General features: G+C 31.9%; 1 protein-coding gene and 1 long non-coding RNA gene across 9 annotated transcripts; one reads left to right on the plus strand and one right to left on the minus strand.

Moving 5' to 3' along the window:
• The first annotated feature begins 32,358 nt into the window (after positions 1–32,358).
• Positions 32,359–92,305, plus strand: LOC120077079 (MADS-box protein SVP-like). Of its 8 annotated transcripts, none has more exons than XR_005481726.1 (9): positions 32,359–32,556; positions 32,992–33,198; positions 73,638–73,719; positions 75,207–75,268; positions 75,383–75,482; positions 75,569–75,610; positions 90,402–90,443; positions 90,554–90,691; positions 91,384–91,610. XR_005481726.1 is itself a non-coding variant. In XM_039030935.1 (9 exons), exons 2-9 carry the CDS (start codon positions 33,017–33,019, stop codon positions 91,394–91,396), a joined length of 651 nt encoding a protein of 216 aa, XP_038886863.1. In that variant the 5' UTR covers positions 32,360–32,556; positions 32,992–33,016; the 3' UTR covers positions 91,397–91,610. The 8 variants fall into 8 exon arrangements, 4 of the variants coding, with proteins under 4 accessions (XP_038886864.1, XP_038886863.1, XP_038886865.1 ...); XR_005481727.1 differs by lacking the exon at positions 91,384–91,610 and adding an exon at positions 92,043–92,305 and having other exon boundaries at positions 32,360–32,556; positions 90,547–90,691; XR_005481725.1 differs by lacking the exon at positions 91,384–91,610 and adding an exon at positions 92,043–92,303 and having other exon boundaries at positions 32,360–32,556.
• A 5,878-nt stretch (positions 92,306–98,183) lies between these two features.
• On the minus strand, positions 98,184–100,311 carry LOC120077586. Its single transcript, XR_005481790.1, has 2 exons — positions 100,031–100,311; positions 98,184–98,756 (listed from the first exon to the last, which is right to left on the minus strand). It is a non-coding gene; the product is annotated as an uncharacterized LOC120077586 (long non-coding RNA).
• Positions 100,312–125,134: the final 24,823 nt, after the last annotated feature.

Consider the following 125,134-nt stretch of genomic DNA (forward strand, 5'->3'; position numbering starts at 1 on the left):
AGGTCATTATTTGAATATGATCTACTCGTATGTTCACCACATGCTGTTCAAGTTTCATAAAATGATCTTGAATCTTAGTTTATTAGATGGATTAATCCTGTCTAAAAGTCAAGTAAAATACTTCTTATTTTATTAAATAAATAAATTTTATTTACAAAATTACAAACTACAAGATGAACGAGATTTAGGGTACAAAATTCAACAAAAAATCAGTAGTATGAAAACTCCGTATTGTGCAATTTTAAAAGGTCTGGACTGGTTTAAAGCTCCCTATAGTTGGAAAGTCAGCAAGGAGAAAGATTTCACCTTTGGGAGAAACAGATGAAGTAAACACGACCCCTTAGCTGAATCCTTTCATAGGGTCTTTTCTCTAAAAAAATAACCCAAATTTATCGATTAAAGATGCTTGGAATCAGAACACTCTTGAATGGAACATCAACCCTCGTCGGCCTTTCCTTGACAGAGATGTGACCAGATGGAGATTTTAGTATCTTCTCGATAAAAACATCTTTACAAGGTAATACAATCGTTTTCACCACTTCAGTGGACATTTGTTTCACTATTTTGATTGAAAGAAACAATCATACATTCAACATCAGATCTAGCAGCTAGCATCCTTCAAGTATGGGAAAATGCTTGTAATTTGGCGGGTTTCTGGACAAACAGATCGAAACTCTTCAAAAAACTACAGTCCTATAATTATCTGCTTTTCTTCTTCTTTGTATTCTCACTAATGGCTTAAATTCTCTCTGGCCGTGTTCTATTTGTTCTCTTGAGCTCCTTTTCAGCTCTTATTATATCGATTTTCGTGTTATCAATATATTGAGTATGTGGTACGATGAAGGTGTTAAGAATGTGTCAATTAGTTGAGATATTTTAATGTACCTACGAATTCCTTACATCTCTAATATCTTTCTCTGGATATACTAAATATAAAGTATATAAACTATTTTTTTCTATTTTTTAAAAAATTTTAATATGATTTTGACGATATATCAATTACATTCGGTTTGGCATATCAGTTATGTACGAATATACTTCACATTTGACGATATAGATTTTGTATACACCACTAATATACAAAATGTGAAGTATATTAGTTTAATGATATAACAGATTTACGTAGCATTAAAAAATATATTAATGATATTGTTAATGTACCAAATATGAATAATAATTTTATTCGTAATTAGATACCTAAGTATATCATTTGTATTTAAATTATATATTAGTACTATTTCAAAATGATTTCAAGTATACAATATAAATATATTATCAACAATATATCATCATTCGTTTAAAATGAAATATTAAGTATCATATTAGTATTGATTGTTAATTGTTATTCATTCAAATTTTATTTAAAATATAATACCTGGCATATGATCGAATAGTATTTCAAGTGTATAATATTGGTGTATCATAGTATATTTTACTTCTTAAAAATACATTTGTTCAAGTGTATGTATTAGTAGTGTATTAACACCCGTTCAAAATTCAATTTCAAATATAACATTGATGTATCAATAGCTTATTCAACATTCATTCATAAATAGTTACCAACGGGATGAATTGAACCATTGTAAATTGATGATAATACTAGAAAAAGAATACTTTGAAAGTCCACAAATAATAACAAATGCTTGAGCAATTTGTTGATTGATAAATTTGGTATGGATGGTAAATTTGGTATATCAATTGAATAATTGGTATACCAAATATAATTTATATCGGCTGATCAAATATAAAGTATATCATAAATAGTACTATTGATGTACATGTTTATATGTATATATACACATTCTATTTATGTTAAATTACTATAAAAGAAGATGTTAAACATTATGAACTGGTCAATGGAGTTATCACTGAGTTAGTTACCAGAGGTGATCGTCGAAGTTGGTCAATGGAGGTAGTCATTAAACCTAGTTGAAGAAGGTGGTTTTTGTTAGAGTTAGCCGCCTGAGTGATTATGAGAGTTGGTGCCAGAGTTGGTCGTCGGAGTTGGTCACCGACAGGTGAAGAATTTGTAAACATTGGAATGAAAAAAAACGTTGGTTATTAACCACTATGTTACAAATAGTAGTACTTAGCAAAATGGGGAATTAAAATAACTATTACCCTAATTTTCTTAACTCGTACTCTTAACATTGTGTGGACTATTATAGCCCACTTAACCTATTCTCAATTGGTGCCCCAAACACCTCTTACTTTTTATTAATTCATGGTACGCTTGTGGTTGATTTTTGCCTAAACAAACTTTTTAACTTACCTCGTTGTATGATAGATACCTATGCTTTATTGATGGACCACCAAAAAAAAGTTGAGAGAAACTTACCAAATGGTTTTGCTGATTGGATTGATTCCATGTTGGTTTGGTTTTCGATTATGGGCCCAATCTAATATTTTCTTTTTTCAAATTTTCAAATTTATTTTTTCTCTTGCTTTTAAATTGGGCATTTTTTTTCTCAAATTAAAATTTGACCTTTTATTTTTAAATTAAAATTTGATATTTATAAGTAGATCTTTTTTCAAATAATAAACCTACATACACCATAATAATTAAAATACTAATAGTAATAATATAATTCATCCAACAAAATAAAATATTAATAATACATTGTCTACCAAAATTTAAGGATATAAATATACATCAGTTTGATTTGGTTTTGATTGACTTTTCAATAAAAAACCGAACCTAACTACGAACTTTTAGTTTTCTCTAAATACAATCTATTGAGAATCGATTTTGCACTCCTATTCAAGTGGATCAAATTAGATAAATTGGACAAAATAAATCATTTTCAAAATAGATTGAAACTTAATAACTTAAATCAAAATCAAAGTTTACAGTTAAATTTTTACTTTTTAAAAATAATTACTACGTCATAAACAATTTTTACTTTTTAATAAATATCTATCACTACATGTTTATCGTCCAGTTATAGATATCTATCGTAGTTCTTCACTTATGGATTTTGACATTTTAATATACTTAAAAATATTTTAATAATTTTACCTAAATAATTACCCAAAAAAAGAAAAACAATGATTTGATAATACACAAATAACCTTTTATATATATATATATATAGATATATTTCGTTTTGTTTAATGAAAGAGATGTTGCCGTTTCCTTAACATGTAACAGAAATCCCTCTCTTTTTTTCCAAGAAAACGTCTAAAGAAAATTATTATTATTTTTCATTTCTGGCCCCACAAAATTTAAATATTTAACCAAAAAAAGTCTTACATAATGATTTCGTCATCCTTCCTAACTTTAGAAAAAGAAAAGAAAAATGACAAAAGTAAAAAAGAAAAAAAAAGAAAAAACCTTCTATTTTTGTGGTGCAAATTCGATCTACGTTGCATAATTTAAAAGAGTGAAAAACGATAAATGAAACGTGGAAGAAAAGGCAAAAATAAAAAAATAAAAAAAATAAAAAATGACGACAATAATTTCTAAAAAAGAAAATAAATAAATAAAAGAAAAATGAAAAAGGGGAGCAAACCAAAATGGAAGAACATGACATGGGACCTTGTAATTGAGACATAGTTGATTTAAATAGTTTTGGGTCAACTATGGCATATTTAGGAATTTGTTTTTCAAAAGGAATATATTCCTTTCTTAAATTTGTTTTCTGGAATTTGGATTTTTTTTTATAGATTTAAATCATTGTATATTTGAAATTATTCCTTGGTTAAGAATGGTTTAATTTTACTTCTATTCTTTTAATAAATCTTAAATTCTTGACCATTTTTTTTATCTATAGTATTTTTACTATATATTTTTAAAACATATTTATATATCATTATATTTTTATATATGAAATTATTATTATTATTATTTAATCGAATTCGATAAAAATTAACGTTGAGAGATTAAATTTAAGATTTTATTAACTGTACAAATTAAAATTAGACAATTGAAATTACATTCGACTAGTTTTTTTTTTTCATTTTTAATAAATTATGTTAACTAAGTTGAACCACGTTCAAAGTATAACAAATAAAATAGTATGTTAACATGTTTAGGATTTTTTTTTTTTTTTTTTGTAATAAAACCTTTAGACCACATTTACCAATCCGTAATAAAAAAAAATTTGTGTTATTTGAATGAGATTTCATTTCTGGATGATGTTGGATCAATATGGCAACCCTAGAGGGGTGAATATGGTTTAATTAAACTTTTTTTTCTAAATTAACCCAATTAAACTATAATTCACTTTTTATAAATAATAAGAAAAATTCAAATTATGCAACAAATAAGATGACAAAAACTGTGATAATTTAATTCTATCAAATTTTAGCAAATAAATAAGAACAAACTAAAACATACAATAAATTACTTAAATTAATTGCAAAATTAAAAAGGAAATAATTAAAGAAGACACAGTAATTTTTTATAGTGGTTCCGTCAAACTCGACCTACTCCACTCCCTAAGTGCCTTTTGAGAATTTGAATAAAATATTTCCGACTTTTTACGGGTTCAAGAGCAAACCCAATCCTTTCCACGGTCTAGGATCAAACCGTTACAAATGTTGCAATTTTTAAAGAACACAATACAACTCTCACTAGAGTGGATTTACAAGTTTAAGCACTCAACAATTTCATCCTCACAATACAATAACACTCTCTCAAGAAAAAGATAAAAAGAAAAAAAAAAAAAAGGGAGTTAGAGAGAGCAACAATGGAACTTTTGAGTTTTGGAGGATTATGAAATGTAAAATTTGTTGGTTTAAAATTTGGAGAGGAATATGGTTTATATAGAGATGGAAAAAATTTTAGAAACCACAATTAATTTGGACCATTGGATTTTGAAAAAGAAAAATTAATAGTGGAGATTTTAAACTAAACTAGTCGTTAGATACAAACAAAATATAATATTAAATTCATTTTCTTTTGAAATTCATTTTCTTTTTAAAATTAATCCAAAAAATAAAAAAACATGCCATGTGTCAAAAATTAGCCGTTAGACACAAACATAAAATAATATTAAATTCATTTTTCTTTTAATTCATTTTCTTTTTAAAATTACTCTCTTTAAAATCAATCTAAAAATAAAAAACATACCATATGTAAAAAACTAGCCGTTAGACACAAACATAAAATAATATTAAATTTATTTTCTTTTTAAATTTCTTTTAAATTTCAATTTTTTATTTTAAATCAATCGAAAAATCAAAAGTCCATCATATGTTAATCTCTTAATGATCCACCATTCAACCAATATGCTGTCACATGTCTACATGCAAATGGTCTGGTTATACCACGTCATCCATCACGGTATTTTCTCTATAGACTTGTTTCGGTCATATCGTTTTCGTTTTAGCTCCGATTTGAGTGATTCAAGAGGTGTTGGAATCGTTGTTCCGAGCTCTACGCTATGGAGATATTAAAACACTAAGATTTTCAGTAATTAAAAATTGAGTTTGCTATCATCAAAACATTGATTAATTAATTAATTAAAATGAATTAATTTGAGATTAAGGGTCAAAAAACTAACAGATGAATCCTAATAGACTTGAATCACAAACATAATTGGATTGATTTGGATCACATTTACTTAGAATTTGAATTTGTCACATTTTACTGTTATCGTTATTGTTACCGTCACTACTTGACCCTAACGATAATGGTAAAAGTAAAGGTAAAAGTAACAATAAATGTGACAGATTCATAATTCACATTTTGTTATGTTAACAATATCATCAATGATAACGGTAACGATAAAGGTGGTAGGTCCACATAAGTTTGAAGCACAATTAGATTGAACATCATCCATTCATCAATTATATTACATATTTTGATTATAGATTTGGAGGCAGCCCCATAGTTTCAATCATGCCTTAAAAAAAATAAGAAAACAAAAAACAAATCAAGCAACCCATCGTCGAAGGTGATCTTTACTGGAGTTGGTCGTTGGAGTGATCCCTGAAGTTAGTCGCCAGAGTTGGTCATATAGTTTGTTAGTGAAGGTGATCATCGAAGTTGGTCGTCGAAGGGAGTCGTCTAAGCTAATCAGTGGGGTGGTTGGTCACCGAAACTGAGGGATGAAGGTGGTTTTCGATGGGGTTGGCCACTAGAGTTGTCCATCAAAGTTGGTCGCATAAGGGGTCATTAAATTTTGGCCGTTGAGCTAGTCATTGGAGGTGGTTGTTATCGAAATTGGACATTAGAGGTGGTCTTCGCTAGAGTTGGACACTGGAGTGATCATTTGAAGTGATCGTCAAAGTTGGTCACTAATGATCACAATATATATAGATGATAATTTAGTAGATTCTTAAAGTCAAGTACAAACATACACTGTCACAAGTGGTAAAAAGGAAACACTCCAAGTATTGGTTCCATGACACTATTAAAACAATTCAATTCTTTTTAAAATAGAGTTTTCAATACAAACCAAATGATAACCATTAAATAAGTGATTTTAGGGGTTGGTTGCAAATATTAAAGATAAATAGTAATGAGAGACATGGATTATAGGTCAAGCTTAACTCATAAGCTATGTGACCACATCACAATTCAATAAACTGATAATAACTCTTATTCAGTCTTGTTTTACAAGTATTTTTTTTAAAAGTCTAAGTAATTTTTCCAACATTCTAAAGTTAATTAAATAAATTCACATGGTCTCTTAATCCTGTGGTATACCTTATGTTTAAAGTCACGTGACAACTTATGTCTAGACTTTTAGTCTCGTATTCTTTTGTAAGATTTGCTTATATCTTAACATTTTCAGTATTAAGAATCTCCTAGCATGCTAACTTAAAATGTTTAGTTTAACTTAACAAGATAACAATATTTCAACAAAAGAAATAGAAGGTAGAAATGCAGTTAATGTGGTTGCATTGGTTTAAGTCATGTTATCCTTATGGTATCTACGAGACTGAATCCCTTACAAAACTTAACGCATAAGTAGATAAAAATTAATTAACTTCATTAAATCAAATGTCATGGGTTACAATGTAACAAATAGAGAAATAAAAAAAATTGAATAAGAAAAAAAAATAACTAAAAGGGAAAATTTGGAAAAACAGTAAACAAATGGTCTTTGAGCAAGCTTACACAACTAAGGTATCCTCTCGAGTTTATTCAACTTTGCTCAAGGTGAATCTCACTCTACAACATAGTCTCGCCAGTAAGTTGACATAAAGGAACCTAGTTTTCAAAATAACTCTCATTCTTGAAGAAAATATGGAATATTTTGTGGGCTTTCTTCAAAGACACGGATTCTCCCTGATCCATTGATGATTCTTCCACTTTCTATAGATCCAAAATGATTGGGTGTTGGCCGAAATACATGATCTTTGAAGCCTTAGTTGAATTTGGAGTCAAAGAACGACTGAAGACTAAGAAAACAACAACAAATAGCAAGTTACGATCTGCTCGTTGACTGGGTCTAGGGCATAATGTGGTCACATCTAACTGATTTCCTGCAAAAGTACATATTACTTCAAATGAACCTAAAATTGACCTATTCATTCCAAAATACCCTTAACATATCAAAACAACCTACAAATATATATCAACCTATTTCAATCGATTTATAACCTTTTAGTGTTATAACGACATGCTTAAGACCAAATTTATTCATGAAACTCTATTAACTCAAGGATAAAAAGCACACAAAATATGTCATTTATCAATCACTGGAGATGGTCGTTGGAGTTGATTGCCAAAGATAGTTGTCATACTTGGTTGCTAGAGATGTTCGTCGGACTTGATCGCTGGTAGGTGTGGAGTTATTGAAAACGTTTGAGGGAGGAAAAGTTGGTCATTTTAATCACTGAGTTATAAATAGTTTTACTATAACAAAACAAATGTTAAAATAACTCTTACTCTCCATTATCTTAACACACACCAAACGTTGAGTGTCAACTCTAAGTTGTAGCCTTAAACACCCTTTAAAATTTTTATCTGTTGTAACATAATTAGTATATATTTAGGTTGTTTTATGTTCGATGGGTATACTTGTATTTTGTATGTACTATGTGGTTAACATATCATAGTAAGGTGGTTAACATATCATAGTAAGGGAGATTTTCACCCACTCGAATAGGTGGTAATGTATAACTATTATTTTGTGATTAATATGATGTCATAAGAAGTATTCTAGAAAAGATAAGAGAAATTTTCACGGATAGGAAGAATGTCAAACTATTTACAGAAATAGTAATAAAAGAGATATAGACATTTTAGACTTTTATCAACTTCTATGAATGATAGACTTATATTAGTTTCTATCACTGTGATAGACTTCTATCGGTTTTTTATCGTTGATAGACACTGATAGACTTATATCAATGATAGACTTCTATCAGTTTCTGTCACTGATAGATACTAATAGACTTCTATCGACGTCTATCAATGATAGGCTTGTATCAGTTTTTATCACTGATAGATACTAATAAACTTCTACAACGTCTATCAATGATAGGCTTGTATCAGTTTCTATCACAGCTAGACGTTAATAGACTTCATCAATATCTATCTGTGATAGACATTGTTATCAATGTCTATCACAACTATAATTAAATTTTGTTATTTGTGTAAATATTTTCCCATATTTTTCTATTTTTGAAAATCCTCTAGAAGATAATGTATATTTAATTAATAAATAAAAATTGTGAAGAAAATAGTGGAGAAAATAATGGTATAATAGCATTTGTCTTTTTTTTTTTTTTTTTTAAAAAAAATAGCCATAGTATTTAAAGTATATTAAATTTTGGGTTGTTTTCAAATATATAAAAATGAGTCAACTTATTCATAAATATAATAAAATGTCACTATTTATCAATGATAGTCACGAATAGATGTCTATAAATGACTATTATTAATAGACCGTGATATTTTACTATATTTGAAAATATTTTTAACAATTTTATTATTTAAAATAATTATCCTTGACTTCTATTTCTAAAATTAAAAAAAAAAGAAGAAAAAACATTGGTATTCAAAATTTTAAACAACTAAAAATACTAGAAGTGTTTGGGGCATGGGTTCCAAATCTAAACTTACGTTTGGTAGAATAAGCTTCCCATTTCCAAAATTCAAATAATAAATCTCTCCAAACCCACGGGATACCTCAACTAAATCTATGGTTTTTCCTCCTTTTTTTGAACCTCAATTAAATCTATGGGTTTTTTTTTTTTTTTTTTTTAAATTACAAAATTTTGGTGAGGCCCACCACTTTTATTTCCATTTTTCTCATAATTATGGTGGGTCTCACCACTTCTCTATTCGTTTTCTCACAATTATGTGAGTCCTACAATTTTTCTCCCCATCTCTTCTTTCTTATTTTTTTAAATTACAATTTTATAACTTCTTAAAAAAAGCTACTAGAAACCCGGCAAAAACTATTAATATCTCGTTTAAAAATCTCTTTAAACTTTTAACGGTTATATTAATATCCTCAACTTAAAAATTTGTACTAAAGTTGCATTGCTATTAGTATATGGACAAAAACCATTTATTTACCATCACTAATTTTTTCAATTTTCTCCATCTCTCATCTATTTTAATCTATGACCTCACATTTTACTGTTTTTTCCCTTTTTTTCCTCACCCCTTTTCAATACCTTTTTATCCCCTAATTTTAGTTTTAATTAGGACAATTATTTGGAGGGAGGAAAAAAAGGAAAAAAAAGAAAAGAAAAGAAAGAAAAACATGTGCATTGTGCATTACAAATATGCACAATGAAGATTTTGTTGATTTTTTGTTTAATTCAAATTAGTCCTTATGTTGTGATCATGAATTTAAGGAGATTTCTAATGATCAAAGATAATATTTCTTTGTGGACCTTTTTTATATTTAACCACTCATCCCAAGTTTGAGACTTTAACTTTAATTTGACCTTTTTGTGTATAAAAATTGGATAAATGAGAAAAAGTGAAAAAATAAAAAGAAATAAGATGTTTAAATGAATTGTTTTCAATTTCTTTCTCAACTCAAGATAACTTTAAATAAATTGATTATTTTGGTAATGAAGTTTCTTTTATATATATATATATTTGAGCGTCCTTAGGAATGAAGAGTTCTTCTTATTCATTTAAAATTTTGATATTTAAAAAGAGAGAAGAAATGGGAGATCTTTTAAAGATTGAGGAATGAAATAACATTGAGAGGATAATGAAGAAGAGAGAGAGAGGAAAAAGATGAGGGAAGACGAAAATATTGCCTATAGATTGAAGCAAATGAGAAAAAAGCAATAGAAGAGAGAGGTGATGAGGTGTAAATAAACCATTTCCATCTCTATACTAACAAGAATTGACAATTTTTTCAATTCTGTTTTAGAGTTAAAAATATTTTTGAAGTACGAATCATTTTCATCTATATACTACCATCGGAGTATTTTTAAACTTTTTTTTAATTCTAAGAATATTAATGAAAAAAATTGAGTTTTGGTATTTTTTTTAAACAAAAAGCTGTCAGTTTTTGTCCATTATAACTAAGACATCAAAAGTATATTTAAACATTTTTGGAAGTTTAAGGTGTTCATAAAACTTTTGAAAGTTCAGAGGTTTTTTTTTTTTTTTTTTTTTTTTTTTTTTTAAAGAAATTACAAAGTATATAGGACTTTTAAATAATTTCACCAACTCGTTATCAACATTTCAATTTTACGTACACATTGACAAAATATCTCTATCGATTGATATTTCTATAAATCATGAATTTTATAAAATATTTAAATTAATAATTAAGTTATTTTTCCTTCAAAACTAAGTTATGAGTATTGTTACTAATATTACTATTCATATTGGATTAAATAGATTATATATATATTCTACAAGTATTAATAAGAAAAATGTTGGAGATATTTATGGATATTTAATATCGAAATCAAACCCTTTGATTTATGAATATATCGACATATCGATGAATATTTTTATTCTTGCTCACAGTTCTCTCTCTATATAAGATGAAGATTGTTATTGTTGAGATTTTGTGCCCTAAGACCTCGATAAATTAATTCAATATGTAATTATTTAATTATATGCAATATTATATTATCTATTACTGTAAAAATCCAAAGGTATTAATGTAATATTGAACAATATGTGGATGACATATGAGTGACTCATATTCAAGAAATAACTTAAAGGGTTTATATGAATAAGGTTTAGTGCTCTATCCTGGTGACACCATGGATACGACATCCACTTTATAATTGTTTAAAAAATTTGGTCCAAATCATTCATGTAGAGACATATGAGTGGGATATCCTATACAAAAAGTTTGTATAAGATTAAACTGCAAAATATTTAATCTCTCTTTATAAATCCATTAATTGAATAGATTAATATTTTACACGATTATCATATGTGACTCGATCTACATCTTGAATGAGTTATTAACTACTACTTTTGAGGGCTCGTCCTTTGATTTGCATGTGTGAGAATGACCCTAGTAATTAATTCAATAAGTCTACCAGTTTGAGGACTTGACAATAGGTAGTTGAGAACGTAATTTTACAAGATGAAATTTACTTTTTCTCATATCGGATAAGTAGATGATTAGTTTCTTTATTGCTGATTTCAGGACTTGAATAATGGGTATCGCCCTCTCATTGGCCCAAGAGAGACTTGGTTTTTGGATCATAAACATATTGTTCATTAGAGGATCAATAGTACTTAAGGTGCAAAATGTAATTATATAGTGGTGAAACAAACTTTGACCTAGTTGTAATTATATCAACTCGTGAATGATTGATGCAATAGTAATGATTATATCCATTGATACAATTTGTCCTACAATGCAACTCAAGATCTATAGTAGAGTGACCTATAGTTAATGAATGAAAAAATTGACTAATTAAAGGGTGTAATTGACAAAATTTGAATTATTAATGGAGCTTATATACTGTAGGCCCATAAGGTTTCTTTGCTAGTTCATACAAACAATTAGGAATCAATTTTGTTGAAAGACAATTTGAAGTGTTCAGATTAATATTTGATATATTAAATGAGGAAAAAATAATTTTTGTATTTGATACATTAAATATGAAATAAAATTATTAATATATTAAAATAAAGTTTATATATTTTATTTGAATGAGTTTCAAATAAGAAAATGTATATATTAGGATAACGAGAATTTTATAATTGAATATAAGATTCAAATATATATATATATAGACAAATTTTGCCCTAGGTCATAAATAAGACCATGGGGTTTTTGCCATGAGATGAGGTTGAACTAAGGTCTCTCCAATTCTCCAAACTTCCTCTCTTTTCCTTTTTTTTTTTTTTTTTTAAGAGACTCTTACAAACGTTAGTCTATTATTAAAGTCATAGCAAGAAAGATCCTATAGTGAAGATAAAGATTCGACATCGTGGAGTTGAAATACAAGAAAATAAAGACCCACCAATATATTCTCCATAATCTTTTGAGGTATATATAAAGGCTTATTCCTTTTATTTTTGTTTGATTCTAAATAAAAACATTGTGATCCAGTGCTTTCCCTATAGAATGAATTGTTAATTCCCTTTAGTTATTATCACTTTATTTTCATTAGAAAAGATATTAAAATCACTTACATACTTATCAACTTGAACACAATTCAATTGGTTAAGACATATAGTTCAACTAAGAGGTCAATGATTTGAATCTTCTCATTCTCAAATGTTGTGTCGAAATAGATAAATTAAGTATATATAACCAAAGTTTACATGTTAATGTCGTGTTGTTTTACAAGAATGATGTTAAGATATTGCATACGCACTTTAATTTTTATACACTAGAAGTCACCATAATTTCTAATCTTATTCTATTGAAAAAAAAAAAAAAAAAAAAAACTCTTTAAGGGCTCGTAATAGAATGAGTTTGTAACATAATATAGAAGTCCATGTTTGGATTGAACTTCTTGTGTCTCATTTGTAATACCAAACTCATTTCGTTCTCATAGTTTTCAACCAAATCCTCTTTTCCACATTTTTCATGTTTCACAATCCTATTTTCGTTCCATCCTCGATTCCTTACTTATTTCAACACTCCTTAGATATCTAGTAATCCTGTACGTTTCCAGCATCCCAAACAGCCCCTAGGTGTCTTTTAAATCAAATTTTAAAATTTCAAAGGTAGAATGAAAAATGGAGATTTTAAAAAATAGAAAAATAAGGGAAACTATTTACACAAAACAACAAAATTTAATCTTCTTTGATAGAGATTGATAAAGGCTAATAGAAGTCTATCCATATCTATCAATGATAGAAACTGATAGAAATCTATTATTGATACTATGTGATAGATGTTGATAAAAGTCTATCAGTATATTTTTTTTTCATTATTTCTATAAGTAGTTTGATAATCTTTTCTATATGTGAAAATTTTCCAATAAAAAATTTCAAAAGTCTTTAAATATAAATAAAACCTACCTAAAAATGAATTATAATCACTATTTAAAAAATCGATATCAACCGAAATATCAGGTCTTAATTTTATCAAAATTTTAATGAAAATATGGATAAAATATCAATATCGATGGATATTGTTGGAAAAGTTATAAAAAATATTAATAAAATAAATTTAATTAGTAAATAAACATTTTATGATTTTCAAACAAGTTAACAAGTCTACTATTTATATTATGTTTACATTAATGATATTTTGATGCTTATGTTTATATTTTGTAGATTTTTATACAACATACCAATTAACCCCTCATGTCCAAATCGGGTCCAAGGAAATATCGATGTAGATATTAACATGACAACAAAAATTTAATACTATGATTATAAGCCACGTTACCAATTTGTAATGAAAATTGGTGTAATCGTAATAGAATTTTTATTAATAGATCAATCGTAATTAGTTAAAATCACAAATGTAATTGGACTACTTTTGATCACGTTTATTTAGAATTATGAATCTTATGACATTTACTACTACCATTACCATTACCTTTATCTCTAAGGGGGTCAAACAGTAACGATTTTGGTAACAGTAATATTAACAATAAATGTGTCAAAATTTAAAAAAAAAAAAAATTGAATAACGGTAACTGTAACAGTAGTGATAACGATACGATGTAATTTCCAGACACAATTGAATCGACACACTCTCCACTTGTCAATCTATTTATGTTTTTCATTACAGATTTGGAAGTAGCCCCCAGATGTTAGTAAGAGTGCACAAAACACTAAACAATACCAAAGGTAATCAAAATAGGGTCCACTTTTCACATCACCATTTATTAATGCAAAAATTTGGCCAAAGGAAAACACACCCGACATTCACATAACAACATCGATAAATTTGTAATTTGAAGAATAGATGACCTACAAAACAAAGAAAAATGACTTCGATATCTAAGTTAAGAAATTAGAAGTTTAAGTTATTTGATATGGAGACATAATGAATTAGATATAATAAATAATATATAGGAAGTTTCGGAAACCATAAGATATGATAAAAATAATTGTAGAATTAAGAATCTCTGTAGGATGTCAGAGCTTTAGTAAGACTTTTTGTATGCTCGTTTTGCTCGTGTTTTAAATTGAAAATGCTTGTGATATCTTCTCACTACATCAGTCATAATCAAAACAGTGCCACTGACTTCATGAATTATAACAGGAGTAAGTCACTAATAATCACAATAATAATAAAATAATAAGACTAAGCCATTTATTCAAAAACTGTTAAAATACTATTTGGTGATACTTTATATATATATATATATATGAAGGATATCAACAGTTATATATATAAGAGACTGTTGCAAATATAGATATTAGATTTAAAATATTAGCAGATATAATATAATGTATAAAAAATTACAAATATGACCAAATTTAAATAGTCTATTAGTGATAGACCATATTATTTGTAAGATTTATCCGTGATAGATCATATCAATAGAATTCTATCGTTGATAGACTTGTCTATATTTGCAGTTTTTTTACACTTGGTTATTATTCCTAAAAATGCTACCAAATGTAATCATCCTATATATAATATATATATATTTTTTAATTTTTAAGGGGTTATTTTTTGTTCTTTCAGTTTGATTTTTACCGCATTTTATTTTATATGAATTTTAGCTTGACACTTGGAGGAATATTGTGACTTTTAAAAATAAATAGTGAAATATTGTGGTTTCAAAAATAATTTCAGAAATATGGTAGACTATTAAATAAATTTGTAATGATTTTTATCGTGCATAAAATTTTTGTTAAAATTTCAAATAGGGATCAAACCAAAATAAATGTGTTTTTAAAAGTAGTGGGAACAAAATAAATAAATATTAAAAATATTAAAATTAAAATGAAAGTTTTGAAAGTATAAGAATTAAAGTGAACGAATGTCAAAAGTACAAACACCAAAATGACATTTAAGAATGAACAATAGCTAAGGTTGCACTTACGTCTCATGCTCCCCTTTCTCTATACATCAAAAAAGGCAATTTTCTTATTTATTTTTTTTAAAGAAAAATGAATTGTCGCGTGACAATTTTTTTAATTAAGTGTAGCATGAGTTGCACGATAGACGGGTACAATCTTTCTTTAAAGAATATCTCTGTGTGGGTATTATATTGCCAATTTAGTCCTAAATTTTTGCAAGCTTAAGTTTGTGAATTAAAATAAAGATTAAATTACATGTTTAGTTTGTGAGTTTTCAAGTTCTCGTATATTTGGAAGTGTTTAGATCTAAGTAGTTGTATGGTAATAGGGCCTACAGTGTAAGAAATTAATACGTCATAAAATTAATGTTTATTAGTCATGAGGCCCATAAACAGCTCGCACCGAACAAATAGATTCCACCTAATGTCAACTCATTAAATCAAACATGCTCTAAAAATTATCTAATAAATTTTTAAACTTTCAATTTCTTATATGATAGGTCTTGGATTTTTAAAACTATTTAATAAGTCAATAAATTTCTAATTTTATATCAAATAGATGATTAAATTTTTAATTTTGTGTCATCTAAAACATCATTCATCTATTCCACATTTTTAATTTCAAAGCAAGTTATTTGAAAGGTTTTTTTTGAAGATAATCCTGAGGTAAGTGAGGTGATGTTATTCATTAGGTATGGTTGCAGTTATCTTTTACTTTGAAGCAATCTCTTTGCCATATAGACTGTAAATTTATGTATCTGAAGAAAGAAAGTTTACTACATGTTATTGAAACAATCCATGTGATTTGAGCTTACATTTAGGAGAGTCTAAATATTTTAGTTTGAAAACCCTACTTTATCGAGAGTCATGCTGGAAGTAAAAAGATTTCAAATTTAGGGAAGTTCAAGTGAAGGGATCTCGCATTATTGTCGGTGCATTACATTCCACTATATTTTAAAACAAGTTGATGTGACACACAATAAATAGAGAGAGTAGTACTGAAAATTTTCCCAACTATTTGATACCCTTGCAAAAATATGTGTTTTCTTCGTTTTTTTTCTCTTTTATTTTTATTAATGTCCATCTATCTTTTGAATATCTTAATGTATTCTAGTAAAATTAATTTAATTTATTAAAACTAATTATATTAATTTTTTTAAAAAAAAATAGGAAATTTTGAAAAATAGAAAAATAATGGAAACTATTTCACGAAATAGCAAAATTTTAATCTTCTTTAATAGAGGCGGATAGAAGTCTATCAGTATCTATCAATATTTTTTTTTTACTATTTTCGTAAATAGTTTGATAATTTTTTTATTTATGAAAATTTTCCCAAAAAAAATCCAACTTACAAAATTAGAGGATAAGATTTGATTACTTTCCAAAAAATTAAGAAAGTATATTAAACTTATTTTTTATGCTACCAAACCTATTATAATGTCTACCAACCATTTGATGCTATTGTAATAAAGTTTATGGTAAAAAAGAATATAAAGTTTATGGTAAAAAAGAATGATCTGAAGACAAGGTTTGATTATTTTCCCTTTGGAAAAATGAAAAAGGATATTTGATTATTTTCCAAGAAGTTAATAAAAGTATATTATATTTATTTTTCATTTTGGTCTCTAACGGTCACTTGTGTTATATTTATTTTTTTAAACCTTTCCAAATATTTGTATTATTTTTATACTTAGAATAATAATAACTATTTTGATCATTAACTTTTGAAAACAACTAACTTTATTTTTGTTTGTCATTATTATGTCACCTAATCTTTATGCATTACTCTAACTTAATAAGTAATAATTCATAAATTCTAAACTATATAACATAAATTACCACTTTAAATGTTAGTGGTTGTTATTCTTTTTATTTTTACTTGTATATTATCTTTCACTAATTCTTTATTGGTAAATCTCTCACTATTTATGATTGTTTTGGAATAAAAAAGATGAGTCAATTTATTTATAAATATAACAAAATGTCACTACTTATCGATGATGATAACAAATAAACTAAGATAAATATCTATAACGATCACACCAAAATTTATCAATCTAGGATAAAATGAGTGACGTCATTTATTTTCCAATCTTAAGAGATTCCACAATAAAGTGAAAGAAAATGTTGCAAAAAGATTTCATGAGAGACATTATTAGATATTGTGCCCCACCTTTGAGAACCAACCTCCAAAGGAATTTTGACTCCATTTTTCTACCCAAAAATCACTCAAAAAGTCCCCATTTTAAACCCTTTTGCTCTTGCCCCACTGTTTAAAACCCTTCAAAAAAAAAAAAAAACCAAAGATATATATCATTTGATTAAATTACAAATTTAGTTTCTTAAATCTGTTTGGTAATCAATTTAATTTTTGAAAATAACGCTTATAAACATCACTTTACCTTTAAATTTTTTGTTTTGTTATCTACTTTTTACCAATGTTGTAAAAAACTAAGGCAAGTTTTGAAAACTAAAAAAAAAATTAAAACTTATTTTTTATTTTAGAATTTGCCTAATAATACTCTTTTACTTAACAATAATCCAAAGTGTGGTAAGAAATTGAGAGTAAATAGGTTAAATTTTCAAAAAATTAAAACAAAAAAAAAAAAGTAAATAGTTACCAAATCAACTTTTAAATTTTAAGTTTTTGTTTATTCTTGAATTATAAAATTTCTAATAGATCACTTTTACAATTTCTAAAAAGTAGATATGTTTTAGAAATTTAGAGATCCATTAGCTAGATACAAAATTATTGAAAACTCAATTACCAATTAAACATTTTTAAAGTCTAAATAGACATAAAAAACCAAAAGTTATCGTAGTATGCATTTAATTCTTTCTTTATTCATTTCTTTCTTTCTTTTTCTTTTTTTTTTTTAGACAATAACATATAGGGTTAGAAAATTAAAATCTTAGGCCTCTTGGTCAACAATTTATGTATTACTGTCATTTAAGTTATTAAGTTAGGTTGATGTTGACTAGTATAGCATGTTCTCTGATTGCTTTGTGGGGTAAGTAATTCAAATTGCAGTAAAACTTCTCTTATTGCACTGGTAAAATGTGAGATTATTTTGTGATTTATTCACGTGAAAACTTTCTTTCTATTATCATTGTTGATAGGTCGATATTTCCATAAATATTTTTACGTTTTCATGGGTTCAACGTCAACATGAAAAGTGAATCGATATTTCTGTTATATAAAAAAAAAATCTACGATACACGAAAACATAAGCATCAAAATGACACTAATATAAATATAATATAAATAATAGACATATTAACTTGTTTGAAAATCATATAATATTTATTTACTAATATAAATTTTTATAATTTTTCCATAAATATCTATCGAAATCAACATTATATCGATATTTCCATCGAAATTTTCATAAAATTAAGACTTCAATATTTTCGTCGGTATCGACATTTTGAACCTTGGTTGAAACAGTCATATACAATTTTAAATTCTCTTCGCCTTAGTTTTATTTGGAATTCATTAAACTCTTTAATTTTAGGCCAATTGAATTCTAGTTAGGGCTATTTTCAAACATTGAAAAATAAATCAAAATATTTACAAATATAGTAAAATATCACTGTCTATCAGTGATAAATGATAATTGTCTCCACCACTAATACATCGTAATATTTTGCTATAATTAAAAATGTTTTCAGTAGTTTTCATTTAAAATAATTTTCATTCTAGTTAATTTTCCGAGAGGAAATTTCATTTTGATTTTAAATTAGGGACAATTACATACTTATATACTTGATACACTACTATATACACTTGATGTACTTGGTACTCGTAAATGCACTCTCTGTTTGCTTCTCTCTCTTTATCACTTGTTGCACTAATATATACTTGATACACTTAACTAATATACTTGATAATGATGCGCTTGATTGATATATTTGATATACTTGTCAATCATGCACTCGTCTATATTGCTGATAAACTTGATACACTTGGTCGATATACTTGATAATGGTGCATTTGACTGATAAATTGTTGATAAATTAGTCAAAGTTTACATTTTTTTTATACACTTGTAATCTCTTGTTGACAAATTTAATATATTAGTGTATATATTTAGTATATCAACATAGTTATTTGAGTTTTTTTTTTAGTAAATCAATGTGATTATTTGTCAAAATGTACGCGTTACATTTATTTTAAATTTAGTATATGAAATAACATAAATCAAACAAAAAATAGAATGAAATTAAAAGTAAACACAAAGATCTATCTCACTTGAAAAGTAATAAAAAATATTGAGAATACAGCAAAATTTAATAACATCCAAAAGAAAAACCAAAATAAATAAATAAGTAAACCCAAAAATTAGGTATAGAGAGAAGAAAATTAAATTAGAAATGAGATAAAAAAAAACTAAAAACTAAAAATAGTTGGCATATGATATGAAATATATGAAGAGAAAAAATAGGAAAGAAAACTGGAAGTAAAAGATTTATTTTATTTTATTCATTTTTTTAGACCGAGTGGAAGAGAGATTAGGTAGAAAGAAAAAAACAAAAAACATACATTGAAGCAAAGATAAATAGAATTTAATAGCTTTACTATATTTACAAAGTTGAAAAACTGAAGACAAAATTGTAAATATGTTAATTATTTTTGTTGTGCAATACAATTTCCAAGTTATAGGTTGTTATAGGCACAATTAGTTTTGACCACAATATGTAATTAACTTTAGGAACAATGATAAATATAGATATTAAATCCAAAGTATTAGCAGATATAATATAATGTAAAAAAAAAGTTGTAAATATGATCAAATTTAAATAATCTATCAATGATAGATCATATTATTGGCAGGAGTCTATTAGTAATAAACCATATCACTAGTAAGAGTCTATCAGCGATAGGTCTATCAACGATATAAGCCTATCGTTGATAGACTTGTCTATATTTGTAATTTTTTTTTAAATGATGTTATATACTTGATTATTATTTCTAAAAATGCTACCAATTGCAATTACCCCTTTTTTCAATTAATAAATACATTGGATTAGCTATTTTGATTTAGGGAAGAGATCACCTACAAAACATAGAAAACTACATATTGGTGTATAAATAAGAGGAGTTCATTTATCTTATAACATTGTGAGGGTCATTTATATTTTCAATGTGAAATTTTCAACATTCTTCTTCATGATAGTACTGTCCCTTTGGATTCACTATTCTCGAATCATATCTTATTATTAATTTTTTTTAGGCAAATGTTCAATGGATTTCATGAACTTTGATACCATATTAGATAATATGACGTAATTTCATCACAAAACCAATTGATAAAGAGATGAGTAACTCATGTATCTTATAATATTGTAAGATCCTTTGAATTTTTGAATATGTTGATTCTCAATAATCTCCTGCCTCTTATGAGAGTTATAAGAAATATGTATTTATAAGAGAATTGATCTAAATTTTTTCATAATCCTAAACAAGTTAGGAATTAGATCTCATTAGTCTAATGACATTTGACAATGGTTATTTGAGCCTAGGTTCACTTTTCTCTTGTGGATTTTTTTTTTTTTTTTTTTTTTTTTAAATTTTTTTGGTTTGCTTTCTGACATTGGACCTATTTCTTGAAGTCCAATTCACTAGAATGTAGACTAAAAGTTTTTTTTTTTTTTTTTACTTAAATTGAACTAATACTATAATCCTTTACCTTTTTAATTAATAGATAATTTAACTTGAGATATGGATTAAGATTGATATCATGTAATTATCAATGATAATCAGATTGATCGTCTTCTCCTCCATAATCAAATGTAGATTAAGATTATTGATTATGAGTTTTGTTGTGGGACATCGTTCATTACGACTACAAAATATTGATAAATGCATATATATATATAGTTAACTAAGACCACTCTTCATATCATCCTCCATTCATTACATTTACTAGTCAATAAACATGGTTATAATTATTTTATGATAATAGTTTTTTTTTTTTTTTTTTTTTTTTTTTTTTTTTTTTTTTCGCAAAGGTATAATAATGGATAACAAAATATTTCACTAGCTAGAGAGAGAAAAAGATAAACACATATTATTTATTTAAATTCAATAAATATTCATAATCATTTACTTCGATTTTTGTTTACAATATTGTGGATGGAAATATCAAATCTTTAATATTGAGATCGATAGTACAAACTTTGTGTTAATTGAACTATGCCCATTTCAACAACATTCAATACTTTTTGATATTTTTATAAAGAAATACTTAAATAAATTATTGGTAGTTGCACCAATCTTTTTTTTTTTTTGCAAGGTACAAACTCTATCAATCAATAGATAGTTGCACCAATCTTTTTGCCGTCTAATTTTATCATATGATAGAAAAAGCTCAAAAAATAATTTATAAGATAAAAGAGTTTGTCATGTAATAAAATATAGTTGGACCCAACTTATTGAGCTCTAAAAACACGAGTGTAATTTAGAAGATATCCATATATTTTTCTTGTAGATGAATGACTCGTCTTTTCATCATTTGAATGTTTTCTTTTATTTGACTACAACAATTTTTTTTTTTTAATTAAAGAAAGCAGTAACAAAAATTATGATCTTGTTTAATAGTCATTTAGTTTTTGAAAATTAAGCCTACAAACTGAAGGGATCGAATCCCTAGTGGAAGCGTGCGATCACTTTGTATAAATTTTGTTTCAAGAATTAAAATATTGGAAGTAAATACATAGTAGATTAAGTATGTGAAAACACAGGGGAAAAGAAGGTTATTTTTGAAGACATTTCTTCAAATCTTCTCCAAATCTTGATAAAAAAGAAAAGCATGAACCCTTCTTGACTAGTACAAGACACCACCAAAAAAACTTCCCGACTATTCTCTAGCAATGATCGATTATGTGAGAACCTCCTTTTGAAAGTTACAGGGATTGTATGTTTAACAGAGAACTTCTTTTTTGTGTTTTTGCTTGAGATAATTTTTTTTTAGAGAGATATACCTTTTGCTCATTTTCATGTATAAAAAAACCTAAGTTTACTTAATTGCATGAAACTCTGCAATTAAAGATAGAAGAGAGGGAGAGTTGTAACTCCCGTCCGCAACTCTCCACTCCCCATTGAAGTTATTTAAATTAAATTAGTAATTAATTAATAATAAAATTAAGTTATTTAATTAAATATATATTTGAATCACATTCAAGTATATTTTTTTTCCCGTAACTTATTGTAGAATCCGATAATTTACAAGTAATCAACCTTCTAACAAGGAAGTCTATCGTAATCTGTGAACGATCGTGTAATACAATGGTTGAGATCCTAGAAAAATTAGCAAAAAAATGATGGTTGTAAAATTCCTTGGTTACCTTCATTCCCTAATTGGTTAAAAAATCTAATTAGTTCAAATGATTATAATGCTTCAGCCCATGCAACACATATAAAATGAGGTTTTATTAAAAAAAAAAAAATCTTATTCACATTAACTTTAACTTATAATTTTAATATGAATCTCATTTATATTAATTTTAACTTATAGTTTTAACATGAATCTCATTCTTATTAATTATCATCTGAATTTTATTCAAACATATTAATGCTCTCTCTTATAATTTAATTTCGAATCTCATTCAAAATAAACTTTATATTATGTATCTATATATATTATATTAATTGTATCATATACCATTAACATACATTATCTTAATCAATTTGAATATTTTCAAATTTTTTTAAAAACTCTTGATCTTTGTTTTACTCATTGTGAGCTAGCAGGAGGATCTAATAGACCTATAGTTATAAGCTCCAATGAATCGAGATTAATTAATTAAAATTTTAATTAAATTAATCAATGTGTCACTCCACTAAAAACCAATAGCTGCACTCTTATAAACTGTAGAATATTTTGTGTCCATAGATTTAACCATTACAAGTAAGTTGATCTTTCACGAGTTTTTCATAATTACAGTTGGGTCAAATTACTGTTTTACAAATGTAATTACCTTTTCATTCTTAAGCACCACTGATCCTCTAATGATCAATTTTTCTATAGTTCAACCATAAACCAAAATCCCTCTCGGGCTAATGAGAGGGTAGGGTCCCAGTTCAAGACCTCAAATCAACACTTAAGGGAACTACTCATCTACTTACCCTAAGGCAGGAAGGAGTGAATTCCATCTCATGTAGTTATGTTTCCAGCTCCCCACTTGGTCAAGTCCCCAAAATGGTAGACTTATTGAATCGGTGACTTGGGTCACTCTTACCCGTACAAATCAAAGGACATGGTTTCACAAGTGGAAGTTCATAACTCACTTAAGATGGAGATCGCGTCACATATAGAAATGTTATGAAATATTAATCTCTTTAATTAATAGTGTTGTATAGAAAGATTAATAATTTCATAGTCTAGTTTTATACAAACTCATCATATAGGATAACCCTACTCATATGTCTCCACATGAACAATTTGGATTACATCGTTTGTAATATTTACAAAGTGGACCGTATCCATAATGTTACCAGAATAAGACGCACAACCTTAACCATATACTATATACCCTTTAGGCTATTACTTGAACAAAATCCATTGTATGTTAGTTACATATCGTTGAGGTCGCATTAAACAACCCTGAATTTTAGCTTATTGGATTTGAGTTACGCAATTCTAAAGGATAATAAAATAACAATTATTTTATCAATAAATACACTGTATACAGAATTACAACTCATGAGTTTAAGGCATAAACCTCAACACAAACACCTCTATCACTTTTAGATTTTTTCCTTTATTGTCCACTTTTATCTATATTTTTAAAAATCAAGCCAAAATTTGAAAAATATAAAAATAGTTATTAAATAGTTATTTTTATTTTTGTAATTTGGCCAAGAATTCAACTCTTATACTTAAGAAAGATGCACACCATTGTAAAAAAAAAAAAAAAAAAAGAGAGAAAATAGACTAAATTTTTAGAACTAGAAATAAAAAACGAAATGGTTACCCAAACGAACCTAAATAATTAGTTGAAAAAACTATTTATCTATTAAAATTCTTAACTAAAAAGAAAAAATAAATAAACAAAATCTTATTGGGAAGCTATATATTTGAATTTAAATTGGACTCAAATTACTTATGCTCTAACATTCTCTACAAACATAATTTGACTAACCATTCTATTTTCAATTAGGAAAAAAGTTCTCTAAAAAAGTTCTCTTTTCATTTGGCAGCGACCCCTTACCTCTTAATTAAATTTATTGACCAACTGTTATGACATAACTAAAATCAACAAGCAAAGAATAATGTAGAAACACTCGACATGAAGATTTACGTGATTTATTAACAGTTTATTAACTACATCCAGGATAGAAACAATTTTTTTAGAAGAATATTAGAGTACAAATACAAAGACACCAATGAGATTATAAGGTTTATATAGGGGTTTTTTTGTACACATGACTCCTTTTTAGGGGCCAAATTAAAATTAACAAAAAAAGTTTAAAAATCAATGAATTTTGACTTTTTGCTTGCGTCAATGCTATATGAAATTACTATGACCAAAGAATGTACGTGTTAGGACTCTTTTGCACCTTTTATCCTCCTTCTCAATTTGCTTTTCTATGATAAGAAGTCTTCTCATTCTTGCTTTTCACTTCTCATTTCTCGCTCCTTCTATCCCTCCTTATCAATTCAATTTTCTACGTCAGAATCTCTTCTTGCTCCTTGGTTCTTGCTCTCTATTATAATATGTATTTATATTATTATGTATAGTTGTCCTTATTGTAATTTTGTATTCCTTTAAATTAGGGTTTCTTATTTGTGTATATATCTATATATATATATATATGGATGTATGTATGTATGTATGTTTCTTTAGTTTGATTAAATTTTATGAGATTATTCCCAAAAGTAAAGAGTATATGGTATTAGAGCCATCTAGGGTTTAGAATATTCGTTTAACAGTTACATTAGGGTTTTTGCTTCTCACAAAGTTAGGATTTTCATTTGGATCATTGAATTTGAGTGACTATTTGTCGACACTACCCAACCCAGGAGGAGTGTTGCCGTCTTCCACCTGGTCTATCTTCTGTTGCCGAGAAATGCCATGCATAGGCTTCATGTGTCGTCGGAAGCACTGTCTTCGTCGCCACGTGCAATGCATGGGAGGTCCATTTGAGCTGCCATCGGTTGGGTGTTCATCTCAGATCCTAAATTTCGTTCGTTTGTGCCTTTAATTCCATCAAAATCTACTTGACTATGAGGTTATTTGAAAAGTATCCTTTATTCTTAGGGTTTGTGGTTCTTTTGTTATAATTGGGGCTATCTTGCTCTTTTGTTCACCTTGCTCTTTTGTTATAATTGATGCGTCGAGAGTTCCCGGAGAACTCCCGACGAACCTTTACAGTGTCGAGAGTTCCCGGGGAACTCCCGATGGTCCTTTACTTCGTCAGAAGAGACCTTCTCTCCTGATGCCTTAAAATGACGTCAGGAGTTCCCGTTTTTCTTGTAGTGTTACTTTTCCACGATACTAAGTTTCCTTCTACAAAAACACAATATCTAGAGGTTGATCTCCTAATTTCCCGAGATCCAGCCCAATCAACATCTAAAGAACATTCAACCCTTGTATAACCATAATCTTTACATAAGATCCTACGTCCAGGTGCAACTTTTAGATAACATAATATTTGTTCTACTGCAGCCCAATGATCCATTATAGAAGAAGAGATAAATTGACTCACAATACTCATCGAATAAGCGTTGTCTGGTCGTGTCACTATTAAACAATTCAACTTTCCAACTAATCTTCTATATCTCTCAGGATCTTTAAATAATTCATCTTCTTTAGAAAGTTACAAATTTGGTATCATCGGAGTACTGCATGGTCTGGATCCTAATTTTTCAATCTCAAACAAAAAATTAAATGCATATTTCTGTTGTGATAGATAAATACCTTTCTAGATAGATATCTTTCTTGCTTTTCATTACTTTAATACCAAAAAAACTTCAATTGTCCCAAATCTTTAGTATGAAACTAGCCTTGAAAGAAATTCTTGAGAGAAGATATACCAAATACATCCTTTCCATTGATAACGATATCATCAACATATACAACAGACAAAGTAATACCGTTGTTAGATCATCGATAGAATGCATAATGATCACACATACTTGTCTTCGTATCAAAACATTTGAGTGCTTGACTAAACTTACTAAAAAACCATGCACGAGGACTCTGTTTCAGTCCATAAAAAGATTTTCGAAGGCGACACACCTTATCACTCTCCTCCAAGCAACAAATCCAGATGGTTGCTCCATATAAACTTCCTCTTGAATATCACCATGCAAAAAAACATTCTTAATGTCGAGTTGATGCAGATGCCAATTGTGAGTAGCACCCATAGAAAGAAATAGTCGAATAGAAGTTAATTTCACAATAGGAGAAAATGTATTGGAAAAGTTAGTACCATAGATTTGGGCATAACCTTTGGCAACAAAACGAGTTTTCAGTCGAGCCATTATTCCGTCAGGATTAACCTTTATAGCAAACATCCATTTACACCCAATAGCCTTCTTTCCTATCGGATGTGAGATTAAATCCCAAGTACCATTATCATCCAAATCAGTCATCTCCTCAATCATTGCACTACACCACCTAAAATGAGATAAAGTTTCATGAAAAAGATTAGAATAGAGGTGGAATCAAGAGATGTAATAAAAGAATATGTGGGCGAAGACAACTCGTCCTCGATTCTCGCTCTTGCTCCTTGATGCTTGTTCGCTCTCCTTGTTTCTAAAAGGAAAAATACAAATTGAGACCGAAGAATAATCAATTAAAGAAGAAGTTGCAGCTCGAAGAAGGAAGTTCACCCAAGATTTTAAAAAAGTTACTCCCAAGCTATAGATTATATTTAAAAAAAGTTACATATCATAGAAGAAGAAGGAAGAGCTAAAAGTTGCAGATTCGTTGCATTCCAATATCACAATAGAGATTCTTAATATGTTAGGAGATTATTGATAGATTGTTTAAAGGAATATCTTTTTGAATGTCTTAGAGTTAAGTTAGATGTTTTGTATGTTGTTTGATTTAATTTTATGCTTGAATTGCATGTGATTGAATTGATATGGTATGTTTTTCATGCCCATTGCAAGTTGAAAGTATGTTTAGTTTGATAAGATCTAATGTGCATGTATGATCATAATCATATTTTATGAAAAGATAATGGCAACATTATTATTGATTTGTTATCAATTCTTGTCATGTCGATGTACATTGAATGCTTGTCTACCTATCTATGTCATTTTGATGGGATTTGCTCTCATGAAAAAGAAAAAAAAAAAAAGAAGATAAGAGTTGGGAAGGGATGTTCGTGGATTGAGTTGAGTTGAATTGAAGTACTTCTTAGACTAAACTCAATTGTTTGGATCATAAGTTTTTCCAATATAATAACTCTTATTAACCAATGAACTTAATCCAATCCAACTATGAAAGAGTAGGATTGGGATTACTTGGATCATTTATTAAAATTTTTATTCTTAAAAAAAGTAAAATGCCAGTACGTAAAAATTTTATTTAATTATTTTCTTATATTAAATTATGATTAACAAATGAATTTCGATTTATATTATGAAAATTTTCTTTCCTAAAATGCTAAAAAAATATTTTTAAAAGATTTTGGCGAATAAGCTATCCATAAAAAATCATGAAATTAATCAAATATAGGAAAATTATTTTAAATGACAAACCAACTAAAAATTCATATGAGCTTTAGATACATGCATATTTGATTGAATTATAAGTAAAAAAAACATACATTTTAAAAGTTATAACAAGCTCGGGTTTATTTGGATTATTTTAGGTGAATCTATGAACTAAGCTAGACCATAAAATTTGTATTTATTTAAATCTAATGAAACTCAAATGAGTTGATAACCCAACCCAAACCGTACAGGTTGGATTGAGTTGATCGAGTTTTTGAAGTCAACAGGTCTTTTGAACATCCCTATTGGAAACTATGATCATAAATATTATCGATCAAAAGAGCTGGACCTCTTAAACTAACTACTTTAATACTATGTTAAATCATTTATTGACCTAAAAATTTAAGTCGATATATGAAGCTAAATTTAATATCATCTCATTTAACACGTATATACTTTGCATATTAGGAGACTACTTGCTTAGCAATTGTAATACGCACTCCTTTCTATATTTTTCAAGGTCAGTGACAAGATTGTTCGATAGTTGTGCTATGAGTTCATCTTCTGCATTAATTTTCATGTCTTTTGAACTGAACTATTTTATTAAAAGTTATCCATTTATTTATCGGCTTATAGTTCATGAAAATTTTCTTATGATCCCAAAATAAGATCTGGTTAAAATATTATTTTGATCTCTATATTTTAAAGTTTATTCAATTTTAGTCATTGTATTTTTAATTGTCCAATTTTTGTTCTTGAAATTTCAATAAATTTTAATTTTAGTTTTCATTGTTAGTTTATTGTTGATTTTGTAAAAACCTTTTTGTTATATATTAGCATTTTTTCTATAAATTTTTACAAACATACTCATATATTTTATTTCTTCACACGAAAATTATTGTTATTCTTTAATCGATTTCGATAAACAAGGACTAAATTTAAGAGTTATTGAAAGTACATAGAATAAAAATTGGACAACTGAAAATTTAGGGACTAAAATTGAATAAACTTCAAAGTTTAGGGACCAAAATGAGATTTTAACTTTCATAGTTTTAAGGGAAAAAAAGAACATTTTGGTTTTTAGGTTTTGGATCTAATTTTCATTTGGTTTTAAGGTTTCAAAAGATTACACATTTAGTTTTTTAAGTTTTGAGTTTGGTTTCAATTTAGTTCACAGTTCTTAAAATCTTACAATTTTATTTTTTAGATTTGAGTTTTGTTTCAATTTGTTCCCTGACTTTTAAGATTTACACATTTAATCACAAATTTTCAATAAATACGTTCTTTCAGTCATACTGTTAATGTCTATTAATTAACTAAAAATAATTACAAAATGAGATTTTAAATTTAATTTTAAAAGTGATGAAAATAGTTAAATTTAATTGGCTATAATTCTTATTTATCTCAAAAGGGTCTACGTAAAATTCTCAGAAAACACCAGTGATTACTTTCTTATTTATCAAAGAAAAATCAAATGCGTTATAAAGAATTAATTAATCAATTGGATATTCGGGAGGCAAAAACTTAGTAATTAGATTACTATTACTAGACATTAATACTAAAGGTAAAAGTGAGTATTAAGTGAAAGATCGAGGTTAAAAGTGTAAATCTTTAAACCTAAGTACCAAATTAAAACAAAATTGAAATCTTAAAGGTAAAATTATAACATTTTAAAACTTACAGGCTAAATTGAAACCAGTCTCAAAACAAAATTATCAATGATAGATATTGATAGACACTGATAGACTTCTATCAGTGTTTATCAAATTAGTGTCTATCAAGGACATTGATAAAACAGTGATATAAGTCTATCAGTGATATTGATAGACACTGATAAAAGTCTATTAGTGTCTATTAACGTCTATCATTGATAGTTTTAAAATTTTATTATATCTTATAAATATTTTCGACAATTTTACCATTTGAAACAATTTACCTCATATTACCTAATATAGTGCATTTCAACTTCAATGATAAGCCAAATTAAGTATAACTCAACTGTCATATAATATATGATAGCGATAAAGAAGCATGTGAATTTTTGTATCCTAAACAAAACCTCAATGACAACCTAACGAAGAACTCTTAGGTAAAGAAATTCACCTAGAGGACAATATCTACAAAGCCTACAAACAATAGAGAGAGAGAGAACGATTTTAAAAGCAACAGGAAAGTCGACCATCCATATCATCACATCCATATCTAATTTTCAATTCATTTTTAACATAAAAAAAAATCAATCTATGGTGCTTAAAAGAAGTATAAGTATTGGATTATTTGATAAATTAATCTAAAAATTGGATCAAAATGTTATTAGACTTGGTTATTCAATAATATAAGGTTTTATAATCTTTTTCCAACTTTTTTTTATAATCACTTTTCTCCATTTCTATCTCAACTCACCTTCTATTTCTTTTTCTAAATCTCTCTCCCTCTCTCATTCCTCTTTATCTAGTTTCTCTAGTTTCCTTCTCTATATTCCATCAACCCCGACTACCACAATGCTTTATTCCCTGTGTTTTGCATTCGACAACGACAACAATGACGACAAATAAAATTGTTTCTTTCTTTCATTAGCAATGCACAATAGTTGATGAAAACAAATGGGATTTTTTTCAAGTGCGAAACGAAGCGTGTGTGGAGGACAAGAATGAAACCGAGAGCAAGAACTAGAGCATGAGTGAGAAATTTTGAACGGGAATTAGATCAAGAGCAAGAAATGACTAAACTTAGGACAAGAGAGAGAAAATGAACTAGAACTAGAACAAGAGCAAAAGTGAGAAAGTGGTCTAGGCTAGAACAAGAACAAATAATTATTCCAAAAAATGTTTGGTACAATAGAAAAAAGTTAGAAAACCTTTGTTTTGAAAAAACGGGTGAAATCTCATTTTTACCAAATAATTTAGAGGCTATCTCGGATGTTGCTTTGAGTTATGAAGATTGAAGTTAACATATATGTGGAGCTATAAAATCTATGTTTGGGGTGCAAAGTTGACTTTTTAAGTCGGTGCAATTTTTTGTAATACAAAGACGTATGATCTTTTATTGTGGTTATTTTTGTTTAACTGTTCAATTGCACATTTGTTTTTCCAAATTCTTAACAACAAATTGAGATGTCAACTTAAAACCTTCACATATATTTTACATTTTTTTTGAATGTGAATATTGTACTTGAGGTAGACAAAATGCTCTTGTTTCATACAAACAATAGAATTACAATATACTTTCACATTAGTGGAATATGTGAGTGTAGTATGTACCAGAAAAGTAAACTACGGGTTTAGGGCTTTCTATGACATCTTATTCGAATTGTAGGTTATAGTTTATTATACATGTATGTTGGCACTGGGAATGTGATCAAAGCCTCACATTAGCTAGATAAGAAGATAATCATGAGTATATGAAGGAAAACAACTATCACCAATGTTATGAGGTCTTTTGGGAGAACCCAAAAGTAGAGCCATGAATGTATAAACTACTATATAAGATGATTATTAAACCCCATGAATTAATAATTTCAATTTTGTATTTAAAAAAAATTCTTTCACCAATCAATTTTTGTTCGTTTGTTTTCTTTCTTTTTAGTATATGTTTGATTGAGTTAGTTGTTAAAGTTGATGATTGATGGAGTTGGTCATTGAGGGTGGTAGTCACGTCGAGTTGGAGATCAAAGATGGTCGCTAGAGATGATTATTGAAGGTAGTTTTCAGCAAAGGTTGTTGACTGGAGTTGGGCATTAAACGTGTCTGCCGAAAATAATTGTCGCCCGAGTTGGTCATTGACGGTGGCCAATGAGTGGAGTCATTCAAAATACTAGAGGGAGGGAGAGAGAAAGAGGAAAAGATCGTGTATCTCAATCAACGTGCAAATTTCAATAGTGAACACAGTTGAAATAGGTGGAGTTAAGTAATGTAACAATACCGATATGTGAAGTTGATGGACCAAACATCGAATTAAGTTAAAATCCGAACTCAAGTCAAGTGAATGTTAAAAATTCATGTAATTACTGTATATTGAAATAAAAAATAATAAAAAGAAAAAGAAATGATAAAAGGTAAAGAAAACCTAAAAAGTTGCTAAAATTTTAATTGCCAACTGTATATGTTGTGAGTAGTTGATAGAATAGAGCAGACATGTCTGGCTTTTCATCAGTGTTACCCAATCGGCGCCAAACACAACAACAAGTGAAAGGAAGCTCTTTTGTGGGAATTGCTTAACCACAAAAAGAAGAAAAAAAAAACCCCCCAAAAAGTAAAAAAGAAATATATAAATATATAAAAAGAACATTAAATATCTTTAAATCAGAGCCTCCTTTTTCTTCTTTCTCTCTCTTCAACCCATTGGAGGATTTTCCAAATAATGGTATCTTGTCTGAAACCCTCTTCAAGCTGTGTCAGTAATAAACCTCAAAAGCTACCAACAAAAATAAAAATAAAAAATAAAAAAAATAAACCCAGAAAAAAAAAAAAAGAAAAAACAAAGAGGAAATAAGAAAGAAGAAGAAAGAGATCAATCTCAAAGCTCAAGTCCTTCTTCTTCCATAGTAATGTTCTAAGCTCTTTCTCTCTTTTATTTTTCCTTTGAAAAAAAACAATCTTTTTGCATCAAATCTTTGGTGGGTTTTTGTTATTTTGCTTGGATTTCTCTCTATAAACAAAAAAAAAACCATCAGTTTCTCTCTTTACTTTACATTTTGCTATTAGTGGATGGTTTTTGTTTGGCTTAAAACAGATAGGCCTTTAAATGTATAAATGAATTTTGTGGGTTTTTGTTCTATTTTATTTTTTTTTCCCTCTCTCAAAGATTGGGTTTTTGTTCCTATTTTCATCCGTACTAAATTCAAGATCCATTATTTTTGAGAAAATAAGCAAAAAAAAAAAAAAAAAAACCCATTTTTTTTTCTCAAAGATCAATTCTTTTTCCTTTCTTTTTAAGATTTCTTCCCCCTAATTGATAAATTAATATTTTGAGTTTTCAGGAAAAGAGATTTGAGAAAGAAGAAGATGACGAGGAAGAAAATTCAGATCAAGAAAATTGACAACATAGCTGCAAGACAAGTTGCATTTTCTAAGAGAAGAAAAGGGCTTTTCAAGAAAGCTAAAGAGCTTGCAATTCTTTGTGATGCTGAGATTGGCCTTCTTGTTTTTTCTGCATCTGGGAAGCTCTTTGACTATGCAAGTTCAAGGTTTTTTCCCCCTCAAATCTCTTAAAAACTTCATTCTATTCTATTTGCATCAAGAGAGAGAGAGAAAGAGAGGAGAGAGAATCTTAGCTTGAAACCCCAAAAAAAAAATAAAAAATTGCACTTTAAAAGAAATTAAAATAATAATAGAGAAGCCAAGTACACAAATCCTAGTCAAAAGAACCATATGGGGGGATGTGAATTTGAAGTAGAGGCCAATAATCTAAAATCTAGACTAGTTGGGATTTGAAAACCTTATTGTAGGATTATATTTTTTTCCACCCCCATAAAATATAGGGTAGATTGTTTTTGTATAATATGTTGGTAGCTTGAAGATGTGAAATTTGAGGTGAAATTTCATGAAAAAAAAGCTTTGAATAAGATTGGAGGAGGAATTTGCAAATTTAGAGAGATGGGTTTGGTCCTAAATTTGAATAATTCACATGTTGGATGTTCTTGGATGTCAGAAAATGTTGTTTATATGTTCATATTTTCAATATTATGCATTCATTTTTTTGATATATTAACTTGTTTGTACTTTAAATTAACATTTATTTAAAAAAAAAATCAATATGATATGTGTACTTTTGTAATTGATAAGAGAATGGCCCTCCAATAAGATTAGAAATGGAAAAAATATATAGAAAAATATATAAACATAGGTTGAGTAGGATGGGAATTGGGAAGAGTAGTTTAATTTATCAAAGGACAAAAATTAAGGGAAAAAAAAAAAGAAGAAAGGAAATGAGCTTTAATGGTAGATTATAAAGAAGGTTTTGTTGAAGATTTGGAACCTATAAGCTTTATACAAAGATAGATTTGTTATTTGTAAGTATTAAGATTTGGAAACACAAAATATTTAGTTTGTAGTCCTTTTTAAAAATAATTTAGTACATATAGGCCTCAAAAAGTGGCATTTTGCATGATGGGTTTTCTCATTATCTGTTAAATATGGCTTAGATATAAGGATATGACTTAAATTCTCCCCGTTCTTAACAAATGAAACATGAAATATACAAAAATTTTCCATTGAAAAACAAGACCAAATTCTCAAAAAAGACAAACTCTAATAACTTTTTCTCTCACCATAATGTACCTAAAATTTATATATTTTCTTTAGTTTATTATAATGTCCCACCTCATATTCATAATGATGATAATGTACTTTCTCTATGTCATCTATGACTTTTAAATCTAATTCTCATATGTTTTATATATGGAGAAGATATATATTCAACACTACATTTTCTTTTTTCAATAATATTTTCATATATTTGCCTCATTACATGTAAATATGTTTCAAATATTATAGGTTTTGTTGTTAAGGTACATTTTCAAGTACAAACTTTAAAACATCAAAATTAGTTTTTTTTTTTTATCTTAAAAAAAATAGTTCTAAGTGGGGGTAGAATATAATATATGATTGCTAATTTTAATAATTTCTCTAATATTTTGTTGTAACATATATATTATTTGGATATATATACATATTATCATCACTCACTCTTAGAAACAAATAATTTTATCTTAGAAAACAAAACATGTCATCAAATGAACTGAAACTATCAAAATGCAATTTTTTTTTTGTTATAATAAGACATGTTGAAAGAATAATTTCTTAATTAAGAACTTTCATTCTTTCTCTAATTGAAAATAATAACAAAAAAAAAAAAAAAAAAAAAAAAAAACAGAAGATGAAGAGGGGATTGTCCATTTCTAAAATGTACTCTCTTTGAATTTTCTTTTTTTATTTGAAATAGAATATAAATTTTTAAAGGTTCATTGTGATTGAAATTAGGATAATTATCATTGATATAAATATTTAATTATCATCTCAAGTTTATTGTTTACTTTACTGTTTATATTGTTTAAGTTCTAGGTTTGCCATGCATAAACATATTCTTCATTTTATTTATTTATTTATTATTGCACTCTTTTTCAGTTTATTATATATAGTTTATTTATCATTATATATGCTCTCTCTTCATTTTCATATATCTTAACAAATGCCTTCATATTTTATATATATGTGCTTTATTTCTGTTACTCACTGCCTTAATATTGTGTAATTGCTTATAAGAAACCTTTGCAGAGAGCAAAAGGCTTTCATTTAGCAATTAGTCAAAATATATATATATATATATATAGTAACCAAATCTTACTAGAAATTATTTTTACTTCATTTCTAATATAGAGGACGAGCTTTAAGAAAACGATTTGGAGTTCTTTAGAATATGGAGTGTGAATCAAACTCGTGTTTGAATTCAAATTGAGATATTAATATAGGTTCTTCTTGTTCACATCTGTCTGTGACACGATAGAGTGAATGAAGTTCGTTCTTCTCGTTCAAATCTATCCACGACACGATAGAATGAAGGGTGGAACTCCATTCTAAAAAAAGAAAAAAAAGGAAAACTTCTCTGAAAAAAAAAAAAACCAACCAAAAGACAATATTACTGAAACTAACTCAAAGAGAACAACTAAAAAAAGTGAAGAAACTAATGTTTCTAGTTTTGTTTTCCCCTCTTTTTCTTAGCCTTCAAATGCTCTTTTCTCTAAGAAAAATATTAGGTGTGACATTAGGCTGGAAAATTTTGTGCATGGCTTCAAAAAGATTTGGGATTATGTCTCAATATAATTAAAGTTATAATTAGAGCAAATTAAAAATGTTCATAGTTGATAAAGTTAAAATTAAATAAAAACCAAATCTCAAGACAAACTAGTTATTAGGGTTTGTTTGACCCTAATGATTAGTTTTGTAAAGCTATTGAATTTCTTTTAGAACCTTGAATGTAGTTTAGAAAACTTTAATCTAATGCATTGGAAATTTTATAAGTTTTTTAAATACTATTTTTCTTTCAAGAATTTATTCTTGAACCACTGACAAAGTGTATAAGCTCTTAATATGTCTTTAAGATTTTAATTCTTTATATCCTAAGCTATGTGTATATATATTAACATTATTAAGTTTGACACCAAAACCCTACATTTCAATTCTCACTCCAACAATATGGGGGTGGAATTACACTATAGGATCTTTGTCCCCTAAATCCTCCTCTCCATTAACATTTTGACAAATCCTTTAGGGCAAAGTCCTAAATTATCATAATGATCAAAATTTTATATTGTAAGAAGATGATTGAACACAAGTTTTGCCCTTAATTTGAAGGGGAACCCACAGGTCTCTTTTTTATAAATGTAGCACATTTAACTCATTAGATTTTTTGGAGGGTTAGAAGTGGTGAAGTTTATTGCGTCTTTATAACGTCTGTTCATCGAGTTTCTCGTAAAATTTTCAGTTTGGTATAATTGTTTTCGATTAAAGTCCATTCTTATAGTTTTTTGTGCGTGGACTTTTTTTTTGTGGATTGTTTTTGTATCTCCCCGTATATTCTTAATTTTTTTTTTTATCGACTTTATTTTTGTCTGTTATTGTATTTTTTCATTCTTTTCGATGAAAGTTCGGTTTTTAGTATAAACAATAAACCACTCATAAAAAACTTAGGTATAAAATGTTGAGAGATTCAAAAAACAACATCAGTTCCAAATCCTTTCCAGAATTATTTTGCATATAGATTGGTTGGTGCATTATTTGGCAGCTCCTATTTTAAAATTCTGTCAATGAGTTGATTAAATTTTGCAATATAACAGTGTTGTTTCATAGCTCCATATTGAAAAACTAACCTATAACTATTGAAATTGATTCCCTTTTTCTCTCTCTCTCTTTTTTTTTTTTCTCTTCAGAAGAATCATCCACAGGTTGGCTTAAGGTATATACAAGTGAAATAATAGATTGTTTTAAGACTACAAATTTCAAAAATATCATTTTCTTTTTCTTATATATATATATATATATATATATATTTAATTTATAATTATAAATTTTATTTTAAATATATGAGTCAATCAATGGAATATTTAAATAATTCTCGATTTCTTTTACTAGTGTCATAAATATATCTTTTATCAACTTAATTACATCATTTATTTGTAATAATACTTTTTGAAAAAAGTCCCACAGAAATGTCTATTTATTTATTTATTATTATTTTTTTTTTTAACAAAGAAAACAACATTTCATGATCTCTTAAATTTCTTTTATTTCTTGAGCATGTGAAGGGGATTATGTTTATGTTTCTATTGGAAACCTTCTTTGAACTCATATGGGTTTAAAAGGTCTAAACTTGGAAATACACAAAGAGTTAAAATGTTCATCTATTACAAATGCTCCTTGTGACTTCTTTGTGTATTTCCACAATATAAATTCAGCCATAGTTTCAATTTCTTGATTAATATCAACAGAAGAAAGAACAACAACAAGATCAACAGTTAGTCTAGGAATCTTGGTATACTTCAACCTCAAATCTACACTTTCATATGGAAATGATAGTGTACATGGTTGAACAAAAATTCAGTTTGTGCTAAATGTGAAATTCAATTGTTTAGGTTTAATTTATTCCTTCCAAACATCATCAAGTGTGGCTAGTAATTGTACAATTTATTTTGAAGAATAAATTTAGCAATATAGAACACATTAGAGGTTTTCTTACAAGGTAAAAGATGAGTCATTTTCCAAAAGTGATCAACCACAACCAACATTGAATCATATCCAAATGTTTTGTCCTTGTCCTTTAACCTTTTGGCAAATGAAGCATCTTTTGACAAAATTGAAACATCCTTCCTCAATTGTGTCAAAAAAAATCAGCTTGCTACTAAAGAGGCTAACTAGGTTTCATCTCATGTAGGGCTTTAATCAATGTTTCCCTTCAAGAAGTGTGAGATCTATCATTCTTAAACAAATGACCATCAATTATCATAATTATTATGTTGTTTCCAAATCCCTCTATAGTCGATATCATGTTCATACTTAAAAGGTATGGTCAATCTTATAGTTTGAAGACTTATCCTCCTACTCTAAAGGATGTTGTTAGTTTTCTTGTTTGCTCCGATACCATATTAGATAAATATGCAATTCGATCTCAAAACTAATTGGCGTAGGAACGCCATCTATTCATAAATATTACTAGGCATCCCCATCTTTTCAATGTGGGATCCCTATGTTACCTCTTCAAGATGGTCATATTTGGATTCACCATTCTTTGGTCGATCCATTTTTTTTTGACTAAATACTCGTTTGAACTTCATGAACTATGATACCATATTAGATAAACATGAGGTTCTATTTCAAAACCAATTGACATGGAAAGATTAGCCTATATATCTTTTAAAGATTGTGAAGTCTCTCAATCTTTTCAATATTGGATCCTCAAAAAGTATTTGATGAAGGAAGTCAAATGATTCTATAAATGACAACCATCTACCACTCATCCTATGACTAATCTTTTTTGGAAGGATTCCAGGGAGTAATGGTTTGTAAAAAGATACATTCTTTTCTTATCAAGTAGTGATCTCATTGTTTAAGTGTACACATAAGAGAATAAAGTCCATTTCCTAAGTATGTTTTTTTTTTTTTTTTTTTTTGTAAGATACTCAAGGGGATGGTCACTTTGAGAGAAGACACCTGATGCTGAACCAAGCCTTCCCTTTAGTTTATCAATGCTGGAAGATTGTTCATCTTGCCAATTAAGCTTGCCTTTCTTGAAGCATTCAATTAATGTTATTGCAAATATGCTAAAATGCCTAATGAACTTCCTAGGAGGAGGCCAAACCTGAAAGCTTTTTATGTTATTCATAGTCATAGGAATGGGCCTATCTTGAAATACTTGAACTTTGGATGGATCACTGGCACTCCATGTTAAATTGTTAGAAAGCCAAGGAAGTAAATCTCATAAGTCATAAAGAGAATTTCTTAAAATTAATATAAAGTTTGGTTCTTTTGGAGTGTCTCAAATAAGGTGTGAAGGTGATGAAGATGTTCCTCTTGTTTCTTGTTGTAGTTTAAGATATATCATCAAAATAAACAACCATAGCGTTATTAAGATAGATTGAAGAACTTGATTTATGTGTTGCATAAATATGGTAGGAGTGTTAGAGAGACCTAAAGGCATTACAAGCCACCCAAAAATACCTCTCATTAGTCTTGAAGGTCATTTGGCATTCTTCTTTAGGGCGAATATATACTTGGTGATGAACATTTGTCAAATCTACTTATAAGATTACTTGTGCCCCACTTAATTCGTCCAAAAGATCTGATAGTCGAGGAATAAGAATCTATATTTAATAGTAATGTTGTTCATAGGTTGGCTATCAACACGTGCCAAAGATCTGTATTTTTTTTTTAAGTTACAAGGGTGGTACAACACATAATCTTAAGCTCGCACCTATGATGTGCACGAGTGTTACAAGACTGGTGTCTTGGACGTCTCTCTTTGAGAATGAGAATCTCAAGGACATTATCTTAAGGTATGGGTGTGCCAACAATGCATCTCTTACCATGAGTCAGAGGTTGCGACATAAATTTAGCTTTGACACGATTGCCAAGATATTATCTCGATTAGCGATAATATAAGATGCTGCTATGAGATGATGGGCTATTGATATATAAGTGGACACATCAAATTATAATCAAGTAAACGGTTTAATACCGAGTATCTTCTAGGAAAGATTGGTTTTACAATTTTTCTTAGCTTCCACAAATTCTTCAACGGTTTTATTTAAAGGATCCAAATTAACTGAAGACGATAAATGCATAATAGTTAGAATGCCATTTAATAACAATTCCAATTCAATTTAAACTATCAATCAAATATCAATCCATATTCTAATCAATACCCCAAAAAAGTGATTAGCTACTCATGATCATGAAATACAAACCCACTAAATACAAATCATCCATACAAAGAAAATAAGAGAGAAAATGGAAAGAAACATGACCAATCAATCATTTCCAACTCCATATAGATCGTTTTCACCAGGCTCTGGACTAGCGTCCTTGAGCTTGTGATTGTCCTCCGATAATTCCATAGGCTTTCTTGTTCCTAAGCTCAAAACCCACTAAAACTCGATGCCCTCTTCCTTGCACAATTTTCTGTTAAATAGAATAATTTTTTTATAGCGTTATGACATTGCTTTGTATTTTTTTAATAGAAACAACTGTTTTCATTGAGAAAAAAAAATTAAATAATATAAGGGCATATAAAAAAGCCAAGCCCACAAAACCCCTTAAAAAAAGAGCGTCCAACTAAGAACAATATTTCCAATAGAGTAATTACAAAACCAAAATCTAAAGAAGAAAAACGATATAATCAAGGAAATGTAAAGGAGAGGGGCCTATCCCCAACTCAAAGATCTTCCCAAAAGTATGTTTCCTTGTCGTCCTCCATGAAACAGAAAACATGATGGAAAAAGGAAGGGAGATGAGAAGAAATATCTCTCCACAGGTTTCGATGTGTGCCTTTAACCTCGTTCGCCAACCACCCAATAATCTTTAGGCATAAGGATCCAGGCTCAAGGTCAAATTGCCAAAACCATTTAGCCAATGAGCTTTATTGCGAAGCCTTAATTTTCCAATCTTTGCCTTCCCACCCTAATTAATAGATTTCCCCACATCAAGCCAACTAATCAAATGTGAGCCTTTGTCTTCCTCCACCCCATCCCAAAGAAAATCTCTCATCAACTTCTCTATGCTCTTACGAACCAATACAGGCGTACTAGAGAGGGAAAGGTAATAGATAGGAATTCTGCTTGACAATGATCTAATAAGAGTTAGTCTCCCAGCTTCGGAGAAAAACCTCTTCTTTCAAGAAGTCAATCTCTTCCTGATCTTTTCCATGTAGGGATCCTAAAAACAAAATAGATCTCGAGTTACTTCCAAGAGAAAGGAAGATAAGACGAAGGAAAAAAACCAACAACATAACCCAGCCAACTAGCCCATCTGTTAAACTTTTCCTGCTTGCAGTTAATCCCCAGAACCTAACACTTGCTTCTGTTAATTCTAAGCCTTGAAATCCCCTCAATGAACCCTAGGATGTGGTTAAGGATGGATAAAGAATCCAATTTTCTAGAACAGAAGAAAATTGTGTCATCAACAAACTGAAGGTGAGAAAGAGCCACCTCCTTAAAGGCTATGTTATATGGCTCGATAATACCTCCTTCCACTCCTTTGTGAATGAGATGACTTAAAATATATACCATCAACAAGAAAAGGAAAGGTGATAGCGGATCCCCTTGTCTCAAACCTTTAGAGGCCAAGATTGACCCCTTCAAGGAACCATTGATAAGGATTGAATAATTCACATTTCTAATACATTTCCACATCCACATTCTCCATTTATACTTGAAGCCTTTCTTTTCCATCACCCTATCCAAGAAATTACAGTTGACATGATCCTAAGCTTTCTCAATGTCAATTTAAAAATCACACCTTCCTTTCTCTTGGCTCTATAATCCTCAATGGCATCACTCGCAGTGAGGGCATGGTCTAGAATATGTCTCCTCACAACAAAGGCTCATTGAGCTTCAAAAATGGTCAACAAGAGCACTTTCCTAAGATGGTTAGCCTATACCTTAACAAGGATCTTATACACATTAGTTAAAAGGTCGATAGTTCTAAATTCCTTGACTCGATTAGCATTATATTTCTTAGGAATAAGACACAGAAGTTTCTAGCAGGGAGCGGTTTAAAATGCATTTTTCAAAGAATTTTTTGAAAACATTTTCCACGTCTCCCTTTATAATATCCTAGTTATCTTGGAAAAGTCATGGAGAAGTCGTCCAGTCCTTAAGACTTACTTCTATCACTCCCAAAGACCACCTTCCTAATTTCCTCCACATTAAACCGAATCCAACTCTTCCCACTCTCTAGTTGAAATGGGCCTCCAATCAATGCCTTAAACAAACGATCTAGGCTTAACAACAGGGCTTAACAAGTCTGAAAATATCGATAAAATCTCCTCCTCCACCTCCTTATCATTGCTTGTTTGTTCCCCATTATCCTTGATCAAAGGGCCTATGCAGTTTTTGTTTCTTCTATCACTAGCTGCTCATCCCCTTCCCTAGCCCACTTCAATTCCATCTTCTATCTCATTAGTAGTCTCCTTTCTAATTACTTCAGCAGACTCCCCTCTAAGAATTTCCCTCTCCCTTTTTAGCATTGGATCCATAAGCCCTTCCACCTCTTTCAAACCAACCTCCTCAGTTCTATTTAGAATTTTCTATTTTTTTTTTTTAATTTTGATGTCTCCAAAGATCACTCTATTCAAAGACCTGAGAGTAACTTTTAGAGCTTTTAGTTTCCCTATAAAGTGGTACCTTTCCCACCTCATTGCATTGGAACATTCCACTAAGAGGAAATGTTAGCCTTGAAAGAAGGGTGGTCAAGCCACATATTTTTAAACCTAAAAGGTCCAGAGCCCCACCTTTGAGTGTCGAAGTTAAGATTATGGGCCAATGGTCTAAAGTAACTCTCAGCCCTCTTGACTGTCTAGAGATTCCATACCACTCAATTCAATCCTCGGAATGAAGAAGTCTGTCAATCCTTATAGTGGCCTTGCAGTAAGCCCAAGTAATAATGGAGGATAAAAACCTTGCAGCCAATAATAAAACTATTAAAAGATATCATGGAACCAATAAATCTTTCTCCAAAGGTTTTTTTCCAAAGGAACAAGTGAAATTAAAATCCCAGCCACACACCAATAAGGACCACACACACTAAAGAGATTCTTGAGCTCATCCCAAAAATCTTTCTTCCCTCTAATCTTTGAAGGCTCATAAACCGCTGTAATCTAAAACTCCTTTCCCTCTACATTGTAAAATGAGATCGTCAGAGAGAATAAATGTTAAAAATACAAGAGTAGGGAAGAGAATAATAACACAATTACTTGGAAACCCTAGTACAGGGAGAAAAACCACGATATAGAGACTTTTCTTATTATTTTAATCTGATACACTGAATACATAGGGACATGTTGTATAAATAGACAGTAGGAAACCCTAGTAGTCTACACAATTACATAAATGCCCCTAGGTTAATAACCCTATTTTCAACACTCCCTCTCAAGTTGGAGCATAAATATCGACAAGGCCCAACTTGCTTACACAATAATCAAAGCTTTGTCTCAGTAACCCTTTTGTAAGTACATCAACAACTTGTTAATTTGAAGGAATATAGGGAATGCATATGCTTCCACTGTTCAACCTCTCCTTAATGAAATGTCTGTCTATCTTCACGTGTTTAGTTCTGTCGTGTTGAATCGAGTTATTTGCAATACTGATGGCAACTTTATTGTCACAAAACAATTTCATCGGAAGCTCATTATCTTGCTGGAGATCTGATAACACTTTCTTCAACCAAATTTCTTCACAAATTCCCAGACTCATGGATCTATACTCAGCCTCAGCACTACTTCTAGCAACAACTCCTTGTTTCTTACTTCTCTAGGTGACTAGATTACTCCAGACAAACGTACAGTACCCAGATGTTGATTTTCTATCAACAACAGACCCTGTCCAGCCAGAATCAGTGTAGGCTTCAACAGATCGTTTTTCGGTCTTTCTCAACATTAGACCTTTGCCAGGAGTTTCTTTCAGGTACCGAAGGATACGTTCAACTGTTGTCATATGATCCTTACATGGAGCTTTCATAAACTGACTGACAACACCTATTGCATAAGAAATATCTGGTCTTGTGTGAGACAAGTAGATCAACTTCCCGACTAACCGCTGATACCTTTCTTTATTAACAAGAACTCTATCATTCTTATCACTGAGCTTCACATTGTACTCTGCTGGTGTGTCAACAGGTTTACACCCAGTCATGCCTATTTCCTTTAGAGTATATTTTTGTTGAGAGACTGATATACCTTCTTTTGAGTGAGCCATTTCTATTCCCAGAAAGTATCTTAGCTTCCCGAGGTCTTTAATTTCAAATTCTCAGGTCATCTCTGTTTTGAGCCTCATGATCTCTACATCATCATCCCCAAATAAAACAATGTCATCAACGTAGACAATAAGAACAGCTATCTTCCCTGATGTCGATTTTTTATAAAAAGAGTGATCAGAATGCCCCTGAACATACCCCTATGCTTTCACAAAAGTTGTAAACCTGTCAACCCAGACTCTTGGAGACTGTTTCAATCCGTATAACGACCTCCCCAATCTACACACCTTGTTTTTGAATTGACTCTCGAACCCAGGAGGAGGACTCATATAGACTTCCTTTTCAAGTTCCCCATTCAAAAAAGCATTTTTAACATCAAGTTGGTATAGGGTAGGGACCAATCCTTATTTACAGCAACTGACAAGAGCACTCGGATAGTGTTAAGTTTGGCCACAGAAGAAAAAGTTTCAGAATAATCTACTCCATAGATCTGAGTAAAGCCTCTTGCAACGAGTCTAGCCTTTGTACCGGTCATCCCATCTGAATTGTATTTTATAGTAAATACCCATTTACATCCAACTATCTTGTGCCCTTCAGGCAAAGCCACCTGTTCCCAAGTTCCATTCTTCTCAAGAACTCTCATTTCTTCCATAACAGCAGACCGCCATTCTGGTTTTTTCATTGCAACCCTTATGTCATTTGGAACCACCTCAGCATCCAAACTAGTAGTGAATGCTTTGAACTCGATTGCAAGATTACTATACATCATGTAATTATGCATATGATATTTAGTACATGAACGAGTGCCTTTCCTCAGAGCTATAGGAAGATCAAGCGATGATGCATCACGTTCTTTCAATCTTCAGGCTCCTTTCCATGATCAACTATCTATGTATCAGAGACTTCTTCTACATCATCATTAGCAAGAATCATTTCATTCTCTGCTGTCTCCCTTTCTGCCATTCTTTTAGTATTACTACTTCCTTCTCCTTTATCTTGCCTGCATTCATCAGTCTCCATACATACATCAATATCATTAATTTCAGGAATGTATGTACCTGGATCTGATGGCGGGTCTGACTCATGCACTGGAGCCGGTAGTTCTAGCTCAACAGGTGATACTGCTTCCTTCCTGAGATTCTTTCTATAGTAAGTTTTTCAAGGAACTTGGTTGGTAGGAAGGACCAGACTGTCATGCTCAGAACTAGGTTTAGACAAGGTTTGAATGGAAGCTGATTCTAAGGAAATAGCCTAAGATGACCAGTTAGTCTCTTCATTCATGTTCTCCTCCTGAAGATGACTAACAAGGAAAAACGGTTGATCCTCGAGGAAGGTGACATCCATTGAGACATAGTACTTACGAGATGACAGGTGATAACACTTATATCCACGTTGATGAAATGGATATCCAACAAAGGTACACTTCTGAGCACGAGGAGTAAATTTTGTACGGTTTGGACCATGGGAGTGAACAAAGACAACACAACCAAAAACCCGAAGAGGAACATCAAAGATTAATCGAGTGGTTGGAAAGGACTCTTTAAACAGTTCTAAAGGAGTATGAAGATTAAGAATACGAGAGGGCATCCGATTAATGAGATGGACAGTAGTGAGAACTGCATCCCCCCATAGATATGACGGAAGAGTGGCAAATAACATAAGAGACCGGGCTACTTCAACCAGATAACGATATTTCCACTCAGCTACTCCATTTTGTTGTGGAGTGTAAGCATACGAGCTCTGGTGAATAATACCCTTAGAAACAAGAAAATCCCTGAAGGAGGTATTGAAGAATTCTCGCCCATTATCACTTCGTAAAATTCCAATCTTTATTTTGAACTGAGTTTCGACAGTTGTATAAAATTGTTGGAAAATAGATGACACTTCAGATTTGTCAGTAAGGAGGAAAACCTAGGTAAGGCGGGTGTGATCGTCTATGAATGTGACAAACCACTGTTTTCTAGTGGAAGTAGTAACTGGTGAGGGACCCCATACATCATTATGAATAAGGGAAAAAGGACTCGAGGGTTTGTAAGGCTGAGACCAGAAAGAAACACGACTTTGCTTGGCACGAATACACACATCACAATTTAAAGAAGATTGTGAAATAAATGTGGAAATAAATACTTCATATATTGAAAATTCGGATGTCCTAAACGGAAATGCCACAACATAAAGTCATTCAGAAACAGAGCAATTTAATGACATAAACCCAGTTTGATGATCATCTCTAGAGGAAGCTTCTTTAGAAAGGAAGTAGAGTCCCTTATCGTGCCAGGCAATACCAATCGTCATCCCCGATTTCAGATCCTAAAACAAAACGAAATCAGGTGAGAAAATTGCCTTACACTTCGAATCCCTTATTATTTTACTGACAGACAACAGATTATAAGATATTTTAGGCATATGTAAAGTATCACGCAGAATTAAACTGTCAAACGGAGAGATATGACCTTTCCCTGCAACAGGGGCAAAAGACCCATCTGCAATGCGAATACGCTCATTTCCAGCACTTGGGTTATATGACATAAACAATTATGAAGAACTTGTAAGATGATCTGTGGCCCCTGAGTCCACAATCCATGGTTTTTACCATTTATACTAATAAGGCCAAATGAGGGGAAATTACCTGACTGTGCAATTGCACTTACCCCAGCCGTACTCAAGCTGTTCTTACTGTCAACGGAAGATTGCTTCTAAGTCTGTTCATCTACTGAGTCACTTACCAGGGCATGACTAGTATAAGATTTATCATGAGACTGTCGTTGCATGTTGTTTGGAGGCTTCCCGTGCAATTTTCAACACTGGTTCTTTGTGTGCCAGAGCTTCTTACAATGTTCACACATAGGTGGGGGTATTTTATCGCCATCGGCACTGGACGATTTTGCAACAAAGGCAGTTGCGTCAGTTGTAGGAATGGGATTATTCATGGCACACGACCGATTCTCTTCAAGCTGTATTTCGGAGCAGACTTCTCTAAGTTAAGGAGTCGGGCATTGGCCCAATATTCGACTATGGACACCATCGAATTTAAGATTTAATCCAGCCAAGAACACATAAACACGGTCAGCCTCTTCGATTTTTAAGTATTGAGCCCCATCTTGTGCACAGTTCCGGACAACCTCTCAACACAAGTCCATCTTTTGCCACAACATTAACAGTTTATTAAAATAAGATGTTAGTCCATGGATCCTTGTTTGCATTCATGGACCTGTTTGTGGAGCGTATATAGTCGAGAGGCATTCTATCTTTTTTAGTACAAATCTTGCATTGCCTCCCAGATATCCTTAGCAGTTACAGAATATAATAATGGTTTTCCTATTTGAGGCTCCATACTATTCACCAAAACAGAGCGTAACAGTGAGTCTTCTTCTTTCCAGATTCGTTTTTGTGGATCGCCTGGTGCTGGCTTTGGAATCTCCCCTATCAGGTACCCAAATTTGTGACGCCCTTCCAAGGTCATTCGGATTAATTGGGACCAGAAGAAATAATTCTGGCGATTTGATTTTTCCCCTACAAGAAATCCTGCAGAATTGCCCATTGAACCAGATAAATAAGAAACATTCGGCAAAACAGGGAACGAGTTTACTGGGTTCTCTGAATAGACTGGTTGAATCGGATTGGGGTGCCAAACATTGTATCCAAATCTGAAATCTGTTGTTGCAGATAAACCAACCGTTGTCTCACATCGTCTGGGTAACGGGTCGAACCACAGTTGGTTGGAAACGGGGCTTCAACTGTCGACTAAAAAGACATCACCGGCTGGAAGGTCGCCGACAACTGTAAAGAACCCAACCGATCGGATGATTCGAGATGATCGTTGGCTGGATGGCTCGTCGTTGGGTAGTGGATCGCGTGCTGGATAACTCTCTGGTTGTCGAACCTATTTGACGCGGAAGATCAGTTGAACCCAACCGCGTTTGCGTTCGGCGTGGCCCTTTGGAAGTCGATCTGACCTGAAGCGAACTAGCAGATCGACACGACCCCGATTGGCGCAGATGTCTGAGACGATGCATCAAACTCCAATGGTGCGGAAGGCAACACCCTACAACCTGAAACGACCGGATCTGTCTGTCTGTGATTTGCCTATCCGTCGATAAAAGCTTCTGTTTGGTGTGACGGCTCCCATAGACAGCGACTCTCCGTTGACTGCTGTTGGACGGCTAAAAGTAGCTCTGGTAAGGCTGCTTGAAAACACTCTTTTACAGTCGCTCGAATAGCTGTCTTCATGTCAAAACCCGAAGTTCTATCAACAGAAGATAATTGTGCTTGATTCTCTTCCATAACGGCTTCGTCGCCGAGCTCTGATACCATGTTAAAAATAAAAGAGTAGGGAAGAGAATAACAACACAGTTACGTGGAAACCCTAGTACAGGGAGAAAAACCACGATTTAGAGACTTTTCTTATTATTTTAATCTGATACACTGAATACATAATAAGGACACACGGTATAAATAGACAATAGGAAACCCAAGGGGTCTACACAATTACATAAATGCCCCTATGTTAATAACACTATTTTCAACATAAACCTCTAACCATTTCACGAGCAACAAGATCTAGTTTTCCACAAAATCAGAATCCTCCTCAAGTTCTCAGTTGAGTCAAGGTTCTCCCACCCAACCTTCCTGCTTCTCCAAATACTATCAATCCTCCTATGATAGAAAGAAATTCAACTCGTTTCCATCAAGACAACAAGATCTGGATTCTTCTACACAAGCAACTCCTTCACTAACCTTCTTTTCACTTTGTCCTTTAAGCCCTTCACATTCCACGAAATGATTTTCAACATAGAGACTTACCTTACTCTGCTTCCTTGGAAGCTTACTTCCTATCATAGTTCATAAAAAAATTAAGCTTTTTAAGCTTCCGATTGATTCTATTGCTGCATTCTCTCTTTAACCTTCCTTCCTTGCCCTTTTTTTGGTGGGGCTCCCAAACCATCAATAGGCTCGTTACCTCCACAGATGAATGCCCATAGAAGCTAATGCAACCCACCCATTGGAGCCCATATCCCTATTAACTGGAAGGGTTTGAATGCCTAAGGGGTTTAAACTCATGAAGGAATAACCAACTTCTCCTTTGTTGGAAAAAAGTTAGCCACCTCTCCATATCTGTCATTTACGGTAGAAACCATCTGAGTGAACATTGACCGCCGCTCTCCCTAAGAGAACGCTGGCGAAAAAGGTAAGGCACACCCGAACCCTGAATCGAGTTTAACAAGACTTGAGGTGAGAATTTATTGTCTGACACCACTTACCCCTTCCCCCTCCCACAAAAAAAAAAGGTGCCAAAGGTGGAGACATAGGAGACACAAACCCGACATTTCCCTCAACAAACCCCAGACCCGAAGGAAGATAAGAAACCAAAGATAGAGGACCTACCTGACAAGCTAACCCGACAGCACTAACCAATGGAAAAACGTGAGAGCTAAATAAGACCCCTGACCAAAAAAAGCCCTCAACCCTTCCCCCCCTTTGCCTAAGCATCTGACAAATTTTGATACTTATCTACCTCTGCCTCCTTGCCCTCCAAAGGTCCTTCCTTCCTCAAATCAGAAACTATATTACTAACGCCCTCTTAGAATCACCTCCATCCACCTTCCCGCATCTTTGTCCTTGGAAATCACCTCCACCCCCACGAGTAAACAAACCTTCTTCAAACACCTCTTTCATGTTCTTGACCATAGGAGCGGAAAGGAAGGAATCATCATCAGAATAACTCACAATGGATGGGTTGGATGCATAATCTTCTTTTTCCACAGCTGGATTCAATGGCCCCGCCCCCTCGAAATTTCGTTCCCAACACATACTCAGATAATCCTCAGCTAATTGTTCAAGTTCAAATCAAAAGATAAATTCGAAAATTTCGAATTTGGTTTAATTTTGAATCAAATTGAATTTAGTCCCAACTCATTATCACATTTTCATCTAATAAAATTTCACAAGTCTATTTTATAATTCCATCCCAAAGTTAAACCAAAATTTGGATAAAACCTAAAATTTATCTTGTATTAAATTTGGATATTCCTTTCATTTTTTTGGATATATTCCAAATTTTACTACAAGTATTTTTAAAAACTAATATAAAATCCAATTTCAAGATATCTAGAAGTTGATTTCAAATTAAGAAAATTTGTTACACTCATATTCAACTCCAATTAAAATTTGGGCGAATTTGAAAATTAAGAGGTACAACAAATAATATAGGAGATTTTTTTGTGTAATTGAATGACTGAATAAAAAATTTAGCAAGTAAAAACCATACTTCTTTAGGTAAAAAACTGCACTAGATATTCATGACTTAATAACTTAACTATGCACCTCAAAACAAACTTCATCAACTAACTCAATTCAACTCTACACTCCAAACATAGATTTATTAACTCTAGAGATGTATTAATGCAACTCAACTCAATGGACCAAAAAGCTTGAAAAGGGCTCATATCGACTAAATGTGAAAAAAAATCTTGGTTACTGTTGTTACTATTCTCTCTGAAAGACTATCACCTAGTTTTCCCAAAGATTTTTATTACTTATGAAAATAATAATATTTCCTTTTTTTTCTCCCCCTTCCATTTGTTCTTTTTTCCCATCACCTCTTCTTTTCCCTTTCTTATTCTTCTCTCTTTCTTATCATTTCTTATTGTCATTTCCATTTCTCATATTTTTTTTAGTTTGTTGAAGGCACAAAATGACTAAAATTGATTAACCCCTAATGATATCGATCGATCATTGTCATTGCCACTTCAAAATTGACAAAAACCAATATGTCACTCGCTAATGCCTGTTTAAGTTCAAAATTGTTGTCAAGCGAGCGATGATCACACATAATCAACATTCATGTTTGTTCGAGGAACAAAAATCTCTCTTTTAAGGAATTTTCCTAAGAATTAGACTTTTTAACTCTTGATACTCTTATTTCTTGGTAGTGTTATATTTATTGTTGTTTTTACCTTTCTAGGGTATAGGTTTAATACACAATTCATTTTTCTACAACTTCTTTATAGTTTCTCTTGAGATAGGAGATCTTCTCCTCCAAAGTTTTCGAGCATAGTTTCCCTTTCTTGTAGTCTTCTTTCTCAAAATCTTTATGTACTTTCTCCTCCCCATTGTCTTTACTTACAAGGGTTACATTGTTCACTTCATCCTCATTAGGCTTACTAACAATGTTCTCATTCTCTTTTCCATAAATAAAGTTTGGATCTCATCAAAATCCTCCAGATCCTAGCCTCGAATTCTATCATCCTATTCTTTGAAAATCCTCCTTTGGCTGGATTCATTCGACAATCTCTTTGTTTACCTATCTTCTCCTTACTAACAACAATCTCGTTATTTTCTCTGACAAAGAATTTGAATCTCTTCCATAGAATCCTTTAGGCCTTGGTTAGATTGCATCTTCCCATTATTTTAAAACACTCTTCATGTCTAGATTCACTCAAAAATTAAATTTTCAAATCACTAGCACTTATATTTTCAAAAGTTGTTTCTTTCCCTTTTAGTTGTTATGGTTAACACGGGAGAAATAAAGCTCCCTATCAAATAATCATTAACCATATATGTTAACCTCAAGGAGCCGAACTTATTTTCTCTGAGCAAAATTTGAATGTAAAACAATAAATAGGGGGCTTGATAGGCAAACAAAAGTAAAATGCATGAAAATAATGATTTTGGTGAAAGAATGAGGAAAGTTCAAGAGACTATCGGGCCAATTCAAAACTAGTTGAGCTACATAGTGATTTCATTCATTGATTTCTCACATAAATGTGATTTCTTAAAAAGCCACCTAATCAACTTATCCTAAAAAGTTGGAAAGCCATAAAAATCTCTTTAAGAAGTTTTTTCAATGTAGAAACAATTGCTCCACCTTGAAAAAAATTCTCTCTCCTCTCTCCTCTCTCCTCTTTCATCCCTTTTAGCTTCTCCCCTTGTTTTTTATTATCTCTATTTCGGCCATATAGATATGTTAAGGAGATGATGAAATGTCTTCATCCTCCTCCTTCCTTTACCATTGATCAAAAGACCTTTTCGGTAGAAGTCTCTAATAGAATTAGGATCACCGAAGCTTCTAGAGATAAGTCCTTTACTCTATCTCTTAAGAAAGAATCTCTCACATGGTCATACTCCACCTTTTCTTCCTTGCTTGAAAGCACATTTGAACTAGAAGTTTTTCATCAAGTCTCGTTTGGTTGAATATGATCTATAGGTGGAGAAAATCTCTAACTTGAAAGGAAATTTTGCAAAGATCTACTTGGAGTTAATGAAGGATTAAACAAACTTATCTTTCCTGGTGGAATCAATAGAAGCGGCTAGAAAGGTTTCTTCTCTCACTAATGTTCTATTGGAAATTTATACTAAGATATAAATAAATGCAGAAACTAAATTATATCTAAAATGTCCACTATACAGGTTAGAGCAAAAGATTAACGATCATAAAATAATAAATAATAAAGAGAGGAAAAAGAGAACGATATAAAAAAATATACTGGTTCTCTCCAAACATGAGACTACCTCCAGTCTTTTGCAACTGCAGGTTCTCCTACGATGGAGATTACAAAAGATTCTAATTTTGCGCTACAAAACTCTCTCAAATAGCCCAGCACAAACTATTTGACTTCCAATACCACAACTAAGTAACTTGGGATTAGCAATTAAAAGAAATGCTCAGAACCCAATCAAATAATCATTAGACCACATGGACTGCAAAAAAAATTATGAGAAACTAATTCATACTAATATTGCAAAAGTCATTACTACTGTCGTTGCTTTTTTTTTTTTTTAACTTTTCTCGCATCCACAGTTCTCACAAATATATATATGTATATATATATTGTAAAGTAAGCTAACTAATTTTGGCCCTTTAACATAAGTGAGCCCATTAGCAAAATCTTATATGAATTAAGCTTCCTGCATGCACGTGGGTGAATTCCATCAAATTGTAGCTTCAATTTTTCTCCACAAACTTAATAATCTCCCACTTGGAGATAAATTGACAATCTTACTCTCATTGCAATAAATTTATTATCTTGATGAACTCCAAGACTCTAATCCCACTACAATTGTATTATTTGATCTTCTTGGCAAACTCCAAGGTTCATCATAAAACCTCTAAAATCAATACAGTAACAAAACAGGAAACCATCGGATAATAGCCCTGATGTATGAGCAGGTTACGTAGAACTGTTCCCTAGACAATAAGGACAATCATATACTCCCCCTTCAGCTAAGTGGTACCAACTGGCATTTTCTTTAATCCCGAACGCTTGTTCTTGACGAAGATACATTATGCAAATTTCTTGACTCCTTCCTTCAAGCCTGCTAAGTTGGAGACTTTATCCTTGACTTTAGGAACTGCTTTGACCTTCCACTTTGATGCCCTTATTCGCCTAGGTGACTTTTAAATCAATTAGAATGTCCGAAAATGCGGAGTTTATGATAGCCATTGACTTTCACTCTTGAACTTCCAATTTTTTCTGAGCTTATGGACCTTGATTTGATTGATTGAAATTGGCTACTATTGTTGTTGGGTCAATTGCACCTCTACAACTGCCATCTTCAACTTTAACTGACATCCAACATCTCTCTGATCTTTTAACAACATTAAATTGATAGTTGTACAATGTGGAATATTTGTGGCCAACTGTCACTATCTATCACAATTGTAACCCTCATCATCTAACTTACCAATAGAGATGAGATTTATTTTCATTCTAGGCATAAACCTGACATTGTGTAGTATAAGTTTTTCTCCACCATCTGTCTTCAATTTAATATTTCCAATTCGAACAATCTTGGAAACTTTACCATTTCCCATCCTCACTATACCATGATGTCTTGATGTGAAGATGCAAACAAAATTCCATCTAAAGTTATGTGTACGGAAGCTACACTATCAATTATCCATTAAGATGAGTGGCTACTATTATATGTGTTACCCTCAACACAAACATAGACATCACAAATTTTTTTAACAATTTCAACCATATTTACCTCCTATTTTCTTTTCTAATTCTCTACCAATTTCCTACATTGACTTTTGAAGTGACCTTTCTTGTGATATAACACTATCTCCTTATTCCTATTCTTCCACTTTTTATTACTACTACTCAACCCATCATTTTTAGAATCTATCTTGTCTTTACCCGATTCACAATTAACAGTGAATCTACAACAAATGCTTTACTACTGTTCTTCTTACGAATTTCCTCAATTATAGCCAAACCACACACTCTTGAAAACTTCAAAGTGCTATCCCCAAATGAATTAGACACTGGTGTCTTCATGGTTTTCCAACTATCAGGTAAAGACACTAATAATTGAATAGCATACACTTTATCAGTAAATTCTATCTTAACATACTTCAATTGATTAATCAAAGTGGTATTCTCATTAATAAAGGAATAAATAGAAACATCCTCAACCATTTGCATGTTGAAATATTTCTTAAGAATATAAGCCTTACTATTAGCAGACGGTTTCTCATACTTATATGTAAGCTCTTCCATCAATTTTACTGCATTAATCTCGATGGCTACAAGACTAACAACATTCATTGATAGACACATCTTAGTCGTTGCTATTTATTCTTCATTTAGGTTTTCCTAATCTCCATCTGACATCCCATTCGGTCTTTCATTCAATGCCTTATGCATTTTCTTGTAAGTTATAAAATCCATAATCTGCATCTTCCAATACCTAAAATTTTTTTCTATCAAATTTTATGATTCCCCGAGAACCTTTTAGTTCCAATGATCCCATGATTTCTAAACCTTTTGGTTTCATTGCCTTCATCCATTTTTTTTATCTTGTTTAGCTCCAACATAGCTACACTACTCTCATATACCTCATTCAATAGTCTAGTCCCTTGAATTGGTGCATCACCTCTACTTCTTCTGTCTAGTCTCACTCCTCGTCCTCCAAGAATTGTACCGCCCTACTAATCACCATCTTCTTTGTATAAGGATGATAGATCTTGTATACGTTGGACACCATGTTATAGCCTACAAAATTTCTTGGTTCTGCCTTGTCACTCAACTTGTCTTTCTCCACATGTGGAATATGAAAAAAGCATAAACAACTAAGCACTTTCAAATTTTCCAAACTTGGTTTAGTATCAAACCGAGTTTCATAAGGTGACTTATTCTCTAATCCCTTTGTTAGTAGTCAATTGAATAGAAAGACTGATGTGTTACCTGCTTTAGCCTAAAACATTTAAAGTTTTTTTTATTCAATATGTATCTTATCCTCTTCATAATACTCCCGTTCTTCCTCTCACTTACTCCATTTTGTTGTGGAGTATGGAGCAGTGAGCTAATACTCTATCCAAGCTTTTTTACATAAAGAATTGAACTTTTGTGATGCATATTTAGTCCCATTATCAGACTTCGCCGCCTGAATCTTATAGCCATTTTGATTCTCAATCTATCTTTTAAACTTTAGAAACACATCAAGTATTTCAGATTTTTGTTTCATGAAGTAAATACAATGCGTTCTAGTATTATCACCAACAAATATAATGAAATACCTATTACCACTCAGTGATAGAGTTGGTTGAGGTCCACAAAATTCAGTATGGATAAGTTACAGCGTCTTGATTGCTTTCCAAATTAACTTATTGAATGGCAACCTCATTTGTTTCCCTATCAAACAAGCTCTACGGTATGTCTTTTAACTCCTCCAAAACCAGTACTTTAACTGCCATTCTATTCTTCTGTAGATCTTTTCCATTTGATGAAAATGCCTAGCCTTTTGTGCCATAGCTTAATGTCATTCATTTGATACTTGAAAGCTATCTACTCCTTCTCGAGGGGATCCAATGAGAAGTGCTTGTATTGTATCTTTATGTTGAACAACACATTCTCATTAGAGTCGAAAATGAGGCATTTTCCATCTTCAAATAGAACTTTAAATCCCTTCTCTATTAGTTGACCAACACTTAACAAGTTTTGATCAATCTCAGGAACAAGCAACCCTTCAGTTATCAACTTGGTTCCTGCACAACATTTTATTGGCATCAAGCCTTTCTCCGTCACTTCTAGATACCCACCATTCCTTATCTTCACCTTTGACTTGAATGACTTGTAAAGATCCTTGAATCACTCTTTGTCATTTTTCATGTGATTGATACAACCACTATCCACCAATCAATTATCACATTGAGTGATTGATGAGAAATAGGTTGCCACAAAGAGTTGATTCTCTTTTTGTTGTACTACAACATGTGCTCCTCCTTGCTGCTAAGTTTCCTTACAGAACCTTTCAACGTACCCCATTAAATGACACCTTCTACATTTCACATATGGCCTTCTCAAGCATCTAAAGTGCGTACAATTCTATTTTCCATAGTGCTTGCATGCACTGCCTTTATTGAAACCTACACTTTCAGCATCATTTATTACAGATTCTAAGCTACTGTTGTCGTTTCCCTTTTTCCATTTCTACTTCTACTTTCTTCCATCTTCTTCCTGTTGCATTCTAACTTTTAGTGCTCCCTTAATGTTTCCTTCGTGTATCATCAATGTTCTCCACCCCTATACTTGCAAAGCACTAACAATTTCTATTTCTTTGAGTTGAGGGAGATCCTTAGTATTTTCTAAGGAAGCAATAGTTTCTTATCTCTCAGGCCTTGAGACTAGAATCTTTTGAAACAATTTATTGTCAGATAAATTAGTTCTTAATGTTCTTGCCTTTTTGGTAATCTCAACCAACTTGTCAGAATACTCTTTAATGAACTTAAAATCCTTCATCTACATCCTATCAAATTCTCTCACCAAGTTCAACACCTTCATGCTCACTCTTGAGGAATTCTTAGATCTCCTCTATTGACTACAAGACCATGATTCTGTTAAATATGACAAGAGAAACTGTTGAATATAGACAAGCTCTAGTCTTTGCCTTCCTCGTGACTCTATTCTTGTAAGTCCTAATCTGGTTCATTGTTAGATTATCAGAAAGTGGAGCAATTTCATAAACTTGCTCAATTGCTTACTCCATGTAGGCTTACATTTTGATAGTCCATGCTTGGTATTTCTCACCATCCAAGTGGAGCTAACAAAGAAAGTTTGCTTGATCCTGACTCTAGCTCACTCAATTCTCACAAGTATATCACTCAATTTCTCTTAGGGATATTTCACTATCACTCACAAATCCCTTAAGAATTTGGCTAATACCACTACTATTCTAATTTGAGAGAAAGAAGAGAATTGGAGAAGTGTGTATTTTTATTCAATCACTTCTCACTATAAATATTAATGCTACAAACTAAAAATAGCTTGTTCGAAGCATAAAACTAACAAAAAAACTCCACAAATCTAACTCCACAAAATTAGCCACTAATTCTAAATATAGGTACTTGACAACTTTTCTATAAAGTAGAACTTTGGACTAGTACAAAATAATTAAAATTAGACTTGTAGCTTGAGTTTACTAAAAAAGATAAGCAATTAATCACATATTACTATGGCTATTCAGACTTAAGATAGTTAAGCATTTAATCTAATGATCCTATAGGTATTATCCTATTTCTAGGGGTCAAATGAAATCCTATGTCTAGGCTTTTGTCCTATATTGCTTTTTATGAAAATTGTTTATTATCTAACTTTTTCGATAGTAGACTCAACATTGTATGCCAACCTAAGTGATGAATCTAAGTTAACAATAAGCATAAAATCAATAAAAGCAAACATAGATTATAGTGTTGAACAAGGTAAAAAGGGACACATATGGAACTTTCTTTAGTTTATCCTTAGAGTATCCACATCTTTGAATCCCAAAAGAAAGTTTAGCTCATAATAAAACTAAATAACATAAAGTGTAAAAATGGAAGAACTCAAATTACTAATAGATAGAAACAAATACAAAACATTTTCAATGTAAAAAGAATGAAAAACAGTAGCCAAAGAACTTAATAAAACAGTAGCTAAAGAACTTAATACTAAACTATTACAAATAGAACTAAAGGTACAATAAGATGAAAAGGAAGTACAAGAAACCTTGTTAACTTGCCTCTCAATCTTGTTAAGTCCTAGAAACAATGCCCTTGTGCTTGTTCTTTCGAAACAAGTACCCGTAAGAGAATTCAAGGATGAAGAGGATTAGAACAGTAGCCCTCCAAGTGAGTTATAGAAAAATGAAAGCAGAAAAATAGTAGAGTTTCTAGGTAGCTTGAGCTTATTGTGAGCTTATTGTTTAATGTTTGGAGAGCGAAAATGATGCCTTTTATAGACTTCCAAAGGGCTAGGGCTTCCTTAGAACACATTATAGCTCTTTCCTAATTGATTTGGATTTAATAAATGCAAATTTGATGTGATTTGGATTGAATTAGAGTAGAATCTGCAAATATAAAAAAAATTGGACCTTTTTGATTTTGCAAGTTGCAGTTGCAGTTCAATTGTAACTTTGACAGCTTTTTGCAAATGATATAAAAAGACAAAAAATTGCTCCAAGTTTGACACTCTTTGTATATATTCTATATTATTTCACCGATCAAGGCTAAGATATGAGTGACTTGTTTTGCATAAAATTATTCATAAAACTATCAAATATGACATTAAACACATGTTTTTAACTCAATAACCTAAACATTTTAAGACTAAATAACTCACGTAAGAGGGAGTTATCAATTACTTATTATAATTCCTCTAAAATATCCACTGGCTTCACAACTATATCCCACTTGACTAAGTGAGTCCCTTTCCCCTCCTAAGCCCTTCCCAAAGGAAATCCTTGATGAGCTTCTCTAGAGTCTTCTTTTCTTTATTCTTTTTATATATGAGTTTATTTTAGGAACTAACTTGCATAGAAGAATACAAAAATGGGAAGAAAAAAAAAACCACCAAAAGAAGCCAACTCTTAATTATACATGAAAAAGAAAACTTCTAGTTCAAGACAATTAAAAGCCTTGTAAGACAAAGGGTTGAAACTTACAAGGCTAGGAGCAAAGTACATTTGTCTCCCAAAGTAACTCATCAACTAATATACTTTATCTAAATTATGTCTCTAATATATGCCCTAAAACTCAACCATTTTCACAATCTTCTTAAGCCAATGTATTTCCAACTCAAACCCTATGCTTCTTAGAGAATTCATGATTGGAAGGACCTCTTATTTAGATCATGAGAAGAGTCAACCACTAATAGAATTATTTTAATTAAATCCACTAAAAGAAATGAGCAAATGACTATATTAGGTCAACTTCTAATCTAAATTTCCCTTTATAGATCAAATGAACAAGACCCAAGATGAAGATTTTTCTCTCAACTCTCAGTTCCTAAAGCCATATGGAAATTTGAAGCAGCCTCTTCAAAATGCAATGAGTAATTCTAAGTTCTTTGGGGGAAGACTATAGACCATAAATATTATATTATTTATCTATACTTTAGAATAATACAAAAATGTTATAAAATGATGCCTATAAGAAACAAGGCACTTTTTAAATTTAAAGTATATTTCCCAAAGAATATTAAATGATGCTTAATTTCCATAATGTAGTAGTTAATTAATGCACAAATAATATATCAAATAAATTTTGAAGAAGATACTGAATTTAAAGAATATTGCCCAAGATGTCAAAAAGAAAAATTGGGGAAACCCACTTTGATTTTTATTATTTTTTATTTTATTTTAATATATGCCTACTCTAGTTTAATTATTTATTTATTTTTGTCCCATTTTAATGTTTTACAAATAAAAAACTAATCCAAACAATATAATTGCTTTTTTCTCAAATTTGTTGAAATCCTTCTAGTTTCTCTTTCATAAGCTATCTCAATCTATGATCACTTATACTTTTGATTAAATTTTATAAAATTAACATCTTACTATTTTTTAGAAGAAGATATGAATAGGGGAAAGTACTTTTGACTTTTTTTTAAGAAAAAATCATATTTTATGTGTCCAATAATTGTTATTTACGAGGTTAAAAAAGTCATACAAAAATATTATAGTATAATTTGTTAAAATCCTTTTAGTTTTTTCTTCATAAGTTATCTCATTTATACCATCACTTATTATTTTGATCAAATTTTAGTAAACTAAAATCATTTTCATCTTTTAGATGAAGTTTTTCACTCAACAATCATCAAATTCTTTAGAAGAAAGAAAAAAGAGTTTTGACCTAAAGATATATTTGCCTTTAATTTGGCATAAAGTTTTTATAAATCATTCTTAAAACAAATGGTAATATATATATATATATATATAGTCTTCATTTCATTCTTTTCCTTCAACTAAATTAAAGATTAATATACCATCAACTTTTTATAGTATAAAGTAAAATTTGATTTTGATGTGTCATATTAATACATTTATGTTAAATCTAACTTTTATTATGGCAATCTACCTCTCTCATATAATAGTGGCTTCATGATTATGTTTTTCCATCATGGTGCAACACACAGAATCTAAAGCCATAGGTTTTATGAGATGATAGGAGCAAGAACCACAACCACCTTAAATTTTCCCTCAAACCCAAAAACAAAAAACCCTAGAAGTTTGGAGATTTTCTGTTTCTCGTACACAATAAATTACATCAAGTAATCAACTATTCTTTGGTCACTTATTAAGCTTCTGAAGAGGGTTAAATAGGCTATCTCTTATCTTGTAAATCCATCCTCCCTTCAATTAAGAAATTGTTTTATAAATCTCTATTGCTTCTTAGTTAGGCAATTATCAACATTTCCTCACAAGGGTTACAATCACTTTGTTTAGAAAGGGAAGGGGTGTTTTATATGGATTTTGAATGTCAAAATGTGACATAGTGATTTTTTAACTATTTCAAAAGCAATCTAAATATGTTTTGGTATTGGAGATTTCTGATTAATCCAGGATTAATTTCATTCTTGATTTGAATTCACTTTTTTCCAAAAATGCAAGTTTGAAATGGATTTTGAACACGAAAAAGTAATTTTTTAATCCTTTCAAATTACTTCAAACATTCTCATAAAATTAGAGATTCTTCAACTTATTCCATTCTTGATATAAAATCCTTTTGTCAATAAATGCACGTTTTAAATAGATTTTGAACTGGTCAATACATTTTTCAACTATTTCAAAATCACTCCAAATATGTCCATAGAATTAGAGATTCCTACCTAATTCCATTTCTAATTAAAATCAATTTGTCAACAAATGCACATTTTCGATACATTTTCAACATGGCGAAGTGATTTTAACTAATCAAAATATATAATTCCAAACATGTCTTCATAATTAGGGTTTCCTAACTTCTTCAAAATTAGGGTTTCTAACTAATTCGTTTTTTTATTTAAATTCACTTTGTCAAAAGCTCCATGTTTAAGATAGATTTTGAACACAACAAAGTGATTATTTAACCATTTCAAGATCACTCCTAAGATGCCTCAAAATTAGGGATTCCCTAGCTAATTCCATTCCTCAAAGGTAAATAATAAACATCATATTTTTATCCTAAACTTTAAGAGTTAATTCCTTAAACTATACTCATTATTTAAACGGATGGCTTCCAAAGCATGCAGAGAAAATCTTCAAGTTCAAAAAAATCATGAATCAAAATTTCATTTTTAGGTTTAGGCAATTATCAAAATGCTTAGGAAGTAAATCCTTCTAATCAACAAATGTAGATTCATTAAGTTTATATATTATCTTACTTCAAAAAGAAATTCTATAAGATTATATAAAAATAGTTCTCACCTAGCAATTCCGGAGTGTTTCTCCTGGACCCATTGATGGTTTACTTTCTCTTCTAGGGTTTGTCTTCTATTGAAGATGAGAACCCTTTATTGCGTGTGCCCTGCATTGTGAATAATAAAAACCTCAAGAGTTATATGTGAGGTTTTCATGAATTCCTTTTATAATCTTTTGGAAAAAGAACCCTTTGGTAAGTTTTGGTTTTAGTTTCCGTTTGGTCCCTAAGTTTCAAAATGTTACATTTTATCCTTATGACTTGAGTTTCATTTCTATTTGGTCTCTAGATTTTAAAATTATACTTTTAACCTTGGCTTTTCATTAAATATTCGCAGTTAGTCATGGTTATGAATAATTAATTCAAAAGAATTAATTTGATTATAATTATATTAGTTTTCACTAATTTTCACTCATTATTTAGATAATTTAAGAAAATTTCATATCATAATTATTTTAAATTAAATAATTGAAAGTTAACGTTCATTATGGTGATTCTGGACTAAAGGGTAAAATTGACATAACAATTGGATCAAGGAATAACAATGAATAGACTAGTAATGATGCCCATATGACGGAATGGAATTAGAGAAAAGGACTGACTTAACCCAAAGCCAAATTAGGTCACTTGACATTGGCCAAGACCAAGATTGAGCCCACCAAATCATGCAATTCTTGCATGATTTGGCCAAACATGGGCATAGAGAGAAATGTTGATTTGGCCAAAGGTCAAATAAGCCTACTCAACCTTGGTCGAGGCCACCAAATCAGCCTTGCTCGAATGATTTGGCCTAATAAGGAAAGAGTAAAATTTGTTACCAACAAGGAAGCTCTAATCAAAGAAGATCTAGGTCATCCAACCATGTAAATATGTAAAGAAAGTACAGAAGAGGTAAGTTGAGATTCTCCACTAGAAAATTCATAACGAACCTTATCTACATACTTCTTGAATTAAACATCAACATTTGTGTGGCCTACATCACACTTGTATGCTATTCTTGGTAACTTAGCTTGCAGATTATGTTTTTCTCCCAAATACATATTTACTATTATTGCCATGTAGAGGTGATACCATTTTACTTTTCTAACTGTTGTCGTCGTCTATGCGGACCAAGCAAAAATGAATTTTAGTTAGAAACCTACCATTCTTGACAAAAGGATGAGTCCTAGTTTCTAGAAAATAAACCAAGATGGAAAAGATTCGGATTAGGATGCCACCCATGCATAACTCTTTTGGTTGAAACATACGATTCAAGAGTAAATATGTAAAGTTTTGAAACTTATGGATTAAATGAAAATTAAACTCAAATCTTAAGGTTAAAAGTGTAACATCTTAAAACCTAAGGATGAAATTGAAATAAAATAAAACACTTAGGAACCAAAAAATATTTTCCCTTGAAATCTAAAAACTTATAACTAACCCTATTGACTGAAAGACAGAAAGTTGTCGAGGCCTTTAATCAATCAAATAATATAATCTATGATCAAGAACTCCAACTAACTAGTAGTCTTAGCAGCAAGACCAAGTGGAACCATATGGAGCCTAAGATGAAATCTCTGAACTAAATAAGTCTTTAAAAAGTAGTAAAACGAGGGTTTCTATTTGGTTTGACAAGAATGTATGAATTTAAAGTGCGAAAAGTTAAGAAAATTGAGAGAGAGGGAGAGAAAGCGATGCACAAGATTACTTCCACCGATTAAGAGACGGTTAGGCTATCTATGGATTAATTAATTGATTGATCATGCAAATCGAGTTAATGAGTTATCTAATTCAAGCATGATTGGCTGACTAGTAATGCTAGTGAGACTCCCTTAATAGAAAACTAATGTGAGTCTTTATTATTAAATCAACTAAGTAGTTGTCAAGCAAGCTACTTACTTAGTTTATCGCATTAAGCTTGTAATGTCCTGAGTTTAGGAGGTGGACATGAATGAACTGGGATCACGTATGAATGAGAGGGATACTGAGGGATATGAAAGTATGGCTAAGAAAGGCTTTAAAGAATTAAGTTACTACTTGTGCCAACAATATGCACCTTCTTTTTCGATGACTCAATCATAGAAACTCAAAAATTAAGTGTGCTTAACTTGGAACAATCCTATGTTGTGTGATCTCTTGGAAATTTTCCAAAGGAGCATGTGTGTGAAGACAAAATATCTTAAAAAAATCCATGTTGGTTTGTGGAGATAGTTTTCACTTGTAGAAGCAGTTCAAGACAAGTAAGGATGACATTGCCATGTTGCAAGGGAATGTTGGGGCCATCAGGTATCGAAGCTGTATTTCGAATCCTATGCCTAGAGGGTTATAAAGATCTTGGATTGATCGGGACGTTAGATTAAACTGATCTAATCTAACCTAACGCTTTTCCATTTCTTACATTTTGTTATCTTTTGTTACTGATGATCTTAGTAATGCTAAAACTCGACCATAACTATAACTCAACTTAGTTACTACTAAAATTAAGCATGCTTTTGTTACGAATCCCAGTACACATAACATACATATTCAATCTAAACTTTGATACTACTAATCTGTCACACGAACATAAATCAAACATGGATTCAAATGAAGAAGGGGAAACAAGAAGAAATTAGAAAAAACCAAAAACTTTCATTCAAATCTCATAAATTTAAAGAAAAGTGCCCGATAAATCTCAAAACTGAAGTTTGGGAGCCTAGCTGGTCAACAAAGCTCAAATCCCTACACTATAATCTTCACTACAAGTGAGAATACAAAGAAATCTTATGGGTTTTGGTTAAGAATGACCAAAACCAAGCATAAACTCCTAAAATCGGCCTAACTCTCCTCTGTAACCCTAAAATTGAAAGGGATATATAAAGAAATCGTAGTGACTCCGTGGCAATTGAGATCCCTTGTGCAAAGTTGTGGGGCACTGCGACGTTGAAGCCTTAACCCACATGCGTATGAGTTGGGTGTTGTAGCGCCTGCCTATGTGCATGCCTCTGTAACTCGTGGTGTCGGTGGCCATCGTGGCGTCAGGTCTCTTGGGGCATTTTGGTCTTTTCTCTACTCCTTGAAGCTTGGTTGCTCTATTAAGCTCCTAATTGCTCCAAATTAACATTGAACTGCCTGTAACGCTCTGGAACACATCTTCCAACAAATATAGACATTTAAAGTACATTAATCATTATAAACGAGCGAGATTAGAGGCACTAAGATACCTCTTTTGGGGAGCTATCACTGACATTTGTTCATTCATTTTTTTCTTTTAGACAAGTGTACAATTCAGGTGGGTTGACGACATTTACCTTAAAACATTGCAATTTGTAATTATTATATAATTAAGAATTTTTTTCACACAAATTATTGTTTTTCTCATGTGAGACTTTTTCAACTTCTAATCGTTACAAAAGAAAAAACCTAACAAATTCCATTTCATTTTAAAAAGATGGTTGAAGTTGAAGAAACTACCACTTATATCACATCTATTGTCTTCATTGACTCATTATTGTTGATCCTAAAATTCAGATAATAGAAAATGCACTTGACTTTCATGTGATGACAATTTTATTTGGGAAAGAGATACCTGCAAAACTAAAGGAAAATGGCTTCGATGCTAAAGTAAGAAATAGATAATAAGTCATAACTTAGAAGTTTAAGTTACCTCATACGGAGCTATAATAATGTATTTATAGAGGGATTGACTTAGGGTTCTTCATAATCCCAAGAATTAGGATGTGACTTTTTCTAATCTTAAATAAGTTAGGATTAAATCTTATTATCCCAGTGGTTAGTTGAGTTTGGACTTATTTAAGCCAAATTCCATTGATAAAGATCTTGAACTTATTCTACCCGATATTTGTTGGCCTTTAGCCTATATTGTTAGGTTCAAATTCACCTATAACAATTATAATTCTCAACTCATAGAATTATAACCTACTCTGATATCAAAGTAAGACACTTGGAACTTCGATCTACTCATCTCATCTAAAAATTTTTCGACCATGGATATACTTCCTCTACACAAATCTTGCATAACTATCAAATCAATGATGTGTAAACCTATAGAACTTTTGGCATCAAATATATTCTCTATCAATTAAAACAAATACACAATGAGAATGAATTTTGTTTTTCTTTAGATGAAGTCATCATCTCCTTTAATAAAAGAGACATTGTTAGCATTTAATCTAGAGCCATTTTATAAAATTAATCATCTTTTGTATATAAAGACGATCCCAACTATCCTTTTATCAACAACTGTCGCATCTGAAATTTCTCCATTAGATCTGGCTTTATCCTCGTCTAAACGCCAACCCTTGCTAAACAGCCAATAATTTACCAAACCTGACTTCTCCATATACTGTGTCTGAATTATGCCAGCCTTCTATTGACATTTTCCATCCTTCCCAATTGGCTGTCCTATCTGATGTTCGCCTTAAGTAACTATCCGAAATACATTGCTCTCCGCCTCTTTCTTCCAAACCATGTTCACCTTACCCATCAAACGATATCACCACCCATCTCAATAGCCCCTCACACTTCTCCACCTCCTGAAAACTCCTCTTTCTCCTCTCCCAAACTTCATCCATCTATCCATCAATCTTCCTCCCTCACCTCGGTATCAAGCACTCCACTGCCATCATTGCTTTGCCATTGAAAGCTAACACAAATGCCTTCCTTTCTATCTCCATTCCTACTCCACCGATTTCTCCCTACACATAGAAAAAGAATGGTACGATTTTTACCATCCATCTGCTGACTCCTTCAACCCAACCCTACATTGGATGACATTGGCTCCATAGTTTAGAGAACTTGGCCTTTGCATAAAGGTGATTTCAGCAAAAAAGCATTCCAGTCCTTTTCAACTTGACATTAGATCATTATAACAAGGCTTTTTCTTTTTCTTTTTTTTTTTTTGGCTGAAAGTTCTTATTTTCATGGATCTTCTTCTACACCGATGAGCTTCAAAAAGTTTTGGTCATTATCACATTTGATTTGTTTCACCAAAATGGATCACTATGTTGTTCTTTTTTTTTTTTCTTTTTGTCTAGTCTACCTCATTTGTATTTTATCATTTATTGATTGGCTTGTATATTTTTATCCTCCTCCCCTTGTTCCCATTTGGTTGTATCTTTCACTATTTGGGTTATGCTTTTGGCTTATTGGGTGTTCTCATCTTTGGGTCTATCCCTACCGTACTCTTTAGATATTTCATTCACCAATGAAATGTTTCTTAACAAAAAAATAATAATAATAAAAGAATCTTTTGTACATGTTCCCAAAACTATATCCATATTTTCATGTAAAAATATGTAATCATAGCATGTAAAATCCTAGATTTACGCTCATCAACATTTCCTTTAAAATTCATCTACTCCTTTGCCTGAACATGTGGGAGAGCCCTTTTGCCCAATCCTTAGTAAACTTAGTTGAAGAGAGCCCTTTTCCTCGATGTCATCAACGTCAATAACATAGATCTTACGTGCACGTAGAACTGAGTAGGATCTTGCTTATCTTAGCATATCTTTGGTAACAAGGATCGTCATATAATTAGGTACCTTACCACACCTTCGATACCAAATGATCAAGAGTAGGTTTTGCATATCAAATATACATGTTAACATCATAAACAACATACTTATCATACTTAAGGAAATCAGTAAATAACTCATTTCAATGCTATGTCATGGCATAACACTCAGGTGGAACGAATGAAAATTACATGTAAAATCTATCTCTAAAACATCAACATGCATCTAGAAACAATTCTCAATACTTAAAACATACATTAGAAAATCAAGATAAATCTGATTATGTGTTGGAAAATTCATAAGTGAAACACTTAGTAAATATTTTGAAAACTAGTCACTCACAGTCTTTAGGTTACTTTCTTAAAGGATTGTAAGTCTCTCCTATACATGTTTGCCTTGTAAGAATAACAAGAGTCTTTGATTAATGTCTTGGCTCCCTCTCGAGCTTAACTTATTATTCAAGTAACGCATGCTAAGCCTCAAACCTAGTTCGACGCATCATCTTACTCCTCTTTTTTACTTGACGCATCCTCAATATATTATACGTAACGAATTACCACACTTAACCAAATTTTGACCTTGCGACCAAATAGGTGGGTGGCAACTTGCACATAAGAGGCTCCTAGGCATTAGAACGTGTTGACTTCGGCTATGTAATGCATGCTTGTCCACACTTAGCCTATGTCGGTCAGTTGCTTACTTATGCGTGGGTTGCAACTGCTTGCTTGTTCATCTAACCAAAATTCCAGATTTCACTTTCAACTTGAATAACTTAAATTCCATACTAAATCTCATGAAATTTTCTTTTAAGAACTTATTCCCAAACATCTTAACTATCTTACCTTAGAATCACAACCTTTTATTCTTCTTTACGAGCTCGAAATTTACCAAGTTTTACAACTCATCCGTGTGGCATTAGGTTCTTGAACCTTTAAAGAAATTTCTCAACCTTTAGCTCCAATCCATTGAAATTTTCCTCTAGCAGTCCCGTTTAAGCTCTTTCAACGTTCAAGCTTCAGACTGATCACAACTCTTCTCCCTTAGCACGATTTAAATGTCCAAACTGAGCTCTTCAACTTTAAAATCCTTTTTATACTAAGGTTGCATGATCAGCTAGTTTCTTAAGATTACACCTAGCACACTAATCGTTATTTATGACCTCTAAGCATGCCACTTAGCCCATTAATTGGGTGATTAAGCTGAATGCTTAAGTCCTTCATCAATGCCTAAGTTGGCGTCTCCGCTTGCCTTCCTCCTCGGCCAACGCAAACCACAGCTAATGTCGCACACTCTAGTTCACACATTGCTAGCCAACGCATACATTGGCAACTCACCGATAGCTCCCTTAACCTCTCATGTCTTAGCACTCCTTGTCTACCATGTGTTCACTTAGGCAACCTCAATTGCCTGCATACTATCCACCTTAGGCCTTTACTAACCTCTATATGGCCCTTGACACATACCTCCTATTAAACTTAGCCAATCTCTACCCTTAGGCTCTTAAGTCTACAGACGCTTATGCGTTTCTCACTTCTACATTTCGGATTTCCTTCTAAGTGCTAGCTCTTATCTTACTTGAGAGCACAACTTCCAACACTTAGGAAAATTCCTAATTCCTTTTCAACCTGGCGTCGCCCCTACCTTCACCTACCTTAGCTTTCTGAAATTTTGTCTAAGTGTTGGCTTTCTTTACTACCCGAGAGCATCCCATTTCAAGACTTAGAGAATTTTTCTTCATCTCTACCTCACACACATACTCATTATAACTTCCATATCGTTTCAATTATTATAAACATTATAACTACATGCATACATAGATTAAAGCACATAATAGGGTAATTAAACATGTAATTAAGGGGACTCAAACATGATTAACTAGTAAAATAGATTTAGGGGTTTACATATATGATCTCTAAGGGATGCACCTTCCTGCATACTTAGACTGAACATACGTTACTTTAGAAGCACCTTCTTAGTTAAAGACTTCATCATGTGAATACTTTCCAACTTCAACTAAAGACTAGCGATAGTTTTTTCATCTACGACCTTAATGATGACGTCATTAGCCAAACATTGTTGGGAAAAACTTCCCACTTCTACCGTAGGAATAAGCAGAAAATAACAGAGAAATTAAAAGAAAGTAATAAAATTGGAAACACAAGAATTTATGTGGAAAACTTCCAACTAAAAAAAAACCACGGTTTATCAAAAAGAAATCCACTATGTGAAAAATTGTTACAATAACACAAAATAATTCTCTCTCCCAGTCCTAATTACAATAGCATTCTCTCAAAGCTTTTGATTACTAACACTTTTTTTCCCACTCTTAAACTAGATAATACAAAAGGAATTTAATTAGAGTTAGCACATTAAGCTTAAAGTGTTTCTAATTGGGACGACTAAAACCAAAGGCATGTACTTCTTTTATAGACTCGGAGCCCATGACTTTCCTAAACCTTTTTGATGTAGGACAAGACCATGACTTTCCTAAACCTTTTCAATGTAGGACAAGCCCATGACTTTTCCTAAATCTTTTAGGTGTAGGACAACTGTACTTCTAATATTTTGCCAAAAAACCCAACAAATATAGCATAATAATCGAATGGCCTTCTCATCTAAAGTCTTCCATTCTTCGTCATCTGCAGCTACCTTCTTCGAACTATTTGCTTATAGCACCCACAATTCCTACTGCTTCAACAAGGAATACATTTTGATTTGATTTGCCAAGACCAAAATTGTTCTTCCTTGTGAATTTATCTATTCTCATCCAAAGTCTTCCATTCTTCGTCATCTGCAGCTACCTTCTTTGAACTATCTACTTATAGCGCCCACAATTCCTACTGCTTCAACAAGGAACACACTTTGATCTGTCATAGACCAAAATTGTTCTTCCTTGTGAATTTATCTATTTTCATGTCTATGGTAGAAATCTTTGTTTGTCGAACAAATGCGGAATTTCAAGCCATAACAATTAGGTTCTGATACCGATTTGTTATGGAATTGACAAATAAAGAAAATAGAAAAACGAAAATCAATAGAGAATGGACACATAGATTTATATGGTTCACTAATAGTGTGTTAATTATATCTACGGGTAGACGGAGATAGCAATTTTATTAGATAGAAAATTTAGAATACGGATCCGATGCGCCTTTAGAGTTAGAGAGTTTGTATAGTGCACTTCTCTAAATCTTTCGATTAATTATAATGATTAAATTAAATTCATCATAACCCATCAACTTAAACTTGTAGGTTAATTAGTGATTCAAGAAGAGTTCTAAGGATGTTAGAGAGCTCTTAAATAATTGTTTGATCTAAAAAGACCTTAAATTAGAAAATTTGTCCATTCTTTTAATTACTATCTTAAAATCAATTGATAATGATGAGTTATTATAAGGTCCCTTGATTTTCCAATTAGATCTTAACAAACCCCTTCGAGATCCTGCTTCTTTGGGTTTATCATTATTAGATCATATCCCAATTTTTGTTTTTGGACCGACCGAAAACCCATTTGGGTATCACAAGTTTCGATACCATATTAGATAATACAGGGTTTCATTTCAAAACCAATTGACTATGAGAGAAGTTATTCATCTATCTATAAACATTATAAGGTCGCTCGATTTTTCCAAAGCAAAATCCTACAACAATTAATAAGATGAATCCAATGGTTTCAATACAAATAAATTTGAAGAGGTTAATGAATGGGTTACCTTCCTTCCAATATCACTGATCAAATCAGTATTTCTTCCATCCTGAATAAATTCATTGGCCAAACTTAGATTAACTAATGAAATGTTAATTAGTATGAAAAAAAGGTAAAATGATAGAATTAATTAACCATAATTTCTGCAACACGGCTGAGTGCTCCTTGGAGTGATTTCTCTAATTTCTTAAGCACTTCCATCCCCAATCCTTGAAGCTCCTCTTCCTTCATTTGCCTATTACATCTATTCACACAAAAGACAAATTACTTTGCTTACAAATGAATAATTATGTTCTTCCCTTTTTTCTTTCTTTCAAAAGAATGAAAAATGTCCGAGTAGTTTTGCACTCAGCTCAAGTACGTAATCGTATCGTTCGAAGTACCATATATCAGATTCAAGGTATTTCAAGACATAAAATAGTTAGAGAAATGAAGAGGAAATAACTTTCCTGAAAAAGTCCCAAATTGGAGGGAAAACAATGGCACACTCCACAAATATCCTGAAAAAGAACATATTAAAATACAATACTAATTAAGCTAGACATTACCTGCTAACATCAATGGTTAAGGTAGCTGTTCTTTCTTGATTCAAATCTTTGCTAGCTCCATGTTTATTCTATCTTCATAGGAAAAAAAAACTCTAAACATTATTATCACAAAATGCAACAAACCAAATATTGAAACATGAATTACTGCTCAGAATTACAACAAAAACATACTGCTAAGAATTTCATATCATCAAACCCTAATAACCTTTATGATTATCCAAATCCCTACATTAAATATGTTAAAAATATAGAGATCTCTGGTCTGCCAAAAAAAAAAACCCTAAAGTCATCTAAAATAATTGAAAAGATTGTAACTTGCAAAATAATCAAAAGATTGTAATTGAGAAAAGTAGTTACTTTAATTCAATCATAAAAATCAAATCCTTGTAAACTCTTGTTAGGGTTTTTCTAAATCACCAATATTGCAATATTGGTGGTATGAATATTAAATATCTAGCGATTAAAAGAATAAAGATTTGAATGTTTGAGATAATAACTAATATGAGTATAGTTCAATTGACATGAACTTATACTATCAATTTTGAAGTTTGAATTAATAAACATATGTGATGGATAGCATAATTAAACAAATAAACATATATTTTTTATATATGTTTGTCAAAATCTTTCAAATCTAGTAAACAAAATAGGGCCTAAGGCCTATAGACAGTTTATTTTAAACAATCTCAAACTAATTAGGCTCATTTGATTAGATTTTTCTTTTTTCCTTGAGATTTGTCCTTTCTAATTTTAATGTAACTTTTATGTTTAATACTACTTTGATTCCTATATTTTTTGTTTTAGTTCTTCTCGTTTTTTAGATTTCAATTTTGGTTAATTTTGATATATGTATTTTTAATATTGACTTCTTTGGCCCCTCACATATTTTTATTTTTAAGCGACTAAAAAATGATAAAAAAGTATAAGATCAAAATAAAGTCAAGTTTTTTTCAAAAAAAAAAAAAAATTAAAGAAACGAGTTTATGTTGAGAACATGAAAGGTTTTAATATTAAACTTTATTTGTGACATTTGGTTTTTGTAATCAATGGTGGCCTTTTGAGTTTTTTTGGAAATTATGAGCGTTTATTAACATTTATGGTTTCTTAACAATTGGTATTCTATGGTTATCTTTTTGTAAATTTATATAAAGATATCCTTAGTTAAATGATTCATCAGTTTCTTCATATTTGTGTCTATCATGCCTTTTTCTTTATTGAGAGTAAAGGAATTAAAACGAACATTTAAAAATATACAAACTAAAATAAATTAAAGTTGAAAATATGAGGTTTAAAATGATGATCAATTTGAAATTACAGTCATCAAAGTGAACAAAAAAAAATTACTGGACCAAAGTATTATTTTCCTAATTTTAAGATAAATTCATAAAGTGAATTCTGAAAGCAGTCTGATTTTCTAATTTTAAAATTATTATCAATAGGATATAAATTCCCATTTTAAATAATTGTGGAGTTTAATTTAGATAAATGATATACTTGCATCAATTTCTCTTTTTTATTCTCTAGGTAACGTCAAATAAATTAGTAAAGTTTAAGATTGTTTTCAAATATAGGAAAATGAGTAAACTTTTTATTTTTAATAATTATAGTAAAATATCACTATATATTAGTGATATATAGATATTGATAGACATCTATCAATGAGTGATAGATCCGGTTAGACAATGATATTTTGTTATATTTATAAATATTTCTGACAGTTTTGTTATTTAAAATAATTATCTTAAACTTTACTTATAAAAAATAGCATATTAAATTAAAATTTATTTTTGTAAAATGCATTTTCAAATGCAACTTTTATCTTTAACTACATTTTCTTAGAGAACAGTAATTTATAAATAATTATCAACAAAGTCTATTTTTAAAATTTTAATTTTAAAAAAGATAAAATAAATCACAAAACACAAAGTATCTTAAAAAGGTTCCTTTAATCTCTAATTATTCTCTTTCACAATCTATATAATTTTTTATCACTACTCTCATTCTTCTTTTACTAATTACCTCCCACTATATATATATATATATATATTTACTAATTACCCTCATTTTTTCTTCCTTTTCTTTTTCTTTTTCTTTAGTTTTATAAATTACAGAGACTTGCAATCTCTCTCTTTGTCTGAACAATGTTATTGAACTTAATTTTATTGTGAATGTTTTTCTTGTTATAAATTGTTTAAAATATTATGGATACATTTAAATATATTATAACTTTAGTAATTTTTTTTCCCATTTTCTAAAGCATTCAGAGCATACTTGAGAGGCATAATAGTGTCAATTCAGAGAATCTTCCCAATTTGAATGAACCATCAGTTGAGTTGCAGGTAATTAATAACATCTATTTAGTTCATAAAATCTTGATTTATATTTTCTAATATAAAGTGATTATTTCCTCAAAATTACATCTTACAGTATAAGATTGTTGTTGCAGCAGCTTTGAAATGACCTAGTTAGGGCAAAATTGTAATGCATATTAAAAAAAAGGAAAAAAAACTTATTTAGATCTTGGTAGAATTTTGAAAAGATTGTAGTTTCTAAGGAAAACCCACTACCAAAATTCTAATTCAAGAATGTTGAATTTCTTGTAGAAACGTATACTTAATGAAATGTAAAGGTGACATGTATTAATGGGAAATGTTATTACTGAATAGGTTAATTCAAAAGTCTACTCTCGAAACTTTTAAATTTGTGTTTAGGCCATTATAGTTCATTAAACTTTCAATTTTTTTTGTCGAATAGATGATTGAATATTAATTATATATGATAGGCCCTTAGAATATTCAACGTTTTAGAGATAATAGATTTATTAGACAAAAAAATTAAGACCCCGTTTAGTAATCATTTAGTTTTTTGTTTTTGTTTTTGAAAATTATGTCTATAGACATTACTTTCACCTCTAATTTTCTTCTTTTGTTATCTACATTTAACCAATGGTTTTAAAAACTATGTCAAATTTTGAAAACTAAAAAAGTAGCTTTTTAAAAATTTGTTTTTGTTCTTAAAATTTGGTAAAGAATTCAACCGTTATACTCAAGAAAGATGTAAATAATTGTAAGAAATTGGGAGGGAATAGATTAGTTTTCAAAAACTAAAAACCAATAACGAAATAATTATCAAACGGGACCTAAATTTTATGTCAAAGAAGAACCTAAACTTGTAATTTTATACATGAAAAGTTTTTTAGTCTTAGAAATATCCGTTAGTAAAAGTTTAAGGACATATCATATAGTTTTTTAAGTTGAGACCAAGCTATTAGAAATAATTAAATGTTTAGGATCTATTTGACATTTCTTTTTAAATTTAAGAATCTATTAGACACAAACTAATTCGAAATTTTAAGGAATAAACTTATAATCTAACCTATTAAGTACAAGAGATGACCATCTTTTAAAATAAAGAACTCGAACCAAAAGGACAAATCAAGAAACTAGACATTGTTTGATAAGTTTCTTATGTTTCATGTTTTTGAAAATTAAACTTATAATAACTATTTTCACGTATAAGTATAAGTTTCTATTTTTTGTTATCCACTTTCTACACTCATATCTAAAAACCCAAATCAAGTTTTAGAAACAAACAAAAAGTAATTTCCAATAACTTGTTTTCAACTTTAGAAATTGAGGTATTTCTTCAATAAAAAGTATAAATTTCAAAGACATATAACTAAAAGTAATAAACATTATCAAACGAAGCCTAAATATAGTCAATAGGAGCATAGAAGCTCATTAGTTAAACACCTCTATTTGCTTTAAAAGATCGTTTAGTTTGTTTGAATCTTCTATCTCATATATTATTGTTATCTTTTTAACAGCTCGAGAGTAATATTCGAGCAAAGTTGAATGAAGAAGTTGAGAAAAAGACCCATGAACTAAGGTGAGTGCAAAACCACAAGGCATTTTTCATTGTTTGGAAGAAAAGAAAAAAAAGGAAACAAAATTGTTATTAATTATTTGTAAGGAAAGAAATTTGTATGAATAAATGTAATAGGCAAATGAAGGGAGAGGAGCTTCAAGGATTGGGGATGGACGAGCTTAAGAAATTAGAGAAATCACTTCAAGGAGCACTCAGCCGTGTTGCAGAAATTATGGTTAATTAATTCTATCATTTTACCTTTTTTTCATACTAATTAACATTTCATTAGTTAATCTAAGTTTGGCCAATGAATTTATTCAGGATGGAAGAAATACTGATTTGATCAGTGATATTGGAAGGAAGGTAACCCATTCATTAACCTCTTCAAATTTATTTGTATTGAAACCATTGGATTCATCTATTAATTGTTGTTTACGATTTTGCTTTGGAAAAATCGAGGGACCTTATAATGTTTATAGATAGATGAGTAACTTCCTTCGTAGTCAATTGATTTTGAAATGAAACCATGTGTTATCTAATATGGTATCGAAACCCGTGATGTCCAAATGGATTTTCGATCGGTCTAAAAACAAAAATTGGGATTCGATCTAACAATGATGAACCCAAAGAGGTAGGATCTTGAAGTGGTATGTTGAGATCCAATTGGAAAATCGAGAGACCTTACAATAACTCATCATTGTCGAGTAGTTTTGAGATATTAAGGTCAGTTTAGATCAAAAGTTTAAGTTGATGAGTTACGATAAATTTAATTTTATCAATATAATTGGTCAGAGGAGATCGGACTCTAGTTTTAACATTCCGACCTTAAACTTCCTCACCATCACCTTTGTCGATCCTATGCTTTATGCTATTTTTGCTCCATTGTCTTACCCTTTTCCTCTACAAATTGTAATAGGCTTTGATATTATTGGGTACAAACAAAATCCTACATTGGTCATAGAAGAATGAGATCTATGGTATATAAATGAGGACTATCTTTATAGTACGAGACCTTTTTAGTAAAATTAAAAGCAAAGTCATGAGAACTTATGTCAAAAAGTGAATAATATCACACAAATCCGTTATTCTTATCACATGAAACCATCTTTTCCTTCAAGGTATTCACTCTAGCTTCCATCTTTTTTTTCCCACCATTCTTCCAAGGAATACTCTAGCATACTACTCCTTACAACTCTCAAATATGAGTCTTACTATATTTAACTCTCCCTAAACCCTAGACCTAAACACATGTCCCCTCCTCTCAATTCACTGATACAAGGTTACTATCGAAATTGAATAAAACTATTGAAGTATTGATATAATTAAATTTGTCATAATCTATCACTTAAGTTTTTGGGATCCGTGGTGATTAACAAAAACAAAATTAACCAAAGAAAAGTTTGGTAGAATGAACCAGAAATAATCTAACAAAAGAGAAGTCCAAAAATTTGAAAACTGGGAGGTTCAAAATCTTAGGACCTCCTGGCTCATAAACTTTAGTCAGTTTTCTTGTTGAAGAAAAGAAACCAAAAACAAAGACAATTAATTGAAGTACTCAATTTGGGATATTTCTTTTGTTTAACCACACATTGTTTAGCCAATTGGTTTTGAAATGGAACCACATACTATTAAAGATGGTGTCAGAGCTAAACCTCTCCCAGTAAAATGTGGTTTGGGGACGAACTAAGTGGAAGCTGGTGAACATGTAACACCCTGAGTTCGGGAGGGGTACATGAATGAACCGATATCACATCCAAATGAGAGGGATCCTGAGAACATGAAAGTATGATTAAGAAAGACTTAAAAGAATAGAAAGTTACTACCTATAAAAACAAGATACACCTTTCTTTTCGGTGACTCATTCATAAGAACTCTGTAGTTAAGCGTGCTTAATTTAGAGTAATCCTATGTTAGGGTGACCTCCTAGAAGTTTTTCTAGGATGAATATGAACAAGGACAAAGCATGCTAAAAGGACCCGAATTTCGAATCACCCTTATTTTTGCGAATGTAAATCATTTGTTTTAAGAGAACTAAGGATCTCAAGGAAAATTATGTTTATATATGGAATTATATAGGTTAAATATTACTCTTTTATTATAGTTTGTATTTCATTTCAATTTGGTCAGTATAGTTTTATATTTCGAAAGTGTTTCAAAAGATATTTTGGGTAGTTGTCAAACACTTCAATTTTTTTTAAAATGACTTATTTTCAAAATTATACCCTTTAAAAATTAAACCAAACGCTTCATTAATTTTACGCATCCATGAATTAAGTTCCCTTACGAATTTATTTCGAAATGGTTTTTTTTAATAAAAAAAATTCAACATTATTTATTAAAATAAATGAGACACACATTGTACGTTATTTTTTTAGAGACATCTTAGTAGTCTTTACAACTTTAAAAGTTTACATTAGAATCATTAATAATGGTAAATCATATTGCGAAGAAGATATATTTAGATAGTTAAATACCTAAATCGAATTGAACCAAACCACTTATATCTTTTATCTGTTCCCTTCGTATATTTGCCTAGGACCGTTTTAGAATAGCTTTCACCGACAACATCTAACCAATGATCACCCATTGACATCCTTGACAAGGATATTTAATTTGAATATTCCCAATAAAACATGATTGTTTTTTATGTTTTATTTTGGTAAATTAGGGTCCAAAATGTAGAGAAATAAAACAGAGAGATAATGTGAGGATGGTTAAAATGGAGGACACAAAATACTTCTTCTTACTCAAAAGATGATAAAAGTACATGGGAACAATGCACAAAGGGTTTTACCACCCACACAACAATCTTCTCAAAAGTAAACACTCAATCCCTTCTTCCCAACACAACATTTAATAAAACTAAAGGCAATAACTTTCTAAAGTTTTTGACAAGGTCAATTGGGACCATTGCCAGCTACAAGCTCAAAAGGGTATGGGTCATACCTGTTCAAAATAACTTTGTGACACAAAACATTTGGCTTCATGAACGAACACGAACATTGTTTAGCAAGCAGAGTCTTGTTACATAATCTCAAACTGCCAGCCTCTAGGCCCCGAACTCCAACGACTTAACCAAATGGTACCCTCCTATCTTGCTAACCTCTTTCAATACATTGCTAAAACTAAAGTTCTAAAAGTGGTGTTTGGGACATTGAGTTGAGTTATGAAGTATGGAGTTGATATGTTGGAGTAAGGAAATTTGTGTTTGGGGTGTAGAGTTGTGAGGATAAAGTTTCTTGATAAATGTGCAAAAGAGAGAAAGATGGGAAGATGAAGTTCCTAGATAAATTTGTAAACTGATGGAGTTGAGTTATTCAACATTAACTTATAAAGTCGGTGGCCCAAACACCCCAAAAAGTTATTGAGATTTAGAAATGAGATTTTTAAGAAAAATGTGTTGTCTAACCCTTCTAGAAGCAAAGATCTTACTTCTAGGTTTCCTGTTTATGAAGACAAAAATATTTGCAAACTTAATGTAGTTCCAAATCCAAGATCTTAATTTAAACTCAATTGCCTTCTCCAAGGTTTGGTCGAAGAGTTTAAGTTCACGTGTTTATAAACTTCTTCAAAATTAATCAATCTTAATTATCACCATATCCACCTTTCTTTACCTATAATCCTAAATTGGATTCATTAACGATTCAACACTTGGTCCTAAATTTCCCTTACGTAATAAAAACTCTTTAAGAAGTTGAAAGTGTTCTAAATGTGTGTTGACGTGTAATCAAAGCCTCATATTGGCCAGATAAGAGGAAAATTCATGATATATAAGAGAAGACAACTATCTCTAATGGTTTGAGACCTTTTGGCTATAACCAGAAACAAAGGCACGAGGTTTATGCCCAAATTGGATAATGTCATTGTAAAGATATGTTAGAGGGTTCGATATCCTTAACAAGTGGTATCAGAGCCATGCTCCTTATACTTAGTTGTGTCGGTGTGTTCAGTGTGTCTCGATAACTATCTCTAATGGTATGAGACCTTTTGAGTGAAACCTGAAAAAAAAAAAAACGTATAACTAGCCAATATGTTAACCCAGTTTGGTATAGCTTTACCTACATCTGGGGGCAGAGTGCCTAAATTAAAGAGAAGCTCTGTATAATTCAAAAGGTTTATAAGAGAAATAACTTAACTGATAGAACTACTACCATGTATTATAGTAAACTTTATATAGAAAATCTATTTAAACTCCCCCTAAATTTGTTGTCACCTATCTCAAGATCTTTTCTCAGCCTAGCTTTTATTGATCTTGTATGTTTAGGCTCCCCCTAAACTCAATGCTTCTCTTCAAAGATTTATGTATGTGTCATAACAAGATTGCAGACCTCTTTGTTTCTTTTCTTTTCAGCAATGGTCGTGTACCAAAGAACAACCATCAACCATTTAGTGCATCTCTAAAAACTAAAAGAGACATTCTCATACTTTCTTTTATAACAGTATCAACAAGGAAGTTACAGACAAGAAAACCAGCAAGACAAGAATCATTCCAAAAATAACCATTCGGACAGTCTAGAGAAAGTCAACCGAAAAAGATCCAATATTTTACAAAAGAAAAATTTACATGCCAAATAAAAACAATAATAATCTCCCCCTTTGGCATAAAAATTTTCTTTTGTTGGCAATCATTAACAACATGAAGGCAACAAAAACAAACAAAAAACAGTAACCAACCCCAAAACAACAACAACCACAAAACCAAACATTCATCAACAACAAGCCAACAAAAAAACCTCATAAAAAAAAACCCCCAGAACCAACCACTCACCCTTGATTACCAGTAGAAGAAAATTAAGCATATGGTGAGAAAGGGCGTCGTGAAGTAAAAGGGGCATCATTAGAGGGTAACGACAAGCTTAATAACTGAACCAGAGTATCCATAACTGTCCATCGATCTGTAAGAGAACGAATTATGCAGCTCAAAGTTCTAGACTCAAAAGATAACACCTGTAAGATACGAGTGCCAAGATCAGAAGGAATCAACAGGCCACCTTCAGGAGCTCGAAGATCATCAGGCACGAGTATGTCATCAGCTCTAGGAGTTCGAATGTTATGCACAATGTCAGTGACATGGGATCCCTAAAAAGTTTATAGTTTAGATTGATACACTTGGCCGCAGGGTCTGGAGCATCCGCAAGAATAAGAATGGTTAAGCACTGAGAGAGCATGACACTATATAGAAGATGGGAAAAGCAAATAGGTAATTTGGTAGCAAGAGATTTAACATGTTGCAACACTTGATTGTAGACAAAGACGCCAAAATTGAAACGAGAATCTATGCTAATTTGGTATAATAGACTTGCCAGCGACAGAGACATGCTAGAACTGTGTGTAGGACACCAGTTAGCAATACAATCTTATGAAGTATTGTGTATTTCACACTCAAGGTGGCAGTAGACAACTGACCAAAAGAAGGCCATGAAGAATAAGTGCCACCAGTGTGCTCAGTCACCAAAACTTTTGTGGAAGGACGTGGAGCATAAAGGGTTGGGGTATCATCATGGTCAAGAAACGCATTGATAAATTCCGGTGAAATAGTAAAACAAACACCTCTAACATGGAATTTTCTGTATTCACTGCTACTTGGATCATCGAACGAATTAGGAAGTTGTCAGAGAACTCACGAATAAGTTAAAGATAGAAAGTTCAAAGCTGAGAAACCGTCTTCAGCAATCCAGCCTGATTTAAGAGCTGCATGATAGCAAGATAGGATTGTGTCTTATCTGAAACATTTTGTTCATCTGAAATTCTTCGACGAATAACATACTTCCACTTTCAGACATTTTCTTCACAGTGAAAAGAAACACCATCAATGGGAACAGATGGAACATTCTGAGGAACCTTTCTTCTGCCAGTTCTGGTGTTCACTTGTCGTGGGACCACTGTAGCCTTAAATGCATCAGAAGATGAATGAGAATGATCCTTGAAAGCCGAACAAATGATTTCTTAGAGGATGGAGGTAAATGTGAACGTTTTCTGGAAGAAGGACCAGAATTCTGAGACATTTTGACCGTCTTTTTCATTCTACGCTTGCTTAGTTCTGCAGTAACATTATGGTCATCTGAAGAGTCTAATGTAATGTTTTTGTCAATCATATGTTTACCAACATTGGTATTAGAGTTTTGAGAGACATGTGCTTCATCAATAGGTGAATCATCAATGATAAGATTCAAGGCAGTCGGATTATGTTCAACATTTTCATCAGTAGTAGCCTGTGCATACATGGGAGAGGTGGGAGGAGGCTCAGAGATTAACACACAAGAATATTTAACAGTAAAGGAACCTTCAACATTATCAGGGAAGACATTAGAATTATGATGATCAGACAAAACATGAAGAGAAGAGAAGATAGAGCCACTTCCAAGTAAAACAACAAAAAGCAAGTTATCATCTCCACCAACATAGGGCCAATTTCAACAGCGTCAACCGAACCGGATGCATGCATAAGATTTTCAGTGTTTATAGCAGATATAGTACCTTGATCAGCACGCACAACCTCAGAAGTGGATCAACTTGAATGATGTCATTTGGAAGTGGAAGCAACAGGCTTAGCATTGCGATGCTTTAAGGACTTTTTAAGGTTTACCCCAGATTAATGAGTATTTCGTGATCAACTTCTTGTATCTACCACATTGGAAACACAAAGAGACAGAGTACTCAACACCGAACTACTCCTTCCAGAGTACAATAAGAGACGCCCAAAAGCACTGAGAAGAAAGCAGTCGTGAGAGATACTTTGGAGACCCTAAGAAGACGTCAAGTGATTTAAATAGAGGAGAGTAGACGTTTTAACTCTTGCAATAAAGAGAGCTTTAATCAAGGAATACAAAAACCAATCATCAACCTACATCCCCCAATACATTAGAGCAAACATTAATGGCTATAAAGACAGTTTACATAATCCAAGGGCTGTCCTTAGCAATTCAAAAGTAATAGTATCTAGGGGTTTAGTAAAAATGTCTGCAGGATGCTTATTTGTTCTGATATGTTCAAGAGTAATACTTTGTTCTCAACCAATTCACGGATAAAATGATGCCTAATGTCAATGTGCTTCGTTTAACTATGTTGCACAGAATTTTTCAAATGTTTATGGCACTTATGTTGTCATAATACAAGGTCATAACATCCTGAAACACATTATACTCAGTTAGCATCTGTTTCATCTAAAGTAATTGAGCACAACTACTACCTGCTGCAACATATTCTGCCTCCGCAGTAGATAAGGACACACAATTCTGCTTCTTACTGATCCATGTGATAAGATTTCCCAAGAAAAAACACCCTCCTAATGTACTCTTTCTATCTTCAGTATATCCTGCCCAGTTAGCATCATAATATCCAACTAAAACAGGATTTATATCAGAAGGCCATAATCAAGTATACCCACATACTTTAGAATTCTCTTCACACTTGTCATATGACTGGTTCTTGGGTTGGACTAATACCGTGCACAAACATCCATTGCAAAAGCGATATCAGGACGTCTAGCAGTTAGATATAATAAACTCCTTATCATGCTTCTATACAAACTCTCATCAACACGTTCAGCTTTAGAATCTTATGTGACTTTGGCATGAATAGCAACAGAGGTACATTTAGGTTGAACTTTGTCGAGCCCAAATTTTCTCACCATATTTCTAACATACTTCTTCTGAGATTGAAAATCCATCCTTCCATTTGTTTAATCTGTAAACCAAGGATATATGCCAACTCACCCATCATACTCATTTCGAACTCACCCTTCATCTGTTCAACAAAGGTATCTACCATAGTTAGAGGCAATCCCTAAAGATGATGTCGTCCACATAGATTTGAGCTATGATGAAATTCTGTGCGTCCCTTTTTGTGAATAGGGTTTTGCCAGTTCCACCACGATTATAACCATTCTTAGTTAAGAAAATTTCCAAACAATCATACCAAGCCCATGGAGCTTGCTTTAGACCATAGAGAGCTTTCTGAAATCGATACACATGTTGAAGACATGTTGGATCAACAAATCCTTTGGCTTGTTCAACAAAAACTTCTTCATTTAAAAATCCATTAATAACGCACTCTTAACATCCATTTGAAACAATTTAAACTTAAGTAGACGTGAGATTCCCAAAAGAAGACGAATAGCTTCCAATTGTGCGATTGGAGCAAAATTCTCATCAAAATCAACTCCTTCAATTTAAGTGTATCCCTGGGCGACCAATCTGGCCTTGTTTTTAGTCACAACTCCATTTTCATTAGACATTTTTTTTTTAACACCCACTTGGTTCCAATTACATTTACATTTTCGGGGCAAGGAAAAAGTGTCTACACTTAGTTTTTAGTGAACTGTCTAGTTCTTTCTGCACGACATTGATCCATCACTCATCCTTCAAGGCTTCTTTCACGTTTTTGGGTTCTATTGGTGATGTAAAACATACGTTACCAACCATTTTCAAGTAATCAACTCCCTCCTTCTTATGAGTAGTTATTCTTGAGTCTAGGTTCCCAATTATGCTACTAAAAGGATGTGCCTTTTGTATTCTAGTGGATGGTGCAGGTTTATCACTGTTATCTTCTCCAATATCTTCTAGTTGCAGGTGTCTAGATGTCACTAACAATGTCGGGAGCATTAATAACACCAACTTCATCCTTATCAAGATCAAATGATTCTGAGATTTCTTTTTCACAATTTTTCTCAAATTCTAAAAATATCTGACCTTCTTCATCATTAACATTTTCTACTGCGGGTGTTATATGTTGACCACAAAGTTTGTCGATTCCATCACAGTTTGAGTTCGCTTATTGAATACCCTGTTGGCCCTATTGTCTGTTGAGTACCTAAGGAAGATTCCTTCGTCAGATTTAGAATCCCACTTCCTTCTATTTTCTCGATCTCTCAGAATATAGCATGAGCTACCAAAGAAATTTAAATACTTCAAATTGGGTTTTCTTCCTTTCCAAAGTTCGTAATTAGTGCTAACAGTTCCTATGTGCATACAAATACGATTGTGAATATGGCATACTGTATTTAGTGCTTTTGCCCAAAAGTGAAGAGGCATCCTTTTAGCATGAAGCATGGCACGAGCCATCTTTTAGAGCGTGTGGTTCTTTCATTCTACAACTCCATTATGTTGATTGGGTTATAGGAGCAAAGTACTCATATAGAATCCTTTCAGAAGTATAGAAATCAGCAAAATGAGAATTTTCAAACTCCTTCCCGTGATAGCTTCTAATACAAATGATGTTTTTCTCTTGTTCACTCTGAAGTTGAAGACATAATATCTGAAACACCTTGAAAGTGTTAGATTTTTCTCTGATAAATCTTACCCATGTGAAGCGAGAGAAGTCATCCACACAAAAGAGAGCATACCGCTTACCTCCCAAACTTTCAAATTGCATGGGCCCCTAACTCCAAAACTCTTCTGGTACTACACTATGTTACTTTTTTATGAGAAGTTTTAACTTGTTTACCAATTTGATAGTCGCCACAGAATGAATCAGTTTCTATGCTGAGAAAAGGTATTCCAAGAATAGCTTCCTCGTTGATTGCTTTCCTTATTGATCATAGACTTATATGACCAAGTCTTTTTTACCACATCTCAGCCTTACTCATTTTGGAAGAGTTATAGATATCAGTGGAAGCATTAGGGGACCAGTGATAGCAGTTGTCTGTAAAACAAGAGCCTGTCATAACTAACATGTTTTTATCATCTTTCACCAGACACTTATCTTTGGAGAAACTTAATTGATATCCTTGATCACACAGTTGACTTATGCTAATTAGATTAGTAGTGAGGCCTTTAACAAGCATGACATCACGAAGAGAAGGGAGACCATATCTCAACAAATCTTCTTTTCCCAACACTTTTCCTTTAGCTCCATCACCAAAGGTTACATGTCTAGAGCCACAAGCCTTTAGATCAGACAGAAAGGATTTTTCACCTGTCACGTGCCTCGAGGATCCACTATCAAAGTACCAATCTTCTTAGTTTGAGATGTGTGACGAGGTAAAAGTCACATTGCAGGACATCCTCTCTTGAGATTTTCCATCTTTGACACGCCACACAAATCTTCTAGATGTAACTTTTTTGTTCTCAAGACTCAAGGTCCCTAGACTCAGGGAAGAGTGTCTTAATGATATATATTCTTGTCAAGACGATAAAAACAGAAGGGACAAATATGACTTGCTTTCCCACAGTAATGACACACCCATTTCTTCTGAGGCTTACTAATTTCAACATGAGTGATGGTATGGAATCATCTGTATTTAGCTCAGACATGTGCGAATTTTGGGCAGGGACAAAAACAATCTTAAATGACAAAGTTGTTCTATAACCGGACTTCTCATGACTATTGAACCCAACTCCTTTTCTATTGGCAGCTTACTTTCTAATGTTGAGAATCTTGTTTAGATCATCTGTACCCAAATTTAACATGCGAATAGATTTAGACATTGAATCCAGATGTTGTTGAGACAATTTCAGTTCCTTCTTCAAATCTAATATAGTGCTTAAAAGACAATGATTGTCTTCTAATAACTTCTGATACAATCTTTTTTATGTTCCAGTGCAAGCAGATCTTCCCATTTTTCATACACTTCTTCAATGGCAAGATTTCTTAGCTAAGGAACATTTTGACTCAATCCACAACACATTTTGTCTGCTACTTCAATATCATTACTACTATTGTGGGCTCATCAATAGTTGCACAACCAATCAGGGCACAAATCTCATCCTTTAACTCATTACTAGTTAAGACATTCAGCTTGGAAGTGACCAAAACCTTCACATTTCTTGCATTTGAAGGTTCGATCCCTGCCATTCTGATTACCATTCAAACTCCATTCACTATCTTTCTTTACTCCAAAAGGTTTAAAACTCTTATGCATATTACGATTACTTGGCATTTTCATTGCCATCTTTCTCCAAGTTGGCATTTTCATGTAATACGTTGAGCATGTGGCTGGGAAATTTGAGCCATTGTCAGCTTTGTGTTCAATTTCTCCCATATGATTTGGTTTCATCTTTTTGCTTGATGGTACTAATAAGTATAATTGAAAAGCGACAATGCCAAAAGTCAGACGAAAAAATATGTACCTGACCTTCACACGAAAATGACGAGGAATTGTAATTCAAGGAAGACAAAATCTATAAAACATGGAGAATCTGGGTAGCGATGTGGTACTTACCACAATGCCTCCGGTTTGGTCAGTTTGGGACTTTTTGTTGTTGCAAGTGTTTCAAGAGTTATAAGGATGAGAATGAACTTACTTCTTCTGAAGTCATGGTAGTGTATATATAGGTAAATTGATCTAGGATTTTTCCCTCTTATTCTCTTAAGATTTGAACTATTGGGGTGTGAGGATTTTCCAGTCTCGAGTCGAACGAGCCACCTTTGACCTCTTCTCAGGTTGAGGTCTAGGGTAACTCCTCATGGGCCTCAACTTGTAGCTTGCTTGGTCCAAAGCCCATTTGAGCCTTGGATTGAGTATTTCAATCTCGAGTTTTGTCTTTTGTCTTATTTGAGTTGGATCGTCCAAATCAACCATAACGAAGGTACTCAATTAACACCTTAGACTCTGTTTCAAGGAACTTGTCTTTATAGAACCACAGGATTGTATCAGGAATGCACCAGAGGATCTTGACCACTTTAATTATGATCAGTTGTGTTTTTTCTTTTCCGGTTTGGAGTTTGCTTCTTTTAGGCTTTTTTTTTTTTTCTCATGTAACTTAACCTAAAAATCATTGTGATTTCAGAATAGCTTCTCCTACATCGCCTTTTCATTAGGAGGGATATTTTGTATGGCTTACTTTGAGTTTGTGTGATTTTGTGGAGTCTTTGGATTAAGAAGAAGAGTTTCTAGAGAGGGCAAAAGGTCTAAGGAGGATCGATGAGCTCTTGTTAGACATTACATGTTTCTATTTGGACTTCGATCTTTAAATCTTTTTGTCATTACTCTTTTAAGTTTTATTGTAAGGATTCCACATGTGGGGATATAATATTTGTTGGAATGCAACCAAAGTCTCATATTATTTGGATAAAGAAATGATCATGGGTATATAAAGGAGGATAACTATCATAGTTCTATGATTGAGCTTTCAGACAAACCATCAATGAAAAATTTAGTCATGGTGGTAGCCAACAGTGATTACTGAAGGACTATTCCATGGTTGAGTTTTCAAACAGACCACATACTCATGTGTAATTCGGAGAGATGACTATTTGAGGAGAGACTTGATGGTCCTTTCTTCGAGCAAAGAACTGTTGGAAATGCTATCAAAGTACCGCATTGGTTTGATAAGAGAATGATCATAGGTATGTAGAGGAAAACAACTATCTCTAATGGTATGAGGCCTTCTTGGATGAAATAGAAAGAAATGACGAGAGTTTATGTCCAAAATGAAAAATATCATACCATCATGAAGATATTTAAAGGTCCATCAAGATCGGAGACCAAGGACCCACCAGTTCGAAAGAGTGGTTTCTCCCCTTCTAGAGCTTACTGTTCTATCAACCCAAAATATGCAATACCATTTGCATCCGGACCCACCGGTTAGATACAAAAGATAAACATACATGTCCAGTAAAAAATACCTAAACAATTGTGAGGAACTGGCTGAACTTCCTGTATTAAATAATTAATGCATATTTACATAGTTCAATAAAAGTCATCTTTTTAAGTTTTAATGCATGTTTAAGTTGTAGAAATTTAAAATTCAGTTGGTGCAATTTTTTTGGAAGAAGGATACTTAAATTTAGGAGCCATGGTAGAAGAGTTATAAATTGTAAAAAGTTTGATCTGGTAGACCAAATTGCTGTTAAGGTGATGCTATCATTCTAAATTTGTGCACTGGTACACCAATTTTTTTTTTTTTTTTTTAAGTATGAAACCAACTCTCACCATTTTGCTTTGGAACCATCCAAAAGGTCTCATATTAATGAAAATAATTATCCTAACTTATATACCCATAACTACTTTCTTTCCTAACCAATGTGGGATTTTTGTTTGCACTCCTAACAAAAAGAGTCTCATTGATACAAGTTTAAAGAGCAAACTTTCCTCACAACCGCACAACAAAAAAGACCAACATATATTCAAGAAAAGAAGGAAGAGTTTGTCACGTGACATATTGTGGTTGGATGACTGGGCATACCTTGGGCATGGATGTGGTCAGAGGCCCAATGATGGCAAGTGATGTGGCGACGAAACGTGCATGGTGGGGTGGGGTGGGGTTGGATGCCTTTCGGTGTCTAGCATAAACCTTGTTGGGCAACCGATGTTGTTGCGTTGCTTGTCAGCAAGTGGTGTGGTGGTAGAATGTCTGTGATGGGATGGAGCTGGGTGCCTTCAGGTGTCCAACATGAAACTTGTTGGGCGACGGCTTTCATTGCATTGCTTTTCGGCTAGTGGTATGGTGGCGAAACGTCCATGGTGGGTTGGAGCTGCATGCCTCCAGGTGTCCAGCATGAACCTTGTTGGGCAACGGATGTTGTTGTGTTTGTTAAGAATCGACAATCAAATATAAAGAAAAACTGTAAAACAAAAGAGATCAACACAAATTTACGTGATTCACTAATAGTATGTCTATGGAGTAGAGGAAGAACAATTTTATTAGAGAGAATGATACAGATTACAAAATTGGAGCATTTTTAAAGTTAGAGAGTTTATATAGAGCAGTTCTCTAAACCCTATAATCATAAACGTAAATAACAAATTGATTTAGATGCCTTCGGAGTGAGACCTCCCGTACTTGATTATTTAAAGTATCACAGACCATATTCAAGATATTCCAATAGTATTGCTTGTTGGTTGGAGGTGTGACAGCGGATGAGTGGGTGCTTCGGGTTTGGGCACGGGATGTTGCTATGTTCCTTGTCGGGTGGGTGGTGGTGCGGCGGACTGTGCTTGGTGAGGCGGGACCAAACGTCTTTGGGGGCCGGACATAAACCTTGTCGGGCGCGGGACGCTGTGTTGCTGCTGGCATATGGTGCAGCCTCTGCTCTGAGGCATGCACCTGAGTTTCAAAGGGATGGTCTGCAAAATGATGGATGCAGCCTAATAAGTATTCTTCTAAAGAAATTACATTACCCTGTTAAGGCTTTGCACCAAAGAGATTCAGATTCTTTTTGTTACACTAAAAAATTGTAGTGGTTTTCACTTGGGTTTTGGCTTGTTTCGTGTTTCATGTGTTTGTTTTTTTCTTCTTCCTCTATCTCTCTCACAAACTTCTCAACTCCAGCCTTTCTTTCAGTCTCAATTTTCTCCCTTTCCTCTCCATGTTGGTTTCAAATAACTTATTATGATATTTGCTGCATGTTACCAAATCTAGCATCTTTGTTCTGTTCACCTGTAATTGAACTAATATTTGTATCATGTTTTGAGAAGATTCTGAATGTGTTTCAAATTGTGGCTTTTTTTTTTCCAACCCACTTGAATACATGTGATATTTCTTATGCTCTGTATTACATTTCACTTTAATGTTATTGTTAAAATTGAATCAGAGATACTTTTGAATACAATGTGTAGATTAATGGTATAAAGATATTTAAAACTATTGTATGTAAAAGTAAAACCAAAGTTTAATATACTCCATAAAGAAATCTCATACCTGGTGATGCCAAAATTCGGACAGAGAAAAAGAGTTTGACCTTCACATGACAACAATAGTAAATTTATCTATCAGAGAAAGAACATGCACATCGGTGTGGTACTTGTCATGCACACTCTGATGCTTAAATCAGAGAGTAAAAGAGTGTAGAAATTTTAAGATTTGAGACTTATTCACTGTTGAAGTGTTATGTTGCTTTTATAGTAGGTTGACGTAGAGTATCCTACTATTTTCTTTTCCTTTTACAAGAGGAAAAAAACTAAATCTATCTAAACCGTTCCCAAGCTGAATGGAAGCATAAGACTTGGGTCGAACTCAACCCTAGTCAGGCCCAAGAAATCTCTTTCTTTAGACTAAATGTACTCATGGGAAAAAGAGATTGACCCGAACTTCTAATCGGCCTCGACCCACCTAGGGTAGGGCCTACTCCTACTTACCATGGACTCTTGACTTCATTAGCTCTATCTTATTTTATGTTTCAGTCCAATTTTACCCATAACACTAACTACTCCTTGAACTTCTATTGTTATGGTACTTTCCAGTGGTCTGAGTATTACATTCTGAATGTTCAGGTTGATTTGCTGATAGAAGAAAACAAGAGATTGAACCAGCTTGTAAGTATTATACAAATCATCATTTTGTTTAAATTTTTATTTATTTATTATTATTACTATTTAGGCAATAATGGGATGTTTTTTGATGTGGGAAAAATGAAAGAATTTAGTTTGTGGCAGGAGTTGGAGACAATGACAGAGCAAATGCAGAACATACAAGGAAACTCTTCTGAGTCTATAGTCAATAATTCCACTTCATCAAACCCTTCTCAAGATTATGACAGCTCTGATACTTCTCTCAAATTGGGGTTAGTTTAATTTTCAACTATTCCAACGATAATTCTCCTTTCAAGACTTGTTTGTCTCATACATTCACTTAGATTATGTATTTCTTTTTTAACCATTTCTAAACTCAATCCAAAACCATCTTAATATGAAAAGCAATATTCTAATTTTAAAACTTGCCAAAAACTTCGTTTTCATATCAAAATGAACTTTGTTGAACTGATATACTGTTTGTATTATCGATCTCGGAGTCCGAGATTTGATCCCCATCTCATATGTTGTCAAAAAGACAAACTTATTAATATCTTTTGGATCCCAACTTTCTAATGTTATTGTATTTAGTCCTCAACTTTGCACAAATATCTATTTTAGGTTCTATTTGATAACTATTTGGTTTTTTATAATTAATTATGCAAATACTACTTCCATTTGGTAGCTTCTTGGTTTTTTTTTTGTTTACATTTTAGGAATTTTTTCAAAATTCAAGTCAATGTTAAACTACAAATGTGTTTAGAATTTGGAAAAAAATTAAATATTTTACCTATGAAAGATGAGATTCATTATTAAAAAATTGTGTGAAAACAAACTTAATTTTCAAAAACTAAAAATAAAAGCGAAATAACTATCAAATAAGGGCTTAAATTAATTTATTGTTCCTTTTCATTTAATAATTTTTGATAATCAACAATAATGAATTTAATTAGTTGTGTAACAGATATAGTGTATGAGGATTTGTACCTCGGCCCTTAAGAAGATGAGTATATATCAATTCTTGAGCTATGTTATGTTGTGGATTGATATTTACTTAGGCTTCATTTAATGACCATTTTATTTTAAAAAATTAAGTCCATCTCTCTTTAGTTTCTTACAATAGTTTTCATCTTTTTTATGTTGAATTGAATTTTTAACCATATTTCAAAAAAAAAAAAAAAAAAAAAAAAACTTAGTTTTCAAATTTTAGCTTAGTTTTTTAAAATATTGGAAGAAAGTAAATAATCAAGCAAGAAATTTAGATGTGAAAAAGATATCTATAAGCTCAATTTAAAAAATAAAAAATAAAACTCAAAAATCAAATAGTTACTGAATCAAGACTTGATTTCCTATTTTTTCTCTAACCAATTTATAAATTAAAAAAAAAAAGTGACAGGGATTAAACTGGTTTTATATCTCAAAATTTAAGATTAACATAGAACATTTTAAGCTTTAAGGTATACAACCAGAATAGTGTTTAAACCAAACTATTAATTTCAATATTATCAAATATTTGTTTTTTAATAAACAAAATATTAAACTCAAGTCATCATATCATCCACAAATTTTACTTTGTTAATTAATTGTGTTATTATCACTAACAACCTTAGAATGTTTTTGCAGATTGCCATTGCTTGAGTATTGAGTTTTATTGCTCCAAATTGGCACCTGAATCAACCCAATGATATGCTATTTTCTCTTAAAAAATAGAGTGTATTTGGTAAAAATATATACATAACAAGTTTGAGAAGAAAAAAAAAAAAGCAATAAATAAGGTAGATTAAGTGTGCATGTATATGATTTATGCAATAAATAGATTGAACGAATTTCTGCAGTTTGGCACACACAACAAAAATTAAATTGCTTGAATTTGTTACATTAGATCATACCATAATTGCCCTTTAAGCTCCTATAAGGTAGTTAAAAGAGATTTGGAAATATAATTTAATTTATAGATTTTTAGAAATGAAAAAATAAGGAAAACTATTTACACAAAATAACAATTTTTTTTTTTTTTTTTTATAGAGGCTTATAGAAGTCTATTATTGATACTATGTGATAGACAATGTGTCAAGTTTATCGATATCTATCTGTGTTTTTTTTTTTTTTACTATTTCTATAAATAGTTTGACAGTTTTTCTAATTTGTGAAAATTTTTCATTAATTCATGTGGCATCTAATCAATCTATTATTATAATTAATTAGGTTTAAATGTGAATGATTTAGTGTGAGTGTTGTTATTGAACCGTTTTGTTTACAATATAGTTTAACATGAAGTTTAAAAATAGTTTTTTTAATTGAATTTTAAGATATAACGTTGAGTTTGGAGTTTGTTTTAATTATTTTTTTTAGAGTTAAAAATTTTCATTTTTGTTTATGTATTTTGAGATTTGTTTTTTTTTTTTAATACTTTTAAAAATATTTTTGTTAAAATAAGATGAAAATGGACAAAAATATAAACACATATGTAACATATTTAATATACAAAAATATTTCAGTTGTGTATGGTTTTTAAGTAATATAATGTAACTCTACTAATTAATACTAATTGTCCACCTTTATTTCAAGAGAAAAAGGGATTATCATAAATAATTTCAAAGTAATTTTAAAAATAAAAATTTTGAAAGTGGAAAGACATAATTGAAAGATAATTAATAGCAATCACCCATGATGTTTTAAAAAAAAATTGAATATTACTTATAAAAATTTGTTAACCTTAATATAATTTTTGGACTGAAAATGCTAAAGGTTAAAAAGTACTTTTGGTTTCTTATACAAAGTTATATTTTAACATTTTAATTTTAGTTGATAACGATCTAGTCTCGTTATTTTTAAATTAGTAGCAACTTAATTCCTAATTTAAATAAGTAATGATTTAGTTTCTTATATTTTACAATTTATAATAATTTAGTTCCTACCGTGTAAAATTTTATCAAAATTAAACGTCAATTTTAATTATGTAACGACTTAATCTTTATAGTTTATAAATAAATTTGGTTCTCGATTAATTTATCAATCTATAGGTGTATGAAATTTCATTAAATCATACTAATATTTTTTTTTAATAAGGAACATATCCTTACAAATTTTAAAGTACATGAACTAAATCATTATTTATTAAAGTTGTGGTTAAACTATTACAAATTTGAAAGTATAGAGATTAAGTTGTTACGAACTAAAGTTTTGAGACTAAATTGATATTTTTACGAAAGTTTAAGTGTTAAAAATGTTTTTTGGACTTTTAAAAAGGTTTACAAATATGGGCCAAAATATAGCCTAATTTATCAAATATGCCAATGAAAACTAAGACCCCATTTTGTAACTATTTCATTTTGTTTTTAGTTTTTGAAAATTAATTCTAGTTGTTTACCATTTCTTACAATGATTTGTATCTTCCTTAAGTACAATGTTCAATTCTTAGCAAAATTTCAAAAATAACAAGTATCTAAAAAGCTACTTTTTTTTTGTTTTCAAAATTTAACTTGATTTTTAAACCATTGATAAAAAATAGATAACAAAGCAAGAAATTTGGAGGTGGGAACTAGTGTCTATATGCTTAATTTTAAAAAATAAAAACAAAAACAAAAAAGCTAAGGTCCCGCTTGGTAACTATTTTGTTTTTTGTTTTTGTTTTTTTTAAATTTAAACCTATGGATATTACTTCTACCTCTTTTATGTACTTTTTGGTTTAAAAAGCCAAGCTAAATTTTGAGAATTAAAAAAAGTCTCTTTCAAAAAAATATTTTTATTTTGAAATTTGGCTAAGAATTCAACAAGTGTAGATACAAATCATTGTACGAAATGTGAATGAAATAAGCTTAATTTAAAAAATAAAAAATAAAAAAACCAAATGAGTTACCAAATAAGACCTAAATGGTTACCATATGGAGCCTAAAATATTCATAGTTGTCTACCGTGCATTAATCTCTACCTATTTAATAGATTAATTTGACTATGAAATCATGCAAATCGATTAATTTTTTTACTTATCTGATAAGAAATTTGAAAACAAAAATTTTAAAATAAAAATTCAATTAAAATAGAGTTGTATTTTAAATTTTTAAATATTTATCCGAAGCACATTTAAAAATTTGATTTTAATTTCAACATTTATTTAAAATAGGTTTAACATTATATTTATAAATTATAAAATTAATTATATTTACCCACAAAAAATTAGTCAATATAAATCATTACTAATTCATAAACATATTTTATATTAAAAAAAATCGTATAATTGTTATTGTGGAATATTATATAGTTTATGATACACTATATAATATATATTTTAATTTTGAATCGATTTCGATTGCAGTGGCCGAAGCAAAAAAAAAAAAATGTTAAGACAAATATAAAAAGTGATGTATCATTTAATTAATGATGTGTTGATATGTTAGAAAGAAACTTTTGGAAGTTCAAAGTAATTTTAAAGAGAGATTTGAGAAAGAAGTTGATCACTTCTAATTTTTTGTTTGACCTAAGGATTCTAAGATATCTCTCTTATTTATATTAGTTGATATTTTGAAATTTTTTGCTAGAATTTTGAACACGCACGTGATCTACTGACTACAAATGTCGTTCTAGACTCATTTTTTTCAATTACACATTTTTCTCATATATACTAAAGAGCTCTACAATATACTCTAAGCATCTCTTACAAGTAATTTTTTTAGGATATTCTAGGACTGACTAGATAAATAACAAATTTAGAGGTTTCATTTGGAAAAATAGCAAATATTTTTTAAATTGTAAAAATGACAAATTCGAATTAAATAATAAAAAATAATAATGAGAAATTTTCATAACTATCCTCACTTAAAAGTAAATACCTACCATTCAAAATTTGAAGTTGGAGAGTTTCAAAAACGTTAAAAAAAAAAAATACAAATACACTATAACCAAACAATTATCACGTTAACCAATATTCATACAACATAAAAAGTAATTAAAATCAAAACTACCAACAACTCAAATCCCAAACAACAAGTAACTAGGATTTGAAAAAGCTTCTTTATGTGACCTTTTATTCTTTCTTCACTTTTCCTTTTCGTCACGCAACCACAACATACCATGTGAGGAACGAAAATCAGTCTTCTCAGGTGATCCCAACACAAAATCAAGGTGAGGAGAATCCCTTCCATTGCACCAATCTTTCACCTCCTCATGTATAATCTTTTCTAAAACTTGTTTACCTATTTAAGAGACTTCGAAACTGATATGGTTGTAAGAGGAAGAATGAGTATCACCTACATCTAAACCCTTCCACAAAATCGATAGTCTCATAGTCTTTTTCATAGGTAAAGAAACCTAAACCCTTACACAATCTTCCTTTTGGTTCATGTAATGTAATCTATTCTATGCAATGTTTCAATTTTTCAAGGTAAGTACTAAGTGTTAAACCTTTGGATATAATATATAGATCTTCATTTTTTTTATAAATAATTCAAGATTTTCCTAATTTTTTAAAATAAAAATAATGCATTTTAAAATAATATTTTATTTGTAATCTTTAGGCAATCCGAATAAATCTTTGTTCTACATATATTTTCCCTAACTTCTTAGGATTCTAAAACAAAAAAGCAATATATCTTGTTTATCCCTATCATTTAAATAATTTTTAAAATAATCAACTACTTAAATGCGTTCGAAGAAGGATTAAAGTTCTGAAAAAAGAGAAAACTGAAGAAACAATAAGAGTCAACGAAAGATGCTGGAATAACTAGGGGAAAAAAAAGGAAACAAAGAATTTTTATCCTCAACAATCCCAATAAGATTCTAATTGTTGGAACTATCTTTGTACACTGTCAATTGAGATATAGACAAATTGACTGAAGAAAAAAGTTTACTCTTAAATTGACTAATTACTTGTGTGAACCTTCATCCCATCGATCATAAAAAAGAAGTATAACTTGTAAAGTCATAGCAAAAACAGCGGAAGATAGCAAAATTGACGAATTACTTGTGTATCAATAACACAGACTTTTTTGAGATACTCATAAAACAAAATATCTATCAAATATTTTATCGAATCCAAAATTTAATAATAATAGTATGTCATGTGATAAAACATAACAATTTTAAATAAATAAACTTAATAAGATAATGTAAAATGGGAAGATTTACAATAAATTAAAATTTGAATTGAGAGAGAAAAATCAAAGATGGATTAATTTTGAATTAATTAGAAAAGTAATTAAACAAATCTATTATGATAAAAAATTGCCAATTCAAAATTCAAATGAGGCCACTTTTTTTTCTACCTAATTGGTTAGGTTGGAATTTGATAACTGAGGCTTGCCCATTTACCTGTATTTCTAATTCAGCAATATTCACGCTATAACAATTACACTGTACTTAATAACTTTGATGGACGATCAGATTAATGATAGAATGGGCATTATAAAAAAGGACCTCATTTGCATGGCATACGTTTAGCCAAAAATCTTATTGTTTTCGGATTTTGCCATAAATCCAAATGAAACATCACTTGCTATTTTGTCCAATTTTTCAATATTCTAATACTTGATACTTCTAGAAATCAGGCTTTTGTTTGGACTAGGCCCAAATACTTTTAACCCAAAAGCATGTTTATATTTCAACATGATATATAAGGCTTACAAAAATAATCAGAGAATATTAATGGTTAAATAATCATAAATACCAAATGCTCATAATTTTACAAAAAAAAAAAAAAAAAAAAAAAATCCTTTCATTTTCTCAACAAGGTGTATATACTATTTTTTTTATGATATATTTCATATAAATATCGTAACAATATCATGTTGATTCATTGTGTAGAAGAAAACTGAATAGTGCAAGAGATATATAAGGATAGGATTCAAATAGTGTGATGATTGAATCAAAGGTACATAATATATACAAGGTATATATGGATATATTGATGATTATATACTAAATAAAAATCATCGTTATATTTATTAAAAAAAATTGGAAAACAGCAAAAATGAAGAAACAAATGAATACCCATTTAAGATATTACCATGAGTCAGATATAAATTAGGCCTATTTTTTTTTTTTTATTGATTGTTTGAAGAAATATAACAAAGGTAACGTCTTCACAATAATTATGATGTAAAGGATATAGATGAATGAACCTAATATTGATGTGAAAAATAAATAGTTGGAATATATTTGTAAATAAGCAAACGAATAGTGGTTATGGAAAATAAAAAAAAATGTGTTTATACTAGGTAAACTAACTGTGGTTAGGGGTGTACATGGGTTGGGTTGAGGGTGTTTATTGAACCAACCCGAAAATTTCGATTAGTTAGGTTGGCAATCCAAAGAACTCAAATAAAGTCTCTAATCCAATCCAATCCTTCTGAATTGTTCGAGTTATCGGGTTATTTGAACACTTTATAAGTGATGGGGTAATATTAAGTGAGATAATATCACAAATGGAAAAAAAAAAATGATTGTTGGGCTTTTTGGATAATTCCACTTAGCCCAAGATATTGATCCAAGCTCTTAAATGACCCTTAATGTTTGACTAATCCTAACAACTATTATGTAAACCACAATAAAAATTATTACATTTAACACAATCAAACTCCTTTTTAAGATCTTGGCTAATGATAATGGAAGCCGACCTCTTACCAATTTCGAATTCCACAAGATTAACTACCTCCAATTAGGGCTCCTAAACAGAAATTGGGGTATATATAGTAACATTCTAGATTTCATTTGGATATTTGACAGGACTCGGATTTTGTTGGCAAAGGTTGATTTTCCTAATACCCAAAAGGCCCTCAATCGAATATCTAGTGTATCTAATTTTGTATTGTCAATTTTTTTAAGCATTCCCATGTTTTGAAATTAAAATAAAAGATGTAATTTTTTTCCTATTTCAATATAGATGTGATTTCAATTTTCCAATTTTATATCATCTCCATTTATCATGTGTTGATCGACTGTACCAACTATAGATGAGATATATTGAGAGAGAAGATACACTGCAATCTTCTCCTGGATTCTTTGCCACGCAATCTGAAACCCTAGCACCAAGCTCCAAGACTAATTTGACTTCTTCGCCCTTAATCTTGATAGGACCATCCATATTTCATCCAAAATTCCAATCTGATCGGATGCCATCTCCTTCTATCAAAAGGCCAGTTGCACCCTCTTCGACGAATGGAATTAAAACTGGTAGACTCATTCCTCATTTGAGTACTTCTCCCAGACCCTCTATTTTTACTTCTCCATTAGGCCTGTTGTTGTCTCTTTTCATACTTCACTGACATCTTCTCAGCCAGTTGTCTTATCTTTTGTGACTCTACAGGTGGAGAAGAAGCATCTAGGCATTTCTAAACAAATAACCTGAGACAGAAGGATTATGTTAACAGTTATATATAGTAGTTGCACGGGCGGCTTTCAGACTTGGTTGATTATGTGTTTCTCCAGTTTTAGAAGTTGAATGAGATTTTTGTATTTGAAGAATTACATTATAATTAACTTTCTTTTTTCTTTGCCAAATAATCTTACTTTATAATTATGGGAGGGTGTGTCGAATGGAATTTTTGTATTTGAAAAATTATATTGTACTTAACTTTTTTTTTTTCTTTGTCAAACAAACTTAGTTTATAATTATGGGCTTCTCCAATTTATTACACTATAATTAACTTCTTTTACTTTGTCAGCCAATCTTACCTTATAGTTATGACTTTCTCTAGATTTAAAAATCGAATGAAATTTTGAATTTGGATTGTATTTGAAGAAAAACATTGTAATTAACTCTTTTTTTCTTTGTCAACCAATCTTATTTTATAATTTTGAGTTTCTTCAACTTTAGAAGTCGAATCGAATTTTTGTATTTGAAGAATGTGATATTAACTCTTTTTTTCTTTGTCAAACAATGTGATATTAAATATGTAATCTTATTTGATCCACTTTGATATTGTATATATCAATTTATTGATAATCTTTTCCAAAATTGAGCTTATAAACACATTTCTCTCTATTTTGTTGTTGTTTCATATTGATTTTCTTCTATATTCATACCCTTCAAGTTCATGTTTCTAAACCGTCAACAAAATCCAATAATCAATACAATTGAAAATGTGAAGATAAAATCAAATAAACTGTCACTTGGATAATATTAACAAGGTAAGCAACTGCGAACACATAATATCAAGGATTTTCTCCCATTTTATAAGACTATATACATCAAAACATTTAATAATTTCAATCAGACAGTCATATAACTCCAGAATATTTGACAACACAAGCTCCATTCGCAATTTTTTCATAACAATCCATTACTTCCAATTGAAATTCAGTCTACATGATACACTTCATACAAAAGGGGATTGGGGATTTCAAAATTGTCAACTACAACAACCACATACAAGAGAAACTACATTATTCAAAGTAACAAAAGCAGTAGAAACATCCAGGTGAACAATAACCACAATTTGAAATTAGATGAACTAAAAGAAACTCAAATCAAACTTCAAATAGGGAAGGCGATTTTCAAACAGTGAGAAGGCATGAAATCAAAACCAGTAGACAAAATCAAAATCGAAACCACAAATTCGCATCAGAAATCTCTTAAATCTCTTCAAAATTGAAACCAGTAGATTTTGAAAACAAACCTATTAGAATGAGAGAATGTGACCAAACCAGTAGACGAACTTCAACCAAAAAATTGAACAAAAACCCTCCACAAATCAGCTTTAAAGAACTCCTGCTGAGCAAATCGAAATCGAATACTCCAGTTGAGAAATTCGAAATCGAAACCAATTGTAAATGAGAGAAATCCAGAATCAATCGAAATCTTTGTTGCAGAAAATTGGACGTTGAAGAAGAAGGAAAAATGCGGGAGGGAGAGAATTGCATGCTGAAGGTTTGGGATATTTATGGGGGTAGTTTTGGAATAAGAAAAAAAAATAAAATCTCTACAAAACACGACATGATACTAATGTATAATTTCAATTGACCACCTGATGCAATTCTCCAATTATTAATTAATTATTAATTTCATCATTTTGCTATTTTTCAAAATATGAAAACAATTTGTCATATTTTCAAATGAAACTTTATAATTTGCTCTCCCCATTGTTAGTCCAACTTCAAATATATCTTGGCCCAAATGAATAAAAAAAGGGGGTCACATATATCAAAGGACTAACAAGAAGAATGACAAATTTTAACTTTTCATTTGTAAAAATAGTAAATCAACATTTCATTTATTAAAATGACAAAATGAATTAAAAATAAATAATAAATAAATTTATAAAAGTCTAAACTACCCTTAGCCATACAAATGAGATTGTTATTGACTTATTACATAATTACACTGTAATTAAAACAAAAATCTAGAGACTATCGGTTGGCCATGCTCTATGCACTACATCGACCTCTTCTCCAACCAAGTTGCCACCATTTTTCTCTCCAAAATCGGCTCCTCCACCAACAAAGGCAACACCTCGACTTGAATTTTGTCTTCATTCCTTGCTCCATCAAATGTGGCTTCCTCTCCTTCCTCCAATACTTCACAATCAACTTCAACTTTGGCCCCCTCTCCATCAGCTTCATTTATTGGTCCTTCAGAGCTACTAGTGATCACTCCAATCTCATATTCTTCTATCTCAACTCCTTCGACACAGGCTCTGTCATCGACCTCAACTCCTAACGATGGTGTTATCTTGAATAGAATCATTGTCCCTAAATCTATCATAGCAACCATAATTTCCTCCACCCTATTACTTTAAAGGCGATTGGCCAGTCTTCAGTCTCGGTTCTAAATTTTTCAAACTAATTAGAAAAATATGATATTTGATTGTATAAAATTTTCAAACTAATTAAAAAATCAAAATGCATAAACATAAAATAATTTGAAAAAAGACTAAAAAAAACCAAACCAAATAAATAAAATAATATTTGAAAAAAATGGTTTAGTTTTGATATTTGAAAAAAAAATTGATTTGATGAATTAAAACAGTGGAGATATTTTAGGAGAAAATAAAGATTTATGATAAAAGAAATGTGCAAAGGAAAAAATTATTTACACTGTAATTCAGATGAGGGTTTTGTAGTCATAAAATGTATTTTGAAAGTTTTTGGTGTTGGGAATGTCCTAAAACCCACAATTCGTAAATTTCATGTTAAACATTCTATTTATCAATAAAATATTATTGAGTATCTTATTTGATAAAGTTGTTGATATTGCATTCTATTATGAAAATCGAATAAACCTATCCATGGCTATAGTATGAATACTTTAACTCTATGTAGTGACATAAACAAGATCAAATTAATAGTATATAGCCTAATGGTCTATAAGTATATGGATGAAATTAGGTATCTCATCCTGGTTACACTATTAGATGCGGCCTATTTTGTATAGGTAATACAAATGATGTGATCCACAGATCATTCATGTAGAGACATGTGAGTGGAGACATCCTATGCATTGAGTTTGCATAAAGACTGGACCTCGAAATAGTCAATTTTCTTTAAAACGACCGTTTACTGTTAAAACTAACTATTTCATACTCAAGTAACTTATGATAACTCGATCTTAATCCTAAGCTAGCTATGAACTCTTGTTTATTCGAGATTGTCCTTTGATCTGCATGGGTGAGAGTAGTCCAACAGCACTGCTCAATGAGCCTTCCATTTTGGGGATAAGATCGGATAGATAACTAGGGATATAGCCTTGCGAGATGGAATTCACTCGTACTTGTCTTAGAGTTAGCAGATAGGTTGTTCCCTTAAGTGCTGATTCCTGGTCTTTAACAATTGGGACCCCACCCTCTTATGATAGAGAGGGATATGATTCATAAATGGTATTATGAATCAATTGTTCATTAGAGGGTCAGTGGGAGTTGAACAAAATGTATTTATAGGGGTAAAACAGTAATTTTGACCTAGGTGTAAATACGAACGACCTCTGAAGAATCGATTTACTGATTATGGTTAACATGGACAGAAATACATCTACAATGAGGAGAGTGCAACTATCGAGCTATAGTGATATGCCTTAAAAGTTAACGAAAAGTAATTAATTTTTAAAGAGTTTAACCAATTGATTACAAATAGTTGGAGCTCATGATCCATAGGTCCAATAGGTCCCTCTACTAACTCATAAATTGGAATAATAAAATTGAGTATTGATTGGATGAATTTTGAATTTAGGGTTATGAATTTGAAATGTTCAAATTCGGTTTTAGGGTTTTCAATTGATTGTATACGATGCAATTAAAATGTTTAATTTAGTCGAAATTAAAATGAGATTGGAGAATCTATTGATATTTAAATTATGATTTAAATATTAAATTGAATCATATTGGTGGAATTGGTGTTTTATTAATTTAATATTAAGATATTAAATTAATATTTTTTAATTAAAAGGTTTAACTAAATTTGGAATTGTTTTTATTTAAATTAATTTTATAAAACTAATTTTTTTAAAAAATAGTTTTATTTAAATAAAAATAATTTTTTAAAAGAAATTTGAGTTAGTGGATTTTTCCCAAAAATTGAAAAAATCCCTAACCCTTTGGTGTTTTATCATCAAATTCCACCATAAGTTCTTCAATCAATTCCAAGTAGGAGCTGTCCTACATGCAGCCATGTTCTAATGCATGAAATCAGTCTATATAATGAAGCTTCATGCATGGAATTGAGAAGGATCTCTGAGATTTTATCCAAGTTGCTGCAAAACTGAAAACCCTACTACACCCTCTCAAGTTCATCCTCAATTCAACTTAATTAGAGTGTTTCCATCACATATTCCTTCTTGAGCATAGTGGAGAAGATCTTGTTAGTGGTCTATCTAAAGAATGAAGCTCAAACTTGTGGAATTGCTACTGAATTCATGGAGAGAACTATAAAGGTATTGTCTTGTAAAAACTCTCTTATGAAAACCTCATGAGTAGCATGTTTAAAACTCAAATTAAATGTAGTTTAAGTGTTTATTGATTCTGAATTCTTCTGTTGCATGTTATATTACTCCTTCATTTGGCGATGCTCCTAATGAGATATTTATGTTACCTACAAATACACTGTAATTGTCTCCAAACTACGCCTAACAAATACAATAAACATAAAAAGAAATATACTTGAAAACTATGAAGCATAGACACAGATACAGATATGAGATATGGATATGATAGGATACAGTGATATGCCAATTTCTAAAAAACTAGGATACTAATATGTAGAAGATACATTTTCTTTTTTCTTAAAAAAAATCTAGGATATAGATAAACTTAGCATACAAGTTAATGACAATAGTACAAACACTGTAATACAATACAAAAAGTAACATCTAAGATATTGAAGTAAAATAGTCAATAAAATACAATAGAAAAGTGACTCATATTGATTAGAGAAGAAGAAGAAGATTAGAGGGAGAAATATGCAGATAAACCAAGAACTTATTTGTTAAATTGTTGAAGATATTTAAGTGGAATATATAATTGTGGACTTTGTGAGGACTCAAATGTGAAGATGAAGATTAGATGATTCTAGGGTTTGGTCTTTTATTTTTCTTTTCCTTTTAGTTTTGGTCTCGAGTAGTGAGCTTTTTAAATAGGCTTCCTCGTTTTAGATTGGGAAAGATTAGATGAGTTGCTTATCTTTTTTTCTTTCAAAAAAGGTAAGCATCAAAATAGATACGTCAATCGCGTGTTAGATATGTATCCGATAAGTATCTGGAAGTATCGGTATCTGATACGTGTCTGATACCGATTTTTTGCCTCACATGAAGTATCTATGCTTCATAGATTGAAAATCAATTAACCAAACCATCTAAATCGCTTTGGAGCTTACCCAAAATTCTGTAACAATACTTTTTCTTGTTCTAGGCCCAAAATATTAGTTTAGAAAGTAAGAGTCGGACTAATAAAAACTTTATCTAAATAATTGTATTCATGAAGAAAGAAACTGGTTTAAATTGGAATATGAAAATCCTAATTAAAAATTGTCAATTGAAATTACTAACAAGTTATGATGTATTGTTGATGTTAATCGTGGAGATCTCACGAAGAGAAGAGAAACAACCAATATTTGACGATGGTACATCCTTCCTTGATTGAATCTGTCAAGGTAGGTTTAAGACCCCTAAGGGAAATTGGTTAATACTGGTGAATACCAACTCTGTCAATATGCTTGGCCCACCTTTTCACGATGATTCGATAGGAATCACTTTGGAAAGAAGAGACTTTGTGACTTAAACTCTTAGTCGATGGTCAATTAAGTTGAGTCTTTCATTTATGTACTAGTGGATTTGATTGATTAAGTTAAGCCTTCAAAGTAGACTTGTTGTCGATTGAGTACAAAAAATGAAATTAGAAAAAAAAAGATGAAAATTGAAAAAGATGTGTTTGAAGCAACAAAAACTTCAATAAATCGGAAGTCATAGTAATGGTTGTTTTCATCACAGTTGCCATTGAACAAAACTCTTAATAGTTGAACAACCATAACAAGAAAGCGTTCAATATAGAGGATGAAGAAAGCTAAAGCTATGTTCAAAATATGATATCCAAACATTCAAAATATTTTAAAACTCGTGAATCGAGATTAAGATTAATAGAAAGTATAATAAAAATAACAAGTCTCAGTTATGATAATTAATATAATATGATATTTTAAATTTCAAAACAAGATTTGAAAATTAGTCGATGTACAAGATTAAAAAATTCAACACAACTATTAAATCTTATTTGAAAATCCAAAACAACTATTAAATCACAAGATTTATGGCAAATTATCTGCCTGAAATGATGAGCTTAGTTGACATTGATAGTCTATTGGGATATATAGTTGAGCAATTAATTACAATCTCATTAATAAAGATGTCGAATTAATTATATTGCAATTAAAAAGGACGATGAGGGTGTTGGGATTTGTGCCCTAAATTCTCGTGTCCTATAGTTTGTAAACATTTTTGTACGAACGCTTGTGATGTATAATATATATGATATTTACTTCACTTCTTGATTTTGCATATTTAGATGGTTTTATTTTGCTACAAACCAATAAACTTAATATCCCCGGTTATCTTTATGTAACTTAAGCATGTATGTAGTGACATACGAGTGGATCATGTCTTAAGTGACAACCAAAATGGTCTGTAGTATATGGATATAGGAGGGAAATCTTATCATGGTAACACTATGGACGTGGCCCACTTTGTGGAATAGTTACAAGTGTTGTGACTCATAGATGGTCTGATCCTGATCATTGATGTAGGGGAGATGCGAGCGGGAGCGTTCTATACAAAGAGTTCGTATAGACGATGGCTTAGTTTTTCCTACACGATCGCTTACCTTTTCCTACACGATCGTATACTTCACCTAAATGATCAAGCATTTTGTCTATACGATAGACAAGCCTATCTTCCACTTGCTTGATTGTTGTATACGATCTCCCTTCCTCATCCTCTCTACCAAATCTGAACAAAACCCATCCTTTGGATTTTCACTCCAAGAATACTGAGGGCTCTGAGTGGTGGTGCCGTCCCCGCTTCTTTCTGTTTGTGTGGAGACTGTACGAGGTAGACGATTGGGATTTGCTGAACGATAGCTTACCATTTAAGTGAAAGTGAGATTTTTTGTGAAGAATAAGTCTTCAACTGGTATGATCTCTCGATCTCTTATTTATTGTTCCTTTGAGCATGCCAGTAATTTAGCGTTATGAATGCATATTAGTATGTTTGAATGTATATGTGGAAATTTTGTCACGATGAATTGGAAAGATCCATTTCCGCTCGTAGGTACTCTTGAATAAAAGTTCCTTCAGAGGGCCTTTTAAGGTTTTAGAAATTTGGACTCACGTGACTTTCATGTGTTTTGCTATAATTCAAAAAGATCCCGCCTTTTGCTATTTTTCCAAATGATAGTATAATTATTGCTATATACCCGATTAACTCTAGACTAAATGATGGTTCACGTAGACAATCCCAAAATGGAGTTAACATATCTGATGCATGGTCATTAAGTCATATAAAATGAAAAAGCCCAAATAGTGTTGGGAATGTCCTAAAACTCGCAGTTCGTAAATATTGAAAACATATTCTATTTATCAATAAAAGTATCATTGAGTTGTTCATTCAATGAAATGTTATTGATATTGCATTCTATTATAAAAATCCAATAAACGAATACATGACTATAATACGAAAACCTATAATATGAAAACTTTAACTTTATATAGAGACATAAATGTGGATCAAGTTTTATTATATAGCCAGAATGGTCTATAAGCATATGGATGAGATTGGGTACCTCATCTTGGCGACACTATTGGAGGCAACCATTTTGTATAATCATACAAATGATGTGATCCCAAAATCATTCATGTGGAGACATGCAAATGGGGGTATTGTATCCAAAGGATGTTTACATAAGATCGGACCTCGAAATATAACTACTGTTTACTGTTAAAATTAACTATATCAAATTCGATGCCCTAGGGTAACTCGATCTTAATTCTGAGTTAACTATAAACTTCTGTTTATTTGGGATTATCCTTTGATTTGAATAGATGAGAGTAGTCCAATAGCACTGCTCAATAAGCCTCCCATCTTGGGGATAAGACCGAATAAATAGCTGGGGACATAGTCCTGCAAGATGGAATTCACTCCTATCCAATTTAGGGTTAGCAGATAGGCTGTTCTCTTAAGTACTGATTCCTGGTCTTGAACAACGGGACCTTGCCCTCTCATGATCAAGGGGGTCATGGTTTATTAGTTGGACTATAAACCAATTGTTCAATAGAGGTTCAGTGGGAGCTTAAGAAACAAGATGTATTTACAGGAGTAAAATGATAATTTTGACCTAGTTGTAAATCGAACGACCTATGAAGGATCGACTTACTGATTATGATTAAAATTGACAGAAATATATCTACAGTGAGAAAAGTATAACTATCGAGCTATAGTAGGCTGTCTTGGTAGTTAACAAATATTGATTAATTCGGTCTAAAGAGTTTAGCCAATTAATCTCAAATCATCGGATCTCATGATCTCTAGGTTCATAAGGTCCCTCTACTAGCTCATAAAATTATATCTTAGATCAGTGAATTAAGCGGCACTTCAAATTCAATTTAAGGTTTGATTAATTATATTTGATAGAATTAAATGTTTAATTCATCAAAATTGAACGTAATCAGGGAGATTAGAATATTTAAATATTGATTTACGTGAATAGGATTCATGTATAAATTAGGTGTTTAATTAATTTAATATTTGATATTTAATTATTTAATTAAATTCGTTTAATTAATTGTGTAAATAAAATAAGTTCAATTCAATTTTGTAAAATTCAAAATCTGTTTTGAACTTTTCAATTCCATTTAGTTTTGGTGAAAATTAAATAAAAACAAAATTGAATTTGAAAAATTTGAAATTAAATTAAAAATTGGAAATTCCTCTTTAGTGGAGTTTTCTAATTTTTCTAAAGTTTGAGTGGTTATCTTCTTAATTAAACACTTAGCCCACTCAAATTAAGCTTTGAGGTGTCAATGAGCTGAAGTTCAATCACTTACATGATTCACATGGTTAGATACTTCCGAATTTTGAATGGGAAAAAGTTAATGCAAGCAAAAAGCTGAAATTATGAAATTCTCTCCAAACCCTCTTCCTTCTCAACCCGATTGGCCTCAATTCAGTGTTTCCACCACACAATCTGAGTTAGAGAATAGTAGAGAAGATCTTCTTGGTGGTCTACTGTACATTTGGAGGCCAAATCCGTGGAGAGTAGCAAGAATTTGAAGAGTTTTATAAAAAGTAATATACTTATGAAACCCTATTTTATATAACAGTTTATATGCATGCTTTAAAACTCAAATTAAATGTAATTAGAGTGCTTATTATTTCTCATTTCTTCCGTTGTATGTATGTTTACTCTATCAAATAAGGGGTCGACTCTTCACATAATTGGGGTCGGGTTGAGTCGGTTGTTCTTAGCAGACCCCTCTACCTACCTTTTACAAATCATCCTAACGTTTTCTTAGTCTAAATGAACCTACACCATTTTGCCCATTTATAAGGTCGGTTCTCCTCGAGTTTGATCAAAGTTGGAGTTTAATTTTCGGGTAATTGTAAAATAACTAAGTGTATAGCAACATCCTTAAAAAGTTACAAATATAGAAAAATCTATAAGTGGTAAACTCTCTAGCCGATAGACTCCGAGAGCTAGATCTTACCTTGATAAGGATAAGGGAATCTCCACTTAACTTGACAAGTATATGGAATTGTCTACTTTAGGTATAAAGTGAAGGAAATTTTTGAAAAAGATCCTTTGAGTGGAAGCAAGATCGACTCAAATTTCCAATTTTTATTGAATATGTTTCATAGAAAAACAAAAGCAAGATATGCATTTACATAAATTATAGCATGCTTTAATAAAAGAAAACTTAGGGTTTCAGAAACCCTTACCTTTGAAGTGAAGGAACTCGTTTTAAAGAGACCCTTGAGTGGAAGCGAATCATCCAAATTCCATTTTGATTGAAAAAATAAATTTATAGTAAATATACAAGATATGCATTCTATATAAATTACAGCATGCTTTTTTTTTATAAAGAAATAGGGTTCAAGAGATAATACCTTTTAAGAACGTTTTTCGTGTAAATCCCTCGAACTGTCACGAACCTCGAACTCAGCAAACCTTAAGGACTTTCTTCAAGAACTTCATAAACCAAGAAGAGACACAACCATTGGGAGCCTTTGGTATTCTCAAGTTGAGAGTCCAAGAGTGATGGACTCTAACTATTTTAGTTTGGAAGGTTTGCTTGAGTTTGTAGGAGGAAGAAGATTGAAGAAGACACAGAACAATTCTATTTTCTATAATATAGTAAAGCTCTAAATCATGTAACAACTATAAGGAAGAAGAGAAAATAATTTCTTTTATTCCTTTTACCATAAAACCAATTAACCACCCACTAAGGTAGTTGAAGAGAAAAATAAGAATTACTATTTAAAATAATAAAATTAATATAAATAAATATAATATCTAACTTATCATATCTTATTTATATAAACTATATGTTATATCAAATATAACACATAACCTATAGTTTTAATATTGTATCATATACAAAATAAACTATAGTTTATTTTCTCTATTTTACGGCATTTAATATAAATCATATTTTTATTAAATTTAACAGCTATAAATCACATTCATAGGAAATATATTTGAATCTCATTCAAATATTTATTTCCTCGAATTAAACAATAATGTATCAAATACATTATTAACACTTATATCATATATAATTAAATTTCCTCTTATTAATTTGAACAATTCAAATTACCCAAAAACTGATTCTCAACTAAATTCTTTTGAGCTACCAAGGGTACCTTATGAACTTGTAGCTTGAAGCTCCAATGGTACGTACATAATTAATTAAACTCTTTAATTATATTATCCACCATTCGTTAACTGTCAAGCATTCCACTAAAGATCGACAGTTGCACTCTTCACACTACAGATATATTTTTATGTCCATTGGATATAACCAATCAACAGTATGTTGACCCTTCATAAATTTCTAGTAAGTATAGCTAGACCAAATTATCATTTTGCCTCTTTAGTTACATCTAACTCATTAAGTACCACTGATCCCTCTAATGAACAATAGATCATAGTCCCACTATGACTAAACCCCTCTCGGGTCAGGTGAAGGTGTGGCGCTACATTGTTCAAGACCCGGAATCAGCCCTTAAGGGAGTAATTTATCTACCTATCCCTACTTTGGGAAAGAAGTGAATTCCATCTTGTATAGATGTGTTCCTAGCTCTCCAATAAGATGAATCTCTAAAATGGTAGGCTTGTTGAGTCTGCGATCTGGCCACTCTCACCTATACAATCAAAGGACTGCCTTCATAGGCAGGAGTTCACAACTCATTCAGGATTAAGGTCACGTTACCTTTGGTCATCCTAGTGAAATGAAAGTCTCTATTATGAACAGTGTTATATAATGATACTAATCGTTTTGTGGTCCGGTCTTATACAAATCCTTTGTATAGAATATTCTCGCTCGCATGTATATGAATGATCAGGATCAAATCATTTGTAGCACTTTACAATATTTGTAACACCTACAAAGCGGATCATACTCGTAGTGTCACCAGGATAAGGTACCCAGCCTTATCCATATACTATAGACAATTCAGGTTATCACTTAAACATGATCCACCTATATGTCTCCACATATATGTTTAAGTTACAACGGTAACCTTGGATGTTAGTTTATTGGTTTGTGTTTAATGCAACTATAATATCACATATTTTTATAGATAAAGTGAATAAAAATATCATATATTATTAATCACACAAGAGTTTGTTCATACAAGCTTTATAAACTATAGAACCCTATGAGGTTTAGGGCATCAGCACCAACAATCTCCCACTTGTCCTAAAGCTAGTGGGGCGTACAAGATAATAAAATACAAGTACTTAAAACAATAAACTAGGGCATAACACGCCTAGGTACAAGATCTCCCACTATCCAGCTGTGGTCTGTCCCATAGACCCGTACTCTGCAGGTGACCTTCTAACACTATAGCCGTGAGGGCCTTCATAAATGGATCAACAACATTGTGCTCCAAAGCTATCTTTATGACAATCACATCCCCTCAATGCACAATCTCTCTGATGAAATGATACTTCCACTCTACATTCTTGCCGCGTTTATGACTCCTAGGCTCACGGGAATTAGCTGCAGTCACTATTATCACAATAAAGTGTGATGGGCTTTGACGTGTCTGAAACAACTTCTAGATCGGTCAGAAATTTCCTGAGCTAAACGACCTCCTTAGCAGCTTCACAAGTAGCTACATACTCGTTCTCTATGGTGGAGTCCGTGATGCACCGCTGCTTGGTGCTTCACCATACTATTGCCCCTCCATTAAAAGTGAACACAGATCCTGATCTGGATTTTCAAGAATCCTTATCAGTCTGAAAATCAAAGTCCGTGTATCCTGTAAGGATCAAATTCTTAGAACCATACACAAGCATGTAGTCCCTCGTTCTCCATAGATACTTGAGGATGTTCTTAATGAAGGAAATCAGATACGAGGATTTTCATGAGCAGCGGAAGGATCTTTCCAAATTTCAATTGTATATGAACATTACAATTACACTCACAAATGGAAACAAACGATTATGAATAAAATAGAAATTACAACATACTTTACTATAGATCAAGGACAAGAATAAAAAACTTTTGTAGACTCATCTTCAAGTTCCTTAATCATGAACGCTTGATCACAGCAACACAACAACACACGAACGTTTGTCTAACACGACTGCTACACTGAACAAACACCGAACACTCGAACTAAGCGATCCCCAAGGTCACAAACATCCTGAACACCATGAACAACCTCCACAAAACCTCGACAATGTCGAGTTGAGTAAGACATCACCAAGAAGTTTACCTTGGTATTCTCGGTGTGAGAATCCAGAGGGTGGGCTCTGTGTGGACTTGGTTAGAGGCAGAAAACCAGAGGAACCACAATTGTGTAAACGATTGAGCAAGTGGGAGATGGAACAATCTATTGATAACTTGTAGAAATACAAGTTATTTATATTGTTTTATTTAGATATTGCGGCCAAAAAGAAGAAAAGTTGTGTCGATAGTATGAAAATTGGCTAAGAAATGCGAGAATTATAAATTGTCGTCAATACACCCACTCACACCATTGTGATGGTAGAAAAGAATGTTTCAGTTCTATTTTGCAAGAAATCAAGTCACCGCATGCATTCATGGCTCAAAGATAAACTGAACAATGCATCTACGTCACATTGCGCCCGTCAATCAATAATGGAGAGACGATCAACGCAATGACGGTGCATGCGACAATCGATCAAGAGCTTTGCGATCAACGCAATTTCAATCGCATGCGGTAATAAAAAAACAACACCGCATGCGGGCAAACAATCGAAGATGTAAAGAGCAACGTAATTGCTGAAGATTTTGATGCGTGTACAGCTTTCAGTTGTGCATTTTTTATGGGATTGATTGCGTAACAAAATGAATATTCACTCCACCATTTTAGGAACTGCCTTAACAATAAAATGGAGACCACACTACAACGAATCAAAGATTCGCCTATAAATAGCTTCTGCAATTCCATTGAAAAATATACTCAATATGGGAGAATTGATACTTGTATATACTCGATACAAGGAGACGTGTATATACTGATTTGAGAGAGAGACTGGCCTGAGCGCCTGATCAGAGTAAATCCGGGATAATCAAGAGACAAGGCCGAGAGGTGAGTCTTCGAGCAAAGAATCTTTTCAATCCTCATCATTGAAGCTCTATACGAAGGTTACTTCTACCAGATGAGCAAGCCTAAGAGGGAAGCTCTTCTCTTCATCCTTCCACACGCCGGCAAGCAAAACTTTTGTCCAGATCTGTGTCAAGACGTTGACACTCTTCTGTATTTGTTTCTATCTCGTTTTCATCACTTGTACTCATCTTTTTTACTCTATCATTCATAACATGTATCAGACGCTTAATCTTAGTATTAATTGTTATGATCATTTCCATTATCATCTCTCTGTCTATTTTTGTTCATCCATGATTCACTTTCTCCATGATGTTTTCTTAATTCCCTGGGTAATTAATAAGAATTAAGCAAGTAAAGTAATTTGTGTTAAGGAAATAATTATGTTTAGCTAACGCATGCTAAACGGCATCTTCACCTGTGAGAGCAGAAGTGAAGATGCTATTCCGCCTATCGAGAAAGGGTTGGAAGAATGTGTTAACTAAAGCGAGAAGTACTTCCAGAGATGGAAACAATCTTACGTTCATCACGTTCATCCCAGTTTCACCATAGAGATATGGGAATGCGGCCGATCACCGAGAGCTGTACGCCAAGGGAAAGCGGAACCTTAGTTATATCTTTAACGTAGTTAACAAACTTGCAATGTTTTTATTAATTATTCTTTCTATTTCTGATTCATACATAAAGACTTGCCATCGCATACCACGAACCTTTGTATAACTTCACAGTCAATCTCGAATTCAGTATCATGTATCATGAATCTTGTATCTTGTATCATAATAGTTTAGGAATTTACTTTTATCGCACTTTTATTTTATCAACGCAATTTATGTTATCGCAATTTAAATTCATGTACAAACCAAATCTTTTATTAATTGTAAAACTGGTCGCATATATCACGAAAGTAACACATTAACGAAAATAATCCCTGTGTTCGACCTCAGATTACTCTGAGAAACTTGCGTTGGAATTATACTTGGTTTCAACGCAAGGAAACTTGTGACAACACATTACTCTATAGCATACTACAAGCATATAGTTAACAACGCATATATTTAGAAGTAGTAATGCATAACACAACATCCACATTCCATTTCCATCTTTACGTCATCAAGTTTATGGCAATATGAGCTTGTTGTTCATTAATCCACATTCATATTTGTTTGCATGCTGTAAGTAAAAGAAACATTTTAGCATTACACCTATCGTATAGGTCGATGCCTAATTATTTAGAAAAAGCTATGCGATCGTTTAATGCATCGTCTAGCTAAGTGTCTATTGGGTAAGAATACTCCACGATCGTTTAGCTAACTCACGATTGTTTAGCTAACTCCAAGCTATCACTTAGTAAATCTGATTTACTTGACAACTTCTCCGTGAGAATATTCCGAGATTGGAAATCTCCAATTAACAATTTTGCAAATCCTTTTCTTTTCTTTTCTTTCTTAAAAATTAGGAAAATTTTTTTCCTTTTATCTCACGGTTACCATGAAACCACCAATAACCTCCCACCAATTGGTTATTAGAGAAAAAGAGATAATTATCCAATAATTAATATTATTATAAATATAAATGATAACTAACTTACTATAATATATTTATAACCTATAGTTTTAATATTTCATCTCATAAAACATATAAACCATAGTTCTTTTTCTATTCCATGACACTTAATGTAAATCTCAATCTCATTTACATTAATCCTCCACTTGATGTATCTCATACATCATACCGATCATATCATATATAATCGAATTACCTCTTGTCAATTTGAACATTTTAAATCAACACCAAGAACTGATCCTCAACTTGAATCCAGTGAGCTACCAAGGGGACCTTATAGACCTGTAGCTTGAAGCTCCAACGGTACATGAATAACTGACAACTCTTTAGTTACGGGATCCACCATCTGTTAACTGCCAGACACTTCACTAAAGACCGACAGTTGGACTCTTCTTATCACAGATGTATTATGTGTCCATCTTAACCAATCAATAGAACGACAACCCTTCACATATCACTCATAAGTACAACTCGGCCAATAACCGTTATGCCCCTATACAAACATCTAACTCCTTAAGTACCATAGAATCCTCTAATGAACATAAGTCATAGTCCTACTATGACTGAGTCCTCTCTTCCAAACAGAAATTGTGTCCATTATGTTCAAGCTCCGAAATTAGCCCTTAAGGGAGCAATCTATCTACTTACTCTTACTTCGGGGAAGGAGTGAATTCTATCTTGTGTAATTGAGTTCCCAGCTCCCAAATCAGACAAGTCCCCAAAAAGGTAAGCATGTTGAGTTAGCAATTTGGCCACTCTCACCCATACTAATCAAAAGACCGCCCTCAAAGGCAAGAGTTCCCAAAACACTCAGGATTGAGGTCGTGTCACTTATGATTGTTTAGGTGAGATGTAAGTCTCCAGTATCAACGGCGTTATATACATAGACTAGTCATCTCGTGGTCTGGTCTTATACTAACTCTTTGTATAGGACACCCCCGTTTGCATGTCTCCAAATGAATGGTCAGGATCTACCATCTGTAGTAGTTTATAACACCTGTAAACCTTTATAAAGTGGGTCATATCCGTAGTGTCACCAGGATCAGGTATCCCACCTTAATCCTTATACTACAGACCTATGTAGGTTATCATTTAAGGCATGATCCACTTGTATATCCCATATACATGCTTAACTTTATATAAGATAACCATGGTGCTTTGTTTATTGGATATGAGTAAATGCCAGAATGAAATAACTATTATTTTCTTCATAAACAATGTGTATAATTACAAACAACGAGACTCTGGGAGAATTAGAACACCAATCCCAACAATCTCCCATTTGTCCTAATGTCTCAGGAGACTAATGTACAATACAAGAAAAAACATGTACAATATACAATAAACTAGGGCATACCCTAGTATCTTCTCCCACTTGCCCTAGACAAGATGCCGCATGTCCCGCAGACCTAGACTCTCCAGGTGACCCTCGAACACTTTAGCTGTGAGAGCCTTTGTAAAGAGATCAGCAACGTTGTGCTTTGACGCGATCTTCGTGACTATCACATCACCGCGATGCACAATCTCCCTGATTAAGTGGTATTTCTGCTCTATATGCTCACCCCGATGATGACTCCAAGATTCCTTCGAATTTGCCACAACCCCACTGTTATCACAATACAGAGGGATATGAAAATCCATATTTGGAACAACTTCCAAATTTGAAAGGAATTTCCTCAGCCAAACAAATTCCTTAGCTGCTTCACAAGTTGCTACGTATTCGACTTCCATAGTGGAGTCCACAATGCATCATTGTTTGATGCTTCGCCACACTATAGCCCTTCCATTCAGAGTGAAAACTGACCCCAATGTTGATTTGTGAGAATCTTTATCGGTCTGAAAGTTAAAGTCTGTGTATCCTGTAAGGATTAGATCCTTATCTCCGTACACGAGCATGTAGTCCCTCATTTTCTGAAGATACTTGAGGATCGTCTTGACCGCTGTCCAGTGATCAAATCATGGATTAAACTGATACCGACTAACAATCCTTACTGCATAGCAAATGTCGAGTCTGGTACATGATGCATGGTTAATGCGATGAAATAATGGTGTAGAATGTGATGGTGGAATATGCATTGTACATAAAGGTTTTCCTAGAAAAATCCAAGTATAAATTCTACCAGGTTGCCTGGTAAGCCCGGGGTCGAACACAGGGACTAAGGAAATGGTATGCAACGGTGATTTTTGATAACTTTATGGTGATAAATAAATCAATGCGTTGGTTGGTATGTTTGTTTAATGTATAGATTATATGCGGCGGAATTAAGAAAAGAGTCAATAACACTAAAGTACAATGAGTATACAAGAGAACAGATTTAGAAGGTTTTTAGCTAACACTTCCTAAGATTGCGTTCATGTTATGCGATCATGCTACACACATACAACAGCAAGTCATCTCTCAATGTAAATGCTATAGAGCTTTGAGGTGAAGAACTTTTTCTCTCAAATGATTGCATTGATGGGATGTCATTAATTCTCTATCTGATGCACTGGATAATTGTCACCGAAAAGTTGAGTGTACTTGCTACAGTGTGTCATTAACGGCTTGTCAACTAAATTCGGATTCGACAACCATCAGCTTTCTGTCCCATCGTGATTTATTAAGTTTCTGTTCCATCGTGATTTATTAAGCTTTCACCTCAATGCATCGGCTCTATGCGACCACCTTCTTGAGTAGATTTTCGCGACCGTATATGATCGCATAACCTTGCGGTCGCAATCTTCTTAATGTGCGCGAATGCTAAATTCCTTGGATTGCAATTCCGCCTTGCCCCAATGCATTTTCCTGCACAAAATACATAAGTTAACTACTTTAATTCGATGGACGCATGCGATTGCAATGTTCTATACTTAATGCTTTTGGACGCGATTTTATATATTTTTACCATCGCAATCCTTCATTATTTTATATCTTTGCGCTGTAATAACGTGCATTTCTACCCGTTATCAGTACACAACATTGCATAAATTAAGCTTCCTACAGCTGAAGCATAGGGAATCTGTCTCATTTCTTTAACTTCTTGAGGTGTCTAAGGACATTGATCCTTAGACAAAATGATTCCATGCCTGAAAGGTAACAAACCCCTCTTGGAATTCTTCATCCTGTACCTGACTAACATTTGATCGATGTACGATGCCTGAGAGAAGGCTAACCTTTTGTTTTTACGATCCCAAATGATCTGGATCCCTAGAACATATTGTGCCTCACCCAAATCTTTCATTTGGAACTAGGCAGCTAGCCATTTCTTAATGTCAGTCAGATACCCTACATCATTCCCAATGAGTAGGATATCATCCACATATAGTACCAAGAAAGCTATTGATCTGTTGATGATTTTTTTATAGACACAAGGCTCATCAACGTTCTAATCAAAGCCAAACGACTTGACCACAGTGTCAAATCTAATGTTTCATGATCTAGATGCTTGTTTCAGCCCATAAATGGACCTATTTAGCTTGCAAACTTTTTTCTCTTGATCTTGAACTATGAACCCCTCTGGTTGAGTCATATAGATGGTCTACTCAAGATTACCATTAAGAAAGGCAGTTTTGACGTCCATTTTCATATTTGATAATCATAAAATATGGCTATGGGCAGGAGTATCCTAATAGACTTGAGCATGGAAACAGGTGAGAAAGTTTCCTCATAGTTAACTCCCTCGACCTGGGTATAACCCTTTGCCACGAGTCGAGCCTTAAAAGTTTGCACATTTCCATCTACACCTCTNAGAAAGTTTCCTCATAGTTAACTCCCTCGACCTGGGTATAACCCTTTGCCACGAGTCGAGCCTTAAAAGTTTGCACATTTCCATCTACACCTCTCTTTTGCTTATAGATTCACTTATACCTAATAAGTCTTACCCCATAAGGTGGATCAACAAGCTCCTAGACATTATTGAAGTACATAGACTCCATTTCCTGGTTCATAGCTTTAATCCATTCATCCTCGTTAACATCCTCCATTGATTTCTTAAAAGACAATGGATCCTCGACCCCATCATTGGAAATGATGTTCTGGGCTTTAGTTAAACCCATGTAACGATTCGATGGGTTCATAACCCACCCATTACGTTGAGGCGGACTCAACTCTTGAACTGGTTGAAAACTCTTGTTGATCTGCCAGTCTGTTCAACAACTCTTGTTGAACCCTCAATAATCTCAGTCTCACTGGAAATCTCACGCAAAATGAGCTTACTTTGTGGCTTATGATCCCGGATGTGGTCTTCTTCCAAAAAGATAGCATTTGTAGAAAAAATACTTTATCCTCACTCATATCATAGAAGTATCTACCTCTCGTTTCCTTGAGGTAGCCTACAAAGAGGCAAACCTTCAAATGCGGTTCCAACATCTCCGAGTTAATCATTAGCACATGTGCTGGACAACCCCAAATCCTGAAATGGCGTAAACTACCTTTGTGGCCTCTCCACAGCTCAAAAGGTGTTTCAAAAACACTTTTTGAGGGAATATTGTTCAGGATATAGCATGCTATCTCTACTGCAAAACCCCAAAACGAGTCTGAAAGATGAGCACACCTCATCATAGACCAAACCATGTCCAACAAGGTTCCTTTTTTCCTTTCTGATACACCATTCTGCTAAGGTGTATTAGGGGCCAAGAGTTGGGACACAGTCCCATGTTTTATCATATAGTTCTGGAATTGGAGGTCCATATACTCTCCACCACGATCAGATTGTAGTGTTCTTATCTTCTTACCTAATAAGTTTTCAACTTAAGCCTTATACTTCTTGAATTTATCAAGGGCTTCAGACTTACGTTGCATTAGATAGAGATACCCGTACCTTGAATAATCATCTATGAAAGAGATGAAGTATTCATACCCACCTCGAGCCTTAACATTCATCAGTTCATAAAGGTCTGAATGTAATAGCTCCAAGGCTTCCTTGGTTCTGTAACTTTTTTTCCAGTAAAAGGTCGTTTGGTCATCTTGCCTTCGAGCCATGATTCACACACCGGTAAGGAGTTTTCTTCTAAACTTTTTAGAAGTCCATTTTTCACCAACTTCTCAATCCAGTTTTCTTCTAGACGACATACCCTTATTCAATGAGACAAGAAACTGAGAGTAAGTTCCTCTTAATATGAGGAATTACGAAAACATTATTTAGTAATATATAACAGTTCTTTTCAACAAATAACTTCAGCCTGCCTACAGCAACAGTTGAAACAACTTCACTAGTGCCGACTCTAAGAGTCATCTTTCACTGTGGTAAGGTTTGCCAGGAACTGAATCCTTGGTAAGAGAAACTGACATGATTGGTAGTTGATGACATGCAGAAATGCATGTCATCTTAGATCTTTTATTTAGAATTATGAGGGCTGTTAAGCAGAATATGCGGCAGTTATGTTAGGAATTCATGAGAAAATGAGTTTGCGTTGATCAACATGATGAATCTCGGCTAACCCACTATTATGTGTTATTATGTGCTCCATTGCCTATTTTTGTAGCTAATGCAGAAAGTGGATGCAAACGTGGAAGCCGAAGTATCGCATGCGGAGAAACTCTCCATCGCAAAGGCGAACACATACCATCAATGCATGGGTGTTGCAGTGATCAGCCGCAAGCGTCCATTGCATAGGAGTTGTGATCGTCAAAGCGATTGTGGTCATCGTGTAGAAGTTGCAGTATTAAGCAAATGCGGTCACTGCACGATTGCGGCTACACGATAATGCATAATAGAGGGATCAACGCAAGGTTGGTGGAATGAACGCATCAACACANAATGCGGTCACTGCACGATTGCGGCTACGCGATAATGCATAATAGAGGGATCAACGCAAGGTTGGTGGAATGAACGCATCAACACATATCTCGGGAAAAAGCAAAAGTTGATGTTGACATTTCATCTACCACGATGTTAGCAGTAGAGATTTAGAAAGAACTAACGCCCGTGAATGTCAGAATCAGAGCAGTCCATTAATGTTGTCGACGATCCAAGCTCTATATAAAGAAGCCGATGAGTAGAATTTCAACTTATCCAGGGTTATCCCTGCAATCCAGACTAATGTGTGAGAAGAAATCTTGAGAGTTCTTCATCTCCCTCATCCATTTCGAGTGACGACCGAAGCCTGCGATCGGAGCTAGATCTCGAGAGAGTCAGCTCCACTGCCCTTCCATGACACAACCGGCAACCTTGACGCACATTCTCCTGGTCATTTCATTTTCTCTTCTTTTCTTATATTGTATTGTATTACATTTTGTGATTAAGGAATTAAAACATTATGTGTTTAATGCATTTCGGTGTTTCCTTCGATTCCATCTCCATCTTTCTTTACTTAGCATCCATAACTTCATTGCATCACTTAGTAAGATTGCTAGAGTATCGCATACTTAGTCATGTGGATTAGGGATATGAAGCATGTAGCAAACTACCGAGTGGTGTGCGTTGCGTGAGTGTGTGAGAAAACCTTATTTGCTTGTGAACTGTAGCAACACCTATGTATAGGTGGACACAACGCTTGTCTATGAGTCAAGTCAGCAACAACTAATTGAATTTTGGTGCTGTTGCCAACGAGAAATTAGATGTTAATTACTCCATGAGAACTTTCCGAGATTGGAAATCTCCAATCAACAATTTTGCAAATCCTTTTCTTTTCTTTTCTTTCTTAAGAATTAGGAAAACATTTTTCCTTTTATCTCACGGTTACCATGAAACCACTAATAACCTCCCAATCAATTGGTTATTAGAGAAAAATAGATAATTATCCAATAATTAATATTATTATAAATATAAATGATAACTAACTTACCGTAATATATTTATAACCTATAGTATTAATATTTCATCTCATGAAACATATAAACCATAGTTCTTTTTCTATTCCATGGCACTTAATTTAAACCTCATTTACATTAATCCTCCACTTGATGTATCTCATACACCATATTGATCATATCATATATAATTGAATTACCTTTTGTCAATTTGAACATTTCAAATCAACACCAAGAACTGATCCTCAACTTGAATCCATTGAGCTACCAAGGGGACCTTATGGACTTGTAGCTCGAAGCTCCAACGGTACGTGAATAACTGACTAAACTCTTTAGTCACGGGATCTACCATCCGTTAACTGCCAGGCATTCCACTAAAGACTGACAGTTGAACTCTTCTTACCAAAGATATATTATGTGTTCATCTTAACCAATCAATAGTGCGACAACCCTTCACAGATCTCTCATAAGCATAGCTCTGCCAATAACCTTTTTGACCTTGTAGTTACATCTAACTCCTTAAGTACCACTAAATCCTCTAATGAATATAAGTCATAGTCCTACTATGACTAAGTCCTCTCTTCCAAAGAGAAGCTGTGGCCACTATGTTCAAGCCCCGGAATCAGCCCTTAAGGAAGCAATCTATCTACTTACCCCTGCTTCGTGGAAGGAGTGAATTCCATCTTGTGTAATTGAGTTCCCAGCTCCCAAATTAGACAAGTCCCCAAAAAGGTAGACATGTTGAGTTGGTAATCTGACTACTTTCATCCATACTAATCAAAGGACCGCCCTCAAAGAAAAGAGTTATCTAAACACTTAGGATTGAGGTCATTTCACCTATGGTCATTTAGGTGAGATGTAAGTCTCCAGTATCAACAACGTTATATACATAAACTAGTCATCTTGTGGTCCGGTCTTATACTAACTCTTTGTATAGGACACCTCCGCTCGCATGTCTCCATATGAATGGCCAGGATCTACCATATGTAGTAATTTACAACGCTTGCAAATCTCTACAAAGTGGGTCGTATCCGTAGTGTCCCCGGATCAGATATCCCACTTTAATTCTTATACTACAGACCTATTTAGGTTATCACTTAAGGCATGATCCACTTGTATATCCCATATACATGCTTAAGTTTACATAAGATAACCATGGAGCTTTGTTTATTGAATAGGAATAAATTCCAAAATGAAATAACAATTATTTTCTTCATAAACAATGTGTATAATTACAAACAACGAGACTCTAAGAGAATTAGAACACCAATCCCAACAATCTCCCACTTGTCCTAATGCCTCGGGAAACTAATGTACAATACAAGAAAAAACATGTACGATATCCAATACACTAGGACATACCCGAGTATCATCTTTCACTTGCCCTAGACAAAATGTCGCATGTCCCGCAGACCCAGACTCTCTAGGTGACCCTCAAACACTTTAGCTGTGAGAGCCTTTGTAAAGGGATCAGCAATGTTGTGCTCCGACTCGATCTTCGTGACTATCACATCACCGCGATGCACAATCTCCCTCATCAAGTGGTATTTCTACTCTCTATGCTTGCCCCGACGATGACTCTGAGGTTCCTTTGAATTTTCCACAACCCCATTGTTATCACAATACAGAGTGATAGGCAAATCCATATTTAGAACAACTTCCAAATCTGAAAGGAATTTGCTCAGCCAAACAGATTCCTTAGCTGCTTCACAAGTGGCTACGTATTCGGCTTCCATAATGGAGTTCGCGATGCATCCTTTCTTGATGCTTCGTCACACTACAGCCCCTCCATTTAGAGTGAAAACTGACCCCGATGTCAATTTGCAAGAATCTTTATCGGTCTGAAAGTTAGAGTCTGTGTATCCTGTAAGAATCAGATCCTTATCTCCATACATGAGCATGTAGTCTCTCATTCTTCGAAGATACTTGAGGATCATCTTGACTGCCGTCCAGTGATCAAATCCTGGATTAGACTGATACCGACTAACAATCCTTACTACATAGTCAATCTTACAAATGTCAGGTCTGGTACATAACATTGCATACATAAGGCCACCAATAGCCGATGAATAGGGAATTTGTCTCATTTCTTCAATCTCTTGAGGAGTCTTAGGAAATTGTTCCTTAGAAAATACGATTCCATGCCTGAAAGCTAATAAACACTTCTTGGAATTGTGCATCGAATATCTGATAAGGATCTTGTCAATATACGATGCCTGAGGCAAGGCCAACCTTTTGTTCTTACGATCCTTTATAATCTGGATCCCTAGAACAAATTGCATCTCTCCCAAATCTTTCATTTAGAATTGGGCGGCTAGCCATTTCTTTACATCAGTTAGGAAACCTATATCATTCCCACTAAGTAGGATATCATCCACATACAGCACGAGGAAAGCTACTGAGGTCTTGATGATTTTCTTGTAAACACAAGGCCATCAACATTTTAATTAAAGCCATAAGATTTGATCGTTGTATCAAATCTTATATTCCAAGATCGAGATGCATGTTTCAGTTATAAATGGATCGATTAAGCTTGCAAACCTTTTGTTCTTGATCTTGTTCAATGAATCCTTCTAGTTGATTATGTTAGGGTTGATGCCCTAAATCTCGTAGGGTCCTGTAGTTTGTAAACATTTGTATGAACAAACATTCTGTGATTTATAATATATGATATTTTATTCACTTCCGTCTATAAAATATATGATATTTTAGTTACATTAACCACAAACCAATAAACTAAGATCTATGATTATCGTTGTAACTTAAACATGTATATGGAGATATACAAGTGGATCGTGTTTAAGTGATAACTTAAATGGTTTGTAGTATATGGATAAGGCTGGTTACCTTATCCTAGTGACACTACGAGATGGCTCGCTTTGTGGTGTTACAAATGTTGTAAAGTGCTACAAATGAACTGATCCTAATCATTCATGTATTAGACATGCGAGTGGGGATATTTTGTACAAAGGAGTTTGTATAAGACCGAACCACGAAATGTTTAGTCTCGTTATATAACTCCATTCATAATTGAGACTTTCATTTCACTAGGATGACCATAGGTAACATGACCTTAATCCTAAGTGAGTTGTGAACTCCTATCTTTGAGGGCGGTACTTTGATTTTTATGGGCGAGAGTGGCCAGATCGCTGACTCAACAAGCCTACCATTTTGAGGATTCGTCTAATTAGAGAGTTGGGAACTTACCTACACAAGATGGAATTTACTCCTTCCCCAAAGCAGGGGTAAGTAGATAAATTGCTCTCTTAAGGGCTGATTTCGAGTCTTGAACAATGTGGCGTCATACCCTCTCTTGGCCCAAGAGGGGTTTAGTCATAGTGGGACTATGATCTATTGTTCATTAGAGGAATCAATGGTATTTAAGGAGTTAGATGTAACTACAGGGGTAAAACGGTAATTTGGCCTAGCTGTACTTACGAGAGTCATCGTACTGATGATTGGTTATATCCAATGGACATAAAAATATATATGTAATGCGAAGTGAAGAGTGTAGCTGTCGGACTTTAGTGGAATGCCTAGTAGTTAACAGATGGTGAATAATGTGATTAAAGAGTTTAATCAGTTATTCACGTATCGTTGGAGTTTCAAACTATAGATCTATAAGGTCCCCTTGGTAGCTCAATGGATTTAAGTTGAGAATCAGTTTTTGGGTTAATTTGAAAATTTCAAATTAATAAGAGGGAATTTAATTATATATGATATAATTAAGTTAATTCAATTATATATGATATAATTGTTATAATGTATTTGATACATTATTGTTTAATTGGAGGAACTAATATTTGAATATGATTCAAATATATTTTCTATGAATTAGATTCATAGTTATTGAATTTAATATAAATATGATTTATATTAACTGCCATAAAATAGAGAAAAAGAACTATGGTTTATATATTGTATATGATGCAATATTAAAACTATAGGTTATAAATATAATATGATAAGTTAGATGTCATATTTATTTATATTTATTAATTATTTGATAAGTAACTTCTTTTTCTCCATAACCACCCTTAGTGGGTAGTTATTTGGTTTGATGGAAAAAATGGGAAAAATGAAAATGGTTTTTTAATTTATTCCGTAAGATAAGAATTGACAATCGAGTTGCTACATGATAGATAGAGAGACTATACG

The sequence above is a fragment of the Benincasa hispida genome, chromosome 5, assembly GCF_009727055.1.
Source record: "Benincasa hispida cultivar B227 chromosome 5, ASM972705v1, whole genome shotgun sequence".
Classification (NCBI taxonomy): Eukaryota; Viridiplantae; Streptophyta; class Magnoliopsida; order Cucurbitales; family Cucurbitaceae; genus Benincasa; species Benincasa hispida.

Bases quoted from the DNA above. Each gene is read 5' to 3' on its own strand.
- LOC120077079 (XM_039030934.1), top strand. From the start codon at position 33,017: ATGACGAGGAAGAAAATTCAGATCAAGAAAATTGACAACATAGCTGCA. The intron at 75,269-75,382 runs GTGAGTGCAAAA...TAAATGTAATAG, and splicing joins AAAAAGACCCATGAACTAAG to GCAAATGAAGGGAGAGGAGC. The intron at 75,483-75,568 runs GTTAATTAATTC...GAATTTATTCAG, and splicing joins GCCGTGTTGCAGAAATTATG to GATGGAAGAAATACTGATTT.